This window comes from Lathyrus oleraceus, chromosome 5 (genome assembly GCF_024323335.1).
Source record: "Lathyrus oleraceus cultivar Zhongwan6 chromosome 5, CAAS_Psat_ZW6_1.0, whole genome shotgun sequence".
Lineage (NCBI taxonomy): Eukaryota > Viridiplantae > Streptophyta > Magnoliopsida > Fabales > Fabaceae > Lathyrus > Lathyrus oleraceus.
Genome location: NC_066583.1, coordinates 495,951,444 through 496,095,622, shown reverse-complemented (window position 1 = coordinate 496,095,622; position 144,179 = coordinate 495,951,444). Strand labels below are relative to the sequence as shown.

The following is a 144,179-nucleotide window of genomic DNA, read 5'->3' as shown; positions in this document are numbered from 1 at the left end:
ACCTGGACTGATTTAGCAACAACTTTCTATAAACAGTACCAGTATAACTCTGAACTAGCACCTACCCGGCTACAGTTGCAGAATATGACTATGGGATCTAAAGAAAGCTTTAAAGAATATGCTCAAAAGTGGAGAGATTTGGCTGGCAGAGTCAAACCCCCTATGACTGACAGAGAATTGGTGGACATGTTCATGGGCACACTGACCGGCCCATTCTACAGCCATCTACTGGGAAGTTCTTCATCAGGTTTCACTGAACTTATATTAACAAGTGAACGTGTTGAAAGCGGCATCCGAAGTGGAAAGATACAGGCGGCTACCTCTGCAAGCACCAAAAGGTCCTATCAGGGGAGGAACGAATCAAATGCTGTGTACGGTCAAAAGGGTCGTAACAAGAAAAACCGTGACCACGACATTGGAGCAGTTACGATTGCAGCACCACCATCTCAAAACTTCCAGCCCAAACAAGACAGGCCAAGAAGGCAGTTCACTAGGATCAATATGACCTTGGCACAGGCACTGCAGGGTATGCTAAAGGCAAATTTGATCACACTCAGAGATCCTCCTGCGAATACCAACACTACCTCTTCTCATTATAATCCCAATGCCAGGTGTGCATATCACTCCGATAGCCCCGGGCATGATACAAACGATTGCTGGTCATTGAAGAATAAAATTCAGGATATGATCGAAGCTGGAGAAATTGAGTTTGAGCCTCCGGAGACTCCTAATGTCATCACTGCTCCTATGCCTAACCATGACAAGACGGTTAATGTCGTGGATGACGACGATCACGTTTCCAATGTGGCGGACTTAACATCTCCTCTCCCGATCATAAAGAGAAATTTATTGCAGGCTGGTTTATTTCCAGGTTGTGCTGAAGATTGCAATCTTTGTATATTCCAACCAGATGATTGTTGGGAATTGAAGAATGGTATTCAACGGCTGATGGATGATCGTACAGTTCTCTTCGAAAAGATTCCTAGGGCGGAAAACCCTATTGAAGAAATATCTGTGATTGCTAGGTCCAAAGTTCCAGTGAAGATTACCGCTACTAGGGCGCCTGTGAAGATTACTGTTGAGCCCAGGGTAGCTCCCCTAATCATTACTGCACCTGGCCCGATCCCGTATTCCTCAAGCAAAGCTATTCCGTGGAATTATGGCGGTGATGTTTACGTCCATGGCATGAAGCAAGTGGATAATGCTGCTAATACTAGTGGCATTGTTGGGACTAGTAAAATTACTCGAAGCGGAAGGATCTTCTCTCCAGAAATCTCACCTCCTGTCCTTGAAACTCGAGGAAAGGAACCGGTCAATCCTTCTCAGCTAGAGACACCGGTCGAAGTTACTCCCGAAGATGTTGCCAAACAAGAAATGGAAGAAGTGCTGAAAATCATCCGCAAGAGTGATTTCGATGTGGTAGAACAGTTGGGGCATACCCCGTCTAAGATCTCGATGTTATCCTTGCTGTTATCTTCTGAATCTCATGCCAATGCATTGATAAAATTCTTGAAGACTGCTCATGTGCCTCAGGAAACATCTGTCGATCAGTTCGAAAATTATGTTGCTCACTTGGCTGTTGACAATGGCCTAGGCTTTTCCGACGCTGATCTGACACCAGCAGGAAAGAATCACAATAAAGCCTTGCATATCTCCATTGAGTGTAGGGGAATCACTTTGTCTCATGTGTTGATCGATAATGGCTCTTCCTTGAATGTGCTGCCGACAGCTGTGCTGGATAAGCTGGATTGTAAAAGCATTGAACTGAAACCTAGTGACATTGTGGTACGTGCTTACGATGGTGCGAAGAGTGTTGTCCATGGCGAAGTAGTCCTCCCTGTCAAGATAGGACCTCAAGTCTTCAATACTACCTTTCATGTAATGAACATTCGTCCTGCCTATTCCTGCTTGCTGGGACGCCCTTGGATTCATGGGGCAGGCGCTGTAGCCTCGTCTCTCCATCAAAAGTTGAGGTATCCCACAAAGGGCAAAATTGTCACCGTGTGTGGAGAAGAAGAGTACATTGTCAGTAGTGTGCATACCTTCAGATACGTCGAGATGGATGGTGAATTCATTGAGACTCCTTGTCAGTCATTTGAAGTAGTTCCTCCGCCCAGTCCTGTCCTTAAGCCAACTCCCCTTGTGCCCGAGGTTATTCGAGCTCCTCCTGCCATGATTTCTCTGAAAGATGCTCAAGCTGTGGTCGAAAATGGCGGTCGTACTGGTTGGGGTCAACTGATCAACGTACCCTACAAGTCTGACAAATTTGGCCTGGGGTTCAGCTCTGACAAGAGTCAAATCAATGCTGTAGAAGATGCTGATAGCGATTGTGATCTAGATAGCTGGATTTTCCCAACAATTGATGACGGACTCAATAATTGGAAGGCTGAAGACACTATCCCGATTTCCTTTAGTCAGGAGTAATTGTTATTGTCTATTTTGGTGTTGCAAATTTTTGTTTTTTTACAATTGAACTTCTCCAAGCGTTGTGTCTATGCCCGGGGCACAATAGCTAATTTGTTAAGGGTTTTGTCATTTCCATAAGCATATTCATATTCAATAAATCAATGGACTTTTTGCATTCAAATATTGCGCTCTTTATCTTTTCTATCATCTTCCAAACGAGCTATGTTTTCTTACACACACTCACGTAACGAATTGCAGATCCATACCCACTCTGGATCCTGTTGACAATAGTTCTACTACTGTTCATTATGACTTTGAAAATCCGATCTACCAAGCCGAGGATGGAAGTGAGGAAGATTGTGAAGTACCTGGAGAACTTGCCAGACTGTTACTGCAGGAAGAAAGGACTATACAGCCACACGAGGAGTCAGTTGAGACTGTAAATCTGGGTACTGAAGTGGACAAGAGAGAAGTCAAAATAGGAGCAGGCTTGGAAAACAGTGTTAAAGAAAGATTGATTCAGATGTTACATGACTATGTAGAGATCTTTGCCTGGTCTTATGAAGACATGCCCGGATTGGATACTGATATAGTAGTGCATCGTTTGCCAACGAAGGAAGATTGTCGTCCTGTTAAGCAAAAGGTTCGCCGCATGCGTCCTGAAATGTCTGAGAAAATCAAAGCCAAGGTTATGAAACAATTTGATGCCGGTTTTCTAGCCGTTACTTCTTATCCTCAATGGGTTGCTAATGTGGTACCAGTGCCAAAGAAGGATGGTAAGGTGCGAATGTGTGTAGATTACCGAGACCTGAATAAAGCGAGTCCCAAGGATGACTTTCCACTCCCGCACATTGATGTTCTGGTAGATAACACCGCTCAACACAAGGTGTTCTCATTCATGGATGGATTCTCAGGTTACAACCAGATTAAGATGGCGCCTGAGGACATGGAGAAAACTACGTTTGTGACGCAATGGGGCACGTTCTGTTATAAAGTAATGCCATTTGGTTTGAAGAATGCAGGGGCAACGTACCAGCGTGCTATGGTGGTTTTGTTCCATGATATGATCCATCATGAAATAGAAGTATATGTGGATGACATGATAGCCAGATCTCATACTGAGGAGGAACATCTCGATCATTTATACAAACTGTTCGAGAGGTTGAAGAAATACAAGTTGAGGTTGAACCCGAACAAATGCACCTTTGGAGTAAGATCCGGCAAACTCTTGGGCTTTATTGTCAGTGGTAAAGGGATTGAGGTTGACCCGGCTAAGGTGAGAGCTATTCAAGAAATGCCAGTTCCCAGTACAGATAAAGAGGTCAGAGGTTTCTTGGGACGTTTGAATTACATTGCCCGATTTATCTCCCATTTGACCGCCACCTGCAAACCCCTCTTCAAGTTACTGAGGAAAAATCAAGAGATGATATGGAATGACGAATGTCAAGAAGCTTTTGACAAAATCAAGAAGTATCTCCAGGAACCTCCAATTCTGGTACCGCCCGTTGAAGGAAGACCTCTAATCATGTATTTGACTGTGTTAGAAAATTCAATGGGGTGTGTATTGGGGCAACATGACGAGTCTGGTCGAAAAGAGCATGCCATATACTACCTGAGCAAAAAGTTTACCGACTGTGAAACAAGATACTCACTGCTCGAGAGAACTTGCTGTGCTTTGGCCTGGGCTGCTCGCCGACTAAGACAGTATATGTTGAATCACACCACTTTGTTGATTTCTAAGATGGATCCCATCAAATACATATTTGAGAAACCTGCCCTCTCCGGAAGAATAGCAAGATGGCAGATGATTTTAACAGAGTATGATATCCAGTATACTACCCAGAAAGCAATCAAAGGAAGCGTGCTAGCTGATCATTTGGCTCATCAAGCAGTGGATGATTACCAATCTATGAATTTTGAGTTCCCAGATGAGGATGTCATGCTTGTTACTGATTATGAAGGACCTGGACCGGATGAAGGACCCGAACTAGGATCCCGATGGACTATGGTTTTCGATGGGTCTTCTAATGCATTGGGCAATGGTGTTGGTGTGGTAATCATTTCTCCCGAGGGTTACCATACGCCTTTCACTGCTAGACTATGTTTTCATTGTACCAATAATATGGCTGAGTATGAAGCATGTATTTTGGGACTCAAGGCTGCTATAGACCGGCGGGTCAAGTTTTTGAGTGTGTACGGAGACTCAGCATTAGTAATCAGTCAGATCAAAGGAGAATGGGACACTAAGCATCCAAATCTCATCCCTTACCGAGAACGGGTGATGACATTAATCCCATACTTTGAAGAGATTACATTCGAACATATCCCACGAGAAGAGAATCAGTTGGCAGACGCATTAGCTACCATGTCATCTATGTTCAGAGTCAGATGGGACAATGAAGCTCCCAGGATCACCATTGAGCGACTAGATGAACCGGCATACTGCTATGAACTTAACACTGAGGGAGTACGGGAAAAACCTTGGTTCCACGAAGTAAAAAGATATTTAGAAACTCAGGAGTACCCTGAGGGGGCATCTATCAATGATAGAAAATTCCTGAGGAAGTTCTCTGCTAAATTCTTTTTGAGTAATGGAGTATTATACAAACGTAATCATGACTCAACTTTGCTTCGCTGTGTGGATAAAAAGGAAGCAGAAGAGATTATGGAAGACATGCACGGCGGTATTTTCGGGACTCATTCTAGTGGACATACAATGGCCAAGAAGATTCTGAGATCAGGATATTATTGGTCTACCATGGAAGCTGATTGCCCCCGTCACTCCAGAACCTGTCATAAGTGCCAGATCTATGCGGACAAAGTACATGTGCCTCCTGCTCCATTGAACGTGTTGACAGCACCTTGGCCCTTTGCAATGTGGGGCATTGACATGATTGGAGAGATTAAACCTACTGCTTCTAACGGGCATCGTTTCATCCTCGTGGCTATTGACTACTTTACAAAGTGGGTAGAGGCAGCCTCATTTGCTTCTGTCACCAAGAATGTGGTGGCACGATTCATCAAGAGTAATCTCATTTGTCGATATGGCATCCCTGAAAGAATTATCACTGACAATGGTACTAATTTGAACAATAAGATGATTACTGAACTCTGCACGCAGTTCAACGTAAAGCACCATAACTCTTCTCCGTACCGACCAAAGATGAATGGCGCTGTAGAAGCTGCTAATAAGAATATCAAGAAGATCATACAAAAGATGACGGTGACGTACAAAGACTGGCATGAGATGTTACCGTTTGCTCTTCACGGTTATCGCACTTCAGTACGCACTTCGACAGGAGCAACTCCTTTCTCTTTAGTCTACGGGATGGAAGCCGTTTTACCAGTGGAAGTTCAGATTCCCTCTCTACGAATCATGAAAGAAGCGGGCTTAGACGAAGATGAATGGACTCAGACTCGACTCGACCAGATAAACTTGATCGATGAGAAGAGACTTGCGGCTGTTTGTCATGGACAGATATATCAGAAGCGCATGACCCAGGCATTTAACAAAAGAGTCAAGAGACAGGTGTATCAAATTGGCGACTTGGTAATAAAGCGTATCATTCTACCACAAGGTGATCCCAGAGGCAAGTGGACTCCCACATACGAAGGGCCATTTGTGGCTAAGAAAGTATTCTCTGGTGGAGCCATGATACTTGCTACGATGGATGGCGAAGACTTCCCGCATCCCGTGAACGCAGACATAGTCAAAAAATACTACGCATAAAAGAGATCCGCTAGGTCGACGTACCTAGGCAAAAGTAAGGGCATCCCGGCGAACCAAAAGGGTTCGGGCAAAAATTAGGGATAAACATATAAAGACGTACACCCGGCAAGTCGAAAACCTGAAAAGGCGGCTTGGGCAAAAAGGGGTATCCTGGTGGATTGAAAACCTGAAAAGGCGGTCCAGGCAAAAATTAGGGATCAAAGCGTATGACTATGTCCCGTTCTCAGACAGCTTCATCCAAGTTCAAAGGACTGAACAAGCTAATCACTTCTATCCGACAGCAGGAGATGAGATGCTTGAAGACATAATGACAGTAGTGGAATTAGAATCGATAGGACTTTTTCTGCATAGCTTTCTCTTTGTTTGCCTGACGATTTCCTCTTACTAGGATTTCTGTCTCCTTGTACACAAATTGCCTGTTTATAGGCCCTCTTTCGAAATCAATATAATTTTAGTTTCAAAAAAAATGCTCTTGTTTTACTTTCTCTGTTTTGTTTGCATAAACGTCCATTGATTTAATTCGAATTAATATATGCATTTGGATATGATCGATGTTTACCCAAAAATGCGTGCATAAAATAGAAATAGCGGTTACTACTAGACTTCAGGATCGAGGAGAAGGTCTAATCATGTTTTCCAATGAATCCGTTGCTAATCCTATTCCCCCAGCAAAGCCAGTTATTTTTCTTCCAGAAGAGGTCGGCATCACCAGACAGACTGGTCGTCTCTTTTATCCCCAGCCAGGCCCTGTTGAGTGTTTCCATCGTCAGACAGAAATCAAGTATCCCCCAGCTAAGAAAGGATCATCAATACAAATATCTCCGACCAGAAGACTGAGAGTTATTTCCCCAGTAGAATCCCCTGGAAGAACGTTTCAGACACATAGTGCATTCATTACATCATTTCACATCACATACCTACATACAATTTTCATTCCGCATCACATACAGTACATCATTTCATAGCATGCACATGCATACCATGTTCGCAGGCATAAAACATCTCATGCATCATGACATAGCATGAAGCTAACTTTATTTTTCAGGTCAATTATCCTCCTGACACAGTCAAAACAAAGGTCCATTCAGACGGGCATCTTTATCTAGTACATTCAAGATTTAACTATATCCCTCAGATATTGCCTAGCCTACGGTATATTCCGAGGTGCAGTCTAGCGTACGACTACTTTCTTCTTCAGATACATCTTTCAGATATACTCCGTGTCAACATTCATTCCGACATCTTCCTAACGGTGGCATCTATAAGTACATCCCAGACATTCATTGCAAATACAACATATACAAATACTAGCAGATATAGCCTAGCGTACGGTTCATTCTGATTCAGCTCAACATATGGCTCCTTCAACTCAGATACGATCTAGCATACGATCCAGTCTGACCTTCAACAACTCAGATACGATCTAGCGTACGATCCATTCTGATCTTCAACCACTCAAATACAGTCTAATGTACGACCAAGTTAGACCTTCAAGCCCTCAGATTCTGCTCAGTGACAGTCTAATGTACGACCAAGTTAGACCTTCAAGTCCTCAGATTCGGCTCAAATACAGTCTAATGTACGACCAAGTTAGACCTTCAAATGCGGCTCAAATACAGTCTAATATACGACCAAGTTAGACCTTCATTCCGCTCAGATACAGTCTAATGTACGACCAAGTTAGACCTTCATCTCCTCAGATGCTACCTAGTGTACGGTACATTTCTGAAGTGTAGTCTGGCGTATGACTACCCCTTTATTATCAGATGCAGCCTAACGGACGGCTCATTCTGCTCAAATACGGTCTAATGTACGACCCAGTTAAACCCTTCAAGTCCTCAAATGTTGCCTAGCGTACGGTACATTTCTGAAGTGTAGTCTAGCGTATGACTACCCCCCTTCATCATCAGGTACAGCCTAACGGACGACTCAGTCTACAACTCAGATACGATCTAGCATACGATCCATTCTGATCCTTCACCCCCAGTAACGATACAGCCTAACGGACGGCTCGTTCCGCAACTCAGATACGATCTAGCATACGATCCATTCTGATCCTTTATCCCCAGCAGTGTATGACTCATTCGGATCCTTATCTTATTTTGATTCGGCACAACATATTACTCCTCCAACAATACGGTCTAGCGTACGACCCATTTGGATCTTCATTCCTCAGATACTACCTAGCGTACGGTACATCCCGAGGTGTAGTCTAGCGTACGACTACTTTTCGTCAGATACAGCCTAACAAACGGCCCATTCTGCAACTCAGATACGGTCTAGCATATGATCCATTCTGATCTGTTATCTCCAGCGGCGTATGACCCATTCTAACTCCCCAGTGAAGTCGACGGCCTAATGAATGACTCACTATACGGTCTGGCGTATGACCCAGTGACACCCATGACTTCAGATATCTTCTAACGTACGACGCACTCTGAGGCTCTCATCATCAAACTTCCTAGATGGCATCTTTAAGCCCATCTCCATCAAGACTAACTAATTGACAAGTGCAAATTTTCGGGGCGTTCTAAGTGTTCAATAATCTTCCACCTCCAGACCACGAATGGCGTACATACCATTCTGACTCTCTCGGTTCAAGAATATTGAACAGGGGCAGCTGTCATACCCCAAAATTTGCCCATTAATATTTCAAGACATTTTTTCAGGGCACTCCGACTCATTTTTTATGACACTAATCTTAAAGGAACGAAGGCCCAGCTCACGAATGACCCAAACTGGCCTGTTCGCTACACGCTCGCCTAGTGATAACATGAAATTATATCATATTTTAGGACTTAGTTCAATTGAATTTTATCATTATTTATTTCAGTTCACTTTATATTATTAGATATTACGCGGTATTTTCTTCCTATTTGTCTCAGGTGGCTTATTTGGAAGCACAAATAAAAATGGAGGAAAAGAGGTGCAAAAAGGAGAGAAAAAGAACCAAATGCCAAAGCCCAGCCCAAAGCGCAAGACACAAATGTTGTGCCTGTGACGGACGTCACAGAGGGCGTGACGAGCGTCACGCAAAACAGCCTTGTGACGAACGTCACACATGGTGTGACGAACGTCACACCATCCCCCTACTTTTTGGGCGCAAGTAACGCCTCAGAGACTTGAAGAGACGTTGAGGAGTGTTGGGCCCTATATCCACGCCATGCAATTAGCCACGTTGAAGACCTTTTGGCAACAGGCAGTTACTTAATGACACCAATATAAATAGCCACTTTGAAAACCTAAAGGGGCCCGGAAGCTTTTCCACATTTTTTCCTTTGCCGTTTTCACTTTTGCATATTTTCTTTTCCAGCAGCTTAGGCATTGTTTTTCCTACGAATTCTACATTATTTCCCTTGCAATTTCCTAGTTCCTTTTTAGCATTTAGTTCATTCTTTTCGCACAATAGTTTCTACAACGGAAATTATTGTGTACCTTTTTACCGGATCTAACCTTACGTTAGGGTCTAGTTTATTTCCTTCGTTTTAATTTGTTGTTTAGTTGAAGAATCCAAGAACAAATCCTACCGGCTTGTGGTGGAGTGTTCAGGACTACTGCTTAACTTATTCCGAGTAACCCTAAAGGAAACCCTGAAGGAAAAGCCGGCGGCACCGCTCAATTCGATCCGATCGGCCAATTCAAGGTTGCAATTCAATTGCAAACAGGTTTGCGTTACTATCGCCGCTTTATGTTCCGAATTCACATGTGATACCATAATTGAATTCATAAATATATTTGAGATTTTGCATGTGGACTTAAGTATGCCTGGATACCTTGAATTGTTGTAATGGATGCCGCTGTTTTTCGCTCTGTTTTGATCTTTGCCCATCTGACCTGTTTTATTATAACCATGCTTTGTTTACCTGATACTATTACTGCTTTGGTGCAACTCTTGATTGCACCCTGATTGGTATTCTAACCCATTTGCTGAATTTTGTAAAGGCTCACATATCCCAGGAAAAGAGTGTTGTTTAGGCCTTCCACTTTATTTGTGGGATACCCTTATGAAGATCCACCCTAAATTGCTTAATTAATTTTAATGTATTAATTTTAATGTATTAATTTTAATGTATTGATTTTAGTGTGGAGATTCATCCTAATCACCTAATTGACTTTAAAATATGGCCCTTAAATATGTGATCTTGGACCTCTCTTGTGCCTTACGATATTACGGTATTACGGTCATGTCCCGCGAATGTGGGGATACACTTAGCAATGGCCCTTCGATTAAATCATCATAAAAATGAATCATAGTCCCTCGGATGTTGCCTTCGAATATATGATTTCGTCCCTCGATGACCCTTCGGTGTAGCCTACGGTTAAATGATGATCGTCCCTGCGAATGCTAAGGTATCCTTACAACTGTTGCCTCCAATGACCAATCGATGACCCTACGATGACCCTTTAACATCCAAAGGGTAAAATTACTTACTTCTCAATAGTAAGGACAGTTTTACCCTCATAAGGATAGGAAACATTCATAACGACCTTAGGAAGGTATAACTCTCAATTGCTGGATCGTAACCTAAAACATTTTCCACCCCTCACACTTTGCAAATCCTAGAAAATCACCACTTGGTATACATTCATACTAGAATCATTACCAAGTTACATTTTTCTAAACCGTTTTCAAAATCAAACGAGATAAATACTTTGTATACATTCATACGAGAATCATTACAAAGTTAACTCTCTTTCCGAAACATTTCTCAAACAATTCACGAACACTTTTCAGACAAAAATATAAGTGATCCAACAATTAAGAGCCCATGGATAACCATGGATACAAAGGGTGCTAATACCTTCCCTTTGTATAATGTACCTCCCGAACCCAAAATCTATTGAGGTCTTTCCTGTTCTTTTCCACCTTTCCTTATTGGATAAAAGAAAAGTCGGTGGCGACTCTTGCTATCCGCGACATTGCGATAAAAAGTAAAACACCCTAAAGTCAGTTCACCGTATGACAAATACCGATGGGTTAAATATTATTTATTGACAATATATAATTTGTTTTAAATCTCATTTTCACTAGCCTGGATCATATCATTATAAATCTTGTAAACACAGAATACTAAGTTTACATTGTTTTAAATCTTATTTTATGTCCTGTATCTTTTTTTACACATAAACTACAAAATATGTGATAGAATTGCAATATATCATATCATTTTAAATCTTGTAAACACGGACTAATAAATTATCATTATTTTAAAAATCATATGTACAAATTTACATGGTTGTCATCCAGAGCATTACATGAAATTTTTAAAGGATATACAAAGAATAACCTTAGTGAAGTTCAACCTTACTTGACTGCTCACAAAAGTCTTTTAAAGGAATAATTCCTTCGGATGAATGAAAAATTGTTGTTGACGGAGCATAACAAAACTTTCATAACTTAGTTTAATGAAAGCATTTCTAAAGAGAGTAGTGCATCAGATCTTCGTAAATGGTTGTCACGTATGCCTAAGTTTAATGTAATTACTTAGAGTGCATACGATATTTCTAAATATTCATTTTATACGAAATCAAATGATGATCGTAGTTGTAACACCCAGAATATTGTTAGATTAATTTAAATATTATTTTAATATGATTATTTGAAGGTAAAATGAATTATTAAATAATATTGGGAATTGTTATTATTATTATAGATGTTATTTATTTTAATAATAATTAAATAAATAAAATAAATGGAATATGAAGAGTGGAAGGGTAAAAGTGGAAATGGATAAAAGAGGCCAAGGTGAGAACTCAGAGTGTTTTTCACGTATTTTTGCCTCAGAGTCAGAGAAAGGGAGAAACGCTGAAGAGAAAGAGAAGGAAGAGGAAAAGGCCAAAGATTGCTCAGAACTTCCTTCAATCCAAAGAGGTAAGGGGTCTGAACCTTATTAAACGATAATATGCGAGCAAATTCATGATATATGTTGGATTGTTGATGGATTTTGGGGATTTTAGGGAGATTGGGAAAGTTTGGGGTTTTGATGGAAATTCTCCGATCTGTGAGTTTTGTTGAGTTATATGCTTAGAAGCCCGCGCGTCCACTGTTTCCGCACTTAAAATCTTATTTATGCACATAACAGCCAAATGACGTTCGCCATTAGCCTAATGGCGTTCGCCATATCAGTTTGACGGACAGTTTTTCCAGAATAAGAGCGTTTAACGCTAATGGCGTTCGCCATTAGCCTAATGGCGTTCGCCATATCAGTTTGACGGACAGCTTTCGCGTTTTAAACTCCCAGATGTGATATCGTTGTAATGTTGTTGTTGTTTTGTTGAGTTGTATGTCATGCTATTAATGATGATGATAACATGACTATATGATGTTGTTGTTGCTATGTTGATTATGATGCATGTTTGGTGTGCATGCATTCATGAAAGGCCGATGCCTAGTGATGAACGGACTGAGTTCCAATGATGTTGTTGACTCCGGGCTTGTGGAGAGGCTTGGTTCCTTGCGGGGAACTCGGATTCTATGGTGATGAATCTGGGAGTGGTGATCCTGTAGTTGGTCACAAAATGGGTATACCGAGTCGTGTTGAGTCATGCATGGGTGTGTGCATTGCATTTGATATGTTGTTTTGTTGATGTTCATGAGTATGTTGATTATGATGATTATGATGAGCTGTGTTGGCATATGTGAAATATATTTATGTTTATATTTCTGTCGTTATATTATTATGTAATAATGTAATTCTCACCCCTTCTGCATGTGTTTATGTTCATCTATGATGAGCAATGTGCAGATAAAGAGGAGTAGCTATTGTTGAGGTTTGAAGAATAAGTGTAGAGTTATTCTACGGAGTCGAGTCAAATGCTCTGGTCATGTGACACCGGGGTTATGGGATTCGATAGATAATTGGTTATTATTTACGTTGTTTATGATGACTAATATGTTGAGATGCTTTGTTGAGATAATGTTGAAACATTATTATGAATTGTTATATGATGAATGATAATATTTGTGTTGTTGTCCGCTGCGAAGTTTTAATAAAATAAATAATATGTTTTATGTTGTGATGCGATAAGTGTTATGTTGTAAGAAATGTAAACTCTTCTACATGTTGTACTCTGATAATTTATTTAAATATGTCGTTTGGGTAGAAGGGTGTTACATTAGTGGTATCAGAGCATAGTCAGTCCAGTCGAGTCATAATGTGATGTTTTCCCTGTTGGTCGATTAGTGTAAATGACACTGTCGATATTTAACGGTGGTGGTTGTGTTGTGCAGAGTATGGCTGGAGAAAATGACCGTGCGATTGCTGAGGCTTTGGCTGCTATGGCGCAGGCTATGCAGGCGCAGCAGAATCCGCCGGTCGACGAGTTTAAGAATTTGGGAAGGTTTCTGAAGAATAACCCTCCTACATTCAAAGGGCGCTATAATCCAGATGGTGCTCAGATTTGGATGAGGGAAATTGAGAAGATTTTCCGGGTAATGACGTGTACTGAAGCACAGAAGGTGCAGTTTGGTACGCATATGTTATCTGAAGAGGCTGAAAACTGGTGGGATAACACTCGCCAGAGAATTGAAGTACCAGGTGCTGAGATGACTTGGGAAAGGTTCAAGACGGTCTTTCTGGAGAAATATTTTCCTGCTGATGTGCGATGTAAGAAGGAGATGGAATTTCTAGAACTGAAGCAGGGTAACATGTCTGTTGCTGATTACGCTTCGAAGTTTGAGGAGCTGGTGCAGTATTGTCCTCATTATAATGATGCTGATGCTGAGGAATCCAAGTGTGTCAAGTTTGAGAACGGGTTGCGTCCCGAGATCAAACAAGGCATTGGTTACCAGGAGATTCGTAGGTTTCCTACACTGGTTAATAAGTGCAGGATATTTGATGAAGATAGCAAGGCTAGGACTGCTCATTACAAGAGTCTTAGTGAGAAGAAGAATAAGGATCGTGGTAGTCCTTATGCATCTCCGAATGGTAAAGGTAAGCAGAAAGTAGTAGATGAGAAGAAGCCAAGTGGGGGAGGATCTCCCATAGCTGGTAAATGTTTCAAGTGTGGCGAGCCAGGCCACCGTGCTGATAGCTGTACCAAGAAAGTGCTGAGATGTTTCCGATGCGGTCAGGCTGGTCATAGAGTTACTGAATGTAAGGATGCTGGTCCGACATGTTTTAATTGTGGCGAGAAAGGCCATATCAGTTCACAGTGCTCGAAACCGAAGAAGGCGGCTACTGCAGCTCATACTACTGGTAGGGTGTTTGCCCTGAGTGGGGCTGAAGCTCCTAAAGAAGATAATCTGATTAAAGGTACTTGCTTGATTAATAATGTTGAATTGCTTGCTATTGTTGACACTGGTGCTACTCATTCGTTTATTTCGTATGAGTGTGCGACCAGGATTGGTGTGATTATGTCGTCCCTAGGCGGAAGTATGGTGATAGATACTCCTGCTAATGGTTCTGTGAAGACTTCTGTTGTCTGTCGAGGTTGTCATTTGACGATCTTTGAGAGAGAGTTCGTGATTGATTTGGTGTGCTTACCCTTGCACCAAATTGATATTATTCTGGGAATGAATTGGCTAGAATTCTATGGCGTGTTTATCAACTGCTATAGGAAGACGATGCGGTTTTCTGAAGTTGGTGAGAATGATGAGGCAAGATTTCTATCTGCTAGGCAGGTGGGGGATTTTGTGAAAGATGAAGCTCAGATATTCGCTTTATTTGCGTCTCTGCAAGCGGATAAGAAAGTGGTGAGTGTAGATTTGCCTGTTGTCTGTGAATTTCAGGATGTGTTTCCGGAGGATGTAAGTGATTTACCTCCAGAACGTGAAGTCGAATTTGCCGTTGACTTAGTACCAGGTACGAGTCCAGTGTCGATGTCTCCTTATAGAATGTCGGCAACTGAATTAGTTGAATTGAAGAAGCAACTTGAAGAATTGCTTGAGAAGAAGTTTGTGCGTCCAAGTGTTTCTCCTTGGGGTGCACCAGTATTGTTAGTGAAGAAGAAAGAAGGTACGATGAGGTTGTGTGTCGATTATCGGCAGTTGAATAAGGTGACTATCAAGAATCGGTATCCATTGCCGAGGATTGATGATTTGATGGACCAGTTGGTTGGAGCTCATGTTTTCAGTAAGATTGATTTGCGGTCGGGTTATCATCAGATCCGAGTGAAGTCAGATGATATTGCGAAGACTGCTTTCCGTACGAGGTATGGTCATTATGAATACACTGTGATGCCGTTCGGTGTGTCTAATGCTCCAGGTGTGTTTATGGAATATATGAATCGTATATTTCATCCGTACCTTGATAATTTTGTTGTGGTGTTCATAGATGATATATTGATATATTCTAAGACGGAAGAAGAGCATGCAGGACATCTGAGAATTGTTTTGCAGGTGTTAAGAGAAAAGAAATTATATGCAAAGTTATCTAAATGTGAGTTCTGGTTGAAGGAAGTGAGTTTCCTTGGCCATGTGATTTCGAGTGGTGGGATTTCTGTTGATCCTGCTAAAGTTGATGCTGTATTACAGTGGGAGACTCCGAAGTCTGCTACTGAGATACGCAGTTTTCTGGGGTTAGCTGGTTATTATCGCAGATTTATTGAGGGCTTCTCTAAGTTGGCATTGCCGTTGACGCAGTTGACTAAGAAGGGTCAAGTGTATGTGTGGGATGCAGCTTGTGAAGCGAGTTTTGTTGAGTTGAAGAGGCGGTTGATCAGTGCTCCAGTGTTGATCTTGCCTAATCCTGGTGAGTCCTTCGTTGTTTATTGTGATGCTTCTTTGATGGGTCTTGGTGGTGTTTTGATGCAGAATGGTAAAGTTGTAGCTTATGCTTCTAGACAGTTGAAAGTTCATGAGAGGAATTATCCTACGCATGATCTAGAACTTGCAGCTGTTGTATTTGTGTTGAAAATGTGGAGGCATTATCTGTATGGTTCCAGATTCGAAGTGTTCAGTGATCACAAGAGTCTGAAGTATCTATTTGATCAGAAAGAGTTAAATATGAGGCAGAGAAGGTGGTTAGAATTACTGAAGGATTTTGACTTTGAATTGAGTTATCATCCCGGTAAGGCTAATGTAGTTGCAGATGCGCTGAGTAGAAAGTCTCTACATATGTCTATGATGATGGTTCGGGAGCTTGAGTTAATTGAACAGTTCCGTGATATGAGTTTGGGTTGTGAAGTTTCCGCTGATAGTGTAAAGTTGGGTATGCTGAAGTTGACTAGTGAAATTCTGGAAGATATTCAGAATGGTCAGCAAGTTGATGTCGCTCTAGTTGATCATATTACTATGGTTAACCAGGGTAATGGTGGTAATTTTGAGATTGATGAGAATGGCATCCTGCGATTTAAAGGTAGAGTTTGTGTTCCTGAGGTGTCTGAATTGAAAAAGAGTATTCTTGAAGAGGGCCATAGGAGTGGATTGAGTATCCATCCAGGTGCAACTAAAATGTATCAAGATTTGAAGAAGTTGTTTTGGTGGGCTGGTATGAAAAGAGATGTTGCTAAGTTTGTGTATGCCTGTTTGACTTGTCAGAAGTCAAAGATTGAACATCAGAAACCGGCAGGTATGATGCAACCTTTGAAGATTCCTGAATGGAAGTGGGATAGCATTTCCATGGATTTTGTGACGGGATTGCCGAGGACGGTGAAAGGTAATGATTCTATTTGGGTGATTGTGGATCGATTGACTAAGTCGGCGCATTTCTTGCCGATGAAGATTAATCACTCTTTAGAGAAGTTGGCAGAGTTGTATATTGAGGAGATAGTGAGGCTGCATGGTATTCCATCCAGTATTGTGTCTGATAGAGATCCCAGATTTACTTCTAGATTTTGGGAAAGTTTGCAGAAAGCGTTGGGGACTAAGTTGAGGTTGAGTTCAGCTTATCATCCTCAGACTGATGGTCAGACTGAAAGAACTATCCAATCCTTGGAGGATTTGTTGAGAGCTTGTGTGTTGGAGCAGAGTGGTTCTTGGGATAGTTATTTGCCGTTGGTGGAGTTTACTTATAATAATAGTTTTCATGCTAGTATCGGTATGGCTCCATATGAAGCATTGTATGGTAGGAGGTGTAGAACTCCATTGTGTTGGTATGAACCAGGTGAGAGTGTTGTACTCGGACCTGAGATTGTGCAGCAGACGACTGAAAGGGTTAAGATGATTCAGGAGAAAATGAAGATTTCTCAGAGTCGTCAGAAGAGTTATCATGATAAGAGGAGGAAGGCACTTGAGTTCCAAGAGGGAGATCATGTGTTCTTGAGAGTTACTCCGACGACAGGTGTGGGTAGAGCTTTAAAGTCTAAAAAGCTTACTCCGAGGTTTGTGGGTCCGTATCAGGTTTTGAAGAGGGTTGGGGAAGTGGCATATCGGATAGCTTTACCGCCATCGCTTTCTAATCTGCATGATGTGTTTCATGTATCTCAGTTGAGAAAATATATTGTGGATCCTTCGAATGTTGTTCAGTTGGATGATATCCAGGTGAGGGATAATTTGACCGTTGAGGTGTTGCCAATTCGGATAGATGACCGAGAAGAGAAGACCCTGAGAGGTAAGAAGATTGCTCTAGTGAAAGTTGTTTGGGGAGGTCCAGCTGGTGAGAGCTTGACTTGGGAGCGTGAAGATCAGATGAAGGAGTCGTATCCGGCTCTATTTGCTTGAGGTATGTTTTCGAGGACGAAAACTTCTAAAGTGGGGGAGAGTTGTAACACCCAGAATATTGTTAGATTAATTTAAATATTATTTTAATATGATTATTTGAAGGTAAAATGAATTATTAAATAATATTGGGAATTATTATTATTATTATAGATGTTATTTATTTTAATAATAATTAAATAAATAAAATAAATGGAATATGAAGAGTGGAAGGGTAAAAGTGGAAATGGATAAAAGAGGCCAAGGTGAGAACTCAGAGTGTTTTTCACGTATTTTTGCCTCAGAGTCAGAGAAAGGGAGAAACGCTGAAGAGAAAGAGAAGGAAGAGGAAAAGGCCAAAGATTGCTCAGAACTTCCTTCAATCCAAAGAGGTAAGGGGTCTGAACCTTATTAAACGATAATATGCGAGCAAATTCATGATATATGTTGGATTGTTGATGGATTTTGGGGATTTTAGGGAGATTGGGAAAGTTTGGGGTTTTGATGGAAATTCTCCGATCTGTGAGTTTTGTTGAGTTATATGCTTAGAAGCCCGCGCGTCCACTGTTTCCGCACTTAAAATCTTATTTATGCACATAACAGCCAAATGACGTTCGCCATTAGCCTAATGGCGTTCGCCATATCAGTTTGACGGACAGTTTTTCCAGAATAAGAGCGTTTAACGCTAATGGCGTTCGCCATTAGCCTAATGGCGTTCGCCATATCAGTTTGACGGACAGCTTTCGCGTTTTAAACTCCCAGATGTGATATCGTTGTAATGTTGTTATTGTTTTGTTGAGTTGTATGTCATGCTATTAATGATGATGATAACATGACTATATGATGTTGTTGTTGCTATGTTGATTATGATGCATGTTTGGTGTGCATGCATTCATGAAAGGCCGATGCCTAGTGATGAACGGACTGAGTTCCAATGATGTTGTTGACTCCGGGCTTGTGGAGAGGCTTGGTTCCTTGCGGGGAACTCGGATTCTATGGTGATGAATCTGGGAGTGGTGATCCTGTAGTTGGTCACAAAATGGGTATACCGAGTCGTGTTGAGTCATGCATGGGTGTGTGCATTGCATTTGATATGTTGTTTTGTTGATGTTCATGAGTATGTTGATTATGATGATTATGATGAGCTGTGTTGGCATATGTGAAATATATTTATGTTTATATTTCTGTCGTTATATTATTATGTAATAATGTAATTCTCACCCCTTCTGCATGTGTTTATGTTCATCTATGATGAGCAATGTGCAGATAAAGAGGAGTAGCTATTGTTGAGGTTTGAAGAATAAGTGTAGAGTTATTCTACGGAGTCGAGTCAAATGCTCTGGTCATGTGACACCGGGGTTATGGGATTCGATAGATAATTGGTTATTATTTACGTTGTTTATGATGACTAATATGTTGAGATGCTTTGTTGAGATAATGTTGAAACATTATTATGAATTGTTATATGATGAATGATAATATTTGTGTTGTTGTCCGCTGCGAAGTTTTAATAAAATAAATAATATGGTTTATGTTGTGATGCGATAAGTGTTATGTTGTAAGAAATATAAACTCTTCTACATGTTGTACTCTGATAATTTATTTAAATATGTCGTTTGGGTAGAAGGGTGTTACAGTAGTACCATGCAAAAATAATGGGGTTATGGTTGAGGCTGAGTCCATGTACTTTTCTAGATTCAAAGATAACAGTCTTGTACTAGCATCTAGGGCATATTTTGGGGTCATTAATGAGATATTGGAGATTGACTATGTTTCTTTTAAATTGTCTTTATTTAAGTGCAAGTGGATTGACAGTAATACTGGTATAGAAACCGGTGAATTGGGATTTACACGGGTTGATATTCGTAAGACAACTTATAATAACGAACCTTTCATCATGGCAATCCAAGTAAAACAAGTTTTTTATGTCACTGATCCTTCTAACACCAGATGGTCAATTGTTCTTCAAGGTAGACATCTTCGCGATAGTATTGATGAAAATCAAGATTTTAACTCTGAAACACCTTGTTTAGCAACACATGTACGTCAAACATCTGAAGAAAAAGATTTAGAGGATATGCATGTTATTCGTCGTGATCATGAAGAGGGGATAACGAAATTTAAACATAGGTCAATTCAATCATGTTGGCAAGCAAATTTTGCATCACATCACATACACAGAACTCAAATCATATCAATTGTTCTTATTAGCACATATAGGTTATAGCTAGTAGCCTGAAGATATAATTAAGTATTACAGCTTAAGACACAAGCGGATGCAACACTGGTTTAACAAAGTGTTATTCTAGCAAAAACTTGAGACTCTTTGTATGACACTTAATTTTTAAGAAAACAAAAGTATTTCTATCAATGACCTGCGCCCCTTCCTCTCCCGTGTTGAGACATGAATAGACTTGGAACTGTTTTCAAATTGGGAAATTTCACGTGATCAAAATCCCACATTTTTATGTTTACCAACTTAAGTATTTCAAGAGTCTTACACCTCATAATGGAATTGAACGGCCAGAAGACATGGTTTGTAATGGTGAACGGTGCAAGCAAAGAAGGGTAGAGGTTTAGTAGCATATCAATAGCAATATATATAGGGTTTTGTTCAGTTGTAATTCGTGTAAGATGACAAACCCTAATTAGGGTTTGTGTTAGAGTTTTAGTAGCCATCGGCGTTGGAATTCATCGCGGGAGGCCGGAAGGACGAACTCGGGATGTCGTCCCATTAATATTCTGTTTTTTTTGTTTTTTTATTCACCCAACTTAAATATTTGTAGCTTCTGTTAATTAAATTTTCGGAAGTTATATGACATGTTACGTGAATTTATTTAACTAATTAAACTTCAATTTTAATATTTTTTATTTATTTTTAGCATACAGCTATATGTTTATGTTATCAAATCATGGAACTGAAGGTGTGAAAAATAAAAGAAAGAGGGGGATTTGAATTTGATTTTACAAAACAAAAGTTTTTTACCAACTCAAGAATACCACTTAAATGTTAATAACAAAGAAATAAAAACACAATTATTTTTATCCTAATTCGCTTGAAACTCAAAGCTACTTCAATCCATCCGCCATGGTGATTTTGCCTTATATAAAAGAATTTAATCTACTATAATCAACAAATTATAATAACCGTCTTTGTCTTCTCAAGGATCCTACTATACCATAATCTTCTTAAGGACTCAAAGAATAATTCTTTTGGTTTTCTCAAGGATTCGACTATACCCTAGTCTCCTTAAGGAATCAAACAAACAGTTTGAATAATATTTTATGTGTTACAAGTTGCTTCTATACAAGTAGATTTTACAAAAATGATAAACAATTACCGAAAGAAAACTGTGTACAAAATTGATAGCTTTTCACAAAAAAACAGACTTGTCAATAATGTTGTAGAACTTGCAGCATTAAGTGTTCTTGTGTGTTCTCTTGTTTTTTTTTTCAAGTCTCCAAGTCTCACTTATATAGCATAAGAAAAGAGATCGTTGGAGGAAAAAATGGGGAAACCAAATAGAGCGTTTGTCCACTGTTGAATGGTGAAAGGAGTGATATTGCATATTGTCCTTCCCCACAAAATCAATGACATGTGTGATGTATAGTATTGTCTTTGCCCACGAACTTAGGTAGTGGAAAGAATATTTGACTTGTACTTTGTACTATTTGATCACGTGCCCATTTGATCTTATCTTTAAGTTCATTGGCTTATGATAAAAGTTGATGAAGCATGAAATGAAGAAACATAGAGCAAGATTCAAATACATCAAAATATTTGGTCAGAATCTTGACATCATCAGTAGTTTGACTTAAGATCTTCAGTATCTTCAGAGTCTCCAGAATCTACAGTCAGAAAATATGAATACCGATAAATTATGTGAGGAGCGATTGTATTGAGAAAATACGAACACCGATAAATCATGTGAGGAGCGACTGTATGAGAGAATATTAAAGGTTAATTCGTTATACAATGTTCACTACGCCAAATAAGGGAAAAGAGGGCGCTTTTTTTGGCTTATAAAAGCGCTTTAAAGTGCCCTCTAATCTGGCGCTGGCATAGGTAAAGACAACACTTTTTTTTCTGGTGAAATCGCTCTCTAAAGTGGCTCTTTAAGCCCTTTAAGGGCCACTTTAGAGGGCGCTTTTTAAAGAAAGCGCCTCTAAAGTGGAAACTTTTAAGGGTTTAGAGGGCGCTTTTACTGGAAAGCGCCCTCTAAAGTGGAAACTTTTAAGGGTTTAGAGGGCGCTTTTACTGGAAAGCGCCCTCTAAAGTGGAAATTTAAAGGGTTTAGAGGGCGCTTATTTTGGAAAGCGCCCTCTAAAGTGGGTGGTTATTTAAATTTTTTTTTAAAAAAGCACTATATTTTTTTATTTATTTTAGACAACCTGTATATTGAAGCAGTACACCTAAAACTGTATAATTTGAAGCCCTTTTTCACACATTGCATTCAACAAGCCTTATATACAACAATCCATACATATACAACAATCCACTGATATATAATCGTTTAACTTCTAAAGATTCTAAATATACAACCAATTCATAACTTAAAAAGAAATAAAACTAAGTAGCAAAAGTATCTCTGAGATGTATGTTTTTTTTGCTAGCCGCAGTCTTCTTAGGGTCCGCTTCCTGAATCAAAGTTCATTTCTAGCAGCCATTCCTCGCATGCCGGTTTGAATACAAACAACTTTGGAATAGGTAGTTTTATAAGCACGTGTCTTCAAAGATACACTACATTTTGTTTTCGGATCAATCAAAGATATATTACTAGATAGGAAGATAAAATAGGAGAAAGTATCTTTCAAAAGGAAAGAGAGTTAAAGAAAAAGCAACATTTAATACCATAAAGACTAACCTGTTTATGTTAATGTACTGTGCCAAATTCTTTGAAAGTATAACAAGTGAACCAGATGCATGTCGGAAATACCTAAAAACAAAATAAATCAATAGAGATGAGATACACATTGTAAAAATAAAGTAGTTCAATATGGAGATCCATACTAAAAAAGAAAAAAAAATCATGTGCAATATTTATACATAAAGAGACTTCAGTCAAAAGTATCCAACATGCATTTTCCATCAGGAGTTATAACTTATAATATCATAGAGATGAGTATGCTGAAGTTAAAAATTATTTGTTGCCTCTAATATATGTTAGTACTTGGCACTGATGTGATATATTGTGAAGACTGAAGATCATTAATTTACCCATTCAATAAGATTTGGTTTCAACAAATAATATATTAAGCCATAATCACATTGAAGATCATTCCTGAATAAACAAAAAAAAAATCACCAAATATTTTCTCATCTAAATGGTATTATTACTTACGATTTTTCATCCCCAAATTTCCACCAATCAGGTTCATACCAAGGCTTTCCCCTGGAAAAAAAAGGATAAAATACATAGCATATAAGTTGAATACAAAATCACAATTGAAAAGGTCAAATTTGTAAAAAAATTATGAAACAAAATGATATTGTAGTTATGAAGGAGAAAATAACATGCGATAAAGAAATATAATTGTACTAAGAAAAGATTAAGTACATATCAATTCAAAATAGAAACTTTCATTACTCATTAGAAATTAAGATACTGGTTGGGAATATCTAAACACCAGAGAATGCAAATTTTATTGGCAAAAATGAGACATGCCTAAAGACTTGCAAAGGGATGAAAATTAAGATAATCAGTTACATCTACAAATGTGGTAAGTTCAAAGTATTTACTGAAAAATAAAAACCTACAGTAATAACTCGATAAAAATGGATAACAGATAATAATGAATAAAATTCAACACATGTTCAATTTTTAAAAATGAACAATTTTAGACATCTTAAAACAAAATCTTCTGGGACCATCTACACATAAAAACTGACAACTATTTCCTCAGATCTATCATCATAAATAAATAATCAGAATTAATTCAGATAGAGGAAAGTACTCTTCTGTTATCACGTCTCCTGACTTCATGCATCCAATATATGCGCCATCCTGGCCACGACGATGTTCAAGAAGTTTAATTAAACCCTCTGTTAGGCCAGTGAGTGGGTAGGGTAGCTCAACTGGTAAGTGCTAGTTTTATAAAACATAGTTATTGCTCAAAGTATATATATTTGCATGCGCTAACGCCACTTTACATTATGTAAAATGACATAAACAAACCATTAACTATAATACAAATATTTGAACTATTGTCATTTAATACATACCAGGCCTCGTCCAGAAGAGCAATAACGCCGCCAGGTTTCTGAAGTTATAAACAAGAATGAGATGACAAACTGATAGAACTTTTCTAAAATGACAAAAATGCAAGGGTGAGTTGCACCTTCTCAATAAGATCGAGAACATCTTGATTATCAACGAACTCTATATAACTCCAATCAATTTCTTCCTTTGTATATTCCTCTTGCTTCATTTTGAAGACATGCTGCATAATGAAATAATGAAGTGTTATTTGAGTCTATAGAAATTGTTTACCAGGAGATAGTAGAAAAATCAAACCTAGTTACTATTAGAACAATAATTGTGGTTCAAAAGTAAATAGATACGAAAAATGTAAATAGAGAACACAAAAAATTCGATCACAGAGATTGGCCAAATGTGCATACGTCTATAAACTTCATATAAAATTAGGCAAGAGGGTGGTTAAGATTAAGAACCTGTTTGTCTTGAAACTCTCGAATCCGTATATATCTAGAACTCCAATTAAGTTCTTCGAAGTCAGAAGAGAAACCAAAAATGAACAATAGCGAACGTCAGAAGAGAACCCAAGTAATATGAAGATTAGAAAAATACCTATGGTGTCAAAATCGAACAGCTAACAACGAATTAATAGAAGGAGGAAACGTCGTAGATCTAACAGAGGTGGAAGGAGAACGCCTTAGAAGTAGCGAAAAGCGTAGCAGTGAGAACCCTAACGTGAAAAAGAACGAAAATAACAGAGAGTGAAATAACAAAACGCGCAGTATGTTATAATTTTAATGTTTACTAAAGAGGACCTTAGAGGGCGCTTGTGGAAAAAAAGCGCCCTCTAAAGGGGGCCTAAGAGGGCGCTTATGAAAGCGCTCTCTAAGGCTTTCCAAAAGCGCTTTATAAACTGGAAATGCACATGGACTTATAGAGCACTTTTTTAAAAGCGCCCTCTAAGGGTAACCTTAGAGGGCGCTTTCTAAAAAGCGCCCTGTATTGTTGTCCCTCTATCTCCTCCTTATTTTTTCGCTTCACCTTAGAGGGCGCTTTATTACAAAAGCGCCCTCTAAAGTGCGCTGTCTATTCCAGTTGGTCGCTCCTTATTTTTTCGCTTCACTTTAGAGTGCGCTTTTGTAATAAAGCGCCCTCTAAGGTGCGCTGTCTATTCCAGTTTTTGGCGTAGTGGTTGGAAAGAAAACTCGTTTCACAATGGTGAAAAAAGTGAAACATGCGTTAATCAGTGGTTGTTTTACAATTGTGGTGGAAAAATATGAATGTGGGTAGTTCTACGAGTTGGGAAAAAGAATATGAAGTTGTTGTTGGTTAGAAAAAGAAGATGAAGTTTTTGTTGTTTGGAGAAAGAAGATGAAGTTTTTGTTGAAAATATCGTGACAATATTTATATGTGTTTTATGAATTTTGATTTTCAAAAAATAAGATTTAAAAATTAAAAAAATAATATAATAAATTTAATATGTTTAGCACTTAGTTACAAAAATGTTAGAGACTTCGTTTTTTTATAGGCAAAAATAATATATAAAAAGAGGACAATGGGTCCTGAACCCTTACAACACCATTAAATCACCAAAGACAAAAGCAACAGGAAAAACCATCCCATGCCAAATACAACTATGAAACTCAATCTTGAATCTGCTAGAACCTAATTTTTTAAAATACAAAAACAAAGAGATTAAAGAAATCTGCTCCCCACATAAATAAATCGATGTTTAACCTACCACACAGACGATCCCAATACCACACAGACCATCCCAAATCGATTGAGCCATATCACAATAATAGAAAAGATGGAAAAGAGTTTCGTCGGCATTAAAGCAAAAAGGACAACTAGAATTACCCAAATTAATATCTCTTCTTAATAAATTCAACTTTGCAGATAACATGTTCAATTAACATCCGAATTAAACATCGCTCCAATACCACAAATGTCTCTCCACCGCAACGATTGCTTTTGCAGTGCTACAATACAACTTGTTATCTACTGTGCTGATGTGTATCTTAATTAGTAGGAAGTTGAAAATGCTGATGGTACATATTTTCCTAAAATATATTACAAAACTTGCTACAGAAACAATTTTTTTACTTTTCTTCATTTGATAAAATTACACTAAGGTTTCAAAAATATTCTTTTAACAGTGTCAAGAACAAACAAATTAATGGAAAACTAGACTTCTCTAAAATTTAGAAATTACACCCATAAAATTGCAAAAATAAAGAAATATCAAATCTTTAGATATAAAATTACAGCATTCTACTGTTCTCCGAATTAATCGGAAATTGAATTAGATACCGAGTTTTCAAAAACAATTTCACACATTGTAGAGCCCTTTGTGAATGAAGATAATTCCGTTGTCATTTCGTGTTTTGCTTTTATATCTGCACAGTGATCATACTTAATTTTCATAGTCATCAGTATTTTCGAATTTTGCAAAATATACTTTGCAAATTGGAGCTCAGATTCAGTGCCTTTACAATATGCAAGACATGCTGTTCTCAGGTGCAATGAAAGACACTTTGGAACTATTGGTGGATCGGTCCAACTTTCGTCTTGATATTCACAACCATGTATGATTAAACTTTGAAGTTTGTGGTATTGTTGAAGCATTTGTTGCAACCAACCCCACATATTAAAGAAAAATTTAAGTTTCACATGTGTCAGATTATGAAACATGGGAAGTTTACTACAACATTTCAATTGTGCCTGCATGAGTTACACAAGTGACAAGACAGTACATGAGAATTCTATATAACCAACTGCAGTCCCCGACACAACTGCAATTGCAACTCGTGCAAACATGTTCGCAACTGCAATTTAAAACTATGGACTACAGTTAAAAAAATCATGAATTTATAGAAAATTAAAATCTATATTGTCATACCTGTTCCATATGTAGACTCTCCACATCGCAAACCAAATGAAGAGGAATAATATAATCAGGACAAGAAATCTTTGCTCGGACTAAACTAGGTAACAAGCAATCAAACTCTTTTGCTGGAACACGCGAACCATTACGAAAACTTAAATATTTGGTTTCCAATTCCTCAAGTATATGACAACCAGAGAGAAGTTTAAGAAGCAATTCATGCCGTTCGAAAATCATTCTCTTTAAATGAAGAATTTTAAGAACAGGAAAATCCACTTGATGAGAAAAACCATTCACTATTATTCCTTTCAACTTAAGAACCTTAAGGGTCTTGCAACTAAGAATACTAGGTGGTAATTTCATGTCGCCGCTAATGTTAAGATTCTCAATTCCTCTATTCATTAGATAGGAAACAAATAGAGTAACATCACATTGGATTTGAATTGGACACCAGTAGTTGCAGTTGAAACGAAACGAAAGGATTGGAAGTTCAATTTTTCGTAAGGGCATCAATTTGTGTATATAATATCCAAATGAGGCCATGTCTTTGAAGGATTTGCAGTCGAATTCGAGAGTGAGGACTGAAAGCCATAATGATTTCCATCTCTTAGAGAGGATGCTTGTGGTTGCAGCATGTTTGGTTGGAAGAAAAGAAAGAATGTGACACAGAATTGAATCATGCAACTCACTGATTCTATCTGCCATTATCTCTGTCCTCAGCATCACATGCCGTAATTAGTTCAATCCTAATGTTTCAAATATGAAAAGGGTTTGTAGTGAGTACACTTTATATTTAGGGTTTTAAAAAAATGTTATTTAGGTTTTTGTTATTGTTTCAAAACCAAACTAAAACTCATTAATTGGGCCTAAAATTATAGCCCTAAAATAATACCTTGCACCCTTATATTTTTTTAATGACTGTGTTACTTTTTAATTAAAATAAATAAAAATTTAAATTTTGATATTTTCTATTATATGTCTCAAATTCGTGTGAAACATTTAGACATGGATGAGTTGTATACTAAAAAAATATATTTTTATTTTATGAGCTCCGTCTCAAATCCATAAGAAATATTAAAATCGATACAAAACTTTGAGAGATATTTTGGATAAAATAAAAAAAATTAGTGTTTTGTTTTCATTTTTGTGAGTCTTGTCACAAATTTGTATGAAATATTGACACAAATTGTAACACCACAAATAACTCTATCTAGAATCATATTACGTAAAACATTGAAATACTAAAACAAACATGATATAAATAACATTCAAGAATTACTCAAATACTTGTTATATAAGAATAGTACATTAGATGTCCACAATAATCTAATCAGAATAACCACAGTGGAAAACATCCACCAAACACCACTGCATTCAACTTTTAGGTCTTCGTGCGAATCCTCTAAGAGTCCATTCGACTCTACAATGTTACTAAATCTCCGTGGAATTCCCTATCTTAGGTGTTTGATTTGATGGTGCTTGGAGGTGGGAATTTGGTCTCAATTTAGTGGATATTTCCTAGATTTCATGACAACGTTTTCACTTCACCCACAAAAAAACCGAGATATAATTCCAAAAACCACCATGATTTTTTTATTTTTAAAATATCATATATTCCCTCAGATATTGAATATAACCAAACTAAAAAGTAATCCAAGATATGTTTCAAATCCCAACAAAAAAATTTTTAAGAATTATTTCTTTAAAAAAGGAGCAGAACAGCCACATCAACTCAAAATACAAAATCCCAAGAAAATGCTAAATCCCAACAAAACATGTAACTACATAACAAAAAAATTCAAAATCTCGGATCTGTAACCGATTATAACCGACATAAAAAATAAACTATATTCAACGGTAACCGGCTAACATCAGATGTCAGTTACACCCTCAAATACTTACATCTCAATCTCAAACTATGTGTTGATCAACATACTGTTCTTGAAAATAAGAATATTCGGTTATAAGAATCTCTACATGTGTCTTGTGTAATTCATGCCGATAATATTGGTACAGTGTTCTAAACTTCCCAACACATGTAGAACTTAAAATTTTCCCTATATTTTGGGATAATATATGGGATTGGTTCCTAAAAATGCTTGAACAATGCCACAAACTTCAAAGCTTAATCATACATGTTTTGATGATGTTTCAATTTTATATATATATTTTTTTCATTTTTAAGTATAATTTCATGTATTTAAATGTTTGAAATACAGAAATTTATGAAATTGTTTGAAGGATCCACCCATAGTTCCAATTTGCAAAATACATTTTGCAAAATTCAAAAGTTCTAAAGACTGAAAAATAAGTATAGCTACTATGCAGATATTCTGAATTATCTTCATTAGCAAAGGGCTCTACAAGGTGTAAAGTTGTTTCTTGAAAACTCGATATCTGATTCTATGACCGATTAATCCAAAGAACCAGTCATACCGCCCACTTGCGGAGATCATGATTGAAACTATACTCAAACATTCTTCGTGTCTTATGGTATTCAAACTTAAGACCTTAAGAAGAACAATACTATGGTTTTAAATTACGGCTGCAGTCGCGAGTATAGCTGGGGTCATTGCGGTTGTTGTGATGCACATTGTGGTCGTTACGGGAGAATTTCTATTGATATGTGTTTGAAATGCACATTTGAAAAATATTTTAAGATTTTTCATTACATTAAAATTAAATTGAGTTTTAAGGTTTTGATATTGGGAGTTTTTATGAAAATAACATTGAGAAATTATCTCATACGGTTCCTAATGCAATCGGATGTGCGATTTTAAATTAAAAAATCACACCACAACTGCCATCCAAAACAATTGAAGAAGTTACCGCATTAACAATATTGTTTGATTGATGACAGCTACAATATGTTTGCAACAAATCTCTCCCTTTTACATTTAACTAGAATATAACGGTTTGATCTATAATATATTAATGTCACTCTATATGAAATTTTAAACTTTATCAAAATTTTAGATTTTTTGTATTGAGTAATTTTTAAATAATTATATTTGAATAATTATTATATGTAGTTTAATAAACACATATTTGAAAAAAGATTGAATTTAAAAAGTAATAGAGAAAATTAATTGATTATTTTGATAGAATTTTTTTCCGAGTGAATTTATTTGAATAACTATTATATGAGTTTATTAGGACATTTGAAAATAACTTAAATTTTAAGGAGTAATAAAAAAGATTGATGTAATTGTAAACAATATAAGAATTATACTAAAATTTATCAATTAGTTTGTATCTTAAAAATTTAATGATTGAATAATAGATAATAGAACAACTTCATGGTTAAATTTATAATATAGTTTAATTTATTTTTATTCAAAGAGAATAATTGATTTATTGGCAATTATAAAGCAATAATAATTGTACTAAAATATAATGAAAAAAACACTTTCAAAATTTTTAATATTACATTAATTGTTGAGTTAGAAATTGGAATTGTAGATAATTATCATCAATAATAAGTAAGAAATATAATTTCAAAATTTCTAATAGTCCTTAATTATAGGTTGAAGATTTAGATTGATAGATAATTAGTAAATAGTGAGAAATTGATATTCAATTTGATTTTTTTAATATGATACTAACTATAAAATTAAAATTTTGATTGGTAGATAATGTCACTAATATTGTAAAATGGAGCTTCCTTTTGATTCAGAGTCATAATTTGGATTGATAAATAATTAAAATAGTGAGAAATAAATTTTAATTTTTTAATAAGTCATTAATTATTAAATATGAATGTAGAATGATAGATTATTATTAGCCACAATTAGAAAGAAATAAAAAATAAAACTTCATAACAATTGAAATGAAAATTAAATATTATCTATATACGCTAATTATAGTATTGTTAGAAATAAATATTAGATATTATCTATATGCACTAATTATAGTATTGTTAAAAATAGTTTGTCTAAAGGAATACAATATTTTTTATAAATAATAAAAACATCAACTACTTCATATAGCTAAACCACAAAAATGTTTTAAAATAGAAGGAAGGAAATTAAACCAAAGAATAACTTCGTAATAATTAAATTGAAATTAAATATTATTGGTATGATTATATTCGAAAGAGATTGTAAGAGAAAGAAGGAAACTAAACAAAAAAAAAATAATCTAATTGGTATGGTTATATCTGGATGAAAACATGTGTATTATAGTTCAAAAAATTTGATGATCTAAATGATTATTATTCATAGAGACTATAAACTTTCAAATTGAAGACCTGTAAATTTATATGAACTTTGAAATTGAAGTAATTTCGTACTAAACTCTATTTAATACTCTAACTAACTCTACCATTTTACAATTTAATAAATTTGCCTCGACAACATAAAAATTGATTCAACTATATATTATATAAAATATAATTAAAAAATTGATTCAAATATATCAAAATACATTAAAAGAGAGTTTTTCATTGGGTAAGGTGATGTATGATATGAGTAATTTCCAATGGGTGAATTATTTTATGAATTTGGGATAAAAAGAGAATTTTGAAATCTTGAATTATGGTGTGGATTTGGAATAAGAGGTGGATTTCCAAAATATGGGGTGTTTTGTTGATTTGGGATACAAAGAGGACTTCCATCATTTTGCATAAAATTTGAGCATGTGTTATGTTGATTGAGGAAATGTGTACACATAAAAATTAAAATTAAATAAAATAAAGTGGTCAAATTTAGACTAGATGTGAGTGAAAAATGTGATAAAATAAATTACCTATTTATACTACTAAAAAATATTACCGTTATTTTATTGTTGTTGCAATCTTATCATTCTAAAATGAAATCAATATCCTGAAATCAAATTAGTTATTATTATAGTTTTTTTGCCAAATATTATCGTTGCTTGATTTTCTTTAAATGACAAAATGAATTTTTTTTAATAATAAATATTACCGTTATTTTATTGTTGTTGCAATCTTATCATTCCAAAATGAAATCAATATTCTGAAATCAAATTAATTATTATTGTAGTTCTTTTGCCAAATATTATTGTTATTTGATTTTCTTTAAATGACAAAATGAATTTTTTTAATAATAAATATACTTATTTTTTAAGTGGTCTTTCTGAGATGTCAAACCGAGAATATGAAAAGAGGGAGAAGTAATATGAAACGGTTTGATGAAAATTAGGGTTTTATTTAATTGAATAAATTGATATTATTATTATTATTAATATTGTTATTTATTAATATTTATTATCATCATTATTAATCCCATTTACCCACTTAATAACTCAAAATATTCCAAAACCACTATTCCAAAACCACTGACAATATTATACCATTTTAAATATAATGGATACAGATATGCAACTTCCAATACACGTGTTTCAACCCTAAAAAATCAATATATCCACACCTTTCACTTCAATATTTTTTGCTTATATTTGAAGCAAACTTTCCCAAAAGTAACCATCATTAATGCTCTACTTTAACATCACATCAAACCTATATCTATCATACTTTTCAATAAAGATAGAAACCAAATTTGAATAATATAATATTAATTTTTTTGAAATCTAACAAATTTATTTCATTCCCCTATAAGATTACTAAAATACAATTTTAAATTAATTCCAGGTACAATATTCTGTTTGGATTCATATATTTTTTTTTAAAAAAAATCATTATGTAATTGCAATTTTTATAAATTCATTATGTACATTGACAATATTTTTTCTTAATACTGTTTTTTTCTTACATTGACAATATTTTTTCTTACCTATTTATACTACTAAAAAATATTACCGTTATTTTATTGTTGTTGCAATCTTATCATTCCAAAACGAAATCAATATCCTGAAATCAAATTAATTATTATTGTAGTTTTTTTGCCAAATATTATCGTTGCTTGATTTTCTTTAAATGAAATCAAATTAATTATTATTGTATTTTTTTTGCCAAATACTATCGTTGTTTGATTTTCTTTAAATGACAAATTGAATTTTTTTAATAATAAATATGAACCACTTAAATTGTAGGAGCGTATGTTTCTTTATGGACATTGCAAATGAGAGAACGTTGGAAAATCTCAAATATCCAAATGCTTCTGACACAGCAACATCGGTAAATGTGTAGGAACTTGGGAAAACTATAGATAAACATGCTCTAATGAAATCCCTTTAGGTTTTACGGCTATATTAATACATAGGCTGATGAAAAACTTTTCATTTCCCTATACTACACATATCCACATGTTACGTAATTGCCAATTATTTTGGAGGGAACAGACGAATTTTCGTACCAAATATATATATATATATATATATATATATATATATATATATATATATATATATATATATATATATATATATATATATATAATGGCAATGTAAGTTATGTTTTTTATCAGGTGAACATTTGATATTTTTATTCACTATAAAATTATATATCTTTTGTTTTATTTATAATGATGAAGATATATAATATCTGTTATATATGTGTAATTTTTTCAGATGTATGATCAAGTATGATCATTTTGAATTATAGAGCCTGAGTGAGTACTATAATAGAAAATATTCAAAATGGTAGATGAAGAATTACATTTTAAAACTGTTTTGAGGAGGAAGAATGCTGCAACAACATCAAACCAAGATCCAATACCAGAATTGCAACTCAATGAGCTTTTTGCATCTGATAGTGGAGACGATAATATGAATGATGAATCTGACGGTATATTCTTAATTATTTTTCATTTGAGTTAATTTGTTTATGATATGTCATAGAATATTACAATATTCTCAACACAATAAATGTTATGTCAAAAGGTTACAGTTCAGCAACAAATTCAAGTTTTGATGAAGATGAAATGTCTAATGGAACAGATGCTATGGAAACTTTTGAAATTACATCAGGTATTTTAAAATGATTTACTATAAATAATGTTTTATTATTATGAAATACAACTCATTTAACATATGAATTAAATACTATTGATGATCAGGAGGGTATTATGATATAGGGGATCCTGTCATTGAATGTCAATATTGTGGTGCAAATATGTGGTATTCGGAAAGGAAAAACAAATGTCGTCATGCGTCCAATCCTAAATTTTCCATGTGTTGTGGATCAGGAAAAGTTCAGTTACCTTTGTTAAAACCCGCTCCTAAAGTTCTACAACATCTGTTGTTTGACAACGAATCATGTGAATCAAAAAATTTCCAACAACAAATTCGAATGTACAACGTTATGTTTGTATTTACATCTCCCGGTGCGAAAGTGGACAATCGATTTAACAACGGTAGATGCCCTTCCAATTTTCGTATCCAAGGTCAATCATGTCACCGAATAGGAAGCATGTTACCGATGCCAGGTCAAAATCCACGATTTGCACAACTATATGTTTATGACACTGAGAATGAAATTGAAAACAGAATGCATGGATTCAGGTTAGATATCTATTATTTTCCAAACTTTAAATTTATTTATTTAAGAAACTTGCAATAAACTGTTTCAACTCTTTTCATTATAGGTCAAAAAGTGGAGTTGATGTTAATATTGTGAGAAAACTATCTGAAATGTTATATGAACATAATGTTCATGCACAATCATTTCGCATGGCAAGGGACAGACTTTGTGAAGAAGGTGTTTCTGATTTAAAACTTCGTTTAATATCTGAACGAAGAAATGATGGAAGGATATATAATCAACCAACTGTATCCGAAGTAGCTGCTTTAATTGTTGGAGATGTCGACACTGCAGAAAAAAGAGACATTATAGTGCAAAAACAATGTGGCGAACTTCAAAGGTTAGATGAGTATCATACCAGTTATTTAGGATATTAGTACCCATTATTATTTCCATATGGTGAGGATGGATATAGACCTAATGTGAGGCACCGTGATAAAGGGACAAATATTCGCCACTTCACAGACATAACACAGTCAGAACAGAACAATAAAGATATTCCTTGGGAAGAAGCAACAAAGCGAAATCGACTTACAATAAGAGAGTGGTTGGCCTTTAGAATTCAATCAAGATCTAATGAAGCACAAACATTGTTGCGATCAAGGAGACTTTATCAACAATTTTTGGTAGACGGTTTTACAATGATGGAATCAGAAAGACTTAGGTGGCTTCGAAAGAATCAGTCAAAACTGAGGGTTGGCAAGTATCACAATTTGAATGAATATAATTCAAATGGAGAAACGCACGGGTCAAACACAGGTAAGAGGGTTGTGCTACCTTCTTCATACGTTGGTAGTCGTAGATATATGGATCAACTATACTTTGACAGAATGGCAATATGCAGCTATGTCGGATTTCCAGATCTTTTCATTACATTCACATGTAACCCCAACTGGCCTGAAATTCAGCGTTTGCTTGGTTCTGTTCATCTAAAAGCATCAGATCGTCCTGACATCATTTCAAGAGTCTTTAAAATGAAATTTGATGAGCTTTTGTCTGATCTCACAAAGAAAAGTCTATTGGGGAAAGTTCTTGCATGTGAGTAACTTATTCCATATTCAATTAATCGTATTGTTATTTTCAAATTTATCATTCGTGTGCTGACTATTGTATATATTTTATATATTTATTTTTATAGATATGTATACAATTGAGTTTCAAAAGAGAGGATTACCACATGCTCACATCTTAATTTTCCTCCATCCATCTAACAAATATCCAACTCCAAGTGATATTGATCGCATTATTTTAGCTGAAATACCTGACCAAGATACCAATGAAGAGTTGTATAATTTGGTTAAAACTCACATGATTCATGGCCCGTGTGGATTTGCAAATCGATCTTCACTGTGCATGAAAGATGGAAAATGTTCTAAATATTTTCCAAAACAGTTTCAGCCCGAAACAATTGTTGATCAAGATGGGTTTCCGGTATATAGAAGAAGGGACAATGGACATACAGTTCTTAAGAATGGAATTCAAGTCGATAACTGGAATGTTGTTCCATACAATGCAAAGTTGTTGACAAACTACCAAGCTCACATAAACATCGAATGGTACAATCAAAGTACATCGATTAAGTACTTATTCAAGTACATCAACAAAGGTTACGACAGAATCACCGCTGCCATTGTACCGAATGATGATGGAACTTCCAACCAGCCGTAGAATATTGATGAGATCAAACAGTATATTGATTGTAGGTACGTTTCTAATATATCACTTGAAATATGATGTCATGCAATTTATCTATTTCAACTAAAAGTGTGCAATTTTTCTTTACATGCATGGTGTAGAAAATTTTATATGTACACTATTTTGACTATATGTGTTATAATAAAATTTATATATTCTGTCTACAATAATCATTCTATTAATTTTAAATCCATTGCCTTTCATTATATTATTTGTAGGTACGTTTCTCCGAGTGAAGCATCTTGGAGGATATTCTCCTTTCCAATCCATGGTAGAAAACCAGTTGTTGAGATACTGTACTTTCATTGTGAAGGTCAAAATTCGGTATATTACATTGATTTTGATCGTATCAATACAGTTCTGGAAAAACCAAGTGTAACTGAATCGATGTTTACATCATGGTTCGAAGCAAATTGCAAGTATCCTGAAGCACAAAATTTAACTTACAGCAAATTTGTTTCAAAATTTGTTTATGTTAAGAAAAAAAGAGAATGGAAACCCCGTCAAAAAGGTTACACAATTGGTAGGCTTATATGGGTTCCTCCAACAACTGGCGAATTGTACTATCTTAGATTGATGCTCACACATGTCAAAGGCCCCCGCAGTTATAATGATACAAAAACAGTGAATAACGTAAAATATGATACTTTCCGGGATGCCTGTTTTGCTATGGGTTTTATCGGCGATGATAGAGAATCCATTGCAGCTATTAAAGAGGCAAATCATTGGGGTTCAGGTCAATATTTGAGATTACTATTTGTTCACATGTTATTATCAGGCAGCATTAACAGGCCAAGACATGTATGGAGTAAAACATGTCATCTCTTAGCTGATGGAATACTATATGCTCAACAGCGAATTGCAAACAATAGAGGTATTATTTTTCCTATATTGTGAATTTTTATTATATTTATTTGTTTGATTCTTAAAAGTAAATTTGTTTTATAGTTTACACTTATAATTACTATTATATAAAGGTTTGAGGTTGTCGGATGAAGAGATAATGAATTTAACATTAATTGACATTGAACGAAATCTTCAAAGGAAGAGCCAAAGTCTAAAGGAATTTGCTGGAATGCCTTATCCAAGTGGATATGTGGTTGAGCAGTTGGGAAATAAGCTCATATACGAAGAGCGGAGTTACAATCCAGCCGAACAATTGCAAGAATACAATAATTTGTTCTTAAATCTTACAGGTAAATATGTTAAATGTTTGTAAGTTTTGTCATAATTTTATAAAGTTAACTTTTAAAGTATGATTTTATCTTACAATTTTTTTTAATGTATAATTAATTTATTCACTGCATGTTTGCTATGTATTTTTTTTAAATTAGATGAGCAAAGAGGTGTATTCAAGCGAATAATGGAAGTAGTAAACAATCAACAAGGAGGCGTATTTTTTTGTATGGATACGGTGGCACAGGGAAAACCTACATGTGGAGAACTCTAGCTTCCTACATAAGATCAAAGAAACAAATTTGTTTAACTGTTGCTTCATCGGACATAGCTTCACTACTACTTCTAGGAGGTCGAACGACTCATTCAATGTTCAAGATTCCAATACCTACAATGGAGTCTTCTACATGTAATATCGACAAAGGTAGTGATCGTGCAGAGCTACTAAAAATGGCAAAGTTGATAATTTGGGATGAAGCTCCAATGGCACACAGATTTTGTTTTGAAGCGTTTGATAAAACCCTTAAAGATATAATGGGGTGTTCCAATTGTTCTGACAAATTATTCGGAGGGAAAGTAATTGTATTTGGTGGAGATTTTCGGCAAATATTACCAGTTGTACCAAGGGGCAGCCGTTCAGATATAATACATTCTACAATAAATTCATCATACATCTGGGATCATTGTGTTGTGCTGAAGCTTACAAAGAACATGCGACTCCAACAAGCCGGCAATACTTCAAGTACATCTGAATTAGAATTGTTTTCTAATTGGATATTAAAAGTTGGCGATGGGAAATTGGAAGAACCTAAGGATGGTTACACGGATATTCCTATTCCAAATGATTTCTTAATTTCTAACTATGATGATCCACTAGAAGCCATTGTTAGTGAAACATATCCGAATTTTCTTAACAATTACAAGAATCCAGAATTTTTGCAATCAAGAGCTATATTGGCAGGAACAATTGAAACGGTTGACATCATAAATCAATACGTTTTGGGATTCATACCAGGTATGCGTTATCCATTGTAAACATATTTATAGATACATTCATATATTTATATGTACTAACATAGATTTATAATAATAAAATTTCAAAAAAATTCCCAAAGGTGAAGAAAAGGAATATTTAAGTTCAGATTCTGTAGACACTTTTGACGGTGAAGGAAATGAAGCTTTTGATGTTTTGACCCTGGAATTTTTGAATACACTTACAACTTCCGCTCTACCTAACCACAAGATTAAATTGAAGATTGGGACCCCTATTATGTTGCTTCGAAACATTGATCAACCTGAAGGTCTCTGCAATGGAACAAGGCTTATAGTTACAAGATTGGCAAACCACGTTATCGAGGCAAAGATTATATCTGGAAAGAATATTGGAGGGGTTATCTATATTCCAAGAATGGATATGACTCCAACACAATCTCCGTGGCCATTCAAAATGACTAGAAGGCAATTTCCCATAACTATATGTTATGCTATGACAATTAACAAATCTCAAGGTCAGTCATTGGATTATGTTGGATTGTATTTGCCTAGAAGTGTATTTAGTCATGGTCAACTATATGTTGCAATATCAAGGGTCAAAAGCAAAAAAGGGCTTAAGATATTAATCCATGACAAGGATAACCATCCATTGAATTCTACAACAAACGTCGTGTTCAAAGAAGTTTTTGAAAACTTATAGAACGTAAGTTTTTCATTAGTTATATTATATCAAGAAATGTCGTTGTTTATTATTAGAATTTTATTGAATGAGTTGTATAAAATATACATTATGTTTTAACATTTGTTTATATGGATGTAATTGTTTTTTACAGGGTAATGAATCATCACTTCCTAAAAGGTTGCGGGCAGGTTTTGTATAAACCCAGTTTTTTAAGGACCAAAGAATTGTACGAAGTTAAATCATTTTTGTTGCTGGACTTATTTCTCACAATTTTAACTAAAATTGTGAACCTTTTGTTTCAATATCTTTTGTTGCATTAAACCTTACTGTATCAATTGCAATTAATTTCAACATTTGGTAGTATTCATTACTATATTTTAAAACAAATGAGGTTCTGGTATTTCTTTTACCTGGTTTATGTATTTTGGTTAAATAATCATTTATTATGAAGGTTAATATTTGCGTTTTTATACCTCAAATTAGTAACAGATTGGAAAATTTCATCCATTACTAAATAAATATATTTTTATTTCTTATGTCCAAAATCTCAATGATAAATGGAATATTTATTCATAACATTAACAATGGAATGTTTATTATATATCAATATACCAATAAATTGTAAAAATATTTTTTGATTATTTCCTTAATATAGTATACAAAAAAATTAAGCAAAATATATTACTATAAATTAATAATGTTTTACTTTATTATGTCCCAAACTGGAAAAAGTTATATGTGGAAATTTTTTGAACCCATTTATTGATCATTTAACATCCATTACATTAAAAAAAACTCTTATGCAATAAAATTTGTGTACGTTGATCCAACCATATATATATATATATATATATATATATATATATATATATATATATATATATAAACAAAAAATATATTATATTTTAATTTTTTTAAAATAAATTATTGCACTTGCGCGACCCGTGCGAACGCACGGATCCTTTACTAGTTACAAAGACAGTAAACAACATATATAAAAATATATATGAGTATAAAATATAATTAAGATAATAATTAGAATTTATACTAAGGATATAAATAAGAATTTATATTCGAAAGAAAACATAAATATTACAATTCTAGAATTATGAAGAAAGAGGAAGGAAATTAAACCAAAAAAATAAAATAAAAATCAATACAAAAAATAAAAATATCTGAATGAAAGCATATGTATTGCTTTTTCTAGAATTGTGTTTCTTCAAATGATTGTAAGAGACGCGTATTTCAATTTTCGTTCTAAGATTGTTGTTTGTAGGAGTTGGAGCCGATTGAACTCTCACTCAAATTACAAAATCTGCAAAATAATAGTTCGCCCATTCATCTCATTTTTTGGATTAGATAAAGACAGAAAAATCAAATTTTTTTAATCCGTGTTGAATAGTTCGCCCATTCATCTCATTTTTTGTCTGGTTATGCATCAAGTTCTAAAAGATACGTGTGAGGGAGACAGTTAGAGGAATTTATCTATTTAAAGAAAAAAAGTGAGAGAAATTTATCTATTTAAATTAAAAAGTGAAACAAATTGATTATTTAAGAATAATAAAATAATATTATTGGAGAAAATCAAATATCACATATATCTTGATTGAGTTTATAACTACACCAAAATCTATTAAATTTAATTTATATCCATGTGACTGAATTTATAATTTAAAATTTCATTACATTTACCGTTTCATAAAACTCTTTATTTTCTAAGCATTAATTTTTATAATAAGTAAAAGAGTATAACTAAAAACTTGTAACTAATAATGGTATCTAGATATTATATTATATTATTATTATTATTAGCCAAATATTATATTATTATTTATTATTTATATTAATATTATTGTTAATAGTAGTGACTATTTTGGTAGTAACCAAAAAAAAAAATTAAAATTTCATCACATTCACCGTTTCATAAAACTCTTCATTTTCTAAGTATTAATTTTTATAATAATTAAAAGAGTATAAATAAAAACTTGGAACTAATAGTGGTATCTAGATATTATATTATATTATTATTAGTATTAGCCAAATATTATTTAATTATTTATTATTTGTATTAATATTATTGTTAATAGTAGTGACTATTTTGGTAGTAACCAAAAAAAAAAGAATATTGTTTGAAGATTTTAAGAATAAAATAATATAATAACATTGAAAATAATTAATTAATTAATTAATTAGATCAAAATCTTTCTTTTAAACATTCTCTTTTATTTTATAAATAATATTATTTCTAATAGTGGTATCTAGATATTATATATTATTATTATTATTATTATTAGACAAATATTATATTATTATTTATTATTTGTATTAATATTTTTGTTAATAGTAGTGACTATTTTGGTATTTTAAGAGTCAAAATATGGATGTGGATAAATAATGGTGTTTTGATTGGTGGTTTAACAAAAGATATTCACATAAACTAATAGTATGATGTGGATTGTTTTGGAATAAGAATGTGTTAAGTGTCGCAATATAATATGAAACATTGGATTTAATATATATAAATAGATTATGCAATAGTAAGATTTGATTGCTACAAAGGTCTACCTTTTAAAATGGTCATGTGCATTGTTTTCTTTTATTATTTTTTATTGATGATTTTATTTTATTTAGATTTTGAGCTTGTACTCTATTATTTTAGGGTTTAAGATTTATAACTTTTCAAGGAAAATCAGAAGTGTTTCTAAGGCAACATTTTTTGGTAAAGCATATTCTAAGCCAATTGTTAGGAAATTACACAACATTTTCTTATAGTCATATTCGTGGAATAGCGATATAAATGCAGAATAATAACACACGGAAATTGACACGGGTTGCGGAAAACTTTTTTATTTACTGAAAAGATAAAATACACATTGTATTTAAGAATTTCTCTCACTGGTGCATTTCTCTAGTTATTGAAAATGCTCTCAATGTTGAAATTAATATTGTTTTGACTTTGATATCTTATATAGCCAAAGCATTGGATGCATCATCCGTAACCCATTCATTATGGTTCTTATAAAATAGAAACATTTTCCATTTATTTTTAAATAATATGAAAATAATGACCGTCCAAATAATAAGAAAATAAATTTTATTTCAACAATCTCCCACTTGAAGATTGACTTCAGTCGGTCTTCACACCTCGATCATGCAACAACCTTCTCTGGTATTTTATTCTAGCAGACCAACTGAAGTTGAGCACAACTTCAGTTTATCAATAGTTACCACCTTTGACAACATGTATGCTGGATTCTTACTTCCAAATAATAAGAAATGTTATTTAGAGATCATCATCCAATTAAGGAAAATTTTCACTCAAAATATGTTGTCCAATTATCTGTCACGCTTAGGCGTGTTAGACTTAGTTGGGAAAGAAAATGACCATGTCCTTGTTGGATAGTTGAAGATGTATTTCAAGAGTTTATTGCCCGTCGGAATTCTGATACATTTAAGCAAATATCTGAAATGAAAAAAAAAAGTATATGAAGTTGGCGGTTGCAACTACGCGGCATACAATATTAGTATTGCTGAAGGTGAACGGATGATGGTACATTTATTTATGTTTTACTTAAATTTTCATTTAGATTTTAAATTAATTAAAACTATTTTTTTACTTATGTTTTCATTTAATTAGCATGACGAGTTGTGTAGAACTCTGCTTCTTAATGAGATCTATCTGGTTACTCATATGAAGAGAAATTAAGAGTTTGTCGATGATCGCTTAAGAAACACTCAAGTAAGTGTTTCTTATATTTAACCATTTTATTTATTTCTTTTATGTACCTAACTTATTTAAATTATGATAAAATCTAATTTATTTATTTTTATAGTAGGAGTATGATAAACAACTTTCTTTTACTCTACCAAAGCATCCTGAGTTACCTGAACTGCCATCAGGATATCATGTTGATCCTAGTCCGAGTCTTCACACTTGGTATGATGTTGCACGTGGAAAGAGGGAAAATGAGAGAGTGTATGGTGTTTGAAGGTACGGAAAAACTATCAGGTGGCGTGACACGAGTTTCAGAATCCAACTTCCTAATGGAGAAGGATAATCACATCCACATATATTAACCACTGAAATGCTAGAAACTACGAGAAATTTAGTGCGTACCGAGGCAGCACACGAAACAACACCAAGAAATGAAAAAAAAATGGAAGAAATGAGGAGAAAACAAACAGATATGAAGGAAGAATTGGGGAGGAAAAAATGGATTATGAGGAAGCAATGTGGGTTCCAAATGAAGGTGCACAGAGATTTGAACAATTTATAATCTCGTAGATGAACCAAGATTCTGGTGATGGATATGACCGAGTCAGTGGATATGGAGGAATTGAGGCGGAGCAGGAGGAAGAAGAAGATAATTAAGTTTGTTGGAATAAGAAACTTTTAATATGTATTTTTAAACTTAACTTTGGTGAATGTGGAGACTATTTATTGTTATGTCACCTTTAAATCATGAATTACTTTATTTTATAATTTAATTTAAATTTTATTTTACAAAATTTAATAATACATATTTATTTATTATATTGATGGTTATTTATTATTATTATTATTATTATTATATTACTATATTTATAATAACATAATTATAATATTTTTTATTAAATATAGTAAACATTTGTTAGGGGTTAAATCCCTCACAAACACCAAAAAGTATTTTATTTAAAAAATAATCGGTCAATTTACGAAGGGCTAATCCCCTCACAAATACCAAAACATATATTAACCAATTTGTGAGGAGTTAATTCCCACACAAATACCAAAACGTAGATGGCTTTGCCGGTGACTTAACCCCTGGGGAAATACTGACACATTGTGCCTCTAGTTCTCGCATACACTTGCGTGTCACCAGGATAACATTTAAGGATTACATTTTGCAAGAGGCTTAGCCCCAAGCAGAATAGCGACGTGGCAGGCCCCTCGCAAATAATTTGCGATGACCTATTTAGATAAACGACTTATCCCCTCACAAATTTTTTTTGAAGGGTGTTTCATAATAGTAAGGAGTTTAATCCCTATTTAAAAACACTTTTTCATATAATGATCAATAAAATTATTTTGATGACTTCAACGTAGAATTTTCCTTGAAAATTTTCCTTTGAAAAAATCATTTGTCTTACTATATTTTCTTTTATTATCCGTCATTGGTGGTAACTTATTCCTTTTATTCATATATATATATATATATATATATATATATATATATATATATATATATATATATATATATATATATATATATATATATATATATATATATATATATATATATATATATATATATAATTCTAGCCTAGTGAGAATAAGATCCAAACATAAATTACTACTTAAAAATAAAAATAAAAATAAGATATTTACAAGAAATTGATTAATTCAGGTGTGAAGTGGTTGGTCAGGGTATGAAATTGATTAATTCATTCGGATTCATAGCCTTAGATGTAGACTCCTTGAGAGTCGTAATGGATGTGTACGATGATACTCTACCCTATTGGAAGGATTCATGAGTTATACTTCCAAGAAGGAATGAGGATAAGATATTCCTGAAGTTAAACATGTAACTCGGACTGTGTATTAGTAAGAGCATGCGCCAAGATTATGGAAGATGGGACAAGACGATTGAGAAGAATGATTTTGGGTACAAAGTGAAATGTTATCTTTAGATATGTGTGAGATATTGTGTGTGACTCTATGAGGTGTATGGACACTCATAGTTACGCTCTAGATTGCTTAAGTACCTTAGAAGTGACGTCTTGTTGATGATTTAAAGTTCCTTGATGGTGTTATGTTGTTTTGGTCGAGATCATGTGTCGGGAGAAATCTTGAATGAATCAAAACCCTACAAGAGGATTTGATATGGAATATAGTAACCAGAACCGGATATTGTCAAACTAATTTGGTTTAGCTGCATCGAACACGTGATGAATTTGGATGTTCTACATTTTTATGGTTGTAGTAATGTAACTCCTGGATACCTATCTTTTGAAGAGTGTTGGTCTTATTATGAACTTTTGTGAGTCATCAAGGAAGTTATTCTACTAATGGAAGTCGGTAAGATTCTAGTACCATTTTGGATAGTAGGCACTCTGGAGGATAAGTATGTTTCTTTGTAGATTGTTAGAGAAATAGTAGTGCCTAGGAAACCCAGGTGTTCCACTATTGGAATCAGAGTATGACAATGGAAGGTGATGGAAGAAAGAGCTCAATCAAGTCTATGGGGATCAGGGAGATAGTTACTCATAAGAATGGAGGTAAGAATAAGAGTAAGACAATCTCGTGCTAATGGTTCTATCTCATTGGAGTAGTATGAGAGAAGTGAATTAATAGGAGTAGAGACTTGCAACATACAGTCTCAGATCAAATGAAATTGATGAGATTATCAATAAATGGATTAGAAGGTTGTCATATTTGTTGAAGGAAATTTGTCAGCAGGACAAGTTAGAAGGATGAGTATGTCAAAGGCTTGAAATCGAAGAGAAGTCAAATGTTGATCTAAGACGTTAATGCAAGAATTGTTCGTTTGTTGAGTGAAGGAAATTCGGGGGCGAATTTCAATTTAAGGGGGGGAGAATGTAATATCCCATAGTCCCTTAAATACTCAATTAGTTGTCAGTTGAGACCAATTGAGTTCCTGTGTACTCTATCTATTATCAATTATAACAATTAGAGCTCATATGTGCTCTAAGTGTTATCAATTGGGACCAATAGAGTAACCAGTGAACTCTAAAGAGATTAATTATTAACAAAAGAGACAAATCAATATTAATAAGTGCAAGAGAGGATATTTTTGATAACATTGATAATTGGTCAATTGGTACTGGAAGATAAAATATCAATTGAGATATTTTATATTACTACTTAATATTATATATTATTTATATATATTATATAGTATTTGTGTGGTGGTGATTGGAAAAGAATGAAGAAGTGGATAAGAAGGAAGAGTAGGTAGAAAGAGAGAGAGTTATCAGAAAGAAAGAAAAGAAGAAAGGATAAGAAGAAGAGAAGGGGAAAAGAGAAGAAAGAAGAAGAAAGAAAGAAGGAAGAAAGGCTTGGAGGAGAAGAAGGAAAAGCTCATCATCACCATTTTCGACTCATCATCCTCACCAAACTTCATCTTCTTCTTCTACTATGTGAGTTCTAGATAGAACTTTAGATTTAGAAATTAGGGTTGGTAAAAGCATGGAATTGATAGTGAGATAGTTGATAGTATGATGAGTTTTCTATGAATCTTCATTGATGATATTTGTATGGGTGTTCTTGCATATGTTGGATTATTGTGATACAATGATGTGGTTGTTGTTTGGAAGTTTGTTGATGTGTTTTATGTCCATGCCAAGAGTTTGGTTGTGAAAAATGAAGCAAAATTATGTAAGTGAAAGTAAGGTGGTCCTTATTTTCAATCGATTGTACAAACTTCCTTTTGTGAGTATAGAGCTCCGACCAGTATTGATTCATTTGATCAATCTATTAACATGAATTAATTATTTGATGAATTAAAATATGTCACTAATGGGGGTCGAATTCAAGACCTCCTTAGTATGGTACAAGCTTTACCACTAGGCCAAAGATGTGATTGCGTAATACTTATGCAATGAATAAATGTTAATCTAAATCTTGATTAAGATAGATTAATGAATTAATTCAGGGTTATAACTCCATTTTGGACACGGACGGATGCTTTAGAAAGATAACGTAAAGGGCTATTATTATTGTTCCATGTTATAAAATATTATGTGATTTATAAATACTATGATTTATATTATGATGAAAGTTAAATATTGTTGTTATGTTGAAGGTGAAATAACATGATTAAAAACCTTACAAAGATGAGTGAGGAAACCTAGGAGAATAACTTGATTAATAACTTAGAAAGATAATCTAGGTTATGGAACATGTGTGATATATGTATGAGAAAACGGTATTCATTCATACGGCGCTTATGTGAGGTCGTGGACGAATTATTGTCATGATTGAGAATGAGACGCATTGTATGGAATATGCCATGTTGTCATTTGTGTATTGTGATGAATGAAGTCACCAGTGATTAATGAATTTTATTATGGTTCGTGGAACCGATGATTGTGGAACCGATCATGTATTCAGAATGTGTGTTTTCTGTGATGGTACACATCTTTATTGGTACGCTTAGGCGAGTAAGCATTGGGATGTGGGACCAATGATTCGAGCCTCAATTGGGTTTGAGCCCCAACCATGGCGGACATGGGGGAAAGGTGGACACCAAAGTGGGATAAGGCCCATACGGTGAAAGAGACTCTAAGTGGGTAGAGTCCCATACGAGTGATAGTTCTCAATAGTGGATTTAAGTCCTATAGGGGAACCGAATATCCACCGCGAAAGTCGAATCATACGACATGCATGAACCGGGCCTGGCTTAAACGTAAGTCCGTTCGGGAATTGATGTTTCGTGATCTGAATAATGATTGTGGTTGAGTTATGAGAACTCAGATGTATGTTGCCATACAATTGCGAGATAGTTTCCCCATCGCTCAAGTCTTCGTTCCCTTGTTGACTTGAGTTGGATATGAGTTGAATATTGATTAGAAACCCTGTAGAGCCGAGTGAACCCATAGGATAGGAGAACTCACTGAGATTATTATCTCATCCCATTATTGTTTTTATTTTTCAGGTAATCCTTGCAGGTTGAATCTAAGAGAAGCTGTTATGGATGTTTCAAGGGATGCTGTTTGTAACACCCCGATAAAAATAAGATAATTATTTAATTTAAGTTAATATTATATTTATTAATTTAATTAAATAATTGGAATTATTGGATTATTATTATTATTATTATTATTGGAATAATAATTATTGGAAAATATATATATAAGTTGGAAATAAGAAAAAGAGTCCCATTTGGTAAAGAAAGGGTTTTACGTGAAAAGTAGAGAAGCGGCTGAAAAGAGGAAAAGGGCAAAGAGACAGAGCAAGAGGAAGAAGGTTGGAGAAGAGAAAAGCTTGAAGCTTAAAGATTCGCCGGATTAACTCAGGTAAGGGGGGGTTTATCGTCGTTTAATGGGTATTATGGGTTAACATGTAATGGGTAGTGATAAACCGTTGAATTGACCCTAATTGGGATGTTGAATGCTGAAAAATTGTGTTGGATAAGTTGTGTTAAAGCTGTAATTGAATCTGTATTTGTGTGAGTTATGATTTCCCGAACGTATAGCTTTTTACGGAATCGGAATCGGAGGTCTGGAAGTCCTCCAACGGCGGAAAATGCGGAGAATTCTGCATTTTGCTTCGTGTTAGCGCAGGAACAGCCTTCTGTCTTGCGTTAACCGGTTAACCCAGGGTGTTAACCGGTTAACACTGTTAGGAATTGTGAGATATTGCTGTTTTGCTTGCGTTAACCGGTTAACCCAGGGCGTTAACCGGTTAACACTGTTGTGAGTTGTGAAAATATTGCTGTTCTGTCTGCGTTAACCGGTTAACCCAGGGCGTTAACCGGTTAACACTGTTGAGTTTTGCCAGAAAGCGTGTTCTGTGTTGCGTTAACCGGTTAACCCAGGGCGTTAACCGGTTAACACTGTTGGAAATTGGAAAAAATTAATATTTGAATAATGTGTGCATAATTGGTGTTTGGCCTATATTGGCGTATGATGTAATAGGGATTAATTCCCGCTGTTTTGAGCAGTGTAGGTATTAGTGGAGTGTGCTAATACTGTGATTAATTATTTGACATGATATGATGTTTTGATACATGTGTTGATGAATGTATGATGGTATGCATAATGCTGTGAATGTATATGTTATGTATGCAATTAGGAATGGACTGTTTATGGCTTAGAGTGTGAGCATATGTCCATTGTGGATTATTGTTGATGATTTTGCATTGCTAGGTGATTTAGCATGCATATTATGGCCTTTATGGTGGTAGCTAATTCCCATAGTGAGGAATTAGTGAGTTAGTCATTATGGACTGTTGTTGATGTTTGCATGCTAGGTGAATTAGCGTGCATAGCATGGCCCTTGGGGTGGTAGCTAATTCCCGTGGTGAGGAATTAGTGAGTGAGTCACTAGGTCTCAAATGAGTGGGACTAGTGGGCTTGGTAGCCGTATCTGGATTTGATCGGTGAGGTGAACTATATGTTCACGAATAGTCGGTACCGCATGCATGGAGTCTCATTGCATAATGTATGTATTGTGTATAATATGAATGGATGTGTTCCAATATTATACGTGTGTTTTGATGTTTATGTCGAGCATGATTATGATGTTTGAGTGGAGGTTGCCGTTACCGAATGTGTGATATGATTAGGGTGATTAATGTGTTATTTACTTAGCATTACATGATATTTTATAATGCTTATTATATCGATTGAGGAACTCACCCTTACAACTATGTTTTCAGGTAACGAGCAGTGATTGAATAGAAGCTAGTCCTTGGAGTCTAGTGTAGTTCCTTAGTGGGTCATGCTCTGGTAGATGTAACATCGGGATGGGATGTTTTACTATGTTTTCATTTGGTTGTTGAACAACTTTACATGTAATGTATTACATGGTTTGAATGATTGATTTGATTTCTATCCGCTGCGTATTGTGCAAATGCTTTATGTTTTGAATTAATAAAAGAGCATGATAGTTATTATGGTCAATGGTGTGAAGTGTTTGTGTGACACCCTTAATTGCATATCTACTCTGATTGATATATGTTGTTATTTTAATTAAATATTTGGGGTAATTTAGAAGGGTGTTACACTGTTTATCATGATCTTCTGCTGTGGGGTTGTGTACAGTGAAGATATTGCACATAGTTCTTAGATTTTCATTATTTAGGCACTATTGTATAACATGCTCCATTGATGTTTTTAGTTTGGACATGTGTATATATTGATGCCATTAGGCACTTGTGTTGGATCAGTACCAATTATTAACACTTGTATGATATTATTCTAGATATATATTATACGGGTTGTTACACGAACCATCACTAAACATGGTCGACACAAACCCTTGGAGGTTATACTTTGACGGGTCAAGTTACAAAAATGGAACAGGCGTTGGGATCTTAAGATTATCCCCATAAGACATTCCGACGAAGTTCAAATGTAAAGTCGACGGAAAATGTTCCAATAATGAAGCAAAATACGAAGCCCTAATCACTGGCCTCAATATCTTGAGGGAATTGGGAGCCATGAAGGTCGAGATAAAGGGTAACTCAGAGCTAGTGATCAAACAAATCACACGAGAATATAAGTGCATTAACAAAAATATGCTGATGAATTTCGCAATGGAGAAACACCTACTAGAGTGCTTCGAGGTTGTCACCATCACACATGTGCCTAGAATGGAAAATCAAGAAGCTAACGATTTAGCACAAATTGCATCTGGGTATAAAGTGTCAAAAGATAGGCTCAAGGATTTTATTGAGGTGAAAGAAAATATGGCGTCAAACGTCTCGTCGTCACCAAAATGGCAATCCCAAAATATGGGGGGCATATAACTTCAGATCATTCAAATTTTTGAAAATTTTAAAAATTTAGAAAGACGTGAAGTTCTTGCCATTGAAAATTCGTCACAGTCAGATTGGAGAAAACCAATCATAGAGTACCTAGATAATCCAGTCGGAAATACTTACAGGAAAATCAAGTATAGAGCGTTAAGCTATGTATGCCTGGGAAATAAGTTTTGATGAAAGAGTTAAGGGCACTTGAAGTTGGACTTTTTTGCCTTTTAATGCCTTTGGTCAAAAAGGACCTATAATGTCTTGCATTATCACATGTATTTCTTTGAGATTTTGAAATTTTGCTCAATATAACATTTGAGGTAGACATCTTAAGCTTTCCAATTCATTTGATCCCACCTCAAAATCATAAAAAATGAATGAGTTGTGTCCTTGGGAAGTTGACCCAAAAATAGGGTTTCAGTCAAAATGACCTATAATGTTTTGGAATGGATGATGACCTTCCAAGCTTCAAACCAATTTTTGATGAACATGAAAGTTGTTCATATTGTCCTTAAGAACATTGTTTCTTTTGGAATCATATCCATTTGAACAACACATCAAAAATTAGGTCTTAGTGCATTTCAAAATAGTCAGATGAATTGACTGATCAACCTCTCAAGTCTACAACTCATACCTTGATGAATTGATGATTGAGGACACTCAAATAAGTTCAAATATGCATGAAATGATGAATTAAAGAACTTCCCTTGATTGCATTTGACCTTGAGCAAGGCATTGTGGTACACAGATGAATTAGGGCTTCCTTGAGAAACAATACCTCAAACCCTTTGACTTGCTTTGATCAAAATGATGAATTGAGATACTAAGGAGGCGTATTTGATGAATGAGAGCTTTGGGAACCATTATCATGCTTGCTTTCATCTCCTCTTGGCCATATCTTTGCACAAAGGATCCCATGGAGCTTTTGACTTTGTGATTGCTCAAGCTACAAATAACAAATGTTAGTGACATATTTTTGTGCTTTTGGTTAGTAAACAAAATAAGAAAATCAATGATATACAATTCAAGCATGCTTGGTGATCTCAAACCACTCACAAGGAGTCTCACCCAAAGGCAAAGGGAACCAAGATGCTTATGATCCTTTAGGCTATGCAAATGAAATGTCATGATGCCATGAGGGATCTTAGGGCCAAAATTGGGATCTTACACTTTGGCCAAACAGAAGTTCAATGGATCATATGAGAGAGGTCTAGGAACTTTAGATCTAGAGATTTAACCAGATTTAGTTGAATTTCAGATCTGAAAAATTTGAATGAAAGTGAAATAGTTCCTTTGGTAATGGTTATGGATTCAGTTGTGCAGCATCTCAGGTGCCATTAGGTTGATGAATTATGAAGCATAGCATGTCTATTTATAGATGGAATTGGCTGAGCAAGTGAAAATTCTCGTGTGCATGGCAAGTGGATTCTTCTTGCATGGGCTTGCATGATCATGTAAGAGACCCAAATTCAATTGCATTTGCATGCTGATGACCAAACAACTTGAAATGGACGTGTAGTTAGCAATGCAATAGCTTGTGCAATGAGTTTCAACATGTTATGCATAATTATGCCTAAAACTTCACCTCTTCGAAAATGCCATTTGCCAAATCCAAACATGAGCATGTGAGTAATTTTTGGAAAGGTCTTGACATAAGGAACAAATGTTATGTTGGGCAAAAATCTATTTGAAGTGTGGAAATTAGTGAATTTTGAATTTAAAGTGTAAGGTAAAAAAAATGCAAAGGTGAGGTTTCCAAATTTGGCCAATGTTCAAGCCCTTATATTTTAATGATGCAAGCTCCAAATGAAAAAACCTTCAACATAAACGTTGTATATCTCCTCAAGAAAATCAAAATGGACTTAAATTTTGCATCATTTAGGTTTTTGATGAAAGAGTTATGGGCACTTGAAGTTGGACTTTTTTGCCTTTCAATGCATTTGGTCCAAAGTGACCTATAATGTTTTGCATTATCACATGTATTTACTTTGAGATTATGAAATTTTGTTCAACATAACATTTGAATTAGACATATTAAGATTTCCAATGCATTTGATCCCACCTAAAAATCATAAAAAATGAATGAGTTATGTTCTTGGGAAGTTGACCCAAAATTAGGGTTTCAGTCAAAATGACCTATAATGTCTTGGAATGGATGATGACCTTCCAAGCTTCAAATTAATTTTTTATGAACATGAAAGTTGTTCATATTGTCCTTAAGAACATTGTTTCGTTTGGAATCATCTCCATTTGACCAACACATAAAACGTTAGGTCTCAGTGTATTTCAAAATAGTCAGATGAATTGACTGATCAACTTCTCAAGTTCACAACCCATATCTTGATGAATTGATGATTGAGGACACTCAAATAAGTTCAAATATGCATGAAATGATGAATTGAGGGACTTCCCTTGATTGTATTTGATCATGGGCTGAGGTTGCTTCATGAGCAAGACATTGTGGTACATAGATGAATTGGGGCTTCCTTGAGAAACAAAACCTCAAACCCTTTGACTTGCTTTGATAAAAATGATGAATTGAGATACTTGGGAGACATATTTGATAAATGAGAGCTTTGGGAACCATTACCATGCTTTCCTTCATCTTCATTGGGACATATTTTTGCACAAAGGATCTCCTTGAAGCTCTTGACCTTATGATTGCTCAAACTACAAACAAGAAATGTTAGTGACATACTTTTTGTGCTTTTGGTTAAATAAACAAAATAAGAAAAGCAATGATATACAATTCAAGCATGCTTGGTGATCTCAAACCACTCACAAGGAGTCCCACCCAAAGGCAAAGGGAACCAAGATGCTCATGATCCTTGAGGCTTTGCAAATGCATATTATGATGCCATAAGGGATCTTAGGGCCAAAATTGGGGTCTTACACTTCCCCTTCCAAGTCTATCTCAATATCTTACAACATGTCAAACTCTATAAATTTTCTTGGTATTTGTCTGATTCTTTATGGTCTCTGAACTTGTTCAAGATTCTTCTTCAGATGCTGGAACAATATTAGATGTTGGACTACCTTCATATGCTTGACTACCTTCAGAGGCATGATTACCACCAGAGTCTGGATCATCATCAGAATTTGGATTAGAATTAGATTCACCTTCATAGTTAGATTCATCTTCAGACTCAACTTCAGCATCAGAGTCAACTTCAGACTCTGACTCATCTTCATACTTAAAATCTTCTTTAGAGGAAGATTCTCCTTCAGAGTCTAACATATCTTCAGAAGTTAACTATAGTGTTAACATTGTACCCGAGTTGGATCGAGACTTGTTCCAATCCCACAATTATGATTCTTTCAAAATGACATATCTATTGAATTCAACTTTGTTAGTGACAGGAGAGTAGAGATTATAAGCACATTTACTATGGTACCATACAAGCAACATGACTCTTCTTCTGTCTTCCAACTTCATTCTCTTAGCATCTATGACATGTTTATAACAAACATAACCAATCACCTTTATATGGTTCACACTTTTCTTATCTTCAGTTCACTTCTCAAAATGACCAATTTCCTCCAGCTTTTTAGTTGGACACCTGTTGAGCACATATGATGCAGTGGCAACAGCTTCTCCACACAAGGTGAAGGGAGCTTCTTCTCCTTCAGCATGCTCCTTGTCATATCAAGAAAACTTATGTTTCTTCTTTCATCAAGACCATTATGTTGAGGAGTATATGGAGTAGTAACCCCATGCTCAATTTCATTCTCCTTACCTCAATCATCAATTCTGAGAATTTTTAGCTTTTGACCATTCTGTTTTTCAGCCTTCACGTTGAACCTATGAAACCCATGTTTTAATCAAAACATGAACATTTATGATTATTATTATCATCTGAAAACCAGAAAAGTTTTTCAAATGAACAATAGTTAACAAACAAGAAAATGTTACAAATGAGAAATGATTGAACAATATGATATTGCTGACATGACTAGCCTTGATGCTACTCCATGGAGGTAACCAATTCTGAGCATTCTCCAGCAATAACCATGTTCACCACATGTCCATTGTGATTAGGCGAAGGATTAGTCCTTATATTGGGCCCCTCCTCAGAGAAAGACAAGATCTTCTGATCGATAAGCTCTCATACCCTGACTTTGAGAACAAAACAATCATGTATGGAATGTACTATGTATCAGGCGTGCAATGCGCAAGACACATTAAGGTTATGCCTGTGATGGTATGGAGCAACAAAATGTGGAATTTCCTTTGGCATAATTTTCCCTTGATGGATAAGGCATGATAGAAACTGGACATATGGTACAGGAATCTAGTCACGCTAAGGACTCTTTCTGTCATAATGTATATTCTGACCCCGACTCTGGTTTTTGTTGTCTTATGGAGGTCTCCAATTCTGGGAAACTTGAGCTTGTGGAGGCTGCTGATACTGAGGTTGGTAGGGTGGTTGCTGATATTGGGCAGTGGCGATGTACAAATAAGGGTAATATGGCACAAAAGTCATAGGAGCTTGAACTTAAGGATAGACATTTGTTATTACATCACTTGCCTCACCTTCCTTCTTCTTAGTAGAACCATCCTGGGATTTCTTGGCCACTATTTGATTATCATTACTAGCAATCTTCCCCGTTTTAACCCCATTCTCAATTCGTTCTCCAATGGTCACTATGTCAGATAAGTTGAATGATAAACTACCGAACATCTTCTCATAATACATACCTTGAAGAGTGCCCATTAATAGGTCAATCAGTTCAGCATCTTTTAGCACAAGTCAAACTCATGAAGCCATTTCATGCCACCTTTGAGTGTATTCCTTGAATGTTTCGTTGCTCTTACGGGCTTGATTTTTACAGTTGTAACCTGGTGGGAGCCATATTCAAGTTGTACTTGTATCTCCCTAGAAAGGCTTCAAATAATTCTTTCCATGATCTAATTTTGATGTGCTCCAAACTCATGTACCAATCTAAGGATGCCCCTAACAGGCTGTCTTGGAAGTAGTGGATAACAAACTCATTGTTGTTAATGTAGGAAGTCATCTTCATATAATACATAATAACATGGCTTCGAGGACTGCTCATACCCTTATACTTCGGAAAATTTGGCACTTTGAACTTCTTGGGAAGAACCATATTAGGTACCAAGTGTCATACCCCAATTTTGTCCGGCCATTTGTGGTTTACCCATGAGATCTCTTTGTTTCAAAGGCCCATTTGCATAAGTGTGTTCATAATTTAAAATGTGGTTTGAATCTTCTTACATGACTAATCCAAAACCTATTTTCTTATTAGTAAGTATTAAGAGCCATGTTATTATTTCTATGATCACTATTTATTAGTCCATTTACACACCCCAAATATTTATGCCAAGTTCTAAGTCTTTCATAGGTTCCTAAATTAAATTTGCATTTTTTGAGTTAGAATTGTGTTGCTTTTAAATTAAAGCACTATATTTAGATTTATGTGTTGAAGTTAGAATTGTGTTGTTTTTAAATTAAAGCACCATATTTAGAATTGTGTTGTTTTTAAATTAAATCACTATATTCGTTTTCTTTATACCTAAGTTAGAATTGGGTTGTTTTTTTTTAAAATTAAATCACTATATTTGGTTTCTTTGTACCTAAGTTGAAAGTGTGTTATTTTTAAATTAAATCACTATATTTGGTTTCTTTGTACCTAAGTTAAAAGTGTGTTGTTTTTTTAAAAGTTAAAATTGCATTGACATGCCTCATTTTAAATTTTTGGTCATAGTTAGATTTTGATTAAATGATAACATGCTAGAAACAATTTTTGGTTGGATGTTCATAGTGGCCCAAGTAGGTTGCCAATTGAAATAATATGACAAAATTAAAAATACTCTAATTGATTAGCATAAATAAATATTGAGTTAAGTTTTGAAAGCTTAAAAGGTAATTACATAGTTAAAAATTTAATTCAATAAGTTACAAATAATCCAAACACACATTTGTCTTAAAAAATAAACCTAAGTAATTACAGTGAAAAATTGCTACAGATGGAAACAAATCCTAAAGACCAAAACCAGGTAATCAGGATGAAATCTCTTTGGACTTGGGGTGCGCCTCCAAGTTTGCTTCCTTACAGCCCACTTTTCCATTCCATCAAAGTCAATTCACCTGTAACCTGCAAAGAGAAAAAATAGCTTAAATAAAAAGCACTTTTTAGAAGCGCTTAAGGAACTGAAAAATAACTAAATAAACTACTTGGTTCAAAACTTTACCTAGCAGGTTAATTTGAACATCTAAAAAAGCATTTCAACAAAGGCTTAAAACGCTAACAAATCAACAAAAGTAGAATCCCATATAATTTGGAAAAAAAGCGTACAACAGGAAGGAGTTTTTAAGACTTAAGATTTTCTTCATAAAAAGATGATGAGAAGTTAACAAAAAGACAGAGCAATATTTTTGGAAGCCCTAAAAAAGTTAACGGCAAAACACAACAGCAAAGCACAAGAGCAAGAACAACAGAGCAATTTTTCGAAAAAAACCTAAAAAATGCACATGAGATAACAAAGTGATTTTTTCAAAACCCAGAACACACAACAGGTTATTTTCTTAGAAAAAACCCTAAAAAACAAAACAGAGAAGAGTACTTTATCATCACCAAGAAATAAAACAGAGGAAGGAAGTCGCGAAGGAGGGTGCTTACCAGGGTTCGTTGAGAGCGCCGCCGTCGGGTTGGTTTCCTTTGCTCTTATTTCCATCTCCTCCCATCGCCTTCACAGCTAGATCTTTATGCATGCGAAGCCTTCGTTCTTTGTTTGCTTCGAACTATTGTTGTTGTTGGTTAGGGTTACGTTTGGGATTCAAGATCTGGATGAATGGGGTTGTTTTTTCGGAAATCCGAGCTTGGATTCGAACTCAGAGGGTTCATTTTAGTAGAGGTAGGGTCGCGTGTGTTTGAACAACCACGAGGTTGAGGCGACGCCGTCGCAGACAGCCGCCCGACGCTCTCTTCTCCGACGAAGAGGTCAGAGAGAGAGAGAGACGCTCTGTACATAGCGTTTTCTTAGGGTAAAGAGAGAATGGAAGTGGAAAAGTGTAAATTTGTTTTTCCTATTTTCGTTTAAACTGACCAAGGTGGGTTTCTTTGGGCCTTGCGATTCTGGCCCATCCATTTAAAGGTTAAACTTCAAATCCAATTCAAATCAATCTTGGAAAAGTCCAATTGGATCATCATAAGTCTAAGATGGTCAAACAAGGTTTGACAAAAATTTTCATCATTTTTTGAAAACAGAAACTAATTTTAAACAATTAAAAATGAAGAAAAATAACATAATTGGACTAAAATCTCAAATAAATCTCAAATCAATTAAGAAATTGATGAGAATATTTTTCATAGATCCATCATCATCCAAAGATGTTAAGAAAATATTTTTGGCATTTTTGAATATTGAAAAGTATTTTAAATGAATTAAAAATAACCAGAAAAGAAATAATTCACAAAAAATATTAAATGGAATCACAAAAATAATTAAAAATCATTTTTAGAAACTAGAATTTTAGAGAGAAATTTTGCAATTGGTCCCATATTTTTATGATTCCAAATAAAGAAGTTATGGGTTATTAAAATAAAATGGAATAAAAGAAAATTAAAAAAGAAATTAAAAATAACAAAAATCCAGAGGCGTCAGATCTTGGTTCATTAATTGACATGGCGCATCAAACAGCCAGGAAGCGCGCGCATGGTACACTTCAGTCAACAGCATCACATGTGGTATTTAAAAAAGTCAAAACAATGCATGGCTAAGATAAGATCCGAAGAGCCAGATCCAAGGGCTGAAACTCATCCACGTGGGGACGGTGGTGGAAACCACCGTCTTCTCCGGTGAACCTCATTGTTTCGGGCCAGAGTTGCAGGTTTCACCCCTGTAACCTTAATTTCTACTCAAGATCCCTATAGAGAAAGAAATATGAGATAGAAAAATGAGGTGTTCACTCTGAACTTACTCAATTCATAAAATTATAAGCATAAAACAATTGCGTCTCACATGAGGACTTCAGAGGTACCAATCAAACCAATCAATGCATTATAATAAGGGAGATTCGAAGGAAAACAATTGGAGAATCAACCTTTGAAGTGCAGCTTTTCAATGCTTGATCCAATCCAAAACTTCAATGCAACTTGATCTTGAAGTAACAGGGAAGCAAGGCTAAGGAATTGCAAGTCAAAGATCAACCAATGAAGTTGAAATTTGAGCTTGAAAAATTGAGAGAAAAATCATAATTCCTTTAATGGAGGGTCGGGGATTCAGTTGTGCAGAGCTTCAGGCGCCTTTAGGTTAGTTTTCAAATGAAGCAAGCAAGTGTATTTATAGCAAGAGCTGATGCTATGCATGACCAAACTCGTGTGCATGTGAAGTTGGATCCTCCATGCATGGGCCTGTACAGGCGTATGTGACGCCCAAAATCCATTGCAAATGCAAGCTGAAATGAATGTGAGATGGTTTGGACGTGCAGCCTGCAATGTATTAGCTTGTGCACAAAGATTTAACATGGTTTCCATAAATGATCACAAAACTTCACCTCTTTGAAAATTCCATTTGCAAAATTGAAACATAGGCATGTGGGTAATGGTTGGAAAGGTCTTGACATAAGGAACAAATGTTATGTTGAACAAAAATCCATTTGGAGTTTGGAAATTATTGAAAACAAGCCATGAAGTTCAATGTACAAAACATGTATATGGAAATTTTGCCAAAATGAACCAATTTCAAGCCCTTCTGTTTCAATGATGCAAGCCTCAAATAACAAAACCTTCAACATAAACATTGTAGATCTTGTCAAGAAAATCAATTTGGACTTAAAGTTTTCATCATTTGGATTTTTGATGAGAGAGTTATGGGAACTTGAAGTTGGAGTTTTTCACATTTCAATTGCTTTGGTCCAAAGTGACCTATAATATTTTGTATTATCACATGTGTTTATTTTAGAATTATGAAATTTTGTCCAACATAACATTTAAAGTAGACATCTTAAAATTTCAAATTCACTTGGTCCCACCTTAAAATCCTAAAAAATGAAGGAGTTAGGTCCTTGGGAAGTTGACCCAAAATTAGGGTTTCAATCAAAATGACCTATAATGTTTTGAAATTAATGATGACCTTCCAAGTTTCAAATGAAATTTTGATGAATATTAAAGTTGTTCATATGGTTCTTAAGAACAGTTTTTCTCTTGGGGTCATCTTCATTTGACAAACACATCAAACGTTAGGTCTCAGTGGATTTCAAAATAGTCAGATGAATTGACTGATCAACTTCTCAAAGTCAAACTTCAAATCTTGATGAATTGAATGATTGAGGACACTCACATAAGCTCATATATGCATAAAATTATGAATGAAAGAACTTACCTTGATTGTATTTGATCATAGGTTGAGGTTGCTTCATGAGCAAGGCACGGTCAATGCACAGTTGAATTAGGGTTTCCTTGGGAAACAATCCTCAAGCCCTTTGGTTTATCTTGATCAAATTGGAAAATTGAGATACTTGGGAGGCATATATGATGATTGAGAGGTTTGTGAACCATTTTCATGCTTGCTTTCAACTTCATCTGGCCACTTCAATGGGTATAGGAGCCATCTAGGAGCCTTGAATCACATGACTGCTTGAGCTTCAAAACAAACAAAGTTAGTGACATATTTTTGTGCTTTTGGTTAGTAAACAAAATAAGAAAAGCAATAATATACAATTCAAACATGCTTGGTGGTCTCAAACCAACTCACACAAGTCTCAACCCTAGGGTTAAGGAGCCAAGATGCTATGATCCTTGAGGCAAATGCAATGAGCAATGATATGATGCCATGAGGGATCTTAGGGCCAAAATTAGGGTCTTACAATCATGATCATAAAGATATAAGTGCTACTGACAGTGCTCATGGGGAGTGAAAGAGGGCGCACATTCAAAGAAATGCATCACAAATAATTAGGAAACATCTTGGCAGATTTGTCATTGAGCCCTAGGGAGAATCGTGAGTGTTTATGTTTTATATTTTAAATTTGAGTTGTTTTTTTAATTAATACTAACTCAAAATTTTGTTGTTTATTCTTGTGTCGTCACATCCTGCAGCATCGAGCTAACATAAGTTATTATACAAAAGTATAAAAAGTTTTGGCTGACATATGGAGCACTTTCAAGTGAAGACAAGCAAGATTATTTTAAGTTATTTGATGTATAATTAACTAACTCATTTAAGTAAATATTATTTTAATTTCTTTTATATTTATTGAGATATTCATGATTATACTTTATTTAATATTTTTTGAATTGATACAATAATGTAGGAGAAATGTTGTTTAGAGATCATCCCCAAATTAAGGAAAATTTTCACTTAAAATGTGTTGCCTAATTATCTGACACGCTTAGGCGTGTTAGACTTACTTGGGAAAGAAAAGGATCATGTCCCTGTTGGATAGTTGAAGATGTATTTCAAGAGCTTATTGCGTGTCAGAATACAGATACATTTAAGCAAATATCTGAAATAAAAAAAAAGCATCTGAAGTTGGCGGCTGCAACTACGCGGCAGACAATATTATTATTGCTGAAGTTGAACGAATGATGGTACATTTATTTATGTTTTACTTAAATTTTCATTAAGATTTTAGATTAATTAAAACTAATTACTTTTTTTACTTATATTTTCATTTAATTAGCATGGCGAGTTATGTAGACCTCTGTTTCTTAATGAGATCTATCTGGCTACTCATATGAAGAGAAATGGAAAGTTTATCGATGATCGCTTAAGAAACACTCAAGTGAGTGTTTCTTATATTTAGACATTTTATTTATTTCTTTTATGTACCTAACTTATTTAAATTATGATAAAATCTAATTTTGTTATTTTTATAGTAGGAGTATGATAAACAACTTGCTTTTACTCTATCAGAGCATCCTAAGTTACCTGCACTGCCACCAGGATATCATGTTGATCCTAGTCTGAGTCTTCACACTTGGTATGATGTTGCACATAGAAAGAGGGAAAATTGGAGAGTGTATGTTGTTTGAAGGTACGACAATACTATCAGGTGGTGTGACATGAGTTTCAGAATCAAACTTCCTAATGGAGAAGGATAATCACATCCACATATATTAACTGCTGAAATGCTAGAAACTATGAGAAATTTAGTGCATACCGAGGCAACGCACGAAACAACACCAAAAAATGAAAAAAAAATGGAAGAAATGAGGAGAAAACAAACAGAGATGGAGGAAGAATTGGGGAGAAAAAAATGGATTATGAGAAAGCAATTTGGGTTCCAAATGAAGGCGAACAGAGATTTGAACAATTTAGAACCTCGTAGATGAACCAAGGTTCTAGTGATGGATATGACTAGGGGTGTTCGTGGTTCATGAATTGAATTGAACTGAACCATATTAATGGTTCAATGCAGTTTTAAAAACCAATTTAGCAAAAAGTGGTTAATCTATTTAATCAATTCAATTCGGTTTAAAACCAATTCAGAACCGGTTCATAATTTTAAACCAGTTTAATTTATTTAAACCAGTTTAAAACCAATTTTTTAAAAAATTGGATTAATTTTTTCACCAAATTCCAAACTGGTTTTTTTATATATTTAAAAAAATTGTTTCTTTTTTGTTTTTATAATAAAATTGAATTTAAATATTGACTTCAAATCTGGATTTTTTAAAAACTGTTTCTTTTTTGTTTTTAAAAAAATTGAATTCATATTCATCAGCGAATGCAACAGCCGACAACTTTTTCTGCTATACACTTATATCATATCAGAAAATGGTCCACATACATAATCATGAACCATAAGTTCATCTTAATACATAATTTCCATGATAAACTCATTGCACATTACAAATGAACATTCCAAAAATGAACCTAAACTAACATGTGACCTAAAAGTTCTAATTTTTAATCTAAGCTCATAAGCATTAACATCCAATTTTCAACCACAATTTCCCATGGCCATCTTCTTCAAAGGAAATCCAAGCCATCTCCAACCTGCAAAATCATCCATGCACGGCAATATGAGTTTCACCATGTGATATCATTCAATTCCAAGCAAAAAAAAGAAAACAAGTTAGCATGAGGATAATGCCCTACTGCTACACCAGAACGAGACCAATAATTTGTCAGGAAAAAATTAACACAAACATTGCCCTGCTAACAACATTCTGCAGAATATGCAAAATAATACTAACTTTAAAATCAACTGAAATTCCACTATCAACTTATTCTCAAATTGACTTCGAAACTAACCTAAAACGAAATTACAATTTAAGTCCAAGTTCATTTCAAAATAGATCAATAACTACTGTATTTCACAAGCAGAAATTGAATTTAAATTTACATTTCACGTGAATTTCATTTGAAACCATTCCACCTAACTTCTCAACATTTCAATCTAATAGAAAAAACCAATTTCCTAACTAACTCTTCACACTAACCAAACCTGCACATTTTGATTCAAAAGAACAAATCGAGCTCCATGATAAGCTAACAAACGCACCACAGAGATTCGAAACCTCACTAACAGATTTATTCATTTCCAACTAACTGATTAATTTCATGTGAGTTTCATTGGGCCTCCAAAAATAAGTACCCTTTCCACAAAATCATTCTACCATTACATTCATTCAAATCAACCTTACCTAACAATCCTACATAATTCAAAATTCAACATCCACATATATAATCATGAACCATAAAGTAATATTGATCTGCACCAAATTGCAGAGAACAAAATCAGCAGCTAACAAAGATTAATTCCAATCCCATTCAGCAGAGATTGATTCATTTAGTAGCCATGCAAAATGAGAAATACACTAACTGAAACATAAAGTAATATTGATCTGCACCAAATTGTAGAGAACAAAATCAGCAAAAGCACGCTCGGGCGCAAGATCCTGCAGAAGAATGAAGGACTAGATTATTAAAAGAATATATCAAGTGAAAAAAATCTTACCCTCAATCATCAACAACTGACACAAAGGATGAGCAACTTCCGGCATCTGGCGCAAAATATAGTTCTGCAAAAGAAAGAATGAAAATTTAACATGTAATAATAAAGTAATAAGACACTAGTTTTTATATCTTTTGACATCTTACCATCCTCAATTCGATCAATATTATCGAGATCCTCACTACTAAGAAAAGATGGAACTACTCCTTTGAGCCAATCTTCAGTACACATAAGTGCTTCCACACTAGCCGATGTTAAAGAACTACGATATGCATCAAGGATTCTTCCTCCGGTACTGAAAGCTGATTCAGAGGCTACACTGGATATCGGTATGGCTAAAACCTCTCTTGCAATGCTTGCAAGTATTGGATATCGGCTTGAATTCACCTTCCACCACTCTAGCACATCAAAATTTGGAGGACGGTTTTCTACTTCTTCTTGAATATACTTCTGTAATTCTGTCTCTGATGTGCTGCACTCATCTGATTGGTAGAATTCAGCACAATGGTACGGATCATTAACTGCATTAAAACCACCTGATAGATTAACTGAACTACCTAGACGAGACACTGCCCTACCAGAGTATTCATCAAAAATAGACTTCAAATATGAACCCAACTTGGTTTTCAAATATTCTGCATCACTAGTATCATAAATCCTAGTTGCCATCCATACCACAAGCTTCAATTTACATCTAGGTCTAATACCATTGCAATCAATAACAACATGTTAAGGTGGTCAGGTTTTCCCCAATATTTATTGTACTTTGCCTTCATCTTTATAGCCATTGACCTTACCTTTTGATCTTCCGAATTACACATGTTCAGAATGCTTCTTCCAACACCAAAAACCTCAAGCATATACATGTTGCTTGTCACATAAGAAGATCCTGAAATACACTCTGTAGCTTCATGAAATATCTGTAGAAATGGAAGGATTAACTCAACATGCTCCCAATCTTCCGGTCTAGGCACTCCTTTGTCCTTACTCATTTCATTAAAATATTTCCGATCTCTGAATTCTAACTCTGTAAAGGTCTTATTATATTTTAATGCACCCTTTAACATTAGATATGTTGAGTTCCACTGAGTCTCACAATCTCTCCCAACATAACCTTTATATCCAATTGTTTCATGATCAATACATTTCTTAAATCTCTGAAACCTCGAAGGAGTACGCCTCACATACCTCACCGCTGCACGAATTCTTACAATAGAATCATCAACTTCTTTCATCCCATCCTTTACAATAAGGTTTAATATGTGGGCACAACAACGTGTATGAAGATATTCTCCATTCAAAACTATGCCATTCTGAGAGTGAAGCCATCTTTTGAGATGTTGAATTCCGACGTCATTTGGAGATGCATTGTCCACGGTAACACTAAGCACACGATTTAGTTCCCAACCATTTAAGCACTTCTTAACTGTTTTGGCCATAATCTATCCTGTGTAGTCTGTGACTTGAGTAAAATTCAAAATATTTTTTTGTAGCTTCCAATTGTTATCAATGTAATGCCCTGTGAGACACATGTAATTAGAGTCTTGGGTAGATGTCCATGTGTCTGTAGTGATACAAACTCGGCGACAATTTTGTGACAAAATAGTCTCATCTTCGCTTTCTCCACGTCCCAATTCTTCAAAATATCACGTGCTAGTGTATTGCGTGATGGGAACTTAAATTTTGGTTGTAAGCCATAAATGAACCTATGTAAATATGGATGCCCTACCTTTTGAAACGGAAGTTCCATGGCTACAAACATTTTTGTCAAGTCCATTCGGCTAACTTCTTGGTCAAATTTGGGAGTCGAAGGAGATGAATTAACAACCGCTTCCCTATTTTCCATTGAGCTTGAAGATGGTTCATGCATCGTAACATTCACCGCATTGTCTGAATTATCACTACATCTTCTCAAATGAGCTAGCATAGCGCTTGTTCCACCATTATACTTGATTAAGGAGCCACAATGCTTGCATTTTGCTAACTTTGACATTTATGTGTTCGACGACATCGGTGTAAAATGATTCCATGATTCTGACCGATTTTTGCGCTTTTGAGGCAACAAACCAACATTATTAGAAACTGGAGGTGTAGAACCAATATGTTCTTCTGTCTCAAAGTCCATAACACTGTCATGACCATCCATATCAAAGTTACTAGAATTTTGCTGAAAAGTTTTAAGCATCCGTCCGATCTATAAGGAGAAGCTAGCTGCAAAAGCCATAAGATAAATTGTTATTCACTTATATTCTTACAATAATCTTCTTTTGTTATGTAAATTAGAAGCAATTTCCAGCATGGTTTTTTCCAACAATAAGTATTTTACTTTAAAAAGCTATATTAGGCCTCAGTTACTATAATCCGAACATAAACATGGTATGTAAAAATGTCCTGATATGATTCATTATTAGTTTTCCTATCAAAATATAATACAGACCAATCTCTCGATAACGCTGGCCAGCTTTTCAACTCTGTCAGCCTGTCTAAATAAGTTGTAAAATGCTTGAGATTGTCTGTCCCATCTCTTTCTGAAATCCTGTATATGTGGTAGAAGAATTATGAGAAACAAAACCTGAATGTTAATAACAAGACTTAGACTGATAATTTATGATAGAACAAGTTTAAGACTACCTTTACAATAACTTCAACTCTTGCCTCACGGAATCTCAGCAACTCCAAGGCATAACTGCAAGACTAGGAGATAGTTTTGTTAGATATGCAACGCAACACAAATAGTTTGAGGCTTCACCTTTATTTTATCTTAGAACATTGGAGACCTGAAAGGACAAGAAACAGAAACAAGATAGGAAAACAAAACTACGCAAGAGCACTAGCTCCTCTGGACAAAAACTTCTAAGTACTCTTTTTGTAACAAAATATAAGCAAAAAAGATTAAAATAGTGAGAGCTATAAGTGAAAAGCCTCTGTATTACACAACGTTATTGAACTAATAGCATGTTTCAGGAGAACACAGATTAAAAAAATCCTATCAAGATTAAAATTACTGGAACTGAACCATCATTTTCAGGAGAACACAAATCAACCAATAGATTAAAATTCAAATAAAATCCTATCAAGACTAAAAGCAATTTTCAGATATTATTTCAATTCAAAGTGAAATTGAGAGCAGAAAATAACAGGTTTACCTCAAAAAGAGTCGAGACAAGAGTTTCTACGAGCAAGATCCGAGTAGAGAAGGTGAAATCTGGTGAAATCGAAACCGAGTTAAATCGAAACCGAGTTAAATCGAAGCCCAGTGAAAATGGAACATATCGAAAATGAAATCGAGTGAAATTTGAAATCAATTGAAATCGAAATCGATTCAAAACAAATAGAAGGTGAAATTGAAATTGATGTTGAGTTTGAATTGGAGAGAAGATGATTTAGGGTTCATATTTCATATTTGGGGAAGAACACGTAATGTGAAAATGAAAATGTTATGATAATAGTAACTAACTAAAAAATATTAAAAGATTATAATTAAAATATTTATCATTTTAATATAATGATTTATTAAGTTTATTGAATTTGTGAAATAATAGTATTTATATTTTAGATAAAATTGTAGAAAGAGTTTATAAGAGTTTAAACTGGTTTTTAAATTCAATTAGATTAATTGAATTGGTTAAAATAAATAATTCAATTTATTAACCATTTAAATGGTTTAAGTTTTTTATGGTTCAATTCAGTTCAGATTAGATATTTGGATCAGTTAACCAAAATTTTGAACACCCCTAGATATGACCGAGTCAGTGGATATGGAGGAATTGAGGAAGAAGAAGATAATTAAGTTTGTTGGAATAAGAAACTTTTAATATGTATTTTTAAACTTAACTTTGGTGAATGTGGAGACTATTTATTGTTATGTCACCTTTAAATCATGAATTACTTTATTTTATAATTTAATTTAAATTTTATTTTAAAAATTTTAATAATATATATTTATTTATTATATTGATGGTATTTTATTATTATTATATTTATAATGGAATAATTATAATATTTTTTATACAATATAGTAAACATTTGCTAGGGGTTAAACTCCTCACAAATACCAAAACATATATTAACCAATTTGTGAGGAGTTAATTCCCACACAGATACCAAAACCTAGATGGCTTTGCCCCTAGGAAAATACTGACACACTGTGTCTCTAATCCTCGCATACACTTGCATGTCAGCAAGAGAACATTCAAGGATTACATTTTATGAGAGGCTTAGCCCCAAAAAGAATAGCGACATGGCAGGCCACTCGCAAATAAATTGCGATGACCTGTTTAGATAGACGACTTATCGCCTCACAATTTTTTTGTGAAGGGTGTTTTATACTAGTAAGGAGTTTAATCCCTAGTTAAAAACATTTTTTCATATAATGATTAATAAAATTATTTTGATGATTTTACCGTAGAATTTTTCTTGAAAATTTTCTTTTGAAAAAAGTCATGTATCTTACTATATTTTCTTTTATTATTTGTCATCAATTCTAATCTAATGGACGTAAATAATAAAAGTCATGTATCTTACTATATTTTCTTGCAATTTTTTCATATAATGGACGTTAATATATATATATATATATAAAAGAAGGTAACATAAAAAAATTGCAATGAAACTGACAAGGGTTTTTGAGAAAATAACTACAATTAAGATTGTTGGAATTTTTTATGCATAATTGAAACTCATTTAAAACGAGTGCTTTAATACTATATTAGAATTTGAATATCATATATCAAATAACTATGAAGTCCGGACACGGACACGAACACGAGGACTCCATTAATGTACAAATCATAGGACACAGACACGAACACGAGGACTCCACTAATGTACAAATCATAGGACACAGACACCGTTATTTATATTCTACATATTAATATAATAATATAATTTATGGGCAAAGGTAAAAAGTTAAAAATGAGAAGTAAAAAGTTTAATAAAATTACAGCATGCTGTTTTCTGGATTAGTCTGTAATAGAATTAGTTATCAAGTTTTCAAAAACAACTTCGCACATCGTAGAGTCCTTTGCGAATGAAGATAATTCCGCTGTCATTTGGTGTTTTGCTTTTATATCTGCACAACAATCATACTTAATTTTCATAGTCTTTAGTATTTTCGAATTTTGTAAAATATACTTTGCAAATTGGAGCTCAGATTCGGTGCCTTTACAATCTGCAAGACAACATGTTCTCAGGTGCAATGAAAGACACTTTGGAACGATTGGTGGATCGTTCCAACTTTGGTTGTTCCAACTTTCGTCTTGATATTCACAACCCTGTATGATTAAACATTGAAGTTTGTGGTATTGTTCAAGCATTTGTTGCAACCAACCCCACATATTAAAGAAAAATTTAAGTTTCACATGTGTCAGATTATGAAACATGGGAAGTTTACTGCAACATTTCAATTGTGCCTGCATGAGTTACACAAGTGACAAGACAGTACATGAGAATTTTATATAACCAACTGCAATTGCAACTCGTGCAAGCACTTCCGCAACTGCAATTTAAAACTATGGACTACAGTTAAAAAAATCATGAATTGAAAATTAAAATCTATATTGCCATACCTGTTCCATATGTAGAGTCTCCACATTGCAAACCAAATGAAGAGGAATAATAGAATCATGACAATAAATCTTTGCTCGGACTAAACTAGGTAACAAGCCATCAAACTCTTTCGCTGGAACACCCAAACCATTACGAAAACCTAAATATTTGGTTTCCAATTCCTCAAGTATATGACAACCAGAGAGAAGTTTAACAAGCAATTCATGCCGTTCGAAAATTATTCTCTTTAAATGAAGAATTTTAAGAACAGGAAAATCCACTTGATGAGAAAAACCATTCACTATTATTCCTTTCAACTTAAGAACCTTAAGGGTCTTGCAACTATGAATACTAGGTGGTAATTTCATGTCAGCGCTAATGTTAAGATTCTCAATTCCTCTATTCATTACATAGGAAACAAATAGATTAATATTGTTTTGGTTGCGAGTTGAATGATCATGAGCGTAGATGCAATTGAAACGCATTAAAAGGATTGGAAGTTCAATTTTTCGTAAGAGCATCAATTGGTGTACAGAATATCCATGGTAGGTCATGTCTTCGAAGGATTTGCAGTCGAAGTCGAGAGTGAGGACTGAAAGCCATAATGATTTCCATCTCTTAGAGAGGATGCTTGTGGTTGCAGCATGTTTGGTTGGAAGAAAAGAAAGAATGTGACAAAGAATTGAATCGTGAAACTCACTGATTCTATCTGCCATTATCTCTGTCCTCATGCCGTTATTAGTGAGTATTCTATATATTTAGGGTTTTAAAAAGAATGTTATCTAGGGTTTCGTTATTGTTTCAAAACCAAACTAAAATTCAATTAATTGGGCCTAAAATTATAACCCTAAAATAATTCCTTGCACCCATATATTTTTTTAATGACTGTGTTACTTTTTAATTAAAAAAAATAAAAATTGAAAATTTGATATTTTCTATTATATGTCTCAAATTCTTGTGAAACATTTAGACATGTTTTGGATGAGTTGTATACTAAAAAAAATTATTTTTATTTTATGAGCTCCGTCTCAAATACATAAGAAATATTGAAATCGATATAAAACTTTGAGATATATTTTGGATAAAATAAAAAATTAGTGTTTTGTTTTCATTTTTGTGAGTCTTGTTACAAATTTGTGTGAAATATTGACACAAATTGTAACACCACATATAACTCTATCTAGAATCATATTACGTAAAACATTGAAATACTAAAACAAACATGATATAAATAACATTCAAGAATTACTCAAATACTTGTTATATAAGAATAGTACATTAGATGTCCACAATAATCTAATCAGAATAATCACAGTGGAAAACATCCACCAGACATCACTGCATTCAACTTTTAGGTCTTCCTCCGAATCTTCTAAGGGTCCATTTGACTCTACAATGTTACTAAATCTAAGTGGAATTCCCTATCTTAGGTGTTTGGTTTGATGGCGTTTGGAGGTGGAAATTTGGTCTCGATTTAGTGGATATTTCCTAGATTTCATGACAATGTTTTCACTTCATCCAGAAAAAAAAATTGAGGTATAATTCCAAGAACCATCATGATTTTTTTATTTTTAATATACCATATAATCTTTCGGATATTGAATATAACCAAACCAAAAAGTAATCCAAGACATGCTTCAAATTCCAAAAAAAAAAAACTTTAAGTATTATTTCTTTAAAAATGGAGCAGAACAGCCACATCAACTCAAAATACAAAATCCCAAGAAAATGCAAAATCCCAATAAAACATGTAACTACATAACAAAAAAATTCAAAATCTCGGGTCTGTAACCGATTATAACCGACATAAAAAATAAACTATATTCAATGATAACCGGCTAACATCAGTTACACCCTCAAATACTTACATCTCAAACTATGTGTTGATCAACATATTGTTCTTGAAAATAAGAATCTTCGATTATAAGAATCTCTACATGTGTCTTGTGTAATTCATGCAGATAATATTGGTGCAGTGTTCTAAACTTCCCAACACATGTAGAACTTAAAATTTTCCCTATATTTTGGGATAATACACGGGATTGGTTCCTAAAAATGCTTGAACAATGCCACAAACTTCAAAGCTTAATCATACATGTTTTGATGATGTTTCAATTTTATATATTTTTTTCATTTTTAAGTATAATTTCATGTATTTAAATGTTTGAAATACAGAAATTTATGAAATTGTTTGAAGGATCCACCCATAGTTCCAATTTGCAAAATACATTTTGCAAAATTCAAAAGTACTAAAGACTATGAAAAATAAGTATAGCTACTATACTCAAACTTAAGACCTTAAGAAGAACAATACTATGGTTTTAAATTACAGTTGCAGTCGCGAGTATAACTGGGGTCATTGCGGTTGTTGTGATGCACATTGTGGTCGTTACGAGAGAATTTCTATTGATATGTGTTTGAAATGCACATTTGAAAAATATTTTAAGATTTTTCATTACATTAAAATTAAATTGAGTTTTAAGGTTTTGATATTGGGAGTTTTTATGAAAATAACATTGAGAAATTATCTCATTCGATTCCTAATGCAATCAGATGTGCGATTTTAAATTAAAAAATCACACCACAACTGCAATCCAAAACAATTGAAGAAGTTACCGCATCAACAATATTGTTTGATTGATGACAGCTACAATATGTTTGCAACAAAGCTCTACCTTTTACATTTAACTAGAATATAACTCGCGCGTTGCGCGGTTGATCTATAATATATTAATGTCACTCTATATGAAATTTTAAATTTTATCAAAATTTTAGATTTTTTGTATTGAGTAATTTTTAAATAATTATATTTGAATAATTATTATATGTAGTTTTATAAACACATATTTGAAAAAAGATTGAATTTTAAAAGTAATAGAGAAAATTAATTGATTATTTTGATAGAATTTTTTTCCGAGTGAATTTATTTGAATAACTATTATATGAGTTTAATAGGACATTTGAGAATAACTTAAATTTTAAGGAGTAATAAAAAAAATCGATGTAATTGTAAACAATATAAGAATTGTACTAAAATTTATCAATTAGTTTGTATCTTAAAATTTAATGATTGAATAATAGATAATAGAACAACTTCATGGTTAAATTTATAATTTAGTTTAATTTATTTTTATTCAAAGAGAATAATTGATTTATTGGCAATTATAAAACAATAATAATTGTACTAAAATATAATGAAAAAAACACTTTCAAAATTTTTAATATTACATTAATTGTTGAGTTAGAAATTGGAATTGTAGATAATTATCATCAATAATAGGTAAGAAATATAATTTCAAAATTTCTAATAGTCCTTAATTATAGGTTGAAGATTTAGATTGATAGATAATTAGTAAATAGTGAGAAATTGAGATTCAATTTGATTTTTTTTAAATATGATACTAACTACAAAATTAAAATTTTGATTGGTAGATAATGTCACTAATATTGTAAAATGGAGCTTCCGTTTTATTTAGAGTCAGAATTTGGATTGATAAATAATTTAAAAAGCGAGAAATAAATTTTAATTTTTTAATAAGTCATTAATTATTAAATATGAATGTAGAATGATAGATTATTATTAGCCACAATTAGAAAGAAATAAAAAATAAAACTTCATAACAATTGAAATGAAAATTAAATATTTTCTATATACGCTAATTATAGTATTGTTAGAAATAAAAATTAGATATTATCTATATGCACTAATTATAGTATTGTTAGAAATAGTTTGTGTAAAGGAATAAAATATTTTTTATAAATAATAAAAACATCAGTTATTTCATATAGCTAATTCACAAAAATGTTTTAAAATAGAAGGAAGGAAATTAAACCAAAGAATAACTTCGTAACAATTAAATTGAAATTAAATATTGTTGGTATGATTATATTCAAAAGAGATTGTAAGAGAAAGAAGGAAACTAAACAAAAAAATAATAATCTGACTGGTATGGTTATATCTGGACGAAAACATGTGTATTATAGTTCAAAAAATTTGATGATCTAAATGATTATTATTCATAGAGACTATAAACTTTCAAATTGAAGACAGGTAAATTTATATGAACTTTGAAATTGAAGACCCATAAATTTATTTACATCTTTATTACAAAGACAATAAACAACATATATCAAAATAATTCTGAATTTCTTTTATTATCCGTCATTGGCTGTAAATTATTCCTTTTGTTCATATATATATATATATATATATATATATATATATATATATATATATATATATATATATATATATATATATATATATATATAATTCTAGCCTAGTGAAAATAAGATCCAAACATAAATTACTACTTAAAAATAAAAATAAAAATAAGATATTTACAAGAATATCCTTCAAGTCTTGTTGTATCAAAGGATCCTGATATTTCTCTAAATGATGTTGATGGGGATTTACTGCCGCATGGTATCTAGATCTCAAGAGAGGCGGGGAATATATGCTCTAGCATCCCTCACGCTGATGGTACCTTTTTCTAAAATATATTACAATTTTGGCAATTACTAAACTTTGTATAATTTTCACAATTACTAAACTCTCCATATACATATAAAATTACAGAATTAGACTGTTGTCCGGATTAGTCGGTAATAGAATTAGTTATCGAGTTTTCAAAAACAACTTCGCACATTGTAGAGCCCTTTGCGAATGAAGATAATTCCATTGTCATTTCGTGTTTCGCTTTTATATCTGCACAGTAATTATACTTAAATTTCATAGTCTTCGGTCTTTTTGAAATTTGCAAAATATACTTTACAAATTGGAGCTCAGATTCCGTGCCTTGCAAGACAACATGTTCTCAGATGCAATGAAAGACACTTTGGAACTATTGGTGGATTGTTGCAACTTTGGTCGTTCCAACTTTGGTCTTGATATTCACAACCCTGTATGATTAAACTTTGAAGTTTGTGGCATTGTTGAAGCATTTGTTGCAACCAACCCCACATATTAAAGAAAAATTTAAGTTTCACATGTGTCAGATTATAAAACATGGGAAGTTTACTACAACCTTTCAATTGTGCCTGCATGAGTTACACAAGTGACCAGACAGTACATGAGAATTCTATATAACCAACTGCAGTCCCCGACACAACTGCAATTGCAACTCGTGCAACCACGTCCGCAACTGCAATTTAAAACTATGGACTACAGTTAAAAAAATCATGAATTTACAGAAAATTAAAATCTATATTACATACCTGTTCCATATGTAGACTCTCCACATTGCGAATCAAATGAAGAGGAATAATATAATCATGACAATAAATCTTTGCACGGACCAAACTAGGTAACAAGCCATCAAACTCTTTTGCTAGAACACGCCAACCATTAACATAAATATTTGGTTTCCAATTCCTCAAGTATATGACAACCAGAGAGAAGTTTAAGAAGCAATTCATGCCGTTCGAAAATCATTCTCTTTAAATGAAGAATTTTAAGAACAGGAAAATCCACTTGATGAGAAAAACCATTCACTATTATTCCTTTCAACTTAAGAACCTTAAGGGTCTTGCAACTAAGAATACTAGGTGGTAATTTCATGTCGCCGCTAATGTTAAGTTTCTCAATTCCTCTATTCATTACATAGGAAACGAATAGAGTAACATCACATTGGGTTTGAATTGGACACCAGTAGTTGCAATTGAAACGAAACGAAAGGATTGGAAGTTCAATTTTTCGTAAGGGCATCAATTTGTGTATATAATATCCAAATGAGGCCATGTCTTTGAAGGATTTGCAGTCGAATTCGAGAGTGAGGACTGAAAGCCATAATGATTTCCATCTCTTAGAGAGGATGCTTGTGGTTGCAGCATGTTTGGTTGGAAGAAAAGAAAGAATGTGACACAGAATTGAATCATGCAACTCACTGATTCTATCTGCCATTATCTCTGTCCTCAGCATCACATGCCGTAATTAGTTCAATCCTAATGTTTCAAATATGAAAAGGGTTTGTAGTGAGTACACTTTATATTTAGGGTTTTAAAAAAATGTTATTTAGGTTTTTGTTATTGTTTCAAAACCAAACTAAAATTCAATTAATTGGGCCTAAAATTATACCTTGCTTGCACCCTTATATTTTTTTTAAGGACCGTGTTACTGTTTAATTAAAAATAAATAAAAATTGAAAATTTGATATTTTCTATTATATGTCTCAAATTCTTGTGAAACATTTAGACATGTTTTGGATGAGTTATATACACAATTTTTTTTATTTTATTTTATGAGCTCCGTCTCAAATCCGTAAGAAATATTGAAATTGATACAAAAGTTTGAGATATATTTTGGATAAACTAAAAAGTAAGTGTTTTATTTTCATTTTTATTGTTTCAAAGTTCAGATTCGTTGACAGATTTTATCAAATGGAAATGTTGCTCATGAGGTTTCTCTGAACGATGAGGTATAACGATTTTTGTAAATGCTTTTTGTTACAATGCTTTTGATTAGATGTTGTAGTAGCAGTTGTAGTAGTGTTGTTAACAAGGCCGATGAGACTTTGATTTAATTGCATTGCAGTTTCGATGACATCAAAAACAATTATGAGTTATGTCGTAGCTCAAATTATAGTTGTGTGTCTAAAATCTAATTGGATTATATAAGGTCGATGAGACTTCAATTGCAGCCAATGCGACTTCAATTGTAGTTGCATTGCAGCTTCGATGAGAGTTCAATTGCAGAAAATGTGACTTCAATGGTAGTTCATTGCAGTTTCGATATGACATCAATTGCAGAAAATGCGACTTCAATGGTAGTTCATTGCAGTTTCGATATGACATCAATTGCAGATAATGGGACATCAATTGTAGTTACATTGCAGTTTCGATGAGAGTTCAATTGCAAACAATGCGACTTCGATTAGGGTTTCAATATGACTTCAATTGGATACAATGTGAATTCGATTGTAGTTGCATTGCAGTTTCGATTAGGCTTCAAATGCCGACAATGCGACTTCAATTGTAGTTGCATTGCAGTTTCAATGAGATTTCAAATGGCCAATAATGTGACTTCAAATGTAGCATTGAAGTTTCGGTGAGATTTCAATGGCAGACAACGCGACTTTGATTATAGTTCATAGCAGTTTCGACGAGACTTCATTTGCAGACAATGTGAGATTTGATTTTAATTTTGTTTGGTGTTGAATATAGGACCTGCAAGATGTTACCGTCAATTACAGAATTAATGTACCCATAGATGATTTATGGTCTCAACTATGCTTGGTTGCCAAAGATCCTATCGAAGAAAGTTGCTACGGTGAGGAGGTGATACATTACTGTGCAGAATTTGGAAAATTCAGTGACCTTAAAATTTGTCTTTCTTTCAAGAGTGGAGTTCTTCTCAAGCCGATCCTTTAACTGTTTCTCAAGCTCATCCAACTCTGATGCAAACCTTCCTCCTCTATGGAGCCATTGACATAGGTCTAGTACCAAATACTACATATATGGCGACCTCAACTTCATGTTCAGAAGGCAAGTCGAAAACATCAGGAAATTCACACACCATCGACATATCACACACCATGTGACTACACCCTCTCATATTAGCTCTGGACAAGTCATTACTCTCAAGCCTTGAACTTGTGACTCACATCTTCCACGACAACATATTACGTATGTCATACAATAATGCAACGACAACAATACAATAATGCTTACATCACTGTAAACAATCATGCATATAAACGCATCAACAATTATTCTCACTCTGAATTACGCATCTCAACAATCATCAGTAAGTATTTACAACACTTCAGATAATTATACTTGCACTTCACAACATATATTCACACATCCAATAAACATCCACATAGCACTCAATCATATTAATTCATATTATCATCACTTCATCATTAATGCATTCATTCACAACGATTAATCGTTCGTTTTAACGTCAATCATTACACAATAAGTGAAATAATTAAATTTCACATATTCTAGTACCCATCTAACCTCTTAATAAATCACTATGGGATAGCCATAAGTGTTAGCTTTCGAATGTTTCAAACCGTACCTCATTTGAATTTACAGAACTAAAGTTATGGCGAAAACGATCGGAGAAAATAATAGGTTTCATCTAACATTTTGTTCGATAATTTTTCACAATCATACTAGCATCAATTTAACTCTCACATTTTCTATATTTCCCTTTCTCCCTTTACTAACTCTAATTTATTTTATTTTAATTATTAATTCTAATAACTCAAATTTCCACCAAATTCTACTTTTTTTTTTTATCGCTAGCTTATTTTTAATTACTCCACTCAATTTAAATTAATTAAAATATTCCAATTAATTTATACAATTCCCTTGACTCTCTCCAATATCCACCTTGACGCATATATTCACCGATTATTCAAATAAAAACATACAAATCACTTAATAATTTAAATAAAATGCAACTAAATTCAATTAAATAAATTAATTGAATTTAGGGTGTTACACTCCGCTCTAACCGATTCCTCATCATCTTAATTATCAGCATCATCTTCATCATCTGAATTTTGATGTCCACTAGATTCAAATCATTTTGATCTTCATCACCACTATATTCTGCATCAGATGAATCAGTGTAATGAACATTGTTTAAATCAACAACAATAGAATCTCGATACTTATCCATAAAATTGGCCAATATATAACATAACATAAGACAACAATAATCATAAAACCTAATTCCCAAATTGAAATCAAATGTTAACCAACATATTGAATAATTAACAAATTAAAAATCAAAATCCCTAAATTTTAAATCGAAATACGGATAATGGCATCAATCATAAAACTTAATTCCCAAATTGAAATAAAATGTATCTAACTTAATGAATAGCTAACATATTGAAAGTACAATATCAATACGAACACCAATAAATTGTGTGAGGAGTGATTGTATCTGAGAAAATACAAACATCAATAAACTATGTGTTGAGCGATTGTATGGGAGAATATTAAAGGTTCGGTCGTTGTATAATATTGAAAAAAATCTCATTTTACAATGGTGAAAGAAGAAGTGAAACATGCGTGTTGAGCGATTGTATGGGAGAATATTAAAGGTTCGGTCGTTGTATAATACTGAAAAAAACTCATTTTATAATGGTGAAAGAAGAAGTGAAACATGCGCGTTAGTTAGTGGTTGTTTTACAACTTGATGGAAAAAGATGAATGTGGGTAGTTCTATAAATTGAGGGAAAGAATATGAAGTTGTTATTGGTTAGAGAAAGAAAACGAAGTTGTTGTTGGTTGGAGAAAGAAAACGAAGTTGTTGTTGAAAATATCGTGACAATATATTTATGTGTTTTATGAATTTTGATTTTCGAAAAATAAAATTTAAATATTAAAAAACAATATAAAAAAATTAATATGTTATAGGACTTAGTTGCAAATATGTTAAAGACTTGTTTTTTTTTTCATAGGCAAAAACAATATATAAAAAAGAGCACAAGGGTGCTCAACCCACAACACCAGTAAATTACCAAAGAAAAAAGCAATAGGAAAACCACTAAAAAGAGAAGGATTTGTTTGCCACATAAACTAATTCACATCGATTCAACCACAAAATTTAGCCACGAACCACTACATAATCCCTAAAATATCCATCTTCTCCAATCTCCCTCCTTTGAATATGATAGAATTCTTAAACGTCCACACGATCCAACAAACCGATAACCAAATACAACTATGAAACTCAATCTTGAATTTGCTAGAACATAATTCCTTTAAATACAAAACAAAGAGACTAAAGAAATCTGCTCCCCACATATATCGATGCTTAGCCAACCCTTCATCCCAAATCCATTGAGCCACATCGCAATAATAGAAAAGATGGAAGAGAGTTTCGTCGGCATTAAAGCAAAAAGGACAAGTATAATTATTCAAATTAATACTTCTTCTCAATAAATTCAGCTTTGTAGGTAACCTATTCAACAAACGTCAAACCACTGAGAACCAATGTGTCCTTAGCGGAAACCTATTTATTGAACGCAGAAATCAGCTTATGACTTCTAGCTGTTGAAAAACCATTGACACCCAATTTCCAAATAAATGAATCTTCTCCCAAAATCTTCAGCTGAACATTCTCCAACAAATGCTGCAACTCCGAAAGTTGCTCTGCTGCCTGAATCGAGTGGATATCGCTGCTTCCCGAAAAATTCCACGACTAAATCTCACCTATCCATTTACCCGTCGAAATTATGTTTCCGGGGGTACACCGAAAGCACAAAACAAATCTGGTAAAACAGCAGCAAGCGGTTTCGTACCGATCCAAGACTGCTGCCAGAAATCAATAACATTGCCATCTCCGATTTTCCCACAAACGAATTCATTGAACCAATTAACTTCCGAATTGAACACTGTTCCAATGCCATAAATGTCTTTCCACCACAAAAATGCTCTTCTAACAGTTTAAAGAAAATTATTAATGTACATAATTATATTGTAACTGTCATATCTTTTATATTCCCTCATATTATTAGTATTTCCCCATACTATTAGTATTCCCTTTATTCATAGGAGTATATATATATGAGCCTAGATCTTGTATAAAGATATAACTTTTTTGTTCTGCTAAATAATGAAAAGTTATTTTATTTTATCTTATTCTCTCAATATTAACATGGTATCAGAACAATAAAGCTCTGGTAGCCATTGTTCTTTCCAATTCTAATATTCTCATACAAATTCCTCGCATCTTTCTTTTTGATTTCTGCAAATATCTTCCTTCAATTATGGCTACCACAGATTATTCTGATTTCTCAACAAATTCCGCAAACCCTTACTATTTGCATCCCAACGAAAATCCAGCTTTGATTTTGGTCTCTCCGCCTCTGGATCACAAGAATTATCATACATGGGCAAGATCCATGAACATATCTTTGATTTCAAAGAACAAAGATAAGTTCGTCGATGGTAGTTTTCCCAAACCTTCGATAACTGATCCTCTCTATGGCCCATGGATTCGCTGCAACACTATGGTTTTAGCTTGGATTCATCGATCTATCTCTGATTCTATTGCGCGTTCGGTTTTATGGATCGATACTGCTGCCAGTGTTTGGAAAAATCTCAGAATTAGATTTTCGCAAGGAGACATTTTTCGTATTTCTGATATTCAGGAAGAACTCTACAAATTTCGTCAAGGTAATCTTGATATTTCCGATTTCTTTACTCAATTGAAGGTTTTATGGAATGAGTTGGAAAATTATAGACCCATTCCTCACTATAAGTGTGCAATTGCATGTACTTGTGGAGCAATTGATTCAATCAAAACTTATCGTCAACAAGATTATGTCATTAGATTTCTTAAGGGATTAAACGACAAGTTCTCTCATACAATATCTCAAATAATGTTGATGAATCCTTTACCTGACATAGATACTGTTTTCTCAATTTTAATTCAACAAGAGAGAGAAATTGGAAATTTTGTGATTGATTCAATTGTTAATGATGCTCCTGATATGAATTCTTCTAAGGCTTTTTTGGCCAATTCTTATTCTGGTAATTTCCATGGGAAATACAATTTCAAAGGTAAAGGCCAAAATTATAGTTCAAAAGGAGCTAATCGCTTTTGTACACACTGCAACCGCTCAAATCACACACTTGAAACTTGTTGGATCAAACATGGTTATCCTATTGGTTATAAGGGTAAAGGCAAGAACACATCACAGTCAACACAGGCTAACAGTGTTGCACCACCCAATGGTACAATACATGGTTCTTCCGCACAATTGGATTCTAATTCAAAACCGCTTTTTGGTTTCACTCAAGAGCAATATCATGGAATTCTTGGTCTAGTCCAACAATTTAAATCCCACCTGCTTCTAATTTTGTTTCAACATCTCCCCTTGCATTCAATTCTCAGTCTTCTAATGGCAACGGTAAGTGCTCACATCTTCGGATTTTGGACACCGGTGCCACTGATCATTTCACATTTGATCTGAGTTATTTTAGTACATATAGGAACATCATTCCTATATTTGTTTCTTTACCAAATGGAACACAAATTCTCGCTTCCATAGCAGGCACCGTCACTATCTCACCCTTCCTTACCTTACTTAATGTTCTCTACATACCATCTTTTCATGTGAACTTAATTTCTGTTACTAAGCTAGCCATTACTAATAACTATTGTGTGAATTTCACATCTCATTCCTGTGAAATTTTGCATAATTGTTCCAAGACAGTGATTGGTATAGCTAGGCTTCAAGGAGGATTATATGTCATAGATCATGCAAATTCCACCAGCTATGTTCCACCTGTTTGTAATTCTGTTTCTACTGATGAAATTCTAGTTATCAGACTTTGGATGTCACACTGGTTGTTATGACATCCAATTCTGCACAGACAGGGATTATGCAGAACTTAACAGTAAGTGCAGTAAATAACACAAGTAATTGTTCACCCAGTTCAGTCCAACATGACCTACATCTGGGGGCTACCAAGCCAGGGAGGAAATCCACTATTAGTAGTATCAATTCAAAGCTAAACTCACCTGTTTACAACTTATCACTTAATCCCTACCCAATGCAATTTCAATCTTAACCTAAGATCAGAGTTCCTACTCACTCCCCCTCAATCACCTCAGTGATATTAAAGACACTTTGAAGTCACACTTCAAAAACAACTCTTGATTATGCTTCACAGCTTAAATCAAGATACACAGCACTCACGCTTAAAAGCTTTGAGTGACACAACACTTACAACTCAATGAACACCCTATGCCAAAGCAATCATCTACTTGATAATGGCTTGGCTTACAAGATACGTCTAATACAAGACTCACAAAATACAGCAGTGAAGTATGATGGACACACTGACTCTTCACGCTTCAAAATCCCCAAGACTGAATGAAGGAATGCCTTCCTTTTTATATTGCAGCACCTGGGCTTTTGCACCTGTATTTTCCTGAATTTTAGGTCACACAAGTTCCCTCAAATTCAACATTTAGGTTGCTAACAAATAGGCTATTTGTTAGGTTCATTGAATGTAGCTTGGTTGTTGATTTCCTGGATTTTCTCTCAAGGTCCATATGCTGAGTCTGTTTTTCCAGAAAACAGACTGTACAATTTGCTGACCTGTACATGATCAAAATGACCATACTACAGTAACAGCTTACATTAATAAATGTCAAAGTGTCCAACTTAACATTTATACATTTGGCCTTAAGTTAGTTCTGTTATTCTCTTGAAGAACAAACTAAGTTTTATGCTGAAGTATAGCAGAACACCACTCTGCCTAATCTCCAGTAGCTGCTGTCAATGATGAATGTCACAACATCCAGTTTGACATTCAGTCAGTAGGCCTTATGCCAGGTCTGGTTCTTCCTTGATAACCAGACTGCAAATGAATACTAAGTTCTAACAGAACTTCTGTTCCTTAGTATCTGTTGACAGGTATGAATGTCACAGCATTCAATAATCCTGTGTTAGCTAGTCCTGCAGTAACTACAATGTAGTCACATATACATGTCATGACATCAGTCAAGACATTAGTGTTTTACCATATAATGCAGCCAATTAAACACCTACAAACTCCCCCTTTGGCAAAATTTTTGCTAAAACACTTTGATCCCCATAACAGAGTTCATGGCAGCGGAATACTACTAGCTAATACACTCAGAGTGGCAGCACACTCACACACATGGAAGTTAAATAAAAACTTCGCATAGCAGCACACACATATTAGAAGTTGCACCTAAACTTCAACATCAGCTGCAGGGGGGGAATCTTCAGATCTGTCATGAGAGTCTGTTGTAGAGACCCACTCTGTTTGTCAGGGGTATTGGTGGTTATTACTCCCCCTTTTTGTCACAAATGTTGCCAAAGCCAACAACATAGTCAGAGCACAATGACAGAGTTCCAGACTTGGTTTTACTTCACAGTTTCAACCAAGTTAACATCCACTTGATCTTGCTTCACAGCTTCGATCAAGTGATCACCCACTTTTGCTTTACAGTAGGTACCACCATATCAGATGCCATGATTTTGTTTCTGACATCCAGAACCACTCCTGCATGAACAGCATCCTTGAACTCCTGCAGGTACAGTGGCCTTCTCTCTGTAGGGTGTCTCCTTACCCTCTTGTATCCACCCTTGTTGCAAGCAGCATAGCTATGATTTGTTGACCAATCATAGCCTAGTACAAATTGTTTAATAGTCAGAGATATTAAACAATTTATCCCAAACATCAGTGGTTGCTATAAGGTCTCAGAGAGACATATTCCCAGTTTGCTCCTTAAGTTTTCAAACTGAGTAGCATCCAGAGCCTTTGTAAATATGTCAGCCAGTTGAAGATCCGTGGCTACATGTTCCAAAGTGATCACCTTGTCTTCCACCAGATCTCTGATGAAGTGGTGCCTAATGTCAATATGTTTGGTCCTGCTATGTTGGATGGGATTCTTGGAGATGTTGATGGCACTGAGATTATCACAGAACAATGTCATAACATTTTGAGTGACATTGTACTCAATGAGCATTTGTTTCATCCAAACCAGTTGGGAGCAACTGCTTCCAGCAGCTATGTATTCAGCCTCTGCAGTGGACAGAGAGACACAGTTCTGCTTCTTGCTGAACCACGATATGAGGTTTTCTCCTAAGAAGAAACATCCACCTGATGTGCTTTTTCTGTCATCAGCACTTCCAGCCCAATCAGCATCACAGTACCCAGATAGGACAGACTTAGACCCATGTGAATACAGCATCCCATAGTCACACGTCCCATTGATGTACTTGAGAATCCTTTTGACTTGATTCAAGTGGCTCACCTTGGGCTCTGCTTGGTATCTGGCACACACTCCAACTGCATAGGAAATGTCAGGTCTACTTGCAGTTAGATACAGCAGACTACCTATCATGCTTCTGTACAGGCATTGATCAACACTAGGCCCTCCATCATCTTTGGTTAACTTCAGATGAGTAGGAGCAGGAGTCCTCTTGTGCCTGGCATGATCCATACCAAACTTCTTAACTATGTTCTTGGCATACTTGCTTTGGGAGAGAAACATAGAGTCCTCCATTTGGTTTACTTGCATTCCAAGGAAATAGGTCAGTTCTCCCACTAGACTCATTTCAAACTCAGACTGCATCTGGTGAACAAATTTTTTAACCATTTGTTCTGACATTCCACCAAAGACTATATCATCAACATAGATTTGAGCTATCATGATTTTGCCTTCTTCATCCTTCACAAACAAGGTTTTATCTATGCCACCCTTTCTGTATCCATTTGAGGTCAGAAATTCGGTTAACCTTTCATACCAAGCTCTGGGTGCTTGCTTCAACCCATACAAGGCTTTCTTCAACTTGTATACATGCTCAGGTTGGTTAGGATCACAGAACCCTTTGGGTTGTTCCACATAGACTTCTTCATTCAGGTAGCCATTCAAGAATGCACTCTTCACATCCATTTGGAACAGCTTAAACTTCAGGATGCATGCTACCCCCAACAGCAATCTGATGGACTCAAGTCTAGCCACAGGAGCAAATGTCTCATCAAAGTCTACTCCTTCAACTTGAGTGTATCCTTGAGCTACTAGTCTTGCTTTATTTCTAGTAATTACTCCTTTCTCATCAGATTTGTTTTTGTAGATCCACTTGGTACCAATGATGTTGGACCCTTCAGGTCTTGGAACCAGCTCCCATACTTCATGCCTTGTGAACTGCTCGAGTTCCTCTTGCATGGCAATGATCCAGTATTCATCAGTCAGGGCTTCTTTCACATTCTTTGGTTCAACCTTGGAAACAAAGCAGGAATTTGAGTTTATTCCTCTTGACCTGGTAGTTACACCACTGGTGGGATCCCCTATGATAAGATCCTTAGGGTGGTCTTTCTGAATTCTGATAGATGGCACTTTGGTGGGTGCTTCTACTTCACATTCAGGAGAAGGTTCCTGTACTTCTTCAGGCTTGACTGGACTGTCAGTTGGACTGTCAAGGAATGTTTCAACATCCTCCATGACATCGGTTCCTTCCTCTTTATCATCCACAATGACATTTATGGACTCCATCAGGACATTGGTCCTGTAGTTGAACACTCTATAGGCTCTGCTGTTAGTGGAGTATCCCAGAAATACGCCTTCATCACTTTTGGGATCTAGCTTCCTTCTCTGTTCACGATCTGTGAGAATGTAGCATTTACTTCCAAAAATATGAAAGTACTTCACAGTGGGTTTTCTGCCCTTCCATATTTCATACAGAGTGGAGGAGGTTCCTTTTCTCAAGGTGACTCTGTTGTGAACATAGCACGCGGTATTCATTGCTTCAGCCCAAAAGTGCATAGGGAGCTTCTTTGCATGAATCATTGCTCTGGCAGATTCTTGAATAGTTCTATTTTTTCTTTCAACTATTCCATTCTGCTGAGGAGTTATAGGGGAGGAGAACTCATGGCTTATTCCTTCAGATGAGCAAAACTCATCAAACTTGGAATTCTTGAATTCAGTACCATGATCACTTCTAATCCGGACCACACAACTGTCCTTTTCCCTTTGAAGTCTTATGCACAGATCTTTGAAGACATCAAATGTATCTGACTTCTCTCTGATGAAGCTTATCCACGTGTATCTGGAATGGTCATCAACCACCACGTAGGCATACTTCTTCCCACCAAGACTTTCAACCTGCATAGGTCCCATTAGGTCCATGTGCAGCAGCTCCAGAACTCTGGAGGTTGTGGAATGTCCCAGCTTTGGGTGTGACATCTTGGTTTGCTTGCCCATTTGGCATTCTCCACAGACTCTTCCTTCATCAATCAGAAGCTTTGGCATTCCTCTGACTGCTTCCTTGGATATGATCTTCTTCATTCCCCGCAAGTGGAGATGTCCAAGTCTTCTATGCCACAGCTTCACCTCCTGTTCTTCCTTGGCTGAGGAGCATGTTGTGGAAAAGTTAGAGAGATCAGGTTCCCACAGGTAGCAGTTGTCTTTGGACCTGGTTCCTCTCATAACTTCCTGATTGTCACCATTTGTCACAATGCACAGCTCCTTAGTAAACTGAACATGAAAACCTTGATCACACAGCTGACTTATGCTGATGAGGTTTGCAGTTAGTCCTCTTACTAACAGCACATTGTTCAGTTTTGGCACTCCAGAACAGTCCAGTTTGCCCACACCTCTTATTTTTCCTTTGGCACCATCACCAAAAGTCACATAGCTGGTGGTGTGAGGTTGAATATCTACCAGTAGATTTTCCATACCAGTCATATGTCTTGAGCATCCACTGTCAAAGTACCAGTCTTCTCTGGAAGAAGCCCTTAGGGCAGTGTGTGCTATCCTAGCATACCATTGTTGCTTCTTAATGGGAACACATCGCTTACGTGTTTTATGCTTAGGTCTGACAGGTGAGGCTCTGTTAGGGAAGCCATGAATCCAGTAGCAGAAGGCTTTTATATGACCAAGCCTGCCACAGTGGTGACACCTCCAATTCTGGTATTTCCTCTTCTGATGATCATTCATCCTAGCTCCTTGATGTTGAGACATTGGCTTTGACATCTGTTTGAACTTCTGAACTCTAGCCTTTGGGCGTTTGTGTTCAGTTCTTTTTCCAAATCCTAGCCCAGATTTGGTTCCAGACTGCTGTCCCACCTTTAGAATTTCTTCCAAGGTGTCAGTTCCCTTATTCATCATTCTGATGGATTTGGTCATCTGGTTCAGCTTGGAGGTCAGAAGGGCTATCTCATCATTTAGCCCCTCTATGGCAGACAGTTGCTTCTGTCTCTCATCTTCCAGTTCCTTGATGAGTTTCTTCTGCTTTTCTCCTTGTGCACGCACTTCTGCACTGGTGGTACACAGCTTCTTATATGCTGCAGCAAGTTCATCAAATGTCAGCTCATCTGCACTTGTGTCATCTTCAGAGACACACACACTGGTTAGTGCAGTGACATGTTTGGCAAATTCTCCTTCAGATTCACTTTCAGAATCTCCTTCAGACCATGTGATAGCTAGCCCCTTATTTTGCAATTTGAGGTAAGTAGGGCATTCAGCTCTGACGTGTCCATACCCTTCACAGCCATGACACTGGATTCCCTTCCCATGGTTGAACTTCTCCTCAGAAGTTGATCTTTTCTTAATGTCAGACGGGATGTTCTTGACATTAGGTCTACCTCTTTGATCAATCTTCTTCATGAACTTGTTGAATTGCCTCCCAAGCATGGCTAAGGCTTCTGATATACTTTCATCACCTCCTGTATATCCTTCTTCTGACTCCTCTTCAGCATTTGATATAAAGGCTATGCTTTTCTTCTTCTCAGCATACTCACCTAAGCCCATTTCAAAGGTTTGGAGAGAACCAATGAGCTCATCTACCTTCATATTGCTGATGTCCTGAGCCTCCTCTATGGCAGTGACCTTCATAGCAAACCTCTTAGGCAAGGACCTGAGAATCTTTCTTACAAGTTTCTCTTCAGTCATTTTCTCACCTAGTCCACCAGAGGTGTTTGCAATTTCAAGAATATTCATGTGAAAGTCATGAATAGTCTCATCCTCTTTCATCCTCAGATTTTCAAACTTGGTTGTCAACATCTGAAGTTTGGACATCTTCACCTTGGAAGTACCTTCATGAGTTACCTTGAGGGTATCCCAAACTTCCTTAGCTAGTTCACAATGGTGCACCAGCCTGAAGATGTTCTTAGTGATTCCATTGAACAGTGCATTCAAGGCTTTGGAGTTTCCAAGAGCTAATGCCTCTTGTTCCTTGTCCCAATCTTCTTCGGGAATCTGCACACTGACTCCATCTTCATCAGTCCTCGTTGGATGTTCCCATCCCTTGTTGACAGCTCTCCAGACTTTGCTGTCTAGAGACCTTAAGAAGGCTATCATGCGAGGCTTCCAGTCATCATAATTAGATCCATCCAACATGGGTGGTCTGTTTGAGTGTCCTAAATCCTTGTCCATGGTACTAGAAAGTAACTTCCCTAGATCTCACCCAGAACTTCACAGGCAGGGTGCCTGCTCTGATGCCAATTGAAATTCTAGTTATCAGACTTTGGATGTCACACTGGTTGTTATGACATCCAATTCTGCACAGACAGGGATTATGCAGAACTTAACAGTAAGTGCAGTAAATAACACAAGTAATTGTTCACCCAGTTCAGTCCAACATGACCTACATCTGGGGGCTACCAAGCCAGGGAGGAAATCCACTATTAGTAGTATCAATTCAAAGCTAAACTCACCCGTTTACAACTTATCACTTAATCCCTACCCAATGCAATTTCAATCTTAACCTAAGATCAGAGTTCCTACTCACTCCCCCTCAATCACCTCAGTGATATTAAAGACACTTTGAAGTCACACTTCAAAAACAACTCTTGATTATGCTTCACAGCTTAAATCAAGATACACAGCACTCACGCTTAAAAGCTTTGAGTGACACAACACTTACAACTCAATGAACACCCTATGCCAAAGCAATCATCTACTTGATAATGGCTTGGCTTACAAGATACGTCTAATACTAGACTCACAAAATACAGCAGTGAAGTATGATGGACACACTGACTCTTCACGCTTCAAAATCCCCGAGACTGAATGAAGGAATGCCTTCCTTTTTATATTGCAGCACCTGGGCTTTTGCACCTGTATTTTCCTGAATTTTAGGTCACACAAGTTCCCTCAAATTCAACATTTAGGTTGCTAACAAATAGGCTATTTGTTAGGTTCATTGAATGTAGCTTGGTTGTTGATTTCCTGGATTTTCTCTCAGCTGTTGAATCCCTAAAGAATAGCCTGAGAAAAAGCTGAAACAGAAAACTGAACAACCTACAATTTAGCATATGCTGTCAGGCACGAATGTCACGACATTCAGCTTGACATCAAGGTCCATATGCTGAGTCTGTTTTTCCAGAAAACAGACTGTACAATTTGCTGACCTGTACATGATCAAAATGACCATACTACAGTAACAGCTTACATTAATAAATGTCAAAGTGTCCAACTTAACATTTATACATTTGGCCTTAAGTTAGTTCTGTTATTCTCTTGAAGAACAAACTAAGTTTTATGCTGAAGTATAGCAGAACACCACTCTGCCTAATCTCCAGTAGCTGTTGTCAATGATGAATGTCACAACATCCAGTTTGACATTCAGTCAGTAGGCCTTATGCCAGGTCTGGTTCTTCCTTGATAACCAGACTGCAAATGAATACTAAGTTCTAACAGAACTTCTGTTCCTTAGTATCTGTTGACAGGTATGAATATCACAGCATTCAATAATCCTGTGTTAGCTAGTCCTGCAGTAACTACAATGTAGTCACATATACATGTCATGACATCAGTCAAGACATTAGTGTTTTACCATATAATGCAGCCAATTAAACACCTACAACTGATCCTTCTCTTTTATGGCATTTAAGATTAGGCCACATTTCAAATAGTGGTTTACAACTTATTTCCAAAAATTTCCCTTTTGTACCAAGTAAGAATCATATGTCACCTTGTGATTCTTGTCATTTTGCTAAACAAAAGAAATTACCTTTTCCAAAAAGTATATCAAAATCTCTTGCAGCTTTTGATATTTTACATGCTAATTTATGGGGTCCATATTCTACTATTTCTTACTTTGGTTGATGATTACTCACGGTTTACTTGGGTTATATTTCTTAAAACAAAGGATGAAACCAAAAAGAGTCTCATTAACTTCGTTGCCTTTATTGAAAATCAATTTCACACAACTTTAAAGTGTCTTAGGTCAGATAATGGCACTGAATTTGCCATGGGAGATTTCTTATCTTCTAAAGGCATAATTCATCAAAAGTCTTGTGTTGAAACACCTCAACAAAATGGGATTGTTGAAAGAAAGCATCAACATATCCTTAATGTGGCTAGGTCTCTTTCTTTCCATTCCAATCTCCCTTTAACCATGTGGAATTTTAGTGTTCAACATGCTGTTCATATCATAAATAGACTTCCTAGTCCACTTCTCAATCTCAAATGTCCTTACGAATTACTTTACAAGCAACCTCCATCTCTTGTCCATCTTAAAGTTTTTGGTTGTTTGAGCTATGCAACTACCTTACAAGCTCATAGAACCAAATTTGATTCTAGAGCTAGAAAGGCTGTTTTTTTAGGATTTAAGGATGGTACTAAGGGATATATCCTCTATGATCTAAGTTCACATGATATTTTTGTTTCTAGAAATGTTGTTTTCTATGAAACATATTTTCCTTTCCAAAACTCTAAACCTGTTCATAATGCCTCTGGTTTTTCTAAGCCTATACCATCAAATTTTGTTCTTGATGATCCTGTTTCTAGTACACCTGATTCCTTACCCTTACTTGTCATGATAGAACCTGATTGTACCTCTCCTAACTCTGTTAACATAGAACATGATCCTATTGTATCATCTCCAACATCTTCCAGCCACACACCTTTATCCGCATCTTCTCATGATAGTCCTAATCTTACTCCTCTACCTTCTCATGATAATCTTCGAAAGTCTACTAGAACAATCATTCGTCCTAGTTACTTAGAAGATTATCATTGTTACTCTACTACAGGTTCTGCTAATAATAATAATTTGTATCCCAATTATCCACTTTCATCTGTTCTTTCTTATGACAATTGTGCTCCAGAATATAGATCTTTTTGTTGTTCAATTTCTGCTATTATTGAACCTAAAACTTTTAACCAAGCTTCTAAACTTGATTGTTGGAGAAAAGCCATGAATGCTGAGTTATTCGCACTTGATGAAAACAAAACTTGGTCAGTAGTTGATCTCCCTCGTGGAAAAACTCCAATTGGATGTAAATGGGTGTACAAAATAAAGTATCATGCAAATGGTTCCATTGAGAGATACAAGGCTAGATTAGTTGCAAAAGGGTATCACCAAATGGAAGGAATCGACTATTTTGATACTTTCTCTCCTGTAGCTAAAATAACTACTGTTAGACTTTTGCTAGCATTAACATCAATTAAAGGTTGGGATCTTGAGTAATTAGATGTTAACAATGCATTCCTTCATGGTGATTTAAACGAGGAAGTATATATGTCATTACCTCCTGGTTATCCTTCTATCACTGGCTCTAATAAGGTTTGTAAATTGCACAAATCCCTTTATGGATTAAAGCAAGCCAGTAGACAATGGTATTCCAAATTATCTTCTGCACTCATCTCTTTGGGATACAAAAAATCTGTTTCTGATCACTCTTTATACACCAAGTCTACTAATAGTGAATTTACTGCAGTATTAATATATGTGGATGATATAGTATTAGCTGGAAATTCTTCTCAAGAAATTCAAGTTGTTAAACATTTTCTAGATCAGAAATTCAAAATCAAAAGACCTTGGAAAACTTAGGTATTTTTTGGGACTTGAGATTGCAAGGTCTCCCAAGGGTATTTTTGTTAATCAAAGAAAGTATACCCTTGAATTATTGCAAGATGTTGGTCTTTTGGCAACAAAATCATCTAAAATTCCTTTCAATCCAACTACCAAACTGTCTAGTACTGATGGTGCTCTTTTAGAGGATCCTTCATCTTATAGAAGACTCATAGGAAGACTTCTTTATTTGACCAATACCAGACCTGATATTTCATTTTCTGTACAACACTTGAGTCAATTTGTTTCTAAGCCTCTGGTTCCTCATTATGCAGCTGCTACTACAATTTTGAAGTATCTTAAATCTGCCCCTGCAAAAGGTTTATTTTTCCCTGTTTCTAGTTCTTTAAAACTGACTGGATATGCAGATTCTGATTGGGCAAGATGTCATGAAACTAGAAAATCAATTACTGGTTATTGCGTGTTTATTGGTTCCTCGTTAATTTCCTGGAAATCAAAGAAGCAGAATACTGTTTCAAGATCCTCCACTGAAGCAGAATATAGGGCACTAGCTTCCCTCACTTCTGAAATTCAATGGTTGCAGTACTTATTTCAAGATCTCAAAATACAATTCTCAAATCCTGCATCAGTTTTCTGTGACAGCAAATCTGCCATTTATTTGGCTCACAATCCCACTTTTCATGAAAGAAGTAAGCACATTAAGCTAGATTGTCATATTATTAGAGAGAAGATTCAGTCACAGCTCATACACTTACTGTCTGTACCAAGCAGCTCTCAAATAGCAGACATGTTCACCAAGCCTCTACACTTTACAAAAAAAATTTTTTCTGTCCAAGTTGAATCTATGTTCAATCCATAGTCCAACTTGAGGGGAGATATTAATGTACATAATTATATTGTAACTGTCATATCTTTTATATTCCCTCATATTATTAGTATTTCCCCATACTATTAGTATTCCCTTTATTCATAGGAGTATATATATGAGCCTAGATCTTGTATAAAGATATAACTTTTCTGCTCTGCTAAATAATGAAAAGTTCTTTTATTTTATCTTATTCTCTCTTAACAAGAACAAAGAAATAAATTGATGACTTCTCTAAAATTTAGAAATTACAGCATTTGATTGATGCTTCGGTTATAGCTAATTACACCAATAAAATTGCAATAGAAAAGAAATATCAAAATCTTTAGATATAAAATTACAGCATTTGACTGTTCCCCGGATTAATCGGTAATAGAATTAGATACCGAGTTTTCAAAAACCAACTTCACACATTGTAGAGCCCTTTGCGGATGAAGATAATTCCATTTTTATTTGGTCTTTTACTTTCATATCTACATTGTAATTATACTTAATTTTCATAGTCTTTAGTATTTTTGAATTTTGAAAAATATATTTTGCAAATTGGAGCTCAGATTCGGTGCCTCTACAATATGCAAGACAACATGTTCTCAGGTGCAACGAAAGACAGTTTGGAACAGTTGGTGGATCCTTCCAACTTTGGTCATTTATCTCGTCTTGATCTTCACAACCCTGTCAAACAATCATACAACTTTTTATTCAAACATTAAAATACACGAAATTATACTTAAAAAAGAAAAAATAGTAATTGAAACATCATCAAAACCTTTACGAATAAACTTTGAAGTTTGTGGCATTGTTCAAGCATTTGTTGCAACCAACCCCACATATTAAAGAAAAGTTTAAGTTTCACATGTGTCAGATTATGAAACATGGGAAGTTTAGTACAACATATCAATTGTTCCTGCACGAGTTACACAAGACACTACATTAGAAAATATGTATTGACATCAAAATTCACGCTACAATGACTGCAATCACAACTCGTGATACCTGTTCCATATATAGATTCTCCACATTACGAACCAAATTAACAGGAATAATGTAATCTTCAAAAGAAATTCTTGCTTTGATTAAACTAGGTAATAAGCCGTCAAACTCTTTCTCTGGAACAAATGAATCCTTAAGTATATACAAAAATTTGGTTTGCAGCTCCTCAAGTATTTTACAACCAGACAGAAGTTTAACAACCAATTCATGCCGTTCGAAACTCATTCTCTTTAAATGAAGAATTTTAAGAACAGGAAAATCCACTTGATGAGAAAAACCATTCACTATTATTCCTTTCAACTTAAGAACCTTAAGGGTCTTGCAACTAAGAATACTAGATGGTAATTTCATGTCATTGTGAATGTTAAGATTCTCTATTCCTCGATTCATTACATAGGAAACAAATAGAGTAACATCACGTTGGGTTTGAATTGGACACCAGTAGTTGCAATTGAAACGTAACGAAAGGATTGGAAGTTCACTTTTTCGTAAGAGCATCAATTTGTGTACAGAATATCCATGGTAGGTCATGTCTTGGAAGGATTTGCAGTCGAAGTCTAGAGTGAGGACTGAAAGCCATAGTGATTTCCATCTCTTAGAGAGGATGCTTGTGGTTGCAGCATGTTTCGTTGGAAGAAAAGAAAGAATGTGACAGAGAATTGAATCGTGAAACTCACTGATTCTATCTGCCATTATCTCTGTCCTAAGTATCACCATAGTAGGGAAGATCACATGCCGTTATTATTAGTAGGGTTTTGAGAAAATGTTATTTAGGGTTTTTTATTGTTTCAAAACCAAACTAAAATTCAATTAATTGTGCCTAAAATTTTAACCAAAAACTATACCTTGCACCCCTATATTTTTTTAATGAATGTGTTACTGTTTAAATAAAAAAATAATTTTTTTTGATATTTTATATTATATTTTGAAAAAATATAAGTAATATCTTATATTTGTCTCAAATCCTTGTGAAACTTTGAGACATGTTTTGGATGAATTATAGAATAATTTTTTTATTATTTTATGAGCTCCGTCTCAAATCTGTATGAACTATTAAGACATATAATGATGTTTTGTATAAAGTATATCCGAATCTTTGAGACATATTTTGAATAGAGAATAAAATAAGGGTTTTACTTTTTTTTTATGAGTTTCGTTTCGCCACAAATTGTGTGACTTATTGATACAAATTATAATACCCCACGTAATTCTATTTAGAGTCATATTAAATAAAGAATTAAAAATTTAGTTAATGAAACAAACATCATATAAAAAACATCCAAGAATTACTCGAACAATAATATGATTGGGGATTACTAAATTTAAGTGGAACTCTTTATTTTAAGAGTCCACTCAGCTTTAAATGTTACTAATTCTCTCGGTGTTCTATCAATACTAACTCTTGTGGTTTTAATGTAAAATCGGAGATCGAAACATATCAACTTCATATTCATGTGGGATTCGACTTCTTACTTAACTTTGGCAAGAGAATCGAGAAACTACAAATTTAGGTGTTTGGTTTGATGGTGCTTGGAGGTGGGAATTCGGTTAAAATTCGGTGGATATTTCTCAGGGGAAGAAGAGCAGTTGTGTGTGTTGTTAGATGTCTTATTCGTGGTATGTCTAGTTCCAACAATGGTAGATAAATTCGTGTGGTGGAAAGATACAAAAAGATTTTTGGTCAATTCTAGCTACCGCGTGTTGCAACATCTGTCCTTGAGGGCCACGCTTTGGAGGAAAATATGTCTCGGGCTCTTGCATGTATTCGGAATTCGAAGGTTCCGAGAAAAATTATGATTTTTTGTTGGAGGTTGGTGATTAATAGCTTGACATTGTTGAGAATGTAATTCATGGTGTCAAAGCATGTTGTTGTCGAAACACCTAGGTGTCGAAGTGTTGAGGGGTTAGCCTCAACATGGTTTTTTACTAAGGCTAAATTTTACAGTGTTAGCCGAATTGGGTATTCGAGCTTTGCTTAAGGAGAAAGAAAACCCAAAATCTATAAATAGAGAGTAATCCTTAATAAGTGTAAGACATACAACATAAGTCCACTTGTGTTTACTAGTAATTTGGTAAACAAAACAAGTTTCTATTAATATTTAAGGGATCAAACTCGAAAATATCCCAAAACATATTTATGTTAATTATGACCTTTGAACATATTGCTATCGAAATCGAATGCAATATTTGGGATGATAATTGGAACTTGACTAAAATCAAAATGTAAACGCTTTGACAGTAAAGTGACTAAAATCGAAATATAAAGACTTTAAATGTAAAATGACTGAAAGTAACTTAAATGCAAGAATGACTTAAACGTAAAATACTTGAAATTATAAATGTGGAACTCATACGTATATTTTAGACTAGTATTTAAATAGATACATGTTTATGGTGTAAGGGTCCGCAATTGTACTAAAAATATCCTACAAACTCAAAGTACTTGTATTATTGAGAAGCAAGTGAGACTGCACACAAGAGTAGACTAGACACATCGCACCACGTTTCTCTTCCATGCAAACCTTGCCCTCAACATATTTCCACGTGTCTCTGAATAACCATATGATCTTATCTAATTCGGACTCATTCGACTAATCAAAATAACCAACCTAAATATTAGAAATTTCACTAAGTCCAAAATCCACAAATACCTCTTGATCGTTGACTTGGGTTCGACTAGGAATTCTCAAGCCCTATTTCGACAAATCGAAGTCATCACATCGACGTACGGTCCTGATTAACCATATTCGAATTCACTCCTCACCATGATATGCCCTTGTGTCTTACTTACCATTAATATCTATGTCTAAAATGCAAAATTCCATATTTTGATTTAGATTAGAAAAGAGAAAGGTGGCATTTTTTAGTGTATCTTTGACACTGTTTCAACTTCTCCGCTAACGTTATCGTCATTATTACCACTTTATTGCGCGTTGTCACTTTGCATAAGACCATTTTAGAATATCATCACCACTTCTAGTTTCTAGGTGAACATGAATGTGCGCGTCGTTACCAACTGCTTCACTCACATCAATGTGGCCACTTTGTAATACACGAAAATGATCCATTACGTCCACTTCTATGCCAAGCATCAATTTTGAACAGAAATTGAGACTATAAATACCCAGCTTGATTCTCCTTCTCATCTTCTTCATTCACGCATCTTCTTGATTCTCTCTTGCATAAAAAAAAAACCTTCACTTTCTCTTATAAGAAGCTACTAACTTCAACAATGGCAACCAAAACCTAAAACACAAAGTTTGACACTGGAAAAAATCCTTTGGCATTCACGATTTTTCCATAAGACAATGGACAAGGCAGAGATTTCGTACCTGAACCACCAATGTCAAAGGACAAAATCTCCAACTAGGCGAACTAGGTACTTATCCCTTTTTCTTTGTCTTGAAAACTCCTTGCACTCTTAGGGCCTTACCCGACTATAAAGTCACATGCTGGAAAAGTTAAGAACATATTTCCAGGCTACCTAGTTACAATGCCCTCAACAATCAAATAACGCGCTCTCGATCTATCTTTTATGGATAAAATTGTGTATCTATGACATGATCTCGCTTGGCTCGACAATGTTAAGCCCCAAAGAAATAAACAATGGCAAGAATTAGGTATCTATGACATGATCAAAATCTCTAGGACTGGTCATAAATACAACCCAGCCATGTTGTTAGCGTCGATCTTTTTTTGGGAAGTTTCGACCACTACTTTTTAATTTCCTTGTGGCATATTAACACCAATTATATTCGATGTGGCAACCATCACAGGACAAAACTGTCTAGGAAAAAAACTTTACTCTGACCCTATAAACAACTAATGAGTTCATTATTGAATGATTTAGTTTCAAGAACTTTATCGTTGATAATCACGATAAGACAACTGCAGAAGTCTCCAACTAGGAGCACAATGCCTTTTTAATCCTTTGGCTTTCCTACTACGTTTTCGACTTTAGTTCCTTACAAGTAGCTAAGAAATTTGTACCTTTAGCTATTCAACTTCATGAGGGTCAAAACATCTCATAAAGCAAATTCATCTTGATAAACCTCTATCAGTCACTTGGAGATGCTTCCTACAAACTAAAACACCCTAAAATCAACAAATCGTACCTGCTTTCTGGTCCCTTGTGGCTTCTACAACTCTGGCTAAACGCCAAATTTGAGCCCAAACTTCAAATAACTCAATCCCAAGCTTTGGTAGAACATACTGGATGTAGAGCCATCGAAGGCACAAGGCTTGCTCTAACCACTCTTTGGTGAACTTGTAATAGAGGAATGTCGCATGTTTTGAATGGAAACCTTTGTCCTCTTTTTGATAGGGTGGAAGAATCAGTTGCGTATCTATTTTTTGCATGTAGTAGAACCGATTTTGTGTGGAGGTACGTTCTGCATTGGTTGGGAAGTGATGAAGACGACATTATAGTGGTGGATGGTGCGACGATACTTGATTTGATGGTTCAGTTTTTAGTGCAACTCAAAGAAAGGTTGTAACGTTTCATTAAATCTTCTTTTTTTGTTTGCTTTCTTTTTTATGTTAGATTGTTGGTGTGTGCGATTGAGTAGGAACAAAATGGCTTTTAATGATAAAGTTTGGAAAATATGGATAAATTTTTGTATTTGATTAAGTCCTTATGTTGGGATTGAATTTTCATTTTGTCAAAAGGTAGAATTTGTTTAGTTAGGGATGTTTGGAAATATAATCCCATGGAGTATGTCAGAGTGTAATTTTCTGTTGTTAGGGGGTTGGTTTTCTCCCCTTTTTAGTTTGTTTCTTCTTGTATTGGGTTTAGCACCTCTTGTGTTCTATGAATTCTAGTTGTTTATAAAAAATAACCTTTCCTCTCATGTGGTTTTTCTACCAAGGTGAAATCAACAACTACAAAACCATTCTCCATAATGGATTGCAATAGCAGGAAAAACGTTTTGATCAAGACGGTTCATAAATGTAATCTTTTCTTTTGTAATAGTTAAAATTATTTTCTTTAATACATGCTTGTAAAAATGGTTAAAGTTGTTTTGAAAGCATGCATGTAGTTGTTGTTGTTGTTAAATTTTAATATTTCTAACAACAATAATAACAACAAAGTAACAACAACAAATAAATTGTTAAGTTATGTTCATGCTTTCCTAACTAACATCAAAAAAATTTAACAAGCATCCATTTAAGAAAATAATTTTAAAAGTTACAAGAGAAGATACATTAAGAACATACCTTGAGATGCACAAGGTTCATTTTAGAAAAGTTTCCTGATTAATCTATGTTTATTCCTATGCCACTCCCGAGTTAGGTGGCTCGTCCGCCTATGAATCATACTCCATGGCCTATGAATTCCACTCCACCCATATTTGTATCTTGCATTGGATTACTATCCATGCCTGATTTTTCTACATTTCAACCCATATCCATGATAGCTTTTATTAATCCTCCTGGATATACACCTTTTATACAACCTAGCACCCTGCATCCCATATATTTTTCGAGGCCTTCCTTGCAGTTGAGTGGACCTAGCTTTCCTATGATTTCTATGCAGTCGAGTGGACATAGCTTTCCTATTCCTTACATGCAGCCAAATGGACCTAGCTTTCCTATGTCTTCCATGCAGCCTTCTATGCAATATATGGAGGCAGGTGGATCTAGCATGACACATTCATCACCCATGCATTTTGTGCATGATGAGCAGGAAGATGAGGATGATACTAGTGCTAATGATCATCGAGATACTAATGATCATGATCATAGAGATATAAGTGTTACTGACAGTGCTCATGGGGAGTGAAAGAGGGCGCGCATTCAGAGAAATGCATCACAAATAATTAGGAAACATCTTGGCAGATTTGTCATTGAGCCCTAGGGAGAATCGTGAGTGTTTATGTTTTATATTATATTTTAAATTTGAGTTTTTTTTTAATTAATACTAACTCAAAATTTTTTTGTTTATTCTTGTGTCGTCACATCCTGCAGCATCGAGCATAACATAAGTTATTAAACAAAAGTATAAAAAGTTTTGGCTGACATATGAGGCACTTTCCAGTGAAGACAAGCAAGATTGTTTTAAGTTATTTCATGTATAATTAACTAATTCATTTAAGTAAATATTATTTTAACTTCTTTTATATTTATTGAGATATTCATGATTATACTTTATTTAATATTTTTTGAATTGATACAACAATGCAGGAGAAATATTGTTTAGAGATCATCCCCAAATTAAGGAAAACTTTCACTTAAAACGTGTTGACTAATTATCTGACACGCTTAGGCGTGTTAGACTTACTTGGGAAAGAAAAGGACCATGTCCCTGTTGGATAGTGTCATACGGTGAACTGACTTGGGGTATTTTGCTTTTTATCGCAATGTCGCGGTTAGCAAGAGTCGCCACCGACTTTTCTTTTATCCCATAAGGAAAGGCGGAAAAGAACAGGAAAGACCTTAATTTAGATTCTTAGGTTCGGGAGGTACTTTATACAAAGGGAAGGTGTTAGGCACCCTTCGTATCCATGGTTATCCATGGGCTCTTAATTGCTCAATCATTTATGTTTTCTTTGTTTGAAAAAAGTGGTTGAGAAATGTATGAAAAATGTTTTGAAAATGAGAATTTAACTTTGTAATGATTCTTGCATGAATGTATACAAAGTGGTTATCTCGTTTAATTTAGAAAATAGTTTAGAAAAATATAACTCGGCAATGATCCTAGTACGGATGTATGCTAAGTGGTGATTTTCCAAAAGAAGACGTTTGAAAGGTGCGAGGTGCGAAAAGTATATTTTTTAGGTTATGACTGAGCAATTAAGGTTATACCTGTCCGAGGTCTTTCCGGGCATTTCCCATCCTCATGAGGGTAAAACTGTCCTTACTATTGAGAAGTAAGTGGTTTTATCCTGGGGATGTTGAAGGGTCATCGTAGGGTCATCGATCGGTCATTGAAGGCAACAGTTGTAAGGATACCTTAGCATTCGAAGGGACGATCATCATTTAACCGTAGGCTACACCGAAGGGTCTTCGAGGGACAAAATCGTATTTTCGAAGGCAACATCCGAGGGACCATAATTTATTTTATGATGATTTAACCGAAGGGTCTTTGCTAAGGGCATCCCCACATTCGCGGGACATGACCGTTATACCGTAGTACCGTAAGGCAGCAAAAGAAAGAGGTCCAAGATCACTTATTTAAAGGTCATATTTAAAGTCAATTAAGTAATTAAGTCCATACTAAAATCAATGCATTAAAATTAATATATTAAAATTAAGACATTAAAATTAACACATTAAAATTAATTAGGCCACTTAGGGCGAGTCTCCACAAGGGTATCCCACAAATAAAGTGGAAGACCTAAACAGCAATCTTTTCCTGGGACATATGAACCTTTGCAAAATTCAGCAAACGGGTTAGAATACCAAATCAGGGTGCAATCGAGAGTTGCACCAAAGTAATCGGTAAACAAAGCATGGTTATGATAAAACAGGTCAGATGGGCAAAGATCAAAATAGGACGAAGAACAGCGGCATCCATTACAACAATTCAAAGTATCCAGGCATACTTAAGTTACATGCAAAGCCTCAAATATATTTATGAATCTCAATTATGATATCACATGTGAATTAGGAACATAAAGTGATAATAGTAACGCAAACCTGTTTGCAATTGAGTCGCAACCTTGAATTGGCCGATCGGATAGAATTGAGCGGAGGTGACCTTGCTGCCGCCGTAAGATTAGATTCGGTAAAAAGGCACACAATAGTTTCCGTTGTAGAAACTATTGTGCGAAAAGAATTAACTAAATACCAAAAGGGAATCCCGGAATTGCAAAAGAAATAGTGTAGCACTTGTAAAACACAATGCCTAAGCTACTGGAAAAGAAGAAAAAATGCAAAGGCGAAAACGGCAAAGGAAAAAAGAATCTCGGAAAAAGCCCCCTCCTTTTAGGTTTTCAAGGTGGCTATTTATATTGGTGTCGTTAGGTCATGCCTGCTGCCAAAAAGGTCTTCAACACGTACGTGGATATAGGGCCCAACGGATCTTCAAGTCTCCGAAGCATTATCTGCGCCCAAAAAGTAGGGGAATGGTGTGACGTTCGTCACACCATGTGTGACGCCCGTCACAGGGGTGTGCGAGGCGTGACGCTCGTCACAGCCTCTGTGACGCTCGTCACAGATGCCACACCCGTGTTCTTGTACTTTGGGTTGGGCTTTGCTGTTTGGATCGTTTTCTTTCCTTTTTGCACCCCTTTTCCTCCGTTTCCAAATAAACCACTTTCATATTATCACTAGGTGAGCGTGTAGCGAGTAGGCCAATTTGGGTCATTCGCGAGCTGGGCCTTTGTTCCTTTAAGTGTCATAAAGTGAGTCGGAGTGCCCTGAAATGTCTTGAAATACTAATGGGCAAATTTTGGGGTATGACAGCTGCCCCTGTTCAATATTCTTGAACCGGGAGAGTAGAATGGTATGTGCATCATTCGTGGTCTGGAGGTGGAAGATTATTGAACACTAGAATGCCCCAAAAATTTGCACTTGCCAATTAGTCTTGGTGGAGATGGGCTTAAAGATGCCATCCAGGTAGTTTGATGAGGAGATTTCCAGATTGTGTCGTACGTTAGACGATGTCTGAAGACATGGATGTCATACCGGGTCACACACTAGACCGTATAGTGAATCATCCATCCTGCTGTTGACTTTGCTGGGGAGTCAGAGTATGCTATATATTGTTGGGGGATAAGGGGTCAGAATGGGTCATACACTGGACCGTATCTGAATACCAGAGTGAGTTGTTCGTTAGGCAGATGACTTTGATGGGGATGAAAGATCAAAACGGATCGTACGCCAGATCGGTTCTGAGTTGCAGAATGAGTCGTCCGTTAGGCTGAATCTGCTTGAAGAGGGAGTAGTCGTATACCAGACTACCATTCAGGAATGTACCTGTCCGAAGGTAGCACCTGAGCAAAGGAGTAGCCGTATACTGGACTACCATTCAGGAATGTACCTGTCCGAAGGTAGCACCTGAGCAAAGGAGTAGCCGTATACCAGACTACCATTCAGGAATGTACCTGTCCGAAGGTAGCACCTGAGCAAGGGAGTAGCCGTATACCAGACTACCATTCAGGAATGTACCTGTCCGAAGGTAGCACCTGAGCAAAGGAGTAGCCGTATACCAGACTACCATTCAGGAATGTACCTGTCCGAAGGTAGCACCTGAGCAAGGGAGTAGCCGTATACTAGACTACCATTCAGGAATGTACCTGTCCGAAGGTAGCACCTGAGCAAGGGAGTAGCCGTATACTAGACTACCATTTAGGAATGTACCTGTCTGAAGGTAGCACCTGAGCAAGGGAGTAGCCGTATACCAGACTACCATTCAGGAATGTACCTGTCCGAAGGTAGCATCTGGGAAAGGGAGTAGCCGTATACTGGACTACCATCCAGAAATGTACCTGTCCGAAGGTAGCATCTGGGAAAGGGAGTAGCCGTATACTAGACTACCATTCAGAAATGTACCTGTCCGAAGGTAGCATCTGGGAAAGGGAGTAGCCGTATACTGGACTACCATCCAGAAATGTACCTGTCCGAAGGTAGCATCTGGTCAGATGAAGGTCTAACTTGGTCGTGCATTAGACTATACTTGAGTTGAAGAAGGTCAGAATGGATCGTACGCTAGATCGTATCTGAGTTGTTGGGGGTCAGAATGGATCGTCCGTTAGATCGTATCTGAGTTGAAGAAGGTCAGAATGGATCGTACGCTAGATCGTATCTGAGTTGTTGAAGGTCAGAATGGATCATACATTAGATCGTCTCTGAGTTGTCGAAGGTCAGAATGGATCGTATGCTAGATCGTATCTGAGTTGAAGGAGTCATATGTTGAGCTGAATCAGAATGAACCGTATGTTAGGCTGTATCTGTATACGTTGTACTTGCAATAAATGTCTGGGATGGGCTTAAAGATGCCATCGCTAGGAGGATATCGAAGTGTTGTCAGAATGAATGTTCCCATGAATTGCATCTGGAATATGTATCTGAATCTTGTCTGTGATTGATAAAGGCGTCTGCCTGAATGAGCCTTTTACTTTGACTATATCAGGAGGATAATTAACCTGCAAAGAAAAGTTAGCTTTATGCTATGTCATGATGCATGAGATGTTTTATGCTTTCGAAAATAAATGCGAATGTTGTATGCATGCGTATGCTGTGAAATGATGTAATGAATGAGTTATGCGTATGAGAAGTTCTGCTTGGGGACTCTACTGGGGAAAATAAATCCCCATCTACTGATTGGAGATATTCGTATTGAGGACCCTCTCTCGGCTGGGGGTTCTGATTTCTGTCTGATGGTAGAGATATTCAACAGAGCCTGGCTGGGGATGGATGAGATGATCAATCTGTCTGATGATGCCGACCTCTGTTGGGGAATAGCTGGCTGTGCCGGGGAATACTGCCAACTTCTTCTGGGGAAAAACAGGCTTGCTGGGGGAAGAGAATTGGTAGTGGATTCATTGGAAGCATGATTAGACCTTATCCTCGATCCCGAAGTCTTGTAGTAATTGCTATTGCTATTCTATGTACGTATTTTTGATAAACATTGATCATATTCAAATGCACATATTAATTCAAATTAAATCAATGGACGTTTACGCAAACAAAACAGAAAAAGTAAAAACAAAAGTATCTTTTTTGAAAGAAGGTTGTATTGATTTTGAAAGGAGGCCTATAAACAGGCAATTTGTGTACAAGGAGACAGAAATCCTAGTAAGAGGAAATTGTCGAAAACAAAGAGATAGCTATGTGGAAGAAGTCCTATTGATTTTAAGCCTACTACTGCCATTATGTCTTCAAGCATCTCATCCCCTGCTGTCGGATAGAAGTGATTGGCTTGGTCAGTCCCTTGAATTTGGATGAAAGTTGACTGAGAACGGGACATAGTCATACGCTTTAATCCCTAATTTTTGCCTGGACCGCCTTTTCAGGTTTTCAGTCCACCAGGATACCCTTTTTTGCCCAAGCCACCTTTTCAGGTTTTCGACTTGCCGGGTGTACATTTTTTTATATATATCCCTAATTTTTGCCCGAACCCTTTTGGTTCGCCGGGATGCCCTTACTTTTGCCTAGGTACGTCGACCTAGCGGGTCTCTTTTATGCGTAGTATTTTTTTAACTATGTCCGCGTTCACAGGATGCGGGAAATCTTCGCCGTCCATTGTAGCAAGCATCATGGCTCCACCAGAGAATACCTTCTTAACTACAAATGGCCCTTCGTATGTGGGAGTCCATTTGCCCCTGGGATCACCTTGTGGTAGGATGATGCGTTTGATTACCAAGTCGCCAATTTGATACACTTGTCTCTTGACCTTTTTGTTGAATGTCCTGGTCATGCGCTTCTGATATATCTGCCCGTGACATACAGCCGCAAGTCTCTTCTCACCCATCAAATTTATCTGATCGAGTCGAGTTTGAATCCATTTATCCTCATCTAAGCCTGCATCTTTCACAATTCTTAGAGCGGGAATCTGAACTTCCACTGGTAAGACGGCTTCCATTCCATAGACTAAAGAGAACGGAGTTGCCCCTGGTCGGAGTACGCAATGAAGTGCGATAACCATAAAGAGCAAAGGGTAACATCTCATGCCAGTCTTTGTACGTTATGTATGATCTTCTTGATATTCTTATTAGCAGTCTCCACGGCGCCGTTCGTCTTTGGCCGGTACGGAGAAGAGTCATGGTGCTTTATTTTGAACCGCGTGTAGAGTTCAGTTTAGTACCATTATCAGTGATAACTCTCTCAGGAGACAGCAGGTTTCTCAAGTAGATATTTGATAGAATCCATCTTAGAAATCAATAAAGTGGTATGATTCAACATAGACTGTCTTAGTCGGCGAACAGCCTAGGCCAAAGCGTAGCAAGCTTTCTCGAGCCGTGAGTATCCTGTTTCACAGTCGGTACCTTTTGCTAAGGCAGTGTATGACATGCTCTTTTCGACCAGACTCGTCATGTTGCCCCAGCCCACCTTATTGAATTTTCTAACACGGCCAAATACATGATTAGAGGTCTTCCTTCAACTGGTAGCATTAGAATTGGAGGTTCTTGGAGATATTTCTTGATTTTGTCATTCATCATTCCATACCATCTCTTGATTTTTCTTTTTTGGTAATTTGAAGATGGGTTTGCAGGTAGCAGTCAAATGTGGGATGAATCGGGCAATGTAATTCGAGTGCCCCAAGAAACCTCTGACTTCTTTCTTGTCTGTTTCAGTATCCATTGCAATTTCAATTGATTCCTCCTGCGGCTGTATGGTCTTTTCTTCTTGTAGTAACAGTCTGACAAGTTCACCAGGGACTTCACAATCTTCCTCGCTTCCATCCTCGGCTTGGTAGATCGGATTTTCAAAGTCATAATGAACAGTAGCAGAACTATTATCAACAGGATCCAGAGTGGATATGGATCGGAAAACTGTTACGTGCGTGTGTGCAAGAAAACATAGCTTGTTTTGAAAAAAATGACAGGAAAGATAAAGAGCGCAATATTTGAATGCAAAAAGTCCATTGATTTATTGAATATGAATATGCTTATGAAAATGACAAACCCCTAAAATTAGCTATTATGCCCCGGGTATAGACACAATGCTTTTGAAATACTAAAATAGCAATAACAATTACTCCCGACTAAAGGAAATCGGGATAGTGTCTTCAGCCTTCCAATTATTGAGTCCGTCACCAATTATTGGGTAGACCCAGCTATCCAGGTCGCAATCGCTATCAGTATCCTCCACAGCATTGACAGTCTTGTCATGATTAGGCAGAGGGGCAGTGATGACATTAGGAGTCTCTGGAGGCTCGAACTCAATTTCCCCAGCGTCGATCATATCCTGAATTTTGTTCTTCAACAACCAACAATCGTTTGTATCGTGTCCGGGGCTATCGGAGTGATATGCACACCTGGCATTGGGATTATAACGAGGCGAAGTAGTGTTGACATTTGCAGGAGGACCTCTGAGAGTGATTAAGTTTACCTTTAGCATACTTTGCAGTGCTTGTGCTAAAGTCATATTGAGCTTGGTAAACTGCCTTCTTGGTCTGTCTGGTCTTTGCTGGAAGTTTTGAGCTGGCGGGGCGGCAATTGTAACTGCCCCAACAGTATGGTCACGATTCTTCTTGTTATGCTTCCTTTCACTGTACACAGCATTTGATTCATTCTTTCCCTGATAGGACCTTTTGGTGCTTGCAGAAGTAGTTGCCTGTATCTTTCCGCTTCGAATGCCGCTCTCTACCCGTTCACCTGTCAGTATAAGTTCAGTGAAACCTGATGAAGAACTTCCCAGTAGATGGCTGTAGAATGGGCCAGTCAGTGTACCCATGAACATGTCCACTAACTCTCGATCAGTCATAGGGGGTTTGACTCTGCCAGCCAAATCTCTCCATTTCTGAGCATACTCTTTGAAGCTTTCTTTAGATCCCATGGCCATATTCTGCAACTGTAGCCGGGTAGGTGCTAACTCAGAGTTGTACTGGTACTGCTTGTAGAAGGCTGTCGCTAAATCAGTCCAGGTGCGGATGTCAGCGCTCTCGAGCTGATAATACCATTCCAACTGTGTGCCAGACAGGCTCTCTTGGAAGAAATGGATCCATAGCTTCCTGTCAGTGGTATGCGGCTGAATCTTTCTCACATAAGCTCTCAGATGCATCTGAGGACAGGACGCACCATCGTACTTAGTGAAAGTGGGGATTTTGAATTTGCGAGGAATGGTCACATCGGAGACCAGACCCAAACTTTCGAAATCCAGACCGGGCGCCTTCTGACCCTCCATAGCTAGCATACGTTCTTCCAGCAACTTGTACTTATCATCTCTTGGAGAGTACTGTTCATTTTCATAATCTTCATCGTCGTCCTCAGGGTTGAAGAGATCGACATTCTCCTCTTCTGAATCAATTTCCGCCCCCTCTTCTGGACCATTCGGGATTCCAAATTTGATTCCCGTAGCCTGTCCTTTACGCCTTCTGCCCGGGTTAATGAAGCTCACAGCTTTCTTGTCCTTCTTCTTTTCGGCCAAAAGAGCCTTCAGTTCCTCCTGCCCCTTGGATAAGCTTAGCATCATCTCCTTGAATTGAGCATTCTGAGTATGGAGATCCTTGACAGTTTATTCGAGATCCATTTTTCTGTTTGGAGGAAAACCGTGAGAACATTGATCCCTTTAGAGTACCTGTGATGCTATGTTATGCTATGCAATGCATGAAATGTTTTCAAGGCCTTTTGGAATTTAACTTTGCATAAACTACCGAAAAGGGAAACTTTTTTTTTTTTTTTTTTTTTTTTTTTTTTTTTTTTTTTTTCATACAGAACAGAGCAAAGTTAAACCCCTAAGTCCTTGAAATGGTTAGTTCAATGTCATGATGTTATGATGTTATGAGGTTAAATAAATAACAAGCACAAACAAGTCACACAACCATCATTCCTAGGTTTTAAGGCTTGCATGAGTTCCATAGGTAAGTACCCTCCCCACTGCAGTTTGGTTGGTTCAACCTGTCCTAGAATAGTAACTGGGTTCTAGAAGGATCTCAGATCATCGACCTTTCTTTGGGTCCACTTCAGTGCAACACCAAGTGGTTGACCGAAGCTTTCCTAAAGTCCAATCTCAAAGAGTGTAGCATCGAGTATCAACCAACCTCAGTCGGAACCGAAGCCAGTTATCTCACTACTTTCTAATGGCTAGGATGAGTCAATTAGGGTTCTAAAGGTCTGGTTAATGCTTTGATGACACCACGCGGAAGCCAAATTTTTCCTCAAATAACATGAGGAACATCAGGACAACCAAAGTGTCACATTAACCGTAGCTATCATTTTGACCATTCCAGTATACGCCGGATAGTCGCGATGATCTATTGCTACTTACCTAAGGTACACTAGATCCGGGTGTAGGATCTTTCACTCAAAGCCCCCTTAAAAGAAGGAATAATAAAACATAAATGATTTTTTTTTTTTTTTTAAGATGGACCTCTCTTTGTAGTCCCCAGCAGAGTCGCCAGTTCTGTCATACGGTGAACTGACTTGGGGTATTTTGCTTTTTATCGCAATGTCGCGGTTAGCAAGAGTCGCCACCGACTTTTCTTTTATCCCATAAGGAAAGGCGGAAAAGAACAGGAAAGACCTTAATTTAGATTCTTAGGTTCGGGAGGTACTTTATACAAAGGGAAGGTGTTAGGCACCCTTCGTATCCATGGTTATCCATGGGCTCTTAATTGCTCAATCATTTATGTTTTCTTTGTTTGAAAAAAGTGGTTGAGAAATGTATGAAAAATGTTTTGAAAATGAGAATTTAACTTTGTAATGATTCTTGCATGAATGTATACAAAGTGGTTATCTCGTTTAATTTAGAAAATAGTTTAGAAAAATATAACTCGGCAATGATCCTAGTACGGATGTATGCTAAGTGGTGATTTTCCAAAAGAAGACGTTTGAAAGGTGCGAGGTGCGAAAAGTATATTTTTTAGGTTATGACTGAGCAATTAAGGTTATACCTGTCCGAGGTCTTTCCGGGCATTTCCCATCCTCATGAGGGTAAAACTGTCCTTACTATTGAGAAGTAAGTGGTTTTATCCTGGGGATGTTGAAGGGTCATCGTAGGGTCATCGATCGGTCATTGAAGGCAACAGTTGTAAGGATACCTTAGCATTCGAAGGGACGATCATCATTTAACCGTAGGCTACACCGAAGGGTCTTCGAGGGACAAAATCGTATTTTCGAAGGCAACATCCGAGGGACCATAATTTATTTTATGATGATTTAACCGAAGGGTCTTTGCTAAGGGCATCCCCACATTCGCGGGACATGACCGTTATACCGTAGTACCGTAAGGCAGCAAAAGAAAGAGGTCCAAGATCACTTATTTAAAGGTCATATTTAAAGTCAATTAAGTAATTAAGTCCATACTAAAATCAATGCATTAAAATTAATATATTAAAATTAAGACATTAAAATTAACACATTAAAATTAATTAGGCCACTTAGGGCGAGTCTCCACAAGGGTATCCCACAAATAAAGTGGAAGACCTAAACAGCAATCTTTTCCTGGGACATATGAACCTTTGCAAAATTCAGCAAACGGGTTAGAATACCAAATCAGGGTGCAATCGAGAGTTGCACCAAAGTAATCGGTAAACAAAGCATGGTTATGATAAAACAGGTCAGATGGGCAAAGATCAAAATAGGACGAAGAACAGCGGCATCCATTACAACAATTCAAAGTATCCAGGCATACTTAAGTTACATGCAAAGCCTCAAATATATTTATGAATCTCAATTATGATATCACATGTGAATTAGGAACATAAAGCGATAATAGTAACGCAAACCTGTTTGCAATTGAGTCGCAACCTTGAATTGGCCGATCGGATAGAATTGAGCGGAGGTGACCTTGCTGCCGCCGTAAGATTAGATTCGGTAAAAAGGCACACAATAGTTTCCGTTGTAGAAACTATTGTGCGAAAAGAATTAACTAAATACCAAAAGGGAATCCCGGAATTGCAAAAGAAATAGTGTAGCACTTGTAAAACACAATGCCTAAGCTACTGGAAAAGAAGAAAAAATGCAAAGGCGAAAACGGCAAAGGAAAAAAGAATCTCGGAAAAAGCCCCCTCCTTTTAGGTTTTCAAGGTGGCTATTTATATTGGTGTCGTTAGGTCATGCCTGCTGCCAAAAAGGTCTTCAACACGTACGTGGATATAGGGCCCAACGGATCTTCAAGTCTCCGAAGCATTATCTGCGCCCAAAAAGTAGGGGAATGGTGTGACGTTCGTCACACCATGTGTGACGCCCGTCACAGGGGTGTGCGAGGCGTGACGCTCGTCACAGCCTCTGTGACGCTCGTCACAGATGCCACACCCGTGTTCTTGTACTTTGGGTTGGGCTTTGCTGTTTGGATCGTTTTCTTTCCTTTTTGCACCCCTTTTCCTCCGTTTCCAAATAAACCACTTTCATATTATCACTAGGTGAGCGTGTAGCGAGTAGGCCAATTTGGGTCATTCGCGAGCTGGGCCTTTGTTCCTTTAAGTGTCATAAAGTGAGTCGGAGTGCCCTGAAATGTCTTGAAATACTAATGGGCAAATTTTGGGGTATGACAGATAGTTGAATATGTATTTCAAGAGCTTATTGCGTGTCGGAGTACCGATACATTTAAGCAAATATCTGAAATAAAAAAAAGCATCTGAAGTTGGCGGCTGCAACTGTAACACCCCGAAAAAAATAAGATAATTATTTAATTTAAGTTAATATTATATTTATTAATTTAATTAAAATAATTGGAATTATTGGATTATTATTATTATTATTATTGGAATAATAATTATTGGAAAATATATAAGTTGGAAATAAGGAAAAAGAGTTCCATTTTTGGTAAAGAGGGTTTTACGTGAAAAGCAGAGAAGCGGCTGAAAAAAAGAAAAGGGCAAAGAGCAGAGCAAGAGGAAGAAGGTTGGAGAAGAGAAAAGCTTGAAGCTTAAAGATTCGCCGGATTAATTCAGGTAAGGGGGGTTTATCGTCATTTAATGGGTATTATAGATTAACATGTAATGGGTAGTGATAAACCGTTGAATTGACCCTAATTGGGATGATGAGTGCTGAAAATTTGTGATGAATAAACTGTGTTTAAGCTGTGATTGAATCGGTAATTGTGTGAGTCGTGATTCCCCGAGCGTATCGCTTTTTACGGAATTGGAATCGGAGGTCCGGAAGTCCTCCAACGGCGGAAAATGCGGAGAATTCTGCATTCTGCTTCGTGTTAGCGCAGGAACAGCTTTCTGTCTTGCGTTAACCGGTTAACCCAGGGCGTTAACCGGTTAACACTGTTGTGAGTTGTGGAAATATTGTTGTTCTGTCTGCGTTAACCGGTTAACCCAGGGCGTTAACCGGTTAACACTGTTGAGTTTTGCCAGAAAGCGTGTTCTGTCTGCGTTAACCGGTTAACCCAGGGCGTTAACCGGTTAACACTGTGGGAAAAGAGAAAAAAAATTGATAATTGAATCTTGTGTACGTTTTGGAATGGAATTATATAGTACTTAGTTTATGTCAAAGTTGATTATAAGTTGATTATGTTGAAAACATTGTTGTGTTGCTATTATTATCCGGTTGTCGGAATTTAAAGTCGTGTATGTCAAAGTTGATTATAAGTTGATTATGTTGAAGACATTGTTGTATTGCTATTGTTATCATGTTGTCGGAATTCATATGCATTAAGTCGGAGCTTTGCTCACACCACGTTGGCCTGGATTGGCAAAAGTTGAAAGTTGAAGGCTTAAGCCTTGATGCCTCGTTAAATTGGCAAATTTTAAGTTGGGAGTTTTACTCCAAATGGTACCACATGCATGACGAGTCGAGTCTCATTAGAGTTGCATTTTGTTGGTTTGTTGTATGAGTATTTAATTTAATTGAGCAGTGGTGCTTGTGTTGATATTGAGTATGACGTTTGAGTTGATGTGCCGTTACTGAATGTGTGATGTGATTAGGGTGATTAATGTGTCAAATTACTTAACATGACATGATAATTTATAATGCTTTTTATATCGATTGAGGAACTCACCCTTACAACTATTTTTTCAGGTAACGAGCAGTGATTGAGTAGAAGCTAGTGTTTGGAGTCTAGTGTAGTCTCCTTAGTGGGTCATGCTCTGATAGATGTAACATCGGGACGGGATGTTTTACCTTGTTGAATAATTTTACATGTAATGTGTTACATGTTTTGCATGATTGATTTGATTTCTATTCCGCTGCGTATTGTGTAAATGCTTTATGTTTTGAATTAATGATAGAGCATGACAGTTATTATGATGAATGGTGTGAAATGATTGTGTGACACCCTTAATTGCATAATTACTCTGATTGATATATTGTTATTCTAATTAAATATTTGGGGTATTTTAGACGGGTGTTACATTAGTGGTATCAGAGCAGGTTGGTCTGTCCGGCCAGTTGTCGTGTCGTTACTGTCTAACAATTGTGTATTGTTACTAATCTAACTTTTAAGTTGTGTTGTGGTGATAAGTTGAAATGGCTGGAAGGAATGACGCTGCAATGGCTGCCACAATGCAAGCGATGGCACAAGCTGTGCAGAACTTGCCAAATGCTGGTGGAGATGCTGGATCACGTAGCTTGGCGACTTTTCAAAGAGAGAATCCGCCGGTGTTTAAAGGGAAGCATGATCCAGATGCAGCCTTGGGATGGTTGAAAGAGATCGAGAGAATCTTCCGTGTTATGGATTTCACTCCAGCTCAGAAGGTTCGGTATGGTACTCACATGCTAGCAGTCGAAGCTGATGACTGGTGGCTAGAGACTCACGAGAGGTTGACCGTGGCAGGTGAAGTCATTACTTGGGATGTATTCCGTAGGGAATTCATGAGAAAGTATTATCCGGAGGATGTCCGTGGTAAGAAAGAAATTGAGTTCCTTGAGCTGAAGCAAGGAAACTTGTCTGTCACTGATTATGCTGTAAAATTTGTGGAGTTGTCCAAATTTTATCCTCATTACACTGGTGCTGGTGCTGAATTTTCAAAGTGCATCAAGTTTGAGAACGGACTGCGCTCTGAAATTAAGAAGGCTGTTGGGTATCAGAAGATACACATTTTTACTGAATTGGTGGATAGCTGCAGGATATTTGAAGAAGACAATAATGCTCATTACAAGATTGTCAGTGACCGCAGGGGCAAGCAACATCAAAATCGTGGCAAGCCGTATGATGCTCCAGTGGGAAAAGGGAAACAAGGAGCTGCTCCGGCTCAGAGGACTAGTAGGGGAGGTGCTCCTGCTGGTGTAGTTTGCTTCAAATGTGGTCAGGCTGGTCATAAGAGTAATGTATGCACTGCTGAAGTAAAGAGGTGTTTTCGCTGTGGTAAGACTGGCCATGCAATAGCTGATTGCAAGCACAAGGAAATGATTTGTTTTAATTGTGGCGAAGAAGGGCATATTGGAAGTCAGTGTCAGAAGCCAAAGAAATCTCAAACTGGAAAGGTGTTCGCATTGACCGGAACTCAAACCTCCAGTGAGGACAGACTTATCCGAGGTACATGTTTCATAAATGGTACTCCTTTAATTACTATTATTGATACCGGTGCTACACACTGTTTTATTTCTGCTAACTGTGCTCGAAGACTGGGTTTAAAATTGTCCGCTTTGGATGGTGAATTGATTGTTGAGACCCCAGCTAAGGGATCAATAACTACTTCCTTGGTGTGTTTAAATTGTCCTTTGTCGATCTTCGATAAAGATTTCTATGTTGATTTAGTATGTTTGCCGTTGGGTGAGATGGATGTAATTCTTGGTATGAACTGGTTGGAGTATAATTATGTTCATATAAATTGTCATCATAAGTCGGTAAGGTTTTCCACTCCTGAAGAGGAAGGAGTTGACTTATTACCTTTCAGAGAATTGCGAAAATTGATGAAAGAGGGAGCTCAGATGTTTTCTTTGATGGCGACGTTGTCGGTTGAGAGTAAAGCTAAGATAGAGGAACTGTTAGTGGTGAAAGAATTCCCTGAAGTTTTTCCTGATGAAATTCCTAGTGTGCCGCCAGAGAGGGAAGTTAAATTTACTATTGATCTGGTGCCTGGTACTAGGCCTGTTTCGATGGCACCGTATAGAATGTCGGCATCTGAATTGTGTGAATTAAAGAAGCAATTGGAAGACTTACTTGAGAAGATGTTTATAAGACCAAGTGTGTCACCGTGGGGAGCTCCAGTGTTGCTAGTAAAGAAGAAAGATGGTAGTATGAGGCTTTGTGAAATTCTAGTTATCAGACTTTGGATGTCACACTGGTTGTTATGACATCCAATTCTGCACAGACAGGGATTATGCAGAACTTAACAGTAAGTGCAGTAAATAACACAAGTAATTGTTCACCCAGTTCAGTCCAACATGACCTACATCTGGGGGCTACCAAGCCAGGGAGGAAATCCACTATTAGTAGTATCAATTCAAAGCTAAACTCACCCGTTTACAACTTATCACTTAATCCCTACCCAATGCAATTTCAATCTTAACCTAAGATCAGAGTTCCTACTCACTCCCCCTCAATCACCTCAGTGATATTAAAGACACTTTGAAGTCACACTTCAAAAACAACTCTTGATTATGCTTCACAGCTTAAATCAAGATACACAGCACTCACGCTTAAAAGCTTTGAGTGACACAACACTTACAACTCAATGAACACCCTATGCCAAAGCAATCATCTACTTGATAATGGCTTGGCTTACAAGATACGTCTAATACAAGACTCACAAAATACAGCAGTGAAGTATGATGGACACACTGACTCTTCACGCTTTAAAATCCCCGAGACTGAATGAAGGAATGCCTTCCTTTTTATATTGCAGCACCTGGGCTTTTGCACCTGTATTTTCCTGAATTTTAGGTCACACAAGTTCCCTCAAATTCAACATTTAGGTTGCTAACAAATAGGCTATTTGTTAGGTTCATTGAATGTAGCTTGGTTGTTGATTTCCTGGATTTTCTCTCAACTGTTGAATCCCTAAAGAATAGCCTGAGAAAAAGCTGAAACAGAAAACTGAACAACCTACAATTTAGCATATGCTGTCAGGCACGAATGTCACGACATTCAGCTTGACATCAAGGTCCATATGCTGAGTCTGTTTTTCCAGAAAACAGACTGTACAATTTGCTGACCTGTACATGATCAAAATGACCATACTACAGTAACAGCTTACATTAATAAATGTCAAAGTGTCCAACTTAACATTTATACATTTGGCCTTAAGTTAGTTCTGTTATTCTCTTAAAGAACAAACTAAGTTTTATGCTGAAGTATAGCAGAACACCACTCTGCCTAATCTCCAGTAGCTGCTGTCAATGATGAATGTCACAACATCCAGTTTGACATTCAGTCAGTAGGCCTTATGCCAGGTCTGGTTCTTCCTTGATAACCAGACTGCAAATGAATACTAAGTTCTAACAGAACTTCTGTTCCTTAGTATCTGTTGACAGGTATGAATGTCATAGCATTCAATAATCCTGTGTTAGCTAGTCCTGCAGTAACTACAATGTAGTCACATATACATGTCATGACATCAGTCAAGACATTAGTGTTTTACCATATAATGCAGCCAATTAAACACCTACAAACTCCCCCTTTGGCAAATTTTTGGCTAAAACACTTTGATCCCCATAACAGAGTTCATGGCAGCGGAATACTACTAGCTAATACACTCAGAGTGGCAGCACACTCACACACATGGAAGTTAAATAAAAACTTCACATAGCAGCACACACATATTAGAAGTTGCACCTAAACTTCAACATCAGCTGCAGGGGGGGAATCTTCAGATCTGTCATGAGAGTCTGTTGTAGAGACCCACTCTGTTTGTCAGGGGTATTGGTGGTTATTACTCCCCCTTTTTGTCACAAATGTTGCCAAAGCCAACAACATAGTCAGAGCACAATGACAGAGTTCTAGACTTGGTTTTACTTCACAGTTTCAACCAAGTAAACATCCACTTGATCTTGCTTCACAGCTTCGATCAAGTGATCACCCACTTTTGCTTTACAGTAGGTACCACCATATCAGATGCCATGATTTTGTTTCTGACATCCAGAATCACTCCTGCATGAACAGCATCCTTGAACTCCTGCAGGTACAGTGGCCTTCTCTCTGTAGGGTGTCTCCTTACCCTCTTGTATCCACCCTTGTTGCAAGCAGCATAGCTATGATCTGTTGACCAATCATAGCCTAGTACAAATTGTTTAATAGTCAGAGATATTAAACAATTTATCCCAAACATCAGTGGTTGCTATAAGGTCTCAGAGAGACATATTCCCAGTTTGCTCCTTAAGTTTTCAAACTGAGTAGCATCCAGAGCCTTTGTAAATATGTCAGCCAGTTGAAGATCCGTGGCTACATGTTCCAAAGTGATCACCTTGTCTTCCACCAGATCTCTGATGAAGTGGTGCCTAATGTCAATATGTTTGGTCCTGCTATGTTGGATGGGATTCTTGGAGATGTTGATGGCACTGAGATTATCACAGAACAATGTCATAACATTTTGAGTGACATTGTACTCAGTGAGCATTTGTTTCATCCAAACCAGTTGGGAGCAACTGCTTCCAGCAGCTATGTATTCAGCCTCTGCAGTGGACAGAGAGACACAGTTCTGCTTCTTGCTGAACCACGATATGAGGTTTTCTCCTAAGAAGAAACATCCACCTGATGTGCTTTTTCTGTCATCAGCACTTCCAGCCCAATCAGCATCACAGTACCCAGATAGGACAGGCTTAGACCCATGTGAATACAGCATCCCATAGTCACACGTCCCATTGATGTACGTGAGAATCCTTTTGACTTGATTCAAGTGGCTCACCTTGGGCTCTGCTTGGTATCTGGCACACACTCCAACTGCATAGGAAATGTCAGGTCTACTTGCAGTTAGATACAGCAGACTACCTATCATGCTTCTGTACAGGCATTGATCAACACTAGGCCCTCCATCATCTTTGGTTAACTTCAGATGAGTAGGAGCAGGAGTCCTCTTGTGCCTGGCATGATCCATACCAAACTTCTTAACTATGTTCTTGGCATACTTGCTTTGGGAGAGAAACATAGAGTCCTCCATTTGGTTTACTTGCATTCCAAGGAAATAGGTCAGTTCTCCCACTAGACTCATTTCAAACTCAGACTGCATCTGGTGAACAAATTTTTAACCATTTGTTCTGACATTCCACCAAAGACTATATCATCAACATAGATTTGAGCTATCATGATTTTGCCTTCTTCATCCTTCACAAACAAGGTTTTATCTATGCCACCCTTTCTGTATCCATTTGAGGTCAGAAATTCGGTTAACCTTTCATACCAAGCTCTGGGTGCTTGCTTCAACCCATACAAGGCTTTCTTCAACTTGTATACATGCTCAGGTTGGTTAGGATCACAGAACCCTTTGGGTTGTTCCACATAGACTTCTTCATTCAGGTAGCCATTCAAGAATGCACTCTTCACATCCATTTGGAACAGCTTAAACTTCAGGATGCATGCTACCCCCAACAGCAATCTGATGGACTCAAGTCTAGCCACAGGAGCAAATGTCTCATCAAAGTCTACTCCTTCAACTTGAGTGTATCCTTGAGCTACTAGTCTTGCTTTATTTCTAGTAATTACTCCTTTCTCATCAGATTTGTTTTTGTAGATCCACTTGGTACCAATGATGTTGGACCCTTCAGGTCTTGGAACCAGCTCCCATACTTCATGCCTTGTGAACTGCTCGAGTTCCTCTTGCATGGCAATGATCCAGTATTCATCAGTCAGGGCTTCTTTCACATTCTTTGGTTCAACCTTGGAAACAAAGCAGGAATTTGAGTTTATTCCTCTTGACCTGGTAGTTACACCACTGGTGGGATCCCCTATGATAAGATCCTTAGGGTGGTCTTTCTGAATTCTGATAGGTGGCACTTTGGTGGGTGCTTCTACTTCACATTCAGGAGAAGGTTCCTGTACTTCTTCAGGCTTGACTGGACTGTCAGTTGGACTGTCAAGGAATGTTTCAACATCCTCCATGACATCGGTTCCTTCCTCTTTATCATCCACAATGACATTTATGGACTTCATCAGGACATTGGTCCTGTAGTTGAACACTCTATAGGCTCTGCTGTTAGTGGAGTATCCCAGAAATACGCCTTCATCACTTTTGGGATCTAGCTTCCTTCTCTGTTCACGATCTGTGAGAATGTAGCATTTACTTCCAAAAATATGAAAGTACTTCACAGTGGGTTTTCTGCCCTTCCATATTTCATACAGAGTGGAGGAGGTTCCTTTTCTCAAGGTGACTCTGTTGTGAACATAGCACGCGGTATTCATTGCTTCAGCCCAAAAGTGCATAGGGAGCTTCTTTGCATGAATCATTGCTCTGGCAGATTCTTGAATAGTTCTATTTTTTCTTTCAACTATTCCATTCTGCTGAGGAGTTATAGGGGAGGAGAACTCATGGCTTATTCCTTCAGATGAGCAAAACTCATCAAACTTGGAATTCTTGAATTCAGTACCATGATCACTTCTAATCCGGACCACACAACTGTCCTTTTCCCTTTGAAGTCTTATGCACAGATCTTTGAAGACATCAAATGTATCTGACTTCTCTCTGATGAAGCTTATCCACGTGTATCTGGAATGGTCATCAACCACCACGTAGGCATACTTCTTCCCACCAAGACTTTCAACCTGCATAGGTCCCATTAGGTCCATGTGCAGCAGCTCCAGAACTCTGGAGGTTGTGGAATGTCCCAGCTTTGGGTGTGACATCTTGGTTTGCTTGCCCATTTGGCATTCTCCACAGACTCTTCCTTCATCAATCAAAAGCTTTGGCATTCCTCTGACTGCTTCCTTGGATATGATCTTCTTCATTCCCCGCAAGTGGAGATGTCCAAGTCTTCTATGCCACAGCTTCACCTCCTGTTCTTCCTTGGCTGAGGAGCATGTTGTGGAAAAGTTAGAGAGATCAGGTTCCCACAGGTAGCAGTTGTCTTTGGACCTGGTTCCTCTCATAACTTCCTGATTGTCACCATTTGTCACAATGCACAGCTCCTTAGTAAACTGAACATGAAAACCTTGATCACACAGCTGACTTATGCTGATGAGGTTTGCAGTTAGTCCTCTTACTAACAGCACATTGTTCAGTTTTGGCACTCCAGAACAGTCCAGTTTGCCCACACCTCTTATTTTTCCTTTGGCACCATCACCAAAAGTCACATAGCTGGTGGTGTGAGGTTGAATATCTACCAGTAGATTTTCCATACCAGTCATATGTCTTGAGCATCCACTGTCAAAGTACCAGTCTTCTCTGGAAGAAGCCCTTAGGGCAGTGTGTGCTATCCTAGCATACCATTGTTGCTTCTTAATGGGAACACATCGCTTACGTGTTTTATGCTTAGGTCTGACAGGTGAGGCTCTGTTAGGGAAGCCATGAATCCAGTAGCAGAAGGCTTTTATATGACCAAGCCTGCCACAGTGGTGACACCTCCAATTCTGGTATTTCCTCTTCTGATGATCATTCATCCTAGCTCCTTGATGTTGAGACATTGGCTTTGACATCTGTTTGAACTTCTGAACTCTAGCCTTTGGGCGTTTGTGTTCAGTTCTTTTTCCAAATCCTAGCCCAGATTTGGTTCCAGACTGCTGTCCCACCTTTAGAATTTCTTCCAAGGTGTCAGTTCCCTTATTCATCATTCTGATGGATTTGGTCATCTGGTTCAGCTTGGAGGTCAGAAGGGCTATCTCATCATTTAGCCCCTCTATGGCAGACAGTTGCTTCTGTCTCTCATCTTCCAGTTCCTTGATGAGTTTCTTCTGCTTTTCTCCTTGTGCACGCACTTCTGCACTGGTGGTACACAGCTTCTTATATGCTGCAGCAAGTTCATCAAATGTCAGCTCATCTGCACTTGTGTCATCTTCAGAGACACACACACTGGTTAGTGCAGTGACATGTTTGGCAGATTCTCCTTCAGATTCACTTTCAGAATCTCCTTCAGACCATGTGATAGCTAGCCCCTTATTTTGCAATTTGAGGTAAGTAGGGCATTCAGCTCTGACGTGTCCATACCCTTCACAGCCATGACACTGGATTCCCTTCCCATGGTTGAACTTCTCCTCAGAAGTTGATCTTTTCTTAATGTCAGACGGGATGTTCTTGACATTAGGTCTACCTCTTTGATCAATCTTCTTCATGAACTTGTTGAATTGCCTCCCAAGCATGGCTAAGGCTTCTGATATACTTTCATCACCTCCTGTATATCCTTCTTCTGACTCCTCTTCAGCATTTGATATAAAGGCTATGCTTTTCTTCTTCTCAGCATACTCACCTAAGCCCATTTCAAAGGTTTGGAGAGAACCAATGAGCTCATCTACCTTCATATTGCTGATGTCCTGAGCCTCCTCTATGGCAGTGACCTTCATAGCAAACCTCTTAGGCAAGGACCTGAGAATCTTTCTTACAAGTTTCTCTTCAGTCATTTTCTCACCTAGTCCACCAGAGGTGTTTGCAATTTCAAGAATATTCATGTGAAAGTCATGAATAGTCTCATCCTCTTTCATCCTCAGATTTTCAAACTTGGTTGTCAACATCTGAAGTTTGGACATCTTCACCTTGGAAGTACCTTCATGAGTTACCTTGAGGGTATCCCAAACTTCCTTAGCTAGTTCACAATGGTGCACCAGCCTGAAGATGTTCTTAGTGATTCCATTGAACAGTGCATTCAAGGCTTTGGAGTTTCCAAGAGCTAATGCCTCTTGTTCCTTGTCCCAATCTTCTTCGGGAATCTGCACACTGACTCCATCTTCATCAGTCCTCGTTGGTTGTTCCCATCCCTTGTTGACAGCTCTCCAGACTTTGCTGTCTAGAGACCTTAAGAAGGCTATCATGCGAGGCTTCCAGTCATCATAATTAGATCCATCCAACATGGGTGGTCTGTTTGAGTGTCCTAAATCCTTGTCCATGGTACTAGAAAGTAACTTCCCTAGATCTCACCCAGAACTTCACAGGCAGGGTGCCTGCTCTGATGCCAATTGAAATTCTAGTTATCAGACTTTGGATGTCACACTGGTTGTTATGACATCCAATTCTGCACAGACAGGGATTATGCAGAACTTAACAGTAAGTGCAGTAAATAACACAAGTAATTGTTCACCCAGTTCAGTCCAACATGACCTACATCTGGGGGCTACCAAGCCAGGGAGGAAATCCACTATTAGTAGTATCAATTCAAAGCTAAACTCACCCGTTTACAACTTATCACTTAATCCCTACCCAATGCAATTTCAATCTTAACCTAAGATCAGAGTTCCTACTCACTCCCCCTCAATCACCTCAGTGATATTAAAGACACTTTGAAGTCACACTTCAAAAACAACTCTTGATTATGCTTCACAGCTTAAATCAAGATACACAGCACTCACGCTTAAAAGCTTTGAGTGACACAACACTTACAACTCAATGAACACCCTATGCCAAAGCAATCATCTACTTGATAATGGCTTGGCTTACAAGATACGTCTAATACAAGACTCACAAAATACAGCAGTGAAGTATGATGGACACACTGACTCTTCACGCTTCAAAATCCCCGAGACTGAATGAAGGAATGCCTTCCTTTTTATATTGCAGCACCTGGGCTTTTGCACCTGTATTTTCCTGAATTTTAGGTCACACAAGTTCCCTCAAATTCAACATTTAGGTTGCTAACAAATAGGCTATTTGTTAGGTTCATTGAATGTAGCTTGGTTGTTGATTTCCTGGATTTTCTCTCAGCTGTTGAATCCCTAAAGAATAGCCTGAGAAAAAGCTGAAACAGAAAACTGAACAACCTACAATTTAGCATATGCTGTCAAGCACGAATGTCACGACATTCAGCTTGACATCAAGGTCCATATGCTGAGTCTGTTTTTCCAGAAAACAGACTGTACAATTTGCTGACCTGTACATGATCAAAATGACCATACTACAGTAACAGCTTACATTAATAAATGTCAAAGTGTCCAACTTAACATTTATACATTTGGCCTTAAGTTAGTTCTGTTATTCTCTTGAAGAACAAACTAAGTTTTATGCTGAAGTATAGCAGAACACCACTCTGCCTAATCTCCAGTAGCTGTTGTCAATGATGAATGTCACAACATCCAGTTTGACATTCAGTCAGTAGGCCTTATGCCAGGTCTGGTTCTTCCTTGATAACCAGACTGCAAATGAATACTAAGTTCTAACAGAACTTCTGTTCCTTAGTATCTGTTGACAGGTATGAATGTCACAGCATTCAATAATCCTGTGTTAGCTAGTCCTGCAGTAACTACAATGTAGTCACATATACATGTCATGACATCAGTCAAGACATTAGTGTTTTACCATATAATGCAGCCAATTAAACACCTACAACTGATCCTTCTCTTTTATGGCATTTAAGATTAGGCCACATTTCAAATAGTGGTTTACAACTTATTTCCAAAAATTTCCCTTTTGTACCAAGTAAGAATCATATGTCACCTTGTGATTCTTGTCATTTTGCTAAACAAAAGAAATTACCTTTTCCAAAAAGTATATCAAAATCTCTTGCACCTTTTGATATTTTACATGCTAATTTATGGGGTCCATATTCTACTATTTCTTACTTTGGTTGATGATTACTCACGGTTTACTTGGGTTATATTTCTTAAAACAAAGGATGAAACCAAAAAGAGTCTCATTAACTTCGTTGCCTTTATTGAAAATCAATTTCACACAACTTTAAAGTGTCTTAGGTCAGATAATGGCACTGAATTTGCCATGGGAGATTTCTTATCTTCTAAAGGCATAATTCATCAAAAGTCTTGTGTTGAAACACCTCAACAAAATGGGATTGTTGAAAGAAAGCATCAACATATCCTTAATGTGGCTAGGTCTCTTTCTTTCCATTCCAATCTCCCTTTAACCATGTGGAATTTTAGTGTTCAACATGCTGTTCATATCATAAATAGACTTCCTAGTCCACTTCTCAATCTCAAATGTCCTTACGAATTACTTTACAAGCAACCTCCATCTCTTGTCCATCTTAAAGTTTTTGGTTGTTTGAGCTATGCAACTACCTTACAAGCTCATAGAACCAAATTTGATTCTAGAGCTAGAAAGGTTGTTTTTTTAGGATTTAAGGATGGTACTAAGGGATATATCCTCTATGATCTAAGTTCACATGATATTTTTGTTTCTAGAAATGTGTTTTCTATGAAACATATTTTCCTTTCCAAAACTCTAAACCTGTTCATAATGCCTCTGGTTTTTCTAAGCCTATACCATCAAATTTTGTTCTTGATGATCCTGTTTCTAGTACACCTGATTCCTTACCCTTACTTGTCATGATAGAACCTGATTGTACCTCTCCTAACTCTGTTAACATAGAACATGATCCTATTGTATCATCTCCAACATCTTCCAGCCACACACCTTTATCCGCATCTTCTCATGATAGTCCTAATCTTACTCCTCTACCTTCTCATGATAATCTTCGAAAGTCTACTAGAACAATCATTCGTCCTAGTTACTTAGAAGATTATCATTGTTACTCTACTACAGGTTCTGCTAATAATAATAATTTGTATCCCAATTATCCACTTTCATCTGTTCTTTCTTATGACAATTGTGCTCCAGAATATAGATCTTTTTGTTGTTCAATTTCTGCTATTATTGAACCTAAAACTTTTAACCAAGCTTCTAAACTTGATTGTTGGAGAAAAGCCATGGATGCTGAGTTATTCGCACTTGATGAAAACAAAACTTGGTCAGTAGTTGATCTCCCTCGTGGAAAAACTCCAATTGGATGTAAATGGGTGTACAAAATAAAGTATCATGCAAATGGTTCCATTGAGAGATACAAGGCTAGATTAGTTGCAAAAGGGTATCACCAAATGGAAGGAATCGACTATTTTGATACTTTCTCTCCTGTAGCTAAAATAACTACTGTTAGACTTTTGCTAGCATTAGCATCAATTAAAGGTTGGGATCTTGAGTAATTAGATGTTAACAATGCATTCCTTCATGGTGATTTAAACGAGGAAGTATATATGTCATTACCTCCTGGTTATCCTTTAATCACTGGCTCTAATAAGGTTTGTAAATTGCATAAATCCCTTTATGGATTAAAGCAAGCCAGTAGACAATGGTATTCCAAATTATCTTCTGCACTCATCTCTTGGGATACAAAAAATGTGTTTCTGATCACTCTTTATACACCAAGTCTACTAATAGTGAATTTACTGCAGTATTAATATATGTGGATGATATAGTATTAGCTGGAAATTCTTCTCAAGAAATTCAAGTTGTTAAACATTTTCTAGATCAGAAATTCAAAATCAAAAGACCTTGGAAAACTTAGGTATTTTTGGGACTTGAGATTGCAAGGTCTCCCAAGGGTATTTTTGTTAATCAAAGAAAGTATACCCTTGAATTATTGCAAGATGTTGGTCTTTTGGCAACAAAATCATCTAAAATTCCTTTCAATCCAACTACCAAACTGTCTAGTACTGATGGTGCTCTTTTAGAGGATCCTTCATCTTATAGAAGACTCATAGGAAGACTTCTTTATTTGACCAATACCAGACCTGATATTCATTTTCTGTACAACACTTGAGTCAATTTGTTTCTAAGCCTCTGGTTCCTCATTATGCAGCTGCTACTACAATTTTGAAGTATCTTAAATCTGCCCCTGCAAAAGGTTTATTTTTCCCTGTTTCTAGTTCTTTAAAACTGACTGGATATGCAGATTCTGATTGGGCAAGATGTCATGAAACTAGAAAATCAATTACTGGTTATTGCGTGTTTATTGGTTCCTCGTTAATTTCCTGGAAATCAAAGAAGCAGAATACTGTTTCAAGATCCTCCACTGAAGCAGAATATAGGGCACTAGCTTCCCTCACTTCTGAAATTCAATGGTTTGCAGTACTTATTTCAAGATCTCAAAATACAATTCTCAAATCCCGCATCAGTTTCTTGTGACAGCAAATCTGCCATTTATTTGGCTCACAATCCCACTTTTCATGAAAGAAGTAAGCACATTAAGCTAGATTGTCATATTATTAGAGAGAAGATTCAGTCACAGCTCATACACTTACTGTCTGTACCAAGCAGCTCTCAAATAGCAGACATGTTCACCAAGCCTCTACACTTTCCAAAAAAAATTTTTTCTGTCCAAGTTGAATCTATGTTCAATCCATAGTCCAACTTGAGGGGAGATATTAATGTACATAATTATATTGTAACTGTCATATCTTTTATATTCCCTCATATTATTAGTATTTCCCCATACTATTAGTATTCCCTTTATTCATAGGAGTATATATATGAGCCTAGATCTTGTATAAAGATATAACTTTTTGCTCTGCTAAATAATGAAAAGTTCTTTTATTTTATCTTATTCTCTCTTAACAAGAACAAAGAAATAAATTGATGACTTCTCTAAAATTTAGAAATTACAGCATTTGATTGATGCTTCGGTTATAGCTAATTACACCAATAAAATTGCAATAGAAAAGAAATATCAAAATCTTTAGATATAAAATTACAGCATTTGATTGTTCCCCGGATTAATCGGTAATAGAATTAGATACCGAGTTTTCAAAAACCAACTTCACACATTGTAGAGCCCTTTGCGGATGAAGATAATTCCATTTTTATTTGGTCTTTTACTTTCATATCTACATTGTAATTATACTTAATTTCATAGTCTTTAGTATTTTTGAATTTTGAAAAATATATTTTGCAAATTGGAGCTCAGATTCGGTGCCTCTACAATATGCAAGACAACATGTTCTCAGGTGCAACGAAAGACAGTTTGGAACAGTTGGTGGATCCTTCCAACTTGGTCATTTATCTCGTCTTGATCTTCACAACCCTGTCAAACAATCATACAACTTTTTATTCAAACATTAAAATACACGAAATTATACTTAAAAAAGAAAAAATAGTAATTGAAACATCATCAAAACCTTTACGAATAAACTTTGAAGTTTGTGGCATTGTTCAAGCATTTGTTGCAACCAACCCCACATATTAAAGAAAAGTTTAAGTTTCACATGTGTCAGATTATGAAACATGGGAAGTTTAGTACAACATATCAATTGTTCCTGCACGAGTTACACAAGACACTACATTAGAAAATATGTATTGACATCAAAATTCACGCTACAATGACTGCAATCACAACTCGTGATACCTGTTCCATATATAGATTCTCCACATTACGAACCAAATTAACAGGAATAATGTAATCTTCAAAAGAAATTCTTGCTTTGATTAAACTAGGTAATAAGCCGTCAAACTCTTTCTCTGGAACAAATGAATCCTTAAGTATATACAAAAATTTGGTTTGCAGCTCCTTAAGTATTTTACAACCAGACAGAAGTTTAACAACCAATTCATGCCGTTCGAAACTCATTCTCTTTAAATGAAGAATTTTAAGAACAGGAAAATCCACTTGATGAGAAAAACCATTCACTATTATTCCTTTCAACTTAAGAACCTTAAGGGTCTTGCAACTAAGAATACTAGATGGTAATTTCATGTCATTGTGAATGTTAAGATTCTCTATTCCTCGATTCATTACATAGGAAACAAATAGAGTAACATCACGTTGGGTTTGAATTGGACACCAGTAGTTGCAATTGAAACGTAACGAAAGGATTGGAAGTTCACTTTTTCGTAAGAGCATCAATTTGTGTACAGAATATCCATGGTAGGTCATGTCTTGGAAGGATTTGCAGTCGAAGTCTAGAGTGAGGACTGAAAGCCATAGTGATTTCCATCTCTTAGAGAGGATGCTTGTGGTTGCAGCATGTTTCGTTGGAAGAAAAGAAAGAATGTGACAGAGAATTGAATCGTGAAACTCACTGATTCTATCTGCCATTATCTCTGTCCTAAGTATCACCATAGTAGGGAAGATCACATGCCGTTATTATTAGTAGGGTTTTGAGAAAATGTTATTTAGGGTTTTTTATTGTTTCAAAACCAAACTAAAATTCAATTAATTGTGCCTAAAATTTTAACCAAAAACTATACCTTGCACCCCTATATTTTTTTAATGAATGTGTTACTGTTTAAATAAAAAAATAATTTTTTTTTGATATTTTATATTATATTTTGAAAAAATATAAGTAATATCTTATATTTGTCTCAAATCCTTGTGAAACTTTGAGACATGTTTTGGATGAATTATAGAATAATTTTTTTATTATTTTATGAGCTCCGTCTCAAATCTGTATGAACTATTAAGACATATAATGATGTTTTGTATAAAGTATATCCGAATCTTTGAGACATATTTTGAATAGAGAATAAAATAAGGGTTTTACTTTTTTTTTATGAGTTTCGTTTCGCCACAAATTGTGTGACTTATTGATACAAATTATAATACCCCACGTAATTCTATTTAGAGTCATATTAAATAAAGAATTAAAAATTTAGTTAATGAAACAAACATCATATAAAAAACATCCAAGAATTACTCGAACAATAATATGATTGGGGATTACTAAATTTAAGTGGAACTCTTTATTTTAAGAGTCCACTCAGCTTTAAATGTTACTAATTCTCTCGGTGTTCTATCAATACTAACTCTTGTGGTTTTAATGTAAAATCGGAGATCGAAACATATCAACTTCATATTCATGTGGGATTCGACTTCTTACTTAACTTTGGCAAGAGAATCGAGAAACTACAAATTTAGGTGTTTGGTTTGATGGTGCTTGGAGGTGGGAATTCGGTTAAAATTTGGTGGATATTTCTCAGGGGAAGAAGAGAAGTTGTGTGTGTTGTTGGATGTCTTATTCGTGGTATGTCTAGTTCCAACAATGGTAGATAAATTCGTGTGGTGGAAAGATACAAAAAGATTTTTGGTCAATTCTAGCTACCGCGTGTTGCAACATCTGTCCTTGAGGGCCACGCTTTGGAGGAAAATATGTCTCGGGCTCTTGCATGTATTCGGAATTCGAAGGTTCCGAGAAAAATTATGATTTTTTGTTGGAGGTTGGTGATTAATAGCTTGATCAGTGTCAGAAGCCAAAGAAATCTCAAACTGGAAAGGTGTTCGCATTGACCGGAACTCAAACCTCCAGTGAGGACAGACTTATCCGAGGTACATGTTTCATAAATGGTACTCCTTTAATTACTATTATTGATACCGGTGCTACACACTGTTTTATTTCTGCTAACTGTGCTCGAAGACTGGGTTTAAAATTGTCCGCTTTGGATGGTGAATTGATTGTTGAGACCCCAGCTAAGGGATCAATAACTACTTCCTTGGTGTGTTTAAATTGTCCTTTGTCGATCTTCGATAAAGATTTCTATGTTGATTTAGTATGTTTGCCGTTGGGTGAGATGGATGTAATTCTTGGTATGAACTGGTTGGAGTATAATTATGTTCATATAAATTGTCATCATAAGTCGGTAAGGTTTTCCACTCCTGAAGAGGAAGGAGTTGACTTATTACCTTTCAGAGAATTGCGAAAATTGATGAAAGAGGGAGCTCAGATGTTTTCTTTGATGGCGACGTTGTCGGTTGAGAGTAAAGCTAAGATAGAGGAACTGTTAGTGGTGAAAGAATTCCCTGAAGTTTTTCCTGATGAAATTCCTAGTGTGCCGCCAGAGAGGGAAGTTAAATTTACTATTGATCTGGTGCCTGGTACTAGGCCTGTTTCGATGGCACCGTATAGAATGTCGGCATCTGAATTGTGTGAATTAAAGAAGCAATTGGAAGACTTACTTGAGAAGAAGTTTATAAGACCAAGTGTGTCACCGTGGGGAGCTCCAGTGTTGCTAGTAAAGAAGAAAGATGGTAGTATGAGGCTTTGTGAAATTCTAGTTATCAGACTTTGGATGTCACACTGGTTGTTATGACATCCAATTCTGCACAGACAGGGATTATGCAGAACTTAACAGTAAGTGCAGTAAATAACACAAGTAATTGTTCACCCAGTTCAGTCCAACATGACCTACATCTGGGGGCTACCAAGCCAGGGAGGAAATCCACTATTAGTAGTATCAATTCAAAGCTAAACTCACCCGTTTACAACTTATCACTTAATCCCTACCCAATGCAATTTCAATCTTAACCTAAGATCAGAGTTCCTACTCACTCCCCCTCAATCACCTCAGTGATATTAAAGACACTTTGAAGTCACACTTCAAAAACAACTCTTGATTATGCTTCACAGCTTAAATCAAGATACACAGCACTCACGCTTAAAAGCTTTGAGTGACACAACACTTACAACTCAATGAACACCCTATGCCAAAGCAATCATCTACTTGATAATGGCTTGGCTTACAAGATACGTCTAATACAAGACTCACAAAATACAGCAGTGAAGTATGATGGACACACTGACTCTTCACGCTTTAAAATCCCCGAGACTGAATGAAGGAATGCCTTCCTTTTTATATTGCAGCACCTGGGCTTTTGCACCTGTATTTTCCTGAATTTTAGGTCACACAAGTTCCCTCAAATTCAACATTTAGGTTGCTAACAAATAGGCTATTTGTTAGGTTCATTGAATGTAGCTTGGTTGTTGATTTCCTGGATTTTCTCTCAACTGTTGAATCCCTAAAGAATAGCCTGAGAAAAAGCTGAAACAGAAAACTGAACAACCTACAATTTAGCATATGCTGTCAGGCACGAATGTCACGACATTCAGCTTGACATCAAGGTCCATATGCTGAGTCTGTTTTTCCAGAAAACAGACTGTACAATTTGCTGACCTGTACATGATCAAAATGACCATACTACAGTAACAGCTTACATTAATAAATGTCAAAGTGTCCAACTTAACATTTATACATTTGGCCTTAAGTTAGTTTTGTTATTCTCTTGAAGAACAAACTAAGTTTTATTCTGAAGTATAGCAGAACACCACTCTGCCTAATCTCCAGTAGCTGCTGTCAATGATGAATGTCACAACATCCAGTTTGACATTCAGTCAGTAGGCCTTATGCCAGGTCTGGTTCTTCCTTGATAACCAGACTGCAAATGAATACTAAGTTCTAACAGAACTTCTGTTCCTTAGTATCTGTTGACAGGTATGAATGTCACAGCATTCAATAATCCTGTGTTAGCTAGTCCTGCAGTAACTACAATGTAGTCACATATACATGTCATGACATCAGTCAAGACATTAGTGTTTTACCATATAATGCAGCCAATTAAACACCTACAAACTCCCCTTTGGCAAATTTTTGGCTAAAACACTTTGATCCCCATAACAGAGTTCATGGCAGCGGAATACTACTAGCTAATACACTCAGAGTGGCAGCACACTCACACACATGGAAGTTAAATAAAAACTTCACATAGCAGCACACACATATTAGAAGTTGCACCTAAACTTCAACATCAGCTGCAGGGGGGGAATCTTCAGATCTGTCATGAGAGTCTGTTGTAGAGACCCACTCTGTTTGTCAGGGGTATTGGTGGTTATTACTCCCCCTTTTTGTCACAAATGTTGCCAAAGCCAACAACATAGTCAGAGCACAATGACAGAGTTCCAGACTTGGTTTTACTTCACAGTTTCAACCAAGTTAACATCCACTTGATCTTGCTTCACAGCTTCGATCAAGTGATCACCCACTTTTGCTTTACAGTAGGTACCACCATATCAGATGCCATGATTTTGTTTCTGACATCCAGAACCACTCCTGCATGAACAGCATCCTTGAACTCCTGCAGGTACAGTGGCCTTCTCTCTGTAGGGTGTCTCCTTACCCTCTTGTATCCACCCTTGTTGCAAGCAGCATAGCTATGATCTGTTGACCAATCATAGCCTAGTACAAATTGTTTAATAGTCAGAGATATTAAACAATTTATCCCAAACATCAGTGGTTGCTATAAGGTCTCAGAGAGACATATTCCCAGTTTGCTCCTTAAGTTTTCAAACTGAGTAGCATCCAGAGCCTTTGTAAATATGTCAGCCAGTTGAAGATCCGTGGCTACATGTTCCAAAGTGATCACCTTGTCTTCCACCAGATCTCTGATGAAGTGGTGCCTAATGTCAATATGTTTGGTCCTGCTATGTTGGATGGGATTCTTGGAGATGTTGATGGCACTGAGATTATCACAGAACAATGTCATAACATTTTGAGTGACATTGTACTCAGTGAGCATTTGTTTCATCCAAACCAGTTGGGAGCAACTGCTTCCAGCAGCTATGTATTCAGCCTCTGCAGTGGACAGAGAGACACAGTTCTGCTTCTTGCTGAACCACGATATGAGGTTTTCTCCTAAGAAGAAACATCCACCTGATGTGCTTTTTCTGTCATCAGCACTTCCAGCCCAATCAGCATCACAGTACCCAGATAGGACAGGCTTAGACCCATGTGAATACAGCATCCCATAGTCACACGTCCCATTGATGTACCTGAGAATCCTTTTGACTTGATTCAAGTGGCTCACCTTGGGCTCTGCTTGGTATCTGGCACACACTCCAACTGCATAGGAAATGTCAGGTTTACTTGCAGTTAGATACAGCAGACTACCTATCATGCTTCTGTACAGGCATTGATCAACACTAGGCCCTCCATCATCTTTGGTTAACTTCAGATGAGTAGGAGCAGGAGTCCTCTTGTGCCTGGCATGATCCATACCAAACTTCTTAACTATGTTCTTGGCATACTTGCTTTGGGAGAGAAACATAGAGTCCTCCATTTGGTTTACTTGCATTCCAAGGAAATAGGTCAGTTCTCCCACTAGACTCATTTCAAACTCAGACTGCATCTGGTGAACAAATTTTTTAACCATTTGTTCTGACATTCCACCAAAGACTATATCTTCAACATAGATTTGAGCTATCACGATTTTGCCTTCTTCATCCTTCACAAACAAGGTTTTATCTATGCCGCCCTTTCTGTATCCATTTGAGGTCAGAAATTCGGTTAACCTTTCATACCAAGCTCTGGGTGCTTGCTTCAACCCATACAAGGCTTTCTTCAACTTGTATACATGCTCAGGTTGGTTAGGATCACAAAACCCTTTGGGTTGTTCCACATAGACTTCTTCATTCAGGTAGCCATTCAAGAATGCACTCTTCACATCCATTTGGAACAGCTTAAACTTCAGGATGCATGCTACCCCCAACAGCAATCTGATGGACTCAAGTCTAGCCACAGGAGCAAATGTCTCATCAAAGTCTACTCCTTCAACTTGAGTGTATCCTTGAGCTACTAGTCTTGCTTTATTTCTAGTAATTACTCCTTTCTCATCAGATTTGTTTTTGTAGATCCACTTGGTACCAATGATGTTGGACCCTTCAGGTCTTGGAACCAGCTCCCATACTTCATGCCTTGTGAACTGCTCGAGTTCCTCTTGCATGGCAATGATCCAGTATTCATCAGTCAGGGTTTCTTTCACATTCTTTGGTTCAACCTTGGAAATAAAGCAGGAATTTGAGTTTATTCCTCTTGACCTGGTAGTTACACCACTGGTGGGATCCCCTATGATAAGATCCTTAGGGTGGTCTTTCTGAATTCTGATAGATGGCACTTTGGTGGGTGCTTCTACTTCACATTCAGGAGAAGGTTCCTGTACTTCTTCAGGCTTGACTGGACTGTCAGTTGGACTGTCAAGGAATGTTTCAACATCCTCCATGACATCGGTTCCTTCCTCTTTATCATCCACAATGACATTTATGGACTCCATCAGGACATTGGTCATGTAGTTGAACACTCTATAGGCTCTGCTGTTAGTGGAGTATCCCAGAAATACGCCTTCATCACTTTTGGGATCTAGCTTCCTTCTCTGTTCACGATCTGTGAGAATGTAGCATTTACTTCCAAAAATATGAAAGTACTTCACAGTGGGTTTTCTGCCCTTCCATATTTCATACAGAGTGGAGGAGGTTCCTTTTCTCAAGGTGACTCTGTTGTGAACATAGCACGCGGTATTCATTGCTTCAGCCCAAAAGTGCATAGGGAGCTTCTTTGCATGAATCATTGCTCTGGCAGATTCTTGAATAGTTCTATTTTTTCTTTCAACTATTCCATTCTGCTGAGGAGTTATAGGGGAGGAGAACTCATGGCTTATTCCTTCAGATGAGCAAAACTCATCAAACTTGGAATTCTTGAATTCAGTACCATGATCACTTCTAATCCGGACCACACAACTGTCCTTTTCCCTTTGAAGTCTTATGCACAGATCTTTGAAGACATCAAATGTATCTGACTTCTCTCTGATGAAGCTTATCCACGTGTATCTGGAATGGTCATCAACCACCACGTAGGCATACTTCTTCCCACCAAGACTTTCAACCTGCATAGGTCCCATTAGGTCCATGTGCAGCAGCTCCAGAACTCTGGAGGTTGTGGAATGTCCCAGCTTTGGGTGTGACATCTTGGTTTGCTTGCCCATTTGGCATTCTCCACAGACTCTTCCTTCATCAATCAGAAGCTTTGGCATTCCTCTGACTGCTTCCTTGGATATGATCTTCTTCATTCCCCGCAAGTGGAGATGTCCAAGTCTTCTATGCCACAGCTTCACCTCCTGTTCTTCCTTGGCTGAGGAGCATGTTGTGGAAAAGTTAGAGAGATCAGGTTCCCACAGGTAGCAGTTGTCTTTGGACCTGGTTCCTCTCATAACTTCCTGATTGTCACCATTTGTCACAATGCACTGCTCCTTAGTAAACTGAACATGAAAACCTTGATCACACAGCTGACTTATGCTGATGAGGTTTGCAGTTAGTCCTCTTACTAACAGCACATTGTTCAGTTTTGGCACTCCAGAACAGTCCAGTTTGCCCACACCTCTTATTTTTCCTTTGGAACCATCACCAAAAGTCACATAGCTGGTGGTGTGAGGTTGAATATCTACCAGTAGATTTTCCATACCAGTCATATGTCTTGAGCATCCACTGTCAAAGTACCAGTCTTCTCTGGAAGAAGCCCTTAGGGCAGTGTGTGCTATCCTAGCATACCATTGTTGCTTCTTAATGGGAACACATCGCTTACGTGTTTTATGCTTAGGTCTGACAGGTGAGGCTCTGTTAGGGAAGCCATGAATCCAGTAGCAGAAGGCTTTTATATGACCAAGCCTGCCACAGTGGTGACACCTCCAATTCTGGTATTTCCTCTTCTGATGATCATTCATCCTAGCTCCTTGATGTTGAGACATTGGCTTTGACATCTGTTTGAACTTCTGAACTCTAGCCTTTGGGCGTTTGTGTTCAGTTCTTTTTCCAAATCCTAGCCCAGATTTGGTTCCAGACTGCTGTCCCACCTTTAGAATTTCTTCCAAGGTGTCAGTTCCCTTATTCATCATTCTGATGGATTTGGTCATCTGGTTCAGCTTGGAGGTCAGAAGGGCTATCTCATCATTTAGCCCCTCTATGGCAGACAGTTGCTTCTGTCTCTCATCTTCCAGTTCCTTGATGAGTTTCTTCTGCTTTTCTCCTTGTGCACGCACTTCTGCACTGGTGGTACACAGCTTCTTATATGCTGCAGCAAGTTCATCAAATGTCAGCTCATCTGCACTTGTGTCATCTTCAGAGACACACACACTGGTTAGTGCAGTGACATGTTTGGCAAATTCTCCTTCAGATTCACTTTCAGAATCTCCTTCAGACCATGTGATAGCTAGCCCCTTATTTTGCAATTTGAGGTAAGTAGGGCATTCAGCTCTGACGTGTCCATACCCTTCACAGCCATGACACTGGATTCCCTTCCCATGGTTGAACTTCTCCTCAGAAGTTGATCTTTTCTTAATGTCAGACGGGATGTTCTTGACATTAGGTCTACCTCTTTGATCAATCTTCTTCATGAACTTGTTGAATTGCCTCCCAAGCATGGCTAAGGCTTCTGATATACTTTCATCACCTCCTGTATATCCTTCTTCTGACTCCTCTTCAGCATTTGATATAAAGGCTATGCTTTTCTTCTTCTCAGCATACTCACCTAAGCCCATTTCAAAGGTTTGGAGAGAACCAATGAGCTCATCTACCTTCATATTGCTGATGTCCTGAGCCTCCTCTATGGCAGTGACCTTCATAGCAAACCTCTTAGGCAAGGACCTGAGAATCTTTCTTACAAGTTTCTCTTCAGTCATTTTCTCACCTAGTCCACCAGAGGTGTTTGCAATTTCAAGAATATTCATGTGAAAGTCATGAATAGTCTCATCCTCTTTCATCCTCAGATTTTCAAACTTGGTTGTCAACATCTGAAGTTTGGACATCTTCACCTTGGAAGTACCTTCATGAGTTACCTTGAGGGTATCCCAAACTTCCTTAGCTAGTTCACAATGGTGCACCAGCCTGAAGATGTTCTTAGTGATTCCATTGAACAGTGCATTCAAGGCTTTGGAGTTTCCAAGAGCTAATGCCTCTTGTTCCTTGTCCCAATCTTCTTCGGGAATCTGCACACTGACTCCATCTTCATCAGTCCTCGTTGGATGTTCCCATCCCTTGTTGACAGCTCTCCAGACTTTGCTGTCTAGAGACCTTAAGAAGGCTATCATGCGAGGCTTCCAGTCATCATAATTAGATCCATCCAACATGGGTGGTCTGTTTGAGTGTCCTAAATCCTTGTCCATGGTACTAGAAAGTAACTTCCCTAGATCTCACCCAGAACTTCACAGGCAGGGTGCCTGCTCTGATGCCAATTGAAATTCTAGTTATCAGACTTTGGATGTCACACTGGTTGTTATGACATCCAATTCTGCACAGACAGGGATTATGCAGAACTTAACAGTAAGTGCAGTAAATAACACAAGTAATTGTTCACCCAGTTCAGTCCAACATGACCTACATCTGGGGGCTACCAAGCCAGGGAGGAAATCCACTATTAGTAGTATCAATTCAAAGCTAAACTCACCCGTTTACAACTTATCACTTAATCCCTACCCAATGCAATTTCAATCTTAACCTAAGATCAGAGTTCCTACTCACTCCCCCTCAATCACCTCAGTGATATTAAAGACACTTTGAAGTCACACTTCAAAAACAACTCTTGATTATGCTTCACAGCTTAAATCAAGATACACAGCACTCACGCTTAAAAGCTTTGAGTGACACAACACTTACAACTCAATGAACACCCTATGCCAAAGCAATCATCTACTTGATAATGGCTTGGCTTACAAGATACGTCTAATACAAGACTCACAAAATACAGCAGTGAAGTATGATGGACACACTGACTCTTCACGCTTCAAAATCCCCGAGACTGAATGAAGGAATGCCTTCCTTTTTATATTGCAGCACCTTGTCGTATCCTGCGAAAAATCAACCGGCGAAGCTCAAATAAAAACACAACACAGAGCCGCCACTGCGTGTTATTTATCCCAAGATAGGGAAAGGAAACGCTCAGAGAAACCTGGAAAGGAAATGGTCTTGCGACCAAAGAGAAAGGGTAAGGGAGTCGGTTACGCAAGGGGAAGGTATTAGCACCCCTCACGTCCGTCGTACTCGACGGGATCCATGTTCTAAAATAAAGAAAAGGTTGCTAAACATCACACACACACAGGAAACGCAGGTGGGGTTAACAGAAGGGAGCTCGATAGGACATCGCATCCTCTACCTACATATCTTGTCTGGAACAAGAATCAGAGCCACTGTAGTTCGGCTTACGCACGCCAAACAACACAAAACGCACAAACAGATGGCAAACATGGAGCCCGACAACCACTTGATGGAATTACGTCGGCATCCGAACCAAAACACAAAAACGGCAAACGTGGAGCCCGACAGCCAATTACTGGACTTACGTCGGCATCCAAACCAAAACACAATCAGATAACAATTAAACACACGCAAAAAAGAAAAAGGTTGCCCGGAGTGGTCTCGCACGACCACCTGCCTACATACCTCGTCTGGAACAAGGATCAGGGCGATGTAGTTCCCCTTAAAGGGACTGAATTACTAGCCAGAAACCAGGGGAAGACACACTACCAGGGAGCTGGACTCGAGCCTAGTGTTGTCATGCATCGTTACCCTAAGTTCAGGTTTCTATCCTACTTGCATAAGCAAACTACTCATATCCAGGAAATAAGCAGGCATACAAGCATACATGCATACATCAAATGAGAACAAGCATCTCAAACAGATATCCACATAGCACGCACTATAACCAAACAAGTGGGCTCACACAATAGGTTTGACTGCCTCAGCAAGTCATCTGTACGGACTGTGTTTGCTCTTAACCTTGCCATTACGAGGCTAAGGTGAAGCAGATGAAAGGTGAAGTGAGGATCAGACCTCACAGCTCTTATCCCTGACCAGGGAGAGCTTCAGAAAAGGGAGCGTGGGTCCAGAATGGAGGGACCCTTCTACGCTCAATGACTCTGACTCGATTGTGCGACAGCACAGATCTTGGGTTTGTGCCCCAATGCATCAACACACAGCCGTGTGAGCAGAGGGACGACTCACAGAATAGTGGGGGATAGATTGCATATCCCTACCTTCCACCAATTGCCTTGATTAAGGACTTTACCTGCTTAGGCACAATATTAAACAATCACAAACATCGCCTCTTAAGGAGGACTTCAAACATTTATTTGCCCGGCCAAATAACAGACCGGGTCTCCAGACTACATGAAGAATAGAAGTCCTACCTCAAGTGGTTTTCACAACCAAGCAGCAGCAAGCAAGTTCAATATGAACTATAAGCAACTAAATGTACCTGAAAACAATCAAGTATCATCAGTACTCAGACAGATAAACATAAACAGCAAATGTTAATCAGTCAGACTATACAAACTAATGCACAACAAAGCAAGCTCAAAGCTCAAGCTCAAGCTTCATAACCTACAAAACCAAGTCATGTTAGTGTACAAACATCAACCAAACTCATTTGAATTAACTTGATTCAATCTCCATACACATTGCACCTTTTCATCCTGAAAAATCAATCAAATGTTAGAAACTAGACCACTAGGCCAAGCCTAGGGTCCAAAGGTGACAAAAATGTCTAAACAGCAAGGGATCTCTAACCAAAGTCAAATTAATGTCAAACAAAAGCCAACACAATTAGTCCCATGTCCATATCATTCATCATGTTCCTTTTATGCACAAAACAAATCAAACTAGTTCAAATGGAACACCAAACATCCAAACAGAACTACTGCATTCAATTCCATATCAAAACAATTCCAAAAATCCTCAAATAATTTACACCTAAACAGGACATAATCAAGTTATGGCATGTCAAATTCTAGCTCAATTGGGCAAAGGGAACCATGTCAATGAAAATCAACAAAAACAGACACAATTACATGCTCCAAATCACAACATCAACACATGCATTCACTTCAAAAATTCATAAGTCCATGAAAACAATAAAGAAATGAATGAGACCAAAACAGGGATGTCCTTCAATGTGTCTACAACCAGCATACCAAATTTCATATTCATTCAATACCATATGAGCATTTCACAAAGATAATACCAACCTATGTCACACAAGCTTGCACATTTGACCAACAGAGATGAAAAAAATCAATCAAATGGAAAATGCAGTGGAAAAATCCAGAAAAATACACATAGCATCTTAACATGTTAATGAATATCCATGCAAAATTTCACATCATTCTTACAAGCCTAGGTCATTCAAATAAATCCAGCAAGTTGACATAATGAGGTGTGACACAAATTGTCACACCTAGGTTCCAAAATTCATAACTCAAACACCAGGAATCCAAAATTCATGAAATTTACATGTAAATCACCATTAGCCAGTCCACAATCACCACAAAAATTTTCAAGCATTTATTTGTAAACATGAGGATTTCACAATCAAAATGGCACAATGTATCAAAAATGCACACATGTGAAACAACCCTAGGTCAAACACAATTTCCACCATGCACAACTTCAATCAATAGGTCAATAAAATCCTACAAGGAATTATGAAGTCAACAAAAAAATCCACATATTTTTCTGATTTTTTAAACATTTTTTATGAATTTTTTAAAGTGTTTATGAATTTTTAAGAATTTTTCAGAATTATTATAATTAAATGGATTTCATTAATGGCATTTTCGTAATAACAGCAACAGTAACGCGGGAAACGTGTTATTCAAATTTTCAAACAGGATTTTGGATCAAACACGATTTATTTCCAGGAATTTCGTCTTCTTCATCCAGCAAAGCCAAGAACACATGAACATTGAATCATCACCAAAATGCACAATCAAATATCCGTTAGAACGGTCTAAGTCTCAGGATCCTAAATATCACTATGATTCATCCTAAATGTTCATATATTTTGTGAATCGAAGGAGTTAGGGTTTGATGTTCCAACTTTGAATCAAGATTATGAGAGCTACAGTTATCCATTCGCAAAACCAATCACATCACTGGATTCTACACTCAACAAACTATAGAACGCATATAACCAATTGAAGAAACATGAAATTCGAATTCTGACCTTAATCTTGAAGGCAGTGTTGATTTTGGTGTTTCACGGCTTGTAGGTCCAAAACAGATACAGAGCAAGCTTCAAGGAGGTGAATGATAGGCTCAGGTTCGATCGATTCCACTCCTAGTGCACGAGATCTTGATTTGCCATGAATGATGCAATCTTGCACAGCTGCGAATGGAAGCTCTTTTTGATCCACTTTCCAAAAACAGTTGCAAATGATGATGAATGGAGATCAACACAACAAGAATCTTCGAAGATTGATCAAGAAATGAGAGAGTTCTTGTCAATTTTTGGTTTTTGTGTTCTTGAGAATTCTTGAGAATTTGGAGGGAATTTGAGATCTGATTTTGGGATTGGTGCATTCTGTTATGATTTAGTTGTGATTAGGATTATATATGCTTGCTTAATCCACGTTTAATCACACTAATTAATCAAATGCCAATGATTAGTGAAATGGTTATTTTTCAAGCAAGGGGCAAAAGTGTACTTTCACATATAAGCCAATGCCAGCTCATTGACAGCTCACACACTCTCAAAATGACATGTGTGAGCTGTTGCAACTTGTTTCACCTTCATTGGATGAGTATTTTGGAAATTCACTATGTGATGGCACTTTGTCCATTTTTGCAAGTTCATTTCAAAAGCCATTTTCCAAACCATAAGGCTTTGGCATATTATGAATATTCCAACAAGTTTCAAATACCATTTATGAAGTGTTGCAAAAATCCCCACTCAAAAATTCCAATTATTTCACAAGTTGGACAATTTTGCCCCTGATCCATTTAACTGTCCAGTTGAAATTTGACTTTTTGCATTGACCATTTTTGAGAAAATCCAATTATGCACCATGAAAGTACATGTCAAATGGAGTTTGTGCATATAAAGAACAACCAATTTGGACAATCCATGTGGAAGTTATGCCCTCCTGATTATGAGTCATTTCTGAAATTCACTGGACCATAACTTGACAACCATACATGGGATTTTCAAGTTCTTGGACTTTTTGAAAAGGTAAGAACAAGATCTACAACTTTCATGTTGAGCAAATTTTCATTTGAAGCTTCCTTGGACATGTAATTTTGAGGTCAAAAACTTTCCATTTTTGGAAACTTCTATTACAAGTCACTTTCTATTTTTGGCAGTTTTTGTTCTGACTTTATTTTCTCCATTTTTAAGCTTTGAAATGTCAAATAACACTTGTTCCAACATGAATGAAGTGTATCCAACTCATTTCCTCCTCCAAATCCATAAAATCATGCACAGTTGACCACAGTTGACTTTTTCAACTGACAGATGAATCTGGCCATGCACAGATCAAATTAATCTCCAATCTCCTGATGAAATGGCTCAAGGGTGAAACCCTAGCCTCAATAATCTCAATATAACCATATAATGAACCCCACATCCATCATAGACCCCATCTCCTGATTATGCCCTGAGTGGCCCAATGCAACTGATTAGGGTTGACCAGTGGTCAAAACCCTAATCTCAAGGAATCAGCTTCAATACTTGATGATGACAAGCCATGATGATGATGATGTATTACTTCAATCAAGATGAAGACCAATATCCATTGAGAATCAATAAAACCCTAATTCATAGCCCAATCCTCAGATGGTCAATGATCAGTCAATAAAACCTTATCTTGCACTTTGACTTCCTCATCTTCTGAACAAGACTTGGGAGGATGGCTTGCACAATGTAACCACATGATATGCAATATGCAATGCCTAATGTCCTAAAAATGATATGCAACATGTTATGCTAGTCCCAAGAGAGGAGGGCAAATTTTAAGGTGTTACAGCTGCCCCTATTCAATCCACTGTGAACCTGTCAATATGAACAGCCTCGGATTTCGGATGATCAGGATGAAGAGTGATTGAATACCAAGAACAGACGAACAATTTGCACTCTGATGGGATAATAATTAACGCCTGTCCGAATCGGCGAAGAAACACACTTTGAAAAATCCGTCTGGTATGGAGAAAACTCGGCTTGAACCCCGAATCACAAAGTCGACCTGGATACCAAAATAAATGGTAACACAGGGATAACCATGGCCTGAACACCACATCCGCTCGGGATTATTATTCTCTCTTTTCTTTTTTCATTTTCTTGAACCCCGGAATTTTCTCTTCTTTTTTCATTTTCTTGGCCTGAACACCACTTTGGTCTGAACACCTCTTCGGTCTGGATACCACTTCGGTCTGCATACCACTTCGGTCTGGATACCACTTCGGTCTGGATACCGGGAAACTGGCCGGATTGCCGCAAGCTGCATCGATCTAATCTTCGTGAGCTTCTTCGATCTGGAAATCGGAACTGGCCGGAGTGCCACAAGTTCTTCGTCCTGATGGTTGAGAACCTCTTCGATCTGGAAATCGGAAACTGGCCGGAGTGCCACAAGTTCTTCGTCCTGACTGTTGAGAACCTCTTCGATCTGGAAATCGGAAACTGGCCGGAATGCCACAAGTTCTTCGTCCTGACTGTTGAGAACCTCTTCGATCTGGAAATCGGAAACTGGCCGGAATGCCACAAGTTCTTCGTCCTGATGGTTGAGAACCTCTTCGATCTGGAAATCGGAAACTGGCCGGAATGCCACAACGACTCATGCTGAGGATGACAAGCCCTGAGCCGACTGCTCTCTATTCAACCCTGGCAGTCAAACACTTCGCGTTTAGCTGGGGATTATCTTCTTTCTTGTTTTTCTTTTTGGACCCCGAAACTTTCTTGATTAACATTCCCATCTCTGCTCGACAGAAACTTACCCTCCAGTATCGTACTACTGGGGAATATCCTTGATTAAAACCATGATGCTAGACTCCATAGAGTAACATCTTCGCTTTCTGATAAAACCAATCCTCAAGCGGTAACCACGGCTTGAATCGCGCTGATCGCGTAACGTCTTCTGATATTATTTCCATCTCTGTCCGACGGAAACATTTCCTCCAATATCGCACTACTGGGGAACACTGCTGATCTGACGTCATGATGCTAAACTCCACAGAGTAACATCTTCGCTTTCTGGCACAACCACCTCTCAAACGGTAACCACGGCTTGAGACTAGCTCTATGCTTGCAACAATGATGCATGATCTTTTTCTGCGTAATGCTCCATAATTATGGAAATGCTACGCGATTTATTATTTTTTCTATGCAATATGCTATGCTTATTTACATGATGAATGCATAAAAAACATCCCCCTCAAGGGACTCTTCTGGGGAGTACGAGACACTCTGCTGAGAAACTCGTCAATACTCCGATCCCTACCCTGCTAGGGAATACCACTGCTGCTGGGAAAAGGTAACCCTTACTGGGGAAGAACCTCCTTTGCACCCAATCCGCTCGAGAATTGTCGGGGATAAGAACCACCAACACTCTGTGGGGATACAACAGTCTTTGACTTGCTGAGGATATACATCCCACCTCTGCTTGGAGAACCCTCACAGATACCTGACGACTTCACCGGGGAAATGCTCACAAAGAACTCCGCTGGGGAAATAGCAATCTCCAGGCTTGTCAACTGGGGAAGCATCAATCTATTACCTGCTGGGAATAACCATCCTGACCCTGCTAGGGAAACGAATGCTACTCCGCTGGGGATTACCCATGCAATCCATAGATAGAATCAACTCGGCTGGGGATGCAAAAATCTGTCTGCCATGGGAACTTGTCCAATCCACTGGTAGGATGAACACTGCTGGAGATATATTTCATTGAAACCCGCTCCACTCGGGGATAGCAACCTTCGGGCCTAGCTGCTGAGGAAACACCGTTTTTAAACCTGCCGGGGTTAACCATCTTGACTCGGCTGGGGAAGTCACAGACCTTGGATCTGCTGGGAAGCCAGTCCCATGATTCTGCTTGGGGACTTACTGGGGAAATGAGAAAAGTTGGTACAGAACACCCGCCGACTCGTCGAACCACGGTATCCACCCCCCAATCTCGTATCAGCTTTCCACTTTTGAGAATTCCCAGACTCGTCTGGACCTTTTCTGCTCCATCATCTTGTATTCCAAATCGCGCCGCGATCGACGGGACGTACTCCTGGGATTTATACAGAAATCTCAATTTTCCGACTTTGAAGAGTCTTCTTGATTACCATCTAGGATCATCGTACGCCTCAACGTCACTTCGTCGTTTTTCATCCATTCGTCCCTGAACGAACTCTCTGGGGATTTGTTTCAAAGCTTCCACATCACAACCTGCAAGTGAATGGAAATGCCTAACAGTTCCTGCAAAACAGATCGTTAGATAAAACCGTGCCCCAGGCGTGTCAAGATTTCAACACTTGGGTCACTCAACCTTCCAAATAAGATTTCAAGTTTTCAATCTTATAAACATGCATTGGAAGGAACCTGTATGTCTTAAAATGCAAAGATTCTTTATCAAAAATAATTGGATGTTTCGCAATCAAAGCGGTAATGAAAGACAAAAACAAAATTATTTGACTGAATGTGCATTTTATTGATTGGAAAAGTGTGGCTCAAATTGAGCAATACAAAAGGAAACAATTCCTGAAAAGAGGTAATTGCACAAAAGGAAAAATCTATCCTAAGGGCGATGTGAAACCCGTGATCTCATCGAGTTCCAACTCGGTTACACCCCATATGTCCTCAGACTCTCCGTGCTTTCTGCCTTCTGAACAAGACGTTTCTGATTGATCCCCACCGGGTATTATCCATGATGCTTTAACCAAAGCGCAAACGATCATGCTAGACGCAGTTGTTCGTTTCAATCCCTCTTTTGCCTGGACCGCCCTTTCGGGTTTTCAGTCCACCGGGATACCCATTTTTGCCCAAGTCGCCTTTTCAGGTTTTCGACTTGCCGGGTGTACATTTTTCCATCTATCCCTAATTTTTGCCCGAACCTCTCTTTCTGTTTTTGGTTCGCCGGGATGCCCATTTTTTCCTGGACTATTTTATTCTTCTCGTCCAGCGGGTCTCTTTATACGAAGTATTTTTTAACTGCGTCCGCATTCACAGGGGATGGAAAATCCTCGCCATCCATGGTCGTTAACAACAAGGCTCCGCCAGAGAAAACCTTCTTGACCACGAATGGACATTCATAATTCGGTGTCCATTTGCCCCTTCTATCGTTTTGAGGAGGAAGGATCCTTTTCAGCACCATATCACCCATGTGATACACCCGAGGTTGTACTTTCTCGTCAAAAGCACGCTTCATCCTCTACTGATATAACTGTCCATGACAGATGGCTGCCAGCCTCTTTTCCTCAATCAGGCTCAACTCTTCGTACTGGGTCCTTACCCATTCAGCCTTTTGCAACTTCACGTCCATCAGGACTCTCAAAGAGGGAATCTGAACCTCAACAGGTAATACCGCCTCCATTCCATATACCAATGAGAAAGACTTTGCCCCAGTAGGCACGCATCGAGATACGGTACCCAGGATACCAACTTCATACTCAGCCACCATCATTGGT

The 144,179-nt window shown here is 36.6% G+C and overlaps 6 protein-coding genes, 1 long non-coding RNA gene and 1 pseudogene across 7 annotated transcripts; 2 read left to right on the top strand and 6 right to left on the bottom strand.

The window, feature by feature from the left end:
• Nucleotides 1–22,441: 22,441 nt before the first annotated feature.
• LOC127082862 (uncharacterized) lies at nucleotides 22,442–23,126 on the bottom strand. The gene is made up of 3 exons (XR_007788238.1): nucleotides 23,057–23,126; nucleotides 22,580–22,651; nucleotides 22,442–22,455 (listed from the first exon to the last, which is right to left on the bottom strand). It is a non-coding gene; the product is annotated as an uncharacterized LOC127082862 (long non-coding RNA).
• Nucleotides 23,127–26,200: 3,074 nt separating this feature from the next.
• Nucleotides 26,201–27,503, bottom strand: LOC127081544 (F-box/FBD/LRR-repeat protein At4g26340). The gene is made up of 2 exons (XM_051021791.1): nucleotides 26,814–27,503; nucleotides 26,201–26,635 (listed from the first exon to the last, which is right to left on the bottom strand). Exons 1-2 carry the CDS (start codon nucleotides 27,501–27,503, stop codon nucleotides 26,201–26,203), a joined length of 1,125 nt encoding a protein of 374 aa, XP_050877748.1.
• Nucleotides 27,504–33,356: 5,853 nt separating this feature from the next.
• On the top strand, nucleotides 33,357–38,803 carry LOC127081543 (uncharacterized; annotated as a pseudogene).
• Nucleotides 38,804–68,149: 29,346 nt separating this feature from the next.
• Nucleotides 68,150–69,466, bottom strand: LOC127081542 (F-box/FBD/LRR-repeat protein At5g56420). The gene is made up of 2 exons (XM_051021790.1): nucleotides 68,756–69,466; nucleotides 68,150–68,599 (listed from the first exon to the last, which is right to left on the bottom strand). The coding sequence occupies exons 1-2, from the start codon at nucleotides 69,464–69,466 to the stop codon at nucleotides 68,150–68,152; spliced, it is 1,161 nt and encodes a 386-aa protein (XP_050877747.1).
• A 4,350-nt stretch (nucleotides 69,467–73,816) lies between these two features.
• Nucleotides 73,817–74,637, bottom strand: LOC127081541 (putative FBD-associated F-box protein At5g56700). Its single transcript, XM_051021789.1, has 3 exons — nucleotides 74,127–74,637; nucleotides 73,953–74,065; nucleotides 73,817–73,879 (listed from the first exon to the last, which is right to left on the bottom strand). The coding sequence occupies exons 1-3, from the start codon at nucleotides 74,635–74,637 to the stop codon at nucleotides 73,817–73,819; spliced, it is 687 nt and encodes a 228-aa protein (XP_050877746.1).
• A 17,627-nt stretch (nucleotides 74,638–92,264) lies between these two features.
• LOC127081540 (F-box/FBD/LRR-repeat protein At4g26340-like) lies at nucleotides 92,265–93,578 on the bottom strand. The gene is made up of 3 exons (XM_051021788.1): nucleotides 92,865–93,578; nucleotides 92,644–92,775; nucleotides 92,265–92,543 (listed from the first exon to the last, which is right to left on the bottom strand). Exons 1-3 carry the CDS (start codon nucleotides 93,576–93,578, stop codon nucleotides 92,265–92,267), a joined length of 1,125 nt encoding a protein of 374 aa, XP_050877745.1.
• Nucleotides 93,579–123,508: 29,930 nt separating this feature from the next.
• Nucleotides 123,509–124,898, top strand: LOC127081538 (uncharacterized mitochondrial protein AtMg00810-like). Its single transcript, XM_051021787.1, has 3 exons — nucleotides 123,509–123,667; nucleotides 123,997–124,287; nucleotides 124,824–124,898. The coding sequence occupies exons 1-3, from the start codon at nucleotides 123,509–123,511 to the stop codon at nucleotides 124,896–124,898; spliced, it is 525 nt and encodes a 174-aa protein (XP_050877744.1).
• Nucleotides 124,899–125,158: 260 nt separating this feature from the next.
• On the bottom strand, nucleotides 125,159–126,274 carry LOC127081537 (F-box/FBD/LRR-repeat protein At4g26340-like). Its single transcript, XM_051021786.1, has 3 exons — nucleotides 125,561–126,274; nucleotides 125,334–125,471; nucleotides 125,159–125,239 (listed from the first exon to the last, which is right to left on the bottom strand). The coding sequence occupies exons 1-3, from the start codon at nucleotides 126,272–126,274 to the stop codon at nucleotides 125,159–125,161; spliced, it is 933 nt and encodes a 310-aa protein (XP_050877743.1).
• Between the last annotated feature and the right edge of the window lie 17,905 nt (nucleotides 126,275–144,179).

Bases quoted from the DNA above. Each gene is read 5' to 3' on its own strand.
- LOC127081542 (XM_051021790.1), bottom strand. From the start codon at position 69,466: ATGAGGACAGAGATAATGGCAGATAGAATCAGTGAGTTTCACGATTCA. The intron at 68,600-68,755 runs GTATGGCAATAT...TAACTCATGCAG, and splicing joins AGACTCTACATATGGAACAG to GCACAATTGAAATGTTGCAG.
- LOC127081540 (XM_051021788.1), bottom strand. From the start codon at position 93,578: ATGGTGATACTTAGGACAGAGATAATGGCAGATAGAATCAGTGAGTTT. The intron at 92,776-92,864 runs GTATCACGAGTT...TAACTCGTGCAG, and splicing joins AGAATCTATATATGGAACAG to GAACAATTGATATGTTGTAC. The intron at 92,544-92,643 runs GTAAAGGTTTTG...ATTGTTTGACAG, and splicing joins ACAAACTTCAAAGTTTATTC to GGTTGTGAAGATCAAGACGA.
- LOC127081541 (XM_051021789.1), bottom strand. From the start codon at position 74,637: ATGGCAGATAGAATCAGTGAGTTGCATGATTCAATTCTGTGTCACATT. The intron at 74,066-74,126 runs GTTGTCATATAC...GGCGTGTTCTAG, and splicing joins GCTTCTTAAACTTCTCTCTG to CAAAAGAGTTTGATGGCTTG. The intron at 73,880-73,952 runs GTATGTAATATA...TTTAAATTGCAG, and splicing joins AGAGTCTACATATGGAACAG to TTGCGGACGTGGTTGCACGA.
- LOC127081537 (XM_051021786.1), bottom strand. From the start codon at position 126,274: ATGGTGATACTTAGGACAGAGATAATGGCAGATAGAATCAGTGAGTTT. The intron at 125,472-125,560 runs GTATCACGAGTT...TAACTCGTGCAG, and splicing joins AGAATCTATATATGGAACAG to GAACAATTGATATGTTGTAC. The intron at 125,240-125,333 runs GTTTTGATGATG...ATTGTTTGACAG, and splicing joins TTCAAAGTTTATTCGTAAAG to GGTTGTGAAGATCAAGACGA.
- LOC127081538 (XM_051021787.1), top strand. From the start codon at position 123,509: ATGGTATTCCAAATTATCTTCTGCACTCATCTCTTGGGATACAAAAAA. The intron at 123,668-123,996 runs GTTGTTAAACAT...TTTGTTTCTAAG, and splicing joins ATTCTTCTCAAGAAATTCAA to CCTCTGGTTCCTCATTATGC. The intron at 124,288-124,823 runs GTACTTATTTCA...TAGAAATTACAG, and splicing joins CTGAAATTCAATGGTTTGCA to CATTTGATTGATGCTTCGGT.
- LOC127081544 (XM_051021791.1), bottom strand. From the start codon at position 27,503: ATGGCAGATAGAATCAGTGAGTTGCATGATTCAATTCTGTGTCACATT. The intron at 26,636-26,813 runs GTATGACAATAT...TAACTCATGCAG, and splicing joins AGAGTCTACATATGGAACAG to GCACAATTGAAATGTTGTAG.